Genomic DNA, 144,179 nt, shown 5'->3' with positions numbered 1-144,179 from the left:
ATGTCCTTGAGGGAACTCTCTCGACTAACCAAGACTACCCTATCATAGGATGAATCCATTGAGGATTCACCCTCACACTTCCCATCCATGATGGGGTTTGCTTAGTTATTACCTATTACATTTAGTTTAGCACATAAAAATAACATTCTTAATTAGCGTGTTAAGAATAGAGTTTGTTCACGTAATTTAGACACAAACACAAAGACAAGCAAGACAAGATTGATCGATCCTTTAGAAAATAGTAGCATCAATATACTTAATCCATACCCTCTTTAAGGTACAATGCCAATCCGATATTCTGTCTTTTACATTGGGACCTATGTCCAAAAGATCTATATATGTGTGCCCAACTCTTGTAGACACAATCTATATAATCCACCCTTTATCCATAATAAGGTCTTTCAACGTCCATAAATGTTAGGGCATGGAGGTTTTTATGTCTATCCTAGGCTCAATAAAGGGTGTTTAAAGCCTTCCTAATGTGTATGCTACCTAGGAGAAAATTTTTCCTTCCATGGCAGCCTTCTCACCACTCAATTTTCTATGAGTGTGCCAAGCAATGCCCTTCTGGGTCTCTTGCCTTTTCTTAGCAATCCTTTCCAAAGTGCGATCATGGAGGTGACCCAAGTTACCAAGTCATCTTGATAATTTTGATCCATTGTCTAGTTCATAGTTTTGTGATTTTTTTATCATACTTCATGAGACACATTATTTCATGTAATACTTTCTTATCAATGAAAGAAACTAAGATTACTAACCCTATAATATCTTCCTACAAGGATAAGTTTACTACTATTTATAAGCACACTTAGGACCATGCAAGTTTATTATAGCCCTTCAAGATGACCTAGTCATGGGTTATTTATATCCTTTATAGCATGATCAATAAATTACTATTAGTACTAGCATTAGACTACATGGACCGCTATCATAGAAGGCAAAACCATAAATGACTCCCATCTTTCTTCTAGTATGAATAACCCTCACTTTTAATGAACAATCACCCCATCACTTGTATGTAAGAATATTTTAATTTATGTATTGATGAGTTAGAGCTAAGATTCAAGAGATAGGAAATTATTGGGAGAGAATCATAGGTTGATCATGACCTCAACTAAATGGAGCAAAACCCATTATAACTAACCCAATAGAGGTAAATCACAAGAGTAGGAGAAGAACTATAGGGTAGCACATGGCATCCTTTGTGAGTTGTGGATTTGATGTGATCCTGTTCGACATAGTAGCAAACTTGAAGTGTTATCAAGGAGCCATCCTCAAGCTTGGTCTCTCTCCAATGCTTCACTGTACCTTTAAGCTTCCAAGTCTTCGACTTCTCAATAGACTTCAAACTTTACAAGTACACCTTGGTCTTCCAATCTATGTAGCCCTCCTTTCACCTCTCTCTCTCTCTCTCTCTCTCTCTCTCTCTCTCTCTCTCTCTCTCTCTCTCTCTCTATGTGCTCCCCTTAAAAAAAAAGATTCATTAATCAACATTTAGCTGGGGGGAGCTATTATATAGCCTATGCCTCCCTTGACATAATCGCCTCACTATAGGTATCTTGTGATTATCTCCTTCATCTCTTGTGCTACAAGGGTTATGGTAGAGTTGCTATTTTATCTCACCAAGTTTATGTCTCTCTTGACAATGGTTCATTGAAACTCTTGATGATGGTTTCGATGAAGGTGATTGAAATGGCAGTGACTATTTTAATGTATACAAGTCTTAAAACAAAGAAAAGTTTTCCTTCTATTAGACATATTCACCTTTAGAATTTATAGCCCCCCATTTCATACGTACAACATAGGATGTTATATCCTCTCCCCTTTAGAGGAATTGAGATGTCCTCATCTCATTATTAGACCCTAAGAGTTGTGAGCTATGGACCCATCACACTTCCATTACGTTACTCTAATTGCATACAAACACTCAAGCTCCAAGTCAAGTTTATTTCAAAATGTTGCATCAATAACTTATACAAAAATAAAAATTGTTACAAGTATGCAGCTTATTGTATTCATGGGAATTTTCATAGGGTTTTTATTCATCTTGGATGGTTACAATGGGCTCTAGGCATTCATCATTATTTGATTCTTGAAGTATACTGAATGCTAAACTTGTGCAACATTGTTTCCTTTTACTGGTTCCACATCTTCTTTGTCCAATTTAGGGCAATTTGGTTGGATGTGCCCTAGCTCAATGGAATGGAAGTATTGCAATGATTGGGGCATCTATTTCAGATATATCCTATTTCACCACACTTGTGGCACTTCTTTTCTTAGTCTTCTAAGTCATTATATTCTTCTTTGGTGTCCTCTGAGAGAGGTAGTTAACTTCAAGATGCTAGTCTCCATTTAGCCCATTCAAAGCTTTGGCTTGTATAATTGGGGCTTGTAAGTCAATTGCCCTTAGGGACTCTAGATAAGTATCCAATGGTTGATTCAATCCTTGGCAAAATATTGCAACTTGTTGGCAAATATCCATCTTAGAGACATATTTCACGAGCATTACAATTTGGGAATAGTACCCTTTTAGTTTTAGGCTTAGTTATCTCAAATTGAAAAATGTGTTCATCTTGATAGAATGATAGGAAGGTGGCAAGTATATTTATCTTATGACACCCTTGATCTCTTCCCAGCGTACAATTACTTTAATGGTAGCAGTGTCAGGGCACCATTGCTTCCATAATGAGCATGCCTCACTTACCAGTTATAGATTTACAATCATGGCCATATTAGTTGCACTTATCCCAACCACATCAAAATAATCCTCAAGGGTTTCAATCCATATTTTAGCATTAGTCTAAATAGTCAATTATTTTCTTGTGAATTTAGGCGACTTGATTACTTCAAGAGGAAATTCATTTATTTGAGCTCAGCACCCATGGTTATGGAAAGTGCATGGGAACCAAGATCAAGGTGTTTAGAATAAGTCCTATGTTATCTATAATCCTTTTGCTTTTGAGTTTATAAATTAAATCATCAAGCAACACATGCAAGATTGTCACTAATTTACCTATAGAATTTTACATTGATGCCACGTGTGACATGCCTATGTAATGAACTGTTGATGGCATGATTTTGGTGGCCCATTAAGAGATATACTTAGGCAACTCCATTTGAAACTCCCATAAAATATCCAAACTTTGTGACCTAAGGTCTCTTGAGTCTACCCTTGCAAAGGAAGATTCATTTCATTCCTAGGAGGATCGACCTACAACAAGGTTTCTAAATGACTTCTAAGGTCATCTAACAAGTTTCTTACATTGGTTGTGGGTAGCTACTTATGTGAGATGACCTGAATTGAACCATGTCACACTTTGGTTCAAAGAGAGTGAGAAATGTGGGGAAGCTAAATGTGTCAACCCCTATACAAGTAGTGTGAAGTCTCATTGTGGCGCCCTAGAATGACACAAATTTGGGATCTATGATGACACTCTAGGAAAAATAGTGTTTAACTTAGCCTAAAATTTTCCTAATCTCGCATGTTCTTGAGGCAAACCTCTTGACTAACCGAGACCACTCTACCATAAGATGATTTATTCAAGGGTTTTCCCTCTTGCTTCACATTTGTTACAAGGTTTGCTTAGTTATCTACTTATCTACCACATTTAGTTTAACACATAAAACAAAACTTTCTTAATTAGCCCATTAAAAATAGGGTTCACTCACGTAATTTAGAGTAAACACAATGACAAGATCAATCAATATTCTAGAAAATAGTAGTAACAATATACTAATCCATATCTTCTTCAAGGTACAATGCCAATCCAATGTTTTGTCTCTTCCATTGGGACATGTATCCAAAGCATCTAGATCTACGCGCACAACTCTTATGGACACAAGTTATATAATCCACCATTTATCTAGAATAGGATCTCTTAACGTTAGTAGACATTAGGTTACAAAGGTTTTTATCTTCATCCTAGGCCCAACGTAGGGTGTCTAGAGCCTCACTGATATGTATGCTGCCATGAGAGCGAACCTTGCCTTCCATGGCAGCCTTTTTACCACTTGACCTTTGGCTTCTATGTGCAATGCCCTTTCCAATTGATTGCCTTTCTCAACAATTCTTTATGTAGTGCAATCATCGTGGTGACCCACTTGGGCATAAAATTCTTGTTCGACAAGCCCATAAAAATGAGTATAGCACTCCCCCCTTAGGGGATTCTCAAAGTAAATTAAAAAGTAGGCAAACAACCTATCTTTAACTAGGAAAATATTCCTTTTCTAGAGTAACAAATGTATCTTAAAACAATTCAACAAAGGCCAAAACAATTTCCATTAACTCTTCCACATGGAAAAAATACATTTCATAACATATTCCTACCAAGGAGTACAATTGTCCTAGAATTTAATTTATAACTTTTTGATACATAAAGGTTTGTTCATAAGTTTTTGTGCATGCTTAGATCTAGGCATCTTGTTATACTCATTTTGCATTCTAGGGCTTTTAGGTCTCTTGAAAATATTTCTAAAGCTTAGTTTTTTTTTTAAAGAAAAGAAATTTATGTTAATAACACCTCAATAAATAACCAAAGGTAAAATTCAATGTACAAGGAACTCTATGAAGAGTAACCAAGTACATCACAAATATAATGGTTGTGCCAACAACCAATCTAGTGGGGTATAATACCAAACCATATGAGGAATAGTATGCAAGGAAGTTCACAAATCCCACGTCCATAGAAAAGCCTCTCTTCTCTTCCTCATCCTATCTGAAAGGGGAGAAGGATCGAAGCTTGCTTGGAAGAGCTATGGTGGGAGAGCAAGAGCAAGAAAGAGAGAGAGACCAAATGGGAACTCTAACAGTCACAATGTGTGACCAGGCCTTCCTTTATTCAAACTCTCACTAAAAGAATAAAGAATAAAGTGACAGTGATGGGCGCCCGCCATGTGCAGTGTACAGTGGTGAAACTGTCGATGTAGTAATATACAGGCGGCTAGGTGGAGGTGTCTTTACCCCCAACAACCTCCCACTTAAAGGCAAATCTGTCCCAGTGAGGAGTGAAAAGAGAATGAAAACACGATACAACATACACATGTACAACAGGATGAGGAAAAATGTCATCTCATCCAACCCCTATCAATCTCCTGAGGAAGGCAAAGCACTCGATAGTGAGGCTTTTCGTGAGTAGATCTGTAGGATTTTCGTTAGTGGAGATTTTGACAAGGTCAACAGACTTGTCCTCCACGACCCCACGTATGAAGTGATACCTCACCTCAATGTGTTTCGTCTTATGGAAGATCGGATTCTTGGCTAGCTGAATAGCACTCATAGAATCCGAATGCAGCATATGTATAGAATCAATCCCAAGGTCATGAACCAAATGGCCCAACCATATGGCCTCCTTTCAAGCCTCAATGGTTGCAACATAGTCGGCCTCAGTGGTAGAGAGAGCTGTACACTTCTGAACCTTGGATATCCAAGAGACAGCACCTCCAACACAGGTGAATACATAGCTAAAAGTGGACTTCCTACTATCTGCATGTCTTGCATAATCGGAGTCTATGTACTCCACAACTCCTATATCCTGGATGTCATAGCAAATACACATATTTATTGTATCCTTCGGGTATCTCATGATACCCTTCACGACATCCCAATTTTTCTTGCCAAGTGTAGCCATATAGCATGCCACAACACCAACTAGAAAGGCAATATTTGGACGAGTGGCTATCATGGCATATATCAAACTGCCCATGACTAATGCATAAGGGATCTTGGCCATCTCTGCCCTCTGCTTATCTGTCTACAAACAATCGACCTATGAGACCTTCACATAAGAAGGTAATGGACAACCAATAGGCTTGACATCCTGCATGCAAAAACGCTCAAGGACTTTAAGAATGTATTCCCTTTGTGAGAGGTAGAGTAGTCCCTGATGCTTGTCGCGCTTAATGCGCATACTAAGAATGTGAGGGGATTGTCCCAAATCTTTCATCTCAAAGCTCTTCTTCAGCTGAGATTTAAGAGTATCCAGCTCATCACGAGCTTTCCTTGCTATTATCATATCATCCACATAAAGTGCCAAAATAAGTAATGAGCTATCACGGGCTTTATTCGTGTAAAGACACAGATCCATAACACTCCTACTGTAGCCCTGTGACTACATGAAGGCATCAAACTTATGATATCACTCCCTAGGTACCTGCTTCAATCCATAAAGACTTTTCTTCAACTTGCACACTAGGTGCTTCTTGCCAGGTTCTGCAAAGCCCATGTGCTGTGCCATGTAAATCTCATCATGCAAATCCCCATGCAAGAATGCAGTCTTGACATCCATCTGATACATATCTAAGTCAAGCTGCATGACTAAGGCCAAAACCAAGCGTAGGGTGGTCATCTTGACCACAGGGGAAAAGACTTCATCAAAGTCAACTCCATGCTCCTGTTTAAAACCCTTAGCAACAACTCTTGCCTTATAAGCCGGCTTGGGGTGCCTAGGAGTACTTTTCACCTTGTACACCCATTTGCATGGCAAAGCGTTCTTGCCTTTAGGCAATGCAACCAAATCCCAAGCCATATTCTTATGCAAGGAGTCCATCTCAGACTACATAGCCCTCTCCCAAGAGTGACTATCACCCTTGTGCATAGCCTCATCATAGGTGAGAGGATCTCTTGCATCTATAACCAATACATAATGCATCCAGGGCTCAAATCGATCAGGTGGATGTCTAGCTCTAGTAGACCGGTCTCACTACAAGCTTTGCTGCATGTCTAGCATCTTGCCCAACACCCTGGCCATGTGTACCAACTGCTACTGTTGCAGGCTGTCCAACTGGCTATGGAGGAGCATGTGGCTCCTCTTGGAATATAACCCTGCATATCTCTACCACCTTCTCAGGCTATCTATGCATCTTATCTTCATGGAAGACTACATCATGACCTATACCTCCTCTGCAACCTGGAAATCCAAACCACTGGAAAGTGATCTATTGATGACATGCATAGATGTACTGACTCCCTCAACCCAAAAGCTCTATGGTAGGCCTGCATGACTAAGCATACTGTGTACATGCTCCTGGATGGTTCTATTCATCCACTCAGCCAAACCATTCTAGGATGGGTTATAGGGGGCGGTCAACTGATGCTTAATACCTCTTTCTTCACATAACTGCTCAAAGGCACGTGACACATATTCGCCCCCATTGTCAGTCCTAAGGCATTTCAGCCTATGCCCAGTTTGGTTTTCAACCAATGCAAGCAATCTCTAAAACATAGCCAAGACATATTACTTAAGCTTAATGGCGTAAGCCTAGACTTTATGTGAAAAATCATCAATAAATGTCACAAAATACTTTGCACAACCCATAGGATGACATGGCATGGACACAGACATCTGAATGTACTAATGCAAGGGTCTCACTCATGCGTGTCCTGCCAGACTTCTTATGCATATTCCTAGTCTATCTGCCATAAAGACAATGCTCACATGAATCAAAACATGCATACTTAAGGGGCAGTAAGTACTGCAAACTAGAAAACATTTTCATTCCCTTCAAGGACATATGGCCCAAATGGGCATGCCAAAGAGATACATGTGGGATGGAACTGACTGACAAAACATGGTCAACAGAGGATCCATCAACTACAAGAGGGTAGAAGCTGCCAGCCTTGGCACCTCTAGCAAGCACAAGTCTGCCATGTGTGATCTTCCAGGTAAAATCCTCAAATGAAACATGAAATCCAACATCATCAAGCTTCCCTGTAGACATAAGACTATGTGTAAGCATAGGTACATGACGTACATATTGTAACAGAAAAGTAATGTTAGTAGAGAATTGCAGTCGTACATCCCCAATGCCAATAGTAGCAAGTGAGCTGTCACCACCCAAGTGAACTAAACCAGAGATAGTGCAGTAGAAATGGAACCGCTCACAACATGGGGTAACATGAAATGAAGCACAAGAATCCAAAAGCCTGCATTGCGCATACATAGAGTGAACCTCGGACAATGGCGTAGCATCGCAAGAACTAGCTTCAAGTATGTACTCCCCATCGGAGTCATCAGCCTGCATGACATTAATCTCCTCGATTTTCACATTGGAATTTGCAGGCATAATGCTATGATCATAGGCCTTTTCCTGTACTTTGTCTTTCCCCTTCTCTTTGCGCTTCTCATTGTGCAACTCATGGTACTGTGGGCATATATGACCCTTCTTGCCGCAATGATGACATGTCAGATTTGCATTTCTCCCACGAGACTTGTTGTGCGACTTACCAGGCGACTTAGACCTAGACTTCTGCGAGTCTCTGCCATGTCCATACCCACTATCATTCTTTCCATTACCATCTCTGCCTCTAACAGTCAAAGCATGCAACATACGAGAGGCATCCAAGTTCTTACGGTTGATCTCTTTCTGCAGAAGAACACTCCCTACCTCAGGCAAGTTCAAAATAGTAGCATGAGTACATAAGGCAGTGCGGAATACATCTTATGACTCACTCAGAGTCCCAAGAAAAAACAATGGAGTAACCCCATCATTGAAGGTAATGCCCCGTGAAGTCAAGTTCTTGAGAATAGCATGGAACTGGCTCAAATGAGTAGACATCGTCATATTCTCCTTCATGCGCAGGTCCATAAGTTGCTTCAGCCAATACATCTGACTTGCTGGACTTTACTTGTCATAGAGGTTCTTGATCTTATCCCAAAGCTGCCAAACACTCTGTGCTTCCTCAACCACATTGTAATGCACTTATTCAGTGAGAGACAAGATGAGGGTGGACTTGCATTACTCATCAAGCTCATCCTATTCGTCATCAGTCATAGTTTTAGGCTGCTCTCCATGCATCCTTAGTGGCTTTATCTGTGATTTTTGCACCAATACCTATCAAAATTGGCTCTTTCAACATGCATAATTCGTACCATCAAGATTAATGATGTTGAAGATAGCATTGTCAGTAGAAGATGCCATATTGTAGTCCAAAATGGTGCAGACACTTCAAAACTGCTTTTTGTTTTCTATTGTAAACAGTCAAAATACCACCAAAAACCAAGGCAAAATGACCACGAATTGATTTTGCTACCCACCAAGTACCATCAAAAGTACATAAAATCAAGATGATTCAGCATGAAAATTCCATGTCATTCCATGCATAACTGCTTGTTGTAATAAATTACAGCCAGGTACAATGAGAGCAAACTGTAGGCAAAATGAATGCACCAAGTCAATCACTGACTATCAAAGCATAACCAGCATCAAGTGGGCATAAATTACTATGTGACAGTCATACCGACATCGAGCAAACACCCAAGCATGTCAAATGAATCCGTGAGTAAGCCAACACACCCTCTGTGTAATAGAGCAAAGTGTACACAACACTGGCAAGACTTGACACAAAGAGCTGTATGCTCAAGGAGTGCAAAGCCCAAATCAGCCCAAGTACATCTGTGTGAGGACCATGACATATCAACCATGCAACATCCAAGTCAAGATCCCAGTCCCAAGTATTCGAATGCTCAAGTAGCATAAACCACCTGCTCAATGTTTGTCAAGGGTATTAAGATGCTCCCACTGGCACAAAATCCATAAATATTAAGCAAAGAAGCTCAACAAGGGCATATGATAGCACCAGTGCTAGAAAATCCAAGATCAAGCATCAATAAAACCTCATGAGCATATAGGTCGTGTAGCATCCGTACATAACATCCATAGACATCAAGTATATCCAAACTGTAAGTTTGGCAAGCTGAGAAATAGCCAAAGTAAGCTTCGGGCAATCAAATGTCAAGCCAAATCAAGGCTTAGTAGCATCCAACTCCGAACAATGTAATGAGCATGTAGTAGTGGCATAGGCCAAGCATGTGAAGATCGGTCAGACATAAGCATAGTACATGCCATAAATACATCAAAGATGAAGATCCCAATGCTATATGAACCGAGCTCAAGCTCAACCAATGATTCAGAAGAAAATCCAAGCTCTATGTCGATCCCCGAGAGTCACTACGTCAATGTATACATCCAAGACATAGCAGTGGCTCAATCCAAGCTCAAAACCATGGGCATACTTTCCCATATGTATAGGCACTAGCCAGGCATAATCAGGTATCAAATGACTATGTAGCATGAGCATAAAGTGTAATGATAGAGGGATGCCCTGTTTTGGGCTTCCTGTGGACTATGTAAAACAATCAATGACTAAGAAAATTCAGACCCAAAAGCATCTCACATCATAGGCATACATTTCCCTAGCATTCGGGACCAACCAAGCGATCAATGTCAATGCTAACCAAGCATAAACATAAAGTGCTGATGCAATGTTGTTTGTGGCTGCCTATGGACTATGGAAAACAGTCTTAGATTGACGTAAATTATGACACAAATCAATGCCAATGATAACCACCAATGTTGAGCATCAAGGGGGTGTTCCCAAGTGCCAAATGAAGTGTTTTCAAGCTGCCAATTAGTGCCAAGGAGGACTGAAGTAAAAAATGAATTTTTTGCAGGTCTTCAAGGCAACCCAAACCAATCTAGAGCCTGTGGAAGGGCTAGGCAAGGTTGGGGGAGTAGTTAAGGACCCCTAGGACCTCCCTCTTGAAGGGCAAAGTCACTGGTAGAGAGTAGGCATGACAAGAAGCAAGAGGACATGGTTGTCCTGCTTCACAAAACTTGTGGACAGAAGCAAAATAACAAAAGAGAGCTCCAATACCTCTGAAGGAATGCCCTGAGAGTGACCAAATGGGCCGGGTAGGTGCTCCAGAAGTCGGGGAGTGACGGGAGCTCGGGAGAGTCGGCTATGGCAGTTGGGAAGGAGACCCAATGAGTGTAGGTAATTGATAGGAAGCTGAAGAGTCACGAACCAAGTCGGAATGCTCGAGCAACCATGGTCTGATACCATTTGAAAGGTAATCAAATGGGAACTCCAACAATCACAATGTGTGACGGGGCCTTCCTTTATTCAAACTATCACTAAAAGAATAAAGAATAAAGTGATGGTGATGGGCGCCCACCACCTATAGTGTGCAGTGGTGGGTACTGTCAGTGTAGTAATATATGGGCAGCTGGGTGGAGGCGCCTTTACTCCCAACACTATCAGAGTTGTCATCCACCCTCTCCCATCTCCCATAGAGAGTGTGAATGATATCTGTTTGTTGGAGGTAAAGATTTCTATGCCTACATCACATGTGTATCCACTATACTGATAGTACTTGCACACATGTACACTAGCTAGTCCTTCCACTCAAGCTTCTCTCTGCAATTGGTATCAAAAGCATTGGTTCGAGGAGCTTCCCCACCACTCACTTCAACTCGAGACAAAGCTTCAACTTGAAGGTTCCATGGCAATTCAACCCTCTTCTCGAGGTATAAATCTTGCTTCCACTTCTTCCATGCTATGGAGGCTTACTCTAGGGGGTTAGAGACACTTTGTTTGCCATTGTCGAGGGCTTGTTGAGAAGCAATAAGACCATCAACCACATCAATATATTCAATGTAATTTGCACTTATTTTCAGGCTCCTTTCCTTGGTCCTCCTACAAGCATTTGCAGCTCTTGTGGCATTTGACAAAGCTTTGGCACCTCTTTCGACATTATTTGGGATCTATTGGAGCATCCTTTGTAAATGCATATATTAACAATTGTCTATACATTCAAGGTAGTTTGTTATAATGCAAACATGGATAGACATTACTTCATTGTTTGAGCTCCAATGATGGTCATACACCTATGTATTGATGTTGGGGTTCTTAATATTTGTCTTGAGATGCTTCTTAGATAGGTTTGACCTTACTTTGCTCAGTTTGAAGATGGGCTCTTTGCTATCTACATTGTGGAAACCAAGTATTTAACTTGAAAGACTTATGTATTGAAGGCTTACATGCTTCTCGGGTTTGACATATGCTCATGTGCATACTTGGCATAGATGTATGGGCTTGGATATGTCTATGGTGTCATCTAAGGTTTTGTTTTAAGCTACATTGGATGCTTTGGCACTTTGATTTCATGCTTCAATCACTTTCGTCACTTACACAATTATAAGATTGAAGATTCTATTGGGGGTTTTATTCTCTTGGCTTATGCTTCATGTATCTTGGATGCTCAGATGTCATGTCTATCATCTATTGAGCTTCTCTTGCTTAGTTGCCAGTTAGTTTTATTCTAGTGGGAGGCACTTGACCTACTTCACTATTTTGCTTTTGAGATTTTTTGAGCTTACTTTAGTGAGACCCTAAGACTTGATTGAGTTATGTCTACACTCTTTGGATGCTATTTGGATGCAGTTGTTGCCTAGTGGGCTAATTCGATTCATGCTTTGAGTTAGCTATCTTTGTCAAGTTGTTGTCAATGATGTATTCATCTTGCTTGGTTGTGTATTGAGCCTCTTTACACTTGCTCAATCAATTGTGCATTTGGTAGTTCTCTTCCATTATCTTTGAGACCTTCTCTATACATGATAGTTATGTCTATTGGATGTATCTCACTTTGACACATTGAGTTTGATAGTTCTTGGTACTGGTTGCATGCTCATTGACTATTAATGGTTTGTAAACATTCCACTTCTTGTAGGATATACATGGCATTTACAAATTGGATTCTATCAATTTATTGCTCACACTTGACTTAGCATGAAATTTCGATCTATCTAAAGCCTTTGAACAATTTTGTGATGATAGGGGTATTAAGAATTAGTTGATTGCATCGTACACCCCACCCCAAAAAGGCGTGGCTAAGTACATAAACATGACAATTCAAGAAGCAAGTTTATAGTGTCCTTAGCTAGGCACGCTTACTGTAGGACTTTTGGATTGAGGTAGTTATGATTTCCGTACATTTTATTAATCACTGCCCATGCATTGTACTCCTAACTATTAGGTTACTGAGGAGGTATGGTTTGAAAAACCTCCATCATATACTCATTTGCATATATTTGGTTGTGAGGCTTTTTGCCATGTTCCCATAAGGACAAGTGTCGGGGGGGTCACTCATGAATATATGTATATATAACGTGAGTTCAAAGTAAGGGGTTTTTAAAACGCCAATTTTATACATTTTTTACATAAGAAGGGTGTCATATAAAGGGCTTACTTACAGATTGAATAGAAAAGGGCTGTGTTCTATTCAAGAAAAATTCACAGATTAGGATATTTATAAATAGGTCATGAATGCACGTTATATAGAGAATATATATATAGTGAACCTCCCGAGGGACAAGTGCAATAGTCCGTGAAATGCATCTTTCTTGGTTATGGGGATGCAGATTAGAATGGGCTATCGCCTATGGGATCCACGAGCTTGGAAGATCATTCATAGCCATAATGTTGTTTTCCATGAGGAGAAAACACATAAACAACATAAGCATGTCATTGAGGTGTATAGAGTGATATTTTAGGAGGAGCCTCCAATTATTGTACAACCAGCTAGACAGCTTGCAATAGTTGATACTCTGGTGGCCAATGACCATGATGTTAGACATGATGCACATGCCCCACAGTTGATCTACTAGAGATAGATATCAACCTAAGTGGTTTGCATCCTCTATGGATTATGTTATGGTGATAGATGTTGGTGAGCCTCTTATCTATGATGAGGCCATGCATAGAGGTGATAGTCACTCTTGGGAGAGGGCCATGTAATCATATGATTCCCTACAAAAAAATCATATGTGGGACTTGGATCATGTCCTCAACTCAATGGAGCAAAACCCATTATAACTAACCAAAGAGAGGTAAATCAAAGAGTAGGAGAAGAACTATAGGGGAGCACTTGGCATCATTTGCAAGTCATGGATTTGATGTGATCCTGTTAATGCTTATATGTACCCTCAATCTTCCTAGCCTTTGACCTCTTGATAGACCTCAGACCTTACATGTATAGCTTCGTCTTTTGATATGTGTGGCCCTCCTTTTACTTCTACTTCTCTTTCCTCTCTCTCTCTCTCTCTCTCTCTCTCTCTCCAATTCTCTTAGGCTCTCCTTTTTGAAAAAATATTTGTTAATCGACCTTCTAACTATGGGGGGGAATTATTATATAATCTACCCCTCCATTGATCTAATTAGCTTGCCGCAGGTGTCTTGTGATTGTCTCCTTCATCTTTTGTGCTACAATAGCTATGGTAGGGTTGCTACTTTTTCTTTTCAAGTTCATGTTGCTCTGAACAATGGCTTCAATGAACTCTCATGATGGTTTCGATGAAGGTGACAATCAAAATGGCAGTGATTATTTTATTGCATAAAAGTCTAAAATGAAATTTTTTCTTCTATTAGCTATACACTAATCCACCCACTCGGATAGAGATTTCCATGCAACCTGGACTTCTACACATTCCCAAAAAAGATATTGAATATTCCCTTCATGCCACCCACACAATACACACATTGGAGCAATTCTACCACTTGCAATGTGACTCAATGTATTTAAATTCAATGCTTTCTCCTCACCAACTTTGATCTCCTAGAGCATAAGCACATTTACTTTGTGCTTGCACAAGATGCCAAATACCACATTTTTCTTTTAGAATCACAAAGGCCTCACACATTCTAGACCATTGCAAAAAATTTCTTCATCAAAAGAACCATATCAATAGAAATGATCTTCCATGAGTTCCATTTCTTCACTCAACACAACTTGATAGTTGTGATTGACCAATAACACATGAGTGAGCTTTTTGATTGACATCTTGGTCTACTTTTGATTCTTACTTAGCCTTATCAAAATGAGAATTTGGATCAATATTCTCCTTTTCCTTACCTTTAGCCTTCTTCGATGTTGCATTGACTTATTTGTTTATCTCGGATAGAGCTTTAGGTTGAGGCTCCCCTTCCTTCCTTCTCTTTGCAATCAATGGGCAACTCGAATTACACTAGTTTTGTTGCAAGCTCTTTGGGAACCATAGTCACCTTTTACTACTATCAATATCCTTTTTGAGGCAATCCGTAGTGAAATAGACACATTGCTTATAGATGCAATAAAAGCCAAGGAAGTTGCTGAACCACACTTGCATAACAACTTCAAATACCTACTAATCATATACTTCAAGATACTTAAGAAGATCTTGCTTGAGATCCCAAAAAATGTAAACCTTTCTCTCAATCTTAAGCACTTCAAAGGTAGAGGCATTAGAGGGAACATAAAGAACTCTACCAAGGGCAAGAACGATAGAGGCAATCTCATCATTGAGACATATTGGGAGATCAATGTGTGTGATCTAAATCAAATATTTGTACTATATAATTATGTTTAGAGAGAAGGAAGGCAAGCAAGGGATTGCAAGCAACAAGTTTCCATTGTAGTCTAATACCCACTCCTCAATTGAAGAAGTTAGCAGAGCCAAGAAAAAACCGTGTCCCGCAGACCTAAGCTCCAACATGAAGGCCTTTTCTCAAAAAGTGCCAATGAACTAGTGATTGAACTCCTCCTTAGAAGGGGGTCAACTAATGAAATATAAAGTTACACCAAAAGAGGCATAATCAACATATTGTTATTTGATACATTACAATGAAAGTGCCATAGGAGCTTTGAAGAAACTGTGCTTGTGGTTGTTGCTTCACCTCACTTTCTATTGTTGATGATCGCTTGCTCCTTCCTAATCAACCGCTCCGTTTTCACCATATCAAGGTCACCCTGAGCATGCAATAGCAACATATTTCATCTCCATCTAGTTCACTCAAACAAGAAAGCTTCATATTAGCTTGGCTCTTGCCTTCATCCGCTTCATCAAGACATTTTCTTGCTATTGCACACTGTATCTATGTAAGGGGAAGGGGGGTACCATGTGTCAATTAGCCTTAATGGCTTTTAATGTCATGATAGTCCTCTTTGAAGACCACTAATAATGCTTTAAATCACATGTGTTGACGTTCTTCTCCACTTCTTGGTCTTCTTTGGTGCAAAACTATTTTGGTACTTTAAGCTCACATGACTTTTCATCTTCAAACTAGTTTGCTACCATATAAAAAGGCTTGCCTAAAGTCCTTCATCGTGTGGATCTTTCTATTAGAAATGCAAAAGGCATTTACCTAGATTCTTTATTGTTTTTCTTTTTCTTACAAAAAATAAATAATCCATAAAACCAAATCAATAATATTATTTTTAAACAAAATTTTTGAGAATTTGAAAACATCTTCTTGAAATCTTCCATGGGGCTCACAAGAATAATGTCCTTTCTAGCCATTCACAATGTTCATCAGGCACATCAAAGTCCAAAGTAAAAAATGCAGAATTCTATTATGAAAAAAATTTTCAAGTTGTTTGCAAACTAGTTTGAGAGCTAGTTCACACAAAAGGAATAAGGGCTTTCTGGCCCTTCATGGACTTTGCAAAGCACATTAAAGCTAAGTCCAAATTCTTTTCAAGCAATAATTGATCTTGTTTGATGCCGTAGTTGTTTGTGTGACAAGAAGCTTTCAAACTTTATTGGGAAGATTGAAGTGCTCATGGTCAATAGTAAAGCTATGATGATTCCAATGTTATATGTTCTCTTTAAGCCTTGGAGCAACAAAAATTAGATAAAATGGGTACAATATTGGGGATGTTATGCCTAGTTAATAGGGAGGTGCCCCTTGAATGGCATGCTTATTGAGGAGTTGAAATAAACACATGAACAAGGCCTAAGAGAGATATCTAAATAATGGACAAACATTTAACCAATGAGCTCTTTGGATGTTTAGAATGGGTAAATGTGATATAAGGGCCGCACTATTTGGCTATTTAAACAACCATCTGCTCTAATGGAAGAAACACCACTTTTTGAATCTACTCAATTGTATATTGTAGGTGAGGTCTTTCCTATCTCTAACTCAATATAATCTTATTCTCTTGAGGCTCTCCATACCCATCATCTCATAAGTGTGTGTGCAGGTGCACGCATGTATGTGTGGGGAGAGAGAGAGAGAGAGAGAGAGAGAGAGAGAGAGAGAGAGAGAGAGAGAGAGAGAGAGAGAGAGAGAGAGAGAGAGAGAGAGATAATGGAGTGACTGAGTCTAGATAAATTGATAAAGAGAAAAAGAATGAGCAAATATTGATTTTATGCCAAGGAAGAGTTACTTGCACCCCCTCCTAGGTTTAAAAGTTTATATTAGAATAAATTTTATAAATTCAATATTATAGGAGAGAGAGAGAGAGAGAGAGAGAGAGAGAGAGAGAGAGAGAGAGAGAGAGAGAGAGAGAGAGAGAGAGAGAGAGAGAGAGAGAGAGAGAGAGAGAGAGAGAGAGAACACACACACACACACACACACACACACACATATTAATGATTTTTTTAAAATGCCCATGAAAGTGCATCAACACCTTCCCTCCTATGCATAAAAAGTCCTCATTTAACAATTTACTTTTTGTGATCATTGAAGCTATTAGAAGCCATGAACAATACTTATAACACTAGTCTAACATGATTAACAATGATAGAGTTATTTGCATTCTATAGTTTTCTTTTGTTCGCATATGTCATTCATCATTGTTCATATTTCATATCTTGACTATAGAACTTATGCACTTTGAGAAACTTTGTTTCATGTCATCATCCTATAGTCTTTATTGTTTTTTAGGAAGGAAAATTTGAGTGAAATCCCTCTAAAAACAAGGCATATAATTATGCTTTCTTTTTGCACTCAAAACGTTGGGCCTAGAGTAAGGTGGGTGGTAGAAGCCTTCATGGATGTAAAAAATTCCCAAGAGATTACAAAATTACTATCCCTAAACAATACTTCGTGTGAATATGTGTGTATTAAGTAAATGCTTCTAACTAATTACACATTTATTATGACTTCTTAAGGAAGGAATTGGAAAATATTTGTATTGATCATGTCACATGTTAAAGAAGCTTTAGTACTATTCTATTATTAAAAACTATCAATAGCCATTAACAAAGCTTAGATCCAACTCTTTAAAGAAGCTTGAGTGTACTGTAATATTATAAATTAGGAACATTCACCTATAGTAACTATTACCATTGTCACCTTTTGAAGCTCGCAAATTATGGCGGTAGTCATTGTGCAAACATGCAAGAAGTGTCACATAAGCTCAACATTTTTTTTGTGCATAGGCTCATCGTAGCAAGTGTTGTTTTTCAAAAGGCATACTAAATTTTTAATATGTTAAGAACTTTTTTCTTAATTATGAAATTAGTTTTTAGGCATAATAATTTTGCAACCTATCAAAAAGTTTTATGTGAAGCAAGGTTTGTGCCTCTCACCTTACTCGTAGGTCCAAAGTTTTGAGTTCAATATACAAATTTATGTGCCTTATTTTCAAACATATTCACTCAAATTTTCTTTTGCCCACAGATAGAGAAAACTCCTCTTTTGCATGCTGCTTGGTGTACACAAGCAGTAGCACAACAAATCATCAACCAAGCTAAGCATACATTGGCGGTGTTTTCTAATAATTTTATTGAATAAGGAAAATGTGAATTTTACTGAATAAATATCCAAGAGGGGCGTCAAAAACCCATCTTGTGGATAATTTTGTTTTTCTTATATTCAATGATAAGTTGAACATGACAAAGATTGTTTTACCTAACAAGGGGCATCACCACCCATCCTTAGCATCAAAATTTTGCCTAGTTCAAAAGAAAGAAAGAAAGAAGAAATCATATGTTGTCTTTTGTGTGCGTATGCGTGCACGCCTATCTATCTATCTTTTGTGTGTTTTTGTGTGTGTGTGCGCACGTGCTCATGTGTGCGTGCATCTATCTTATCTATCTATTTAAAATGCATGGATCTCCCACATCTCATACCGAGCCTACGTGGCAAATGTAGAGATGCTCCCAAAACTTACATAATTTCTGTTATTTTAATTTCTAGAACTTCAGCATCTATAATTCATGATACCAAGCATATGTGGCAAACACATAGATGCTCCCAAAGCTTAGTACACCATTTCTTTTTGCTTTAATTTCTAAAACTTTTAAGAAAATAGCATGATAGGTTCACCTCATGAATCCCTAAAATAAGGTAGGATACAAGCACTCTAATTTCGTGATATAGAAAAAAGCACATACAAATAAGAAAACAGCATGGTGTGGTGAGCCAATTCATGCATTGCCAAAAACTAGCCTTTTAGAAATTTAGAAACATTGGTGAGCGAGTGGATAGAATACCTCCCTGAAAATAGGAAATACACCATGAATTTATAACTCTTCCCCAACCTCCACACAAATCATCACCCATGCATGGAGTCTAGCATGTTCTAACGCAAAGGACGAGAGAGGGCATGCTCGCATTCCTTAATGCAAAGAGACTAAGCAAAATGGAGAGACAATATTACAAATTAATAAATCTAATAAATGGAAGGGATAATGTTATGAAGTAATAAATCCAATTAAAAAAGATATTTAAAGGCATGCACCCACATGAGCCATGGGGGTGTGCACCAGCCATGCCGCAGGGGGGGGGGTGGGCAAGGGAAAATGCATGTGACAGCAATGCTACATAGCCGTAAATTCTCAAGAGACATACACTTTGTGGTTAAAATTTATAAAAAAATCTTATTTAAATTGAGATATTGTTGTGTGGATGATGATGATGAGAAGACAAATGTATGAGATTAATATTTCTTTGCTTCAATTCTAGGGATGTAGTATTGTTAATCTTCGTGCTACCATATACCTACTCAATGTTTGTGACTTCTCCAAGTTGGGTCCCAATGCCAATGAATCTATATCTACATATTGCATGTCATCACTTAATTTAAGAAAGTGTTTGGTGAAAATGAAATTAGTACTTTGTTGTTACTCTTTGATGGCAAATATTATTACTTGAAGAAGATCCAATAAGATAATATTATAAGGTACATCTCTCATCAAGTAATCATTGCAAGGTAGCCATTTGGCTCATGAAATGAATGAAAGCTTGGAGGGGAATGTTCAACAATAAGGCTCGATTAGCATCTAATGTAATTGACATTCTTATAGTTTATGTTTGCATGTTCTAAACTTTTATAGCTTCAAACACATAAACACATTACTACAGTTAGATAACCAAATGAATGTCTATCGATTCATGTATGAATACATATGCTTAAGCTGCAAATATGTGTAGGGTAAATTCTACATATATGTAGTTATAAGTGCTCATAAACGTACACTCAAATATACATACACATGTACAGGCATTTTTCTTAGGTATATATTTTTAAAGACATGTATTGAAGTCATTTTCAAAATTTTAAAAAAATTTGTTGACAAGTTTGGTTGTTGATTGTGATGATGACAAATTTGAGAGAGAGAGAGAGAGAGAGAGAGAGAGAGAGAGAGAGAGAGAGAGAGAGAGAGAGAGAGAGAGAACTAACCCCTCCCCCTCAATAACACCCTCTCTCTCTCTCTCTCTCTCAGTCTCTTTCTCTTTTTTATCCCATCTCTCTCATCTCTCATCTCTCTCTAACAACACATTAGTAGTTCTCTCTCCTCAATTGCTTTACATCACTACATTAAGCTTATGTGATTATATTTCATAATGTTATCACAAAGTTAGTGGTTGAATTACATATACACAAGCAATATCACACTCCGTATACATTCACATCTCCCCTCTCTCAATTATTTGCATATGTATTATAATTATGTCATGATGTATTAGTACTTCTATTGTTGTGAACACATGAGCAAAACTAGATACACTTACACATTCCTCTCTCTCTCTCTCATATGTTGGGGACCAACCATCAACATGTCACTCCCCTCAAAAACACATCTCTCTCTCTCTCTCTCTCTCTCTCTCTCTCTCTCTCATATGTTGAGGATCCATGACATCTATCTCCCTCTCCTCCTTCTAAATAACAACCTCTTTCTCTCTTTGTCTTTGTCTTTTTCACCCCCAACTTTGTCATTTATTATCTCTCTCTCTTTATAATTACATCTTGATGTGTTAGTACTTTAGCTATGCACACACGAGCAAACTATAAACACATCCACTTATACTTGCACATTGCTCTCTCTCTTCCTCATTTGATTAGGCCTACATAAAGATTGAAATCATGCATTCATTTACAATAGACCCTTGCAAAGCAATCGCTTCACAATCTTCATAAAATATAGCTTCGTATTGCTTCATTACTTATAGCTGTTATTCCTTTCAAGAATTATTCATTTTAAAATCCAAATTTCAATAATCAAATATTTTAATATACTGATATATTTCATATTACACTGCATGAACTTGCTACAAAACTACCAAAAAAATATACTAGATCCACAAATGCATTTGCAAGTTAGTGAACTACTATACGCAAAGCAAATGAACATATTTATTATAAGCATTAAATATCAATCCAGCTCCATTGCTAGAGGTTGAAATGGGTGTTCTCTAACAAACTCCTAGACTCTCGTGTGAAAACTTGCTAGCTCAGTCAAACATGGAAGCATGTATTCCAAGAGGATAGTATTCAAGGGATTTTTCTCAATCAAATAAGGAAGCATGTGTTTGAAGAGGATGTTATCCATGGGATTTTCTTGAAATGTAAATGGATATGTGAAGGAGTTAGGTGGGTTACATTGCATCTTCTTTATGCTATCATCCACAAACAGTATCAATGTAAGGCTAAAGTGTGGCTAATCAATATCATCAAAACATTTTAGAAATTGTGGCCTCCCCCTAACTCCTTATTGAAGAATGAGTTACGAGAATACTAGAGGTACCACTTTCCTACGATCAACCATATTCTCTTTAGAATAAGACATAAAAGTGTGACATATTCTAAAGATTACATGTGGAATTGCTTACTAAGAATTTGGATCCTTATGTCTCTTGCACCTTTTTTCTTAGAGTATTTCTGGTATAATGCCTTACCGTTGGAGGGGAATTCATCTTTAGGTAGTCGAGGAAGATAGGTCATCTCTAGTACATCTCCTCATTCCATTGCTACTCAATTAGGTGATCCTTATATATAAGCTACTCCTCCTTCAAGTGCACATAATCCTTGCATTTTCACAACAAAGTTTGCAACATCCCCTTCTCCAATCACCCATACATGAACCTACCATTCATATTTCTATTACATATAGAGAATATATTGATAAGATACCATTGCAAACATACTTCTATAGAAGGATACTAAGTTATGTATGTAGAGAAGTCTCCATGCTGCAAACTTGCATGACTTTTGAGACTCAATGTTACAAGATTCGAGATACACACTCGACTTTCTTATATACTTAAAATATATATGGTGAATATTATGCTGGCACATGAGAGAGAACAGATGAGAGAAAAGAAAGATGTAGAGAGAGAGAGAGAGATAGAGAGATTGACAACACACTAGGGACTGGAAGATGGGCCAGTCCCCTCCTTGTGGAGTTAAATAATTGACAAGGAGCAAGCTCCTTTATTACACATAAAAGTTCTTACTTGTAGATCTTGAAAACAAGATCATGGTTCCTTGCACGGTATACAACCGGCTAACACTTGCACAACTTGGAAGTTGGCACCTTTTGATCCTTCTTGAGTCTCCTTCTCTCCTACACAATATGTGTAGGGCTCTCCTCTTGGAGCTTGATTTCAGCAGAGCTTCCCAGCACTTGCACATTCTCTTCTCCTTTTGGAACTTGATTTTAGCAGAGCTTCCGTAGCTCTTGCACCTTCTTTTCTCCTCTTGGAACTTGATTTCAGCAAAGCTTCCGCAGCACTTGATTTTGGCAAAGCTTCCATAACACTTGCACCTTCTCTTCTCCTCTTGGATGCATGCAAAGTGATGCTTCCTTCACCTCTCCCACACCCAAGGAGAACCTCCTCTTTTATAGGCTTTCAAGAGCTTCTCTTCTTGGAGAGAGACTTGAGTGCCAAGATTGGAAAGGTTGATCTTCATGCAAGTTGTGGCTGTTCCAAGACCTACTTTGTAACACCAATTTCGAGATATCTCTCTGTGCGTTGCTCGGATGAAAAAATGTCCAAGACAAAAGTTGTAGATCTCATTGTTTTCAATAACCATTGCAAGCTGTTTTTAGAGATCGTCTTTCTATCGTGAGATATTTTAAAAATGGATTCACCATGTCTATTTTAAGAAAAATAACTTTTTAAATTGTACTATTAACTTGTGGTCATGCAACCACCTTAAGCCATAGATAAGGAGAGTTCATTAAATTGCATTGGGCCTCAACCTTAAGATTGAATTCCACACAAAAGCTTGTGTCATTTTAGACCTTAGAAAGAGAAAATCACTTCTCTCCTTACTTCCAGAGGATCATGTCTCTCATCTCTCTTACTGAGAGAATTACCTCTCTCGTCTTTCTTAATGAAAGAAAAGACCTTAAACCTTGACTTGTAAGGGAGAGGATGTTCCCAAATGAATGCAATGCTCATTACACACAAGTAAACGTTCCTAGGAGTCCTCGGATGCACACATAAATACATATACACAATGCTAATGCACTTCCTCTTCTTAGAACTCAATCTATCTTCATTTATGTGTAACTCCTTGGTTCTTGTGTACACTCTTATACTTGGGAGACACGTCTTTCCCCCTTCATAACTTGTATTGCCTGTACCAGATATCCCCATCACAGTGCTCTGATCACCCCATTAAGTGATGCACTAGGAATACTGGTCTCTAAATGGTCTCATGGCCATGCTAGATCATCATCAACGCTTAAAGAAAAGCGAGTCATTAATTTATTGACATAACTTTATTAAATAGAGAATGTGTAATAAGCAATCAATTTAGTGGCACTCAATATTATCATCTGGTTTGAAATTCTCTTTATCTCCTGTATGAACTAGAACAACAAGCCTTTGTCCACTTAAATGTTGTAGTAGTTTTCTCATTGAGAGAGAGAGAGAGAGAGAGAGAGAGAGAGAGAGAGAGAGAGAGAGATTATGTGACTTTATCATCACCTCTCTAAGGGGACATGAATTTTTTTTTTTGAACAAGGAAAAAATCTGTATGCACAACATTGCTTTAACTTTAGAAGACGAGATTCCATTCCTTGATCACTCTTAGCACATGCGGCACGAACCATGTGTTTGAACCTGCATGCATAGAATATTGATCTTTATATGCATGGATTTTTAATGATATTTTGGAATGTGTTGTGAATGGAATAATATGTTACTTGTTCCTTTGAATGAGTGGTTGGAGTTCCTTGAGCATTGTTGCGAGAGTTCAATTTCAGACATGGGGACACCTTGCTCATGAACCAAGGCACCCATCACTAGCCTTCTAGCCACAATCATTTGCAGGTGTCGAGGTCCAGCTGCACTAAAGTCTCTTACCATTTCCTCTATGGTCTTTCATACCTGCTTGACATTAGCTCTACATGTGCCTCTTTGCACCTCATGGTTATGTGTGCCTTGATGAATAAATAGTCTTGACATTAGCCTTGTTGACATCACATAATACACTACATGCTCGCACTTGGAGAGCAGAATGGGAGGTTCTTACAATAGAAGCATCCAAGGCTTCTGAGACCAATAGTTGACATTCCAATAGTTGGTATAGTGGTATTGAGTTTACTTGCATGGCGTGTATTTGGACTTGATTAGTGCGATTTACTTGCAATGGGGTATTAGAACCATGTCATGCTATTCTGCAATCACTTTAATGATATTGAAGCGAATGAAGAATCTTGCACCTGTCCATGCCACCTTGTTTGGGGAGCTAAAAATCGGGCACTCTATAGCTCAATAGATTCCATTCTTCAAGCGCTTTCCAATGATAGGTCACATATCCACATGCACTCTCTCATCAGCCATCCTAGCCCACACACACACTCTTCTCTCATACACCCTCGACCCTAGACCCAAATAACTAAGATAAATGTGGGCATCACAGCGACTCCTTTCTAGACGGGCAGAACGATCCTAATCCACATGCACTTGCACTCTCTCTTCATTCCCTCCAAAAAAAAGTCCATACAACTAACGTATTAAAGTACAATCATATTAACTAATTAATTAGTATTACTATTACAACACATTCATTTATATGAAATGATTAATACTAATATATAAATTAATAAATAAGTTAGGTAATATTAATATACTAATGGTTCACTTCATACTAATTGATTACTATAATAGCTAATTAATTTATAAACTAGTTGATAAACATGAACTAAAAAATAAGTTAACTATTATCAATTAAGAAATTAATTAATAATTTAATTGATATAATTTGATAGATACACTAATTAACTAATCAATGAACTAACTAATACCATCTTAGTAAATATTGTTTGATTTATATTAAATCATTAAAAATTTAATTAATAGATTAATATTAATTAAATAAGTAATAAATAGTTTTTATTACTAAATAACTATGTGATAGAAGTATTTAATATTTTAAATAAAATAAATACATAATATTACCTTTAGCAATTACTACTTGAATAAAAGATATTTATTGATTTCTAAAAACCAATTTATGACTAATTAAATATATTTAAGTAATTTATAACTAATTAATAAATATTCAATTATTAATTTTAATGAATTATTTATTAATTTTAAGTAACTAATTATTGGTTATTACCAATTGTTACTCATTAAGTAACTAATATAAAATATAATGTTATTTATTAATTAATAATTAATTTATTAATCAAATAGTAATTAACTAGTTAATTAGTTAACTTGTTAAAATTAGTAATTAACTAATTTGTAATTAATATTATTTAATTAAGTAATTAGTAATTAACTAATTTTTATTGGTATTAGTAAAATACTAATTACTAAATAACTAATTATTGATTAATTACTTGATTAACTCATTACAAACTAATTAACTAATTACTACTTAATTTAATACCCAATAGTTAATTTATTAATAATTAATTAATTAGTTCATAATTAATTTTATTTGCTTATTATTTCATACAATAATTATAAAATTAATTAATTAATTATTATAATTAATAAATTAGTTATATGATTAATTATTTAATTAACTAGATTAATTATTAAGTTATTTAGCTAGATTAATTATTTTTTATTAATTAACTAATTAGTTAACTAATTACTATTAAATAGTAATTACTATTAGTTAATTACTAATTACAAGTAATTACTATTAGTAACTACTATTAATTAATTAACTAATTAGTAATTAATTAATTTTAATTCCTATTAGTAAGATATTAATTACTAATTAACTAATTATTAATTATTTGATTAACCATTAATTATATAATAATAATTATTGATTAGAAATTAACTAATAAATAAATAAATAATAATTAGTTAGTTAATTATTTTTTCCATTTAGGAGAAATTAATTAACGTTTTTTACTTTTTTTGGGTCTTTATATGCGTGTGTGGAGAGAGAGAGAGAGAGAGAGAGAGAGAGAGAGAGAGAGATTGAGAACGGACTTGTGGCGAGCTGGTGCGGGTGGGCGGGTGTGGCTCAGTGAAGACAGGCGGGCAAGCGGGTAGGCATGGCGTGGTCAGGTACGCGCTAGGAAGGAGGCGCCAATGCTAATTTCTTAGAACCTTCCCCTCTCCCCGACAAGCCCCCCCCCCGTAAGGGCTTTGTAGCTATACCATGCCGTTGCTACCGATTGCACCTATATAGGGAGTAGCAGTGACTCAAAGCCCTGCCTTGTTTCCACTCTACGTGTGATTCCCTACGCCCAGTTGTGAATCCTCTTATGTGCGGCGTCACGAGGGTGTAGTCCTGGGATGTGTCTATGTTGTCCCGCTTTTGGATTGAATAATACAAGAGTATACCTTGAGCTCATATTGTGTTACCTTTCTGTGCCATGTTGAGTGCACAACAAGTGCAGGTTTATCACACTTGGTATCAGAGCAACTCTTGCTCGGAGTGAAGGAGTGCTCATGGAAGCAGGAGGAAAGATCCAGTGCCCCAAAGAGATCAAAGTCGTAACGACCCACAGCGCGACGCCTTGGGGTGACGCCCCAACCTCGACATCCCACCGTCTGAAGACGTGATGCGGCTTCCCTGCGACACGACCCACACCACCACAGGCGAAACGCGGCTTCCCCACGTCGACACCACCACCAACCACATGGAGGACGAAAGGGAGAACATCACCCTCCCGACACTGAAGGAGAGAAAGAAGAGTAGGGGACAAGAATGGAGAGTGGCCCAAGAGGAGAAGGTGGCCGAACTAGAAAGACAATTAGATGGTATGTCAGGCATTCTAGAATCAATATGGAGGAACATGCAGATGAAAGAAGAAGAGGAAGAAAGGAGGAAAAAACTAGAAGTAGATCAGGGCTATAGAGAATGGGTGAGTCAACAAGAAGAAGAAGAGAAGAGACACCGAATGCAAGAGGAGATGGATAGAACGGGTAGAGAGGAGTCATCTAGGAGGGCGCAAGATACAAGGAAGGAGAAGGAGAAAGTAGTAGAATTAGGAAGCAAAAAGAAAGACAAGAAGAAGGAGAAGAAGCACCATCACAAAGAAGAGGAAGATAGCAGTAGTTCAGAAGATGATTATGGAAAATTCAAGATGCCCCAACCCGCCAAGTACAAGGGAGAGAGAGATGGGTTGGTTCTGAAGAAATGCATCGCAGAGGTGGATAGGTACTTAAAGTATTCAAGAATTACCGAAGACAGGAAGGCGGAGGTGGCAGCCATTTACTTGGAGGAGGACGCTGCCAGTTGGTACTTGTTAGAACAAGAGCAGGGCCACACAATCTGTTCGTGGGAAGAACTCCAGGAAGAACTGAAGGACTACTTTATTCCAAAGCTGGAGAAATTCAAAGTGAGAGATGAATGGAGGAACCTCAAGCAAGCACAGGGAAAGATGAAAGAGTATGTCAGCAAATATAGGCAAATCATGCTGCAGCTACCAAATATGGATACATACACTAAGCTACATGGATTTTTGTTTGGGATGCAAGAATGGGCTAGAAGAGATATGGAGAGACAGGAGCCAACAAGCTTAGTAGAAGCCATGAGAATGGCTGAATGACTGGTGGACCTGGAAGGCAGAAGAACAGCACAAGGGAATCAAAATAGGTTCAACAACAACTTCAACAACACCTTCAACAACAACAACTCCTGGAACCAAAGGTCCAATGCTCCTAGAGAGGCATTCACAGATACAAGGAGTCAAAACACCACTAACACCACGGCCGTATCCCAAACCACATTAGTACCAAGAGGAGCAGCAGGGAGATGGGGAAACAATCACTACAGGCCAACCCCTAGCACATCATATGGGCTTGCAGGATCAAATACATCATGGTGGAGACCCCCAGGCCCTTCCACCAACATCAGATGCTTCAGATGCGAGGGTCCACACTACCAAACAGATGCCCAATAGAAGAGACAGCTTCATCGAGTGGATCAAGGGTGAATGCAACTTGTGCATATGGAGGAGAAGAACCACAACCACTGCGTATCCAGGAAATTCCAAATGGGAGTGAAGAGAGCATGGACCACCCAAGGGTAGGGTCAGTTAGTACTCGACCCCAATGCATGGCAGCCAGGGTAGCGGCAGTCCACCATCTATACATCAAAGGCCGAATGGGCGAAGGAAATCAACCTATCATGGTGGACACAGGAGCAACACACAACTTCATGACACCACAGTGTGTAGCAAAACATGGACTGAAGCTATCAAAAGACCCAGAAGGATTAACAGTAACATTCGCACAAGGAGAAGCCAAGGAAGTAAAACAAGTCTTTGCAGTCCAAGTGGAAGCTGACAAGTGGAAAGAGAAACTCAACTTCTTAGTAATCCCCATGGATGATTTTGAAGTGATATTAGGCTTAGAATTCTATGACAAGTATGTCATTGCAATGTTTGGTAAGGGTGTGAATGAAATGATGCTAGATATGCAAGGAGAAGGCGTCAGAGTACCATGCGAATGAATGCAGCTACCTGGTAGGACCCCAATCAAGGTGCAAATGAAGGAGAACAAGCCAGGAGTATCATGCCAAACAGTAAAACTAGCTGCAAACCAACCAAAGGGCCAGATCCAAAAAGCACCGGTCCAAGGGACCGTTATCAGGCCACGTATCATGACATGCAGTGCAAAGCAAGTCGAGAAATCAGTCAAGCAAGGAGATATGGTCTATCTGTGTATGATCCGACCAATTGAAGAAGAAGAAGATGGCAAGAAACCCAAACAACAGAAGAGGAACACAGAAGTGGCAGAAATACTTGAAGAATTCAAAGATGTAATGCTAGCCAAACTACCCAAGGGTCTACCACCCAGACGAGATGTGGATCACAAGATTGAGCTGATTCCAGGATCTGCCCCACCAGCCCGAGCTCCCTATCGCATGAACCACACTAAGCTCATGGAATTGAAGAACCAACTACATGAACTAGAAGAACAAGGATTCATCCGCCCTAGCAAATCCCCCTTTGGTGCTCCAGTGTTGTTTGTAAAGAAGAAGGATGGGGGACTTAGACTTTGTGTAGATTATAGGGCTCTTAACAAAATCACCATAAAAAACAAATACCCTATGCCCCTAGTGGAAGACCTCTTAAATAGACTGCATGGGGCCAAGCACTTCAGTCGGATTGACCTTAGATCAGGATACCACCAAATCCGCATAGCCGAAGAAGATATCCCAAAAATAGCCTTCCGTACCCGATATGGTAGTTTTGAGTGGTTAGTATTAGGGTTCGGCCTAAGCAATGGGCCAGGCACATTTTGTGGCCTCATGGATGGATTTTTTAGACCGGAGATAGATATCTTTATCATTATCTACATAGATGACCTCCTAGTCTACAGCAAGACCTTAGAAGAGCACAAGCAACACTTACGCCAAGTTTTTGAGAAACTGCGGCAGCATCAGTTATATGCCAAGCCAGAAAAATGTGAGTTCGCAGTGAAAGAATTGGAGTTCTTAGGCTTTTTTGTAGGAGCAGATGGAATCAAAGTGGACCCTAAGAAAGTGGAAGCTGTCCAAAGATGGCCTGTACTGAAAACTGTAAGAGAAGTGCGGGAGTTCCTAGGCTTCACAGTATTTTGTTGAAGATTCATCAAAGATTACAGCCTTATCACTGCCCCCCTCTCCCACCTCACCAAAGAAGACCACTCTTTTACATGGGGGGACTCCCGTCCTAAGGGTGCCGAACTTCACCAAACCCTTTGAAATCTCTACAGATGCATCTGACTATGGCATAGGGGGTGTACTGGTCCAAGAGGGTCACCCCATTGCGTATGAGTCAAAGAAATTTACCGATGCTGAAACAAGGTGGAGTACACATGAGAAGGAAATGTTGGCAGTCATCCACTGCCTTAGAAAATGGAAGCACTATGTTCAAGGTAAGCATACAATAGTCTTCACCGACAATATCTCCCTCAAATACTTCCAATCCCAACCCAAGTTATCAGCAAAGCAAGCCCACTGGCTAGACTTCCTAGCCGAATTTGACCTAGAGATTAAGCACAAGCCTGGCTCTACTAACAAAATAGCAAATGCCTTGAGCCGAAAAGTTGACCTGAAAGCTGTCAGTGTGGTCAGCAGCAACTTCATAAAACTTGTCAAAGAGGCCCTAGAACAAGATCAAGAAATACACAAGATAATCAAAGATGTGGAAGCAGAGAAGACACCACAGGGAATGTACACCTTAGAAGAGGGTATTCCATTTTTAGGCAAGAGATTGTATATCCCCAACAATGTGGAATTAAAGAAACTCATCCTGCATGAGATACACGACGGCAAGATTGGAGGCCACAAAGGGCAAAGCAAAACCTTGGAGGCCCTTAGGAAGCAGTTCTTTTGGCTGAATATGAAGGAAGAAGTGATAGACTACATCAAAACTTGCCCCACTTGCCAAATGGTCAAAGCACCAAGATCAAGACCAGCCGGACTACTACAGCCATTACTAGTACCTAACTGCCCATGGGATGTCATCGGCATGGACTTCATTGTGGAACTACCGGAGTCCCATGGGTACACAATCATCTTTGTAGTGGTGGACTATTTCTCCAAACAGGCCCACTTCATCCCGGCCAAACCACCACTCAATGCCAAGGAGGTAGCACGCCTCTTCTTCACACATGTATTCAAACTGCATGGCTTACCACTGGCCATTGTATCAGATAGAGATGGAAGATTCATGAGCGACATGTGGAAGGAACTCTTCAAGACTCTGGAAACCGAACTGAGATTCTCATCATCCTTCCACCCGGAGATAGATGGACAGACAAAACGAGTCAACCAAGGCATCGAAGATTACCTCCGCAGCTATGCTACAGTGGATCAGAAAGATTGGGCCTTGTACCTTGATGTCTTGGAATTTCACTATAATAGCTCCATCCACTCGGCTACAGGGTACACTCCCTTTGAGTTAGCCACAGGAAAAGAAGTCATTACACCACTGGCCTTAGCATCCGGAGCGACCAAAGCGGAGGATCAAGATGCAGAAGAATTCTTGAAGAAATGGAGAGATCGCAATGCAGCAGCTAAGCAAAGTCTCGAGCAAAGCAAGATAACAATGACAGAGCAAGCAAACAAAAAGAGAAAGGCTGTACTATTCGCCAAAGGAGACATGGTCCTAGTGAGCTCTAAGAATATGTCACTTCCCAAAAACATGACCCCCAAGTTCAATCACCGCTACTATGGACCCTACTGAATCACTCAAGTGCTGAACGAAGTCACTTACAAGCTGGACCTGCCAGTCAGTGTTTGTGTTCATAATGCATTTCATACTCGTCTTCTGCGCAGGTTCTATCCCGACAACCAATGGGGATGGCACGCACCAATGCTCCATTCCAATGGTCCCTTCAAAGTAGAAGCATTCCTCCGACGCCGGGAATAAAGAGGCTTCCCCGAATACCTCACCAAGTGGCACGGGCGTCCACTCAAGGAGGCCACTTGGATCTCAGAAGCGGAGGCCCGTGAATGCGGAAAGGATGCCTTTGCCCTTTGGCTCGAGGAGAACCCCCCTGCTCCTTCTACCGACCCTTGAGCCGCCCCAACACTCCAACAAATAATGCGGTTCTCAATCATAGACCCCAAATGTGCCTCCACTCCTCAAATGTAATCGAGTCGAGGGTGGACTCGCATGGTAGCAATCATCACAAATAACTCCATCAAACAAAAAAGCCCCAACGTCTTAGTGTGGCAGACACTGGCCAGTCTGATAGTATAGACTGTGTTAAGACCCCGCGGTCCCCTTAGACCGGCAGACACTGACCAACTTGCTAGGAAAAGCTGCATTAAGACCCCGGATGAGTCAAATAACAAACGCTACCCTTAGATTGCTGAGGTCAGCAATCCAGTAACGAGGGTCAGTGTAAGGGCTTTGTAGCTATACCATCCCGTTGCTACCGATTGCACCTATATAGGGAGTAGTAGTGACTCAAAGCCCTGCCTTGTTTCCACTCTACGTGTGATTCCCTATGCCCAGTGGTGAACCCTCTTATGTGTGGCGTCACGAGGGTGTAGTCATGGGATGTGTCTATGTTGTCCCGCTTTTGGATTGAATAATACAAGAGTATACCTTGAGCTCATATCGTGTTACCTTTCTGTTCCGTGTTGAGTGCACAACGAGTGCAGGTTTATCACCCCCCCCCTTTGGCAATTAGATCTTAACCTAGCCAAACCTCACCATGAAGGAAAGAAGATAGAAGACATTCTCTAGGAATATGACAACATTAAGTACCACGAAGAAATGATAATGCGGTGGTTGATACTTGAATTAGAAGGCTTTTGTTAATGCAATCTCCATGCCCAATAATCTTATGTTAGACATAGTAAGGTAGGCTACCTCGCATGATGAACTACAGTAAGACATATTATTTATTCTTCAATAGTCATATCCTTCCTAGAAAGAGAAGCTTTTGTAGATTTCAATCATAGATTAGTGATTCATGATAGCTTAGTATCTAGGCACTCATGATAGCTTAGTATCTAGGCACTCAGGCTACACCAGGACCGTGAATGCACTAAGAATGACTTACCATTGGCTAGGCTTTGAGTGCATTTTGCTCCATTGCATCAAAGAGTGCTTATCATATTAGTGACTAAAAGGTGAAAGGATCAAAATGCTAAGCATGTTGCATCTCCTAAGCATAAATTTGATGAAGTGGCAATGCACCAGTATGGAATAATGTGGCAAGTTTTTCCACCATGCAAGAAGGTTATGTTTCCATCCTAATGGTTGTAATCTACCCACAAAAGTAGCCCAAACTATCAAGACACAACTATGCTTTACTACTACTTATCATCCCCAAACCAGTGGGAAAATGGAGTCAATAAACCAAGAGGTCAAATATATACTCGTGGTTTGTTTTGAAAAAGAGCCACAAGGGTCGAAAGAGTCTTAGTGGAATGTGCATGTAATACCTTCTATACCATAGCATAAAAAATGTCCCCTTCAAGGAATTATATAAACAAGACCGCTTGTCTGCTCTAAACTTCTCTAACCATGCCATTAGGTGGAAGCCTCTAAGGTAATGATATTGGAAGAGATACACAAATAGACCAAGTCCATTTCTCAAGATATTAAGATTGCAAGAACAACTAGACCCATCAATAGGTGGTGTTCTTACCTATTATATTAACCGTTACTTATCCTATTGTCATTATATTAGAAAAAATTGTAGCCAAATAGATTATCCAAACCTTCTAGCATGAATAAAAAGACTCGGTGACTCTATTTCTAAAGAACTATTACAATTTTCCCGTTGAAGGATACCCAAGATGGGGGGAGAGAGAGAAAGGATGATGAGAGAGAGGACATGTGGTATGTGTAATTTTTTCTCGCCACAGAAAGCGGTCACCGATAGCCCCTTATTGGATGAAATTTTTTTCTGGTGGCCCATTCCTCGCGAGGGTAACATTTCACCTAACTAGATTTATGGGTTTTCTTAGGTTGCCCTTTGACCACTTTGTAGCAAAAAAACAAACCATAGTCCCGAGAATATATAGAATGGAGAAATAGAGTGATGGGAGAGGGATACCCAAGACGGGGGAGAGAGAGAAAGGGTGATGAGAGAGAGGACATGTGGTTTGTGTAATTTTTTCTCGCCACAGAAAGGGGTCACCGATAGCCCCTTATTGGACGAAAAATTTTTCTGGTGACCCATTCCTCGCGAGGGTAACTTTTCACCTAACTAGATTTATGGGTTTTCTTAGGTTGCCCGTTGACAACTTTATAGCAAAAAAACAAACCATAGTCCCGAGAATATATAGAATGGAAAGAGAGAGAAATAGAGTGATGGGAGAGGGATGAGAGAGAGAGACAACGTGAATAAAGCAATGTTTGAATGAGTGTATTTTTTAAGCAATAAAGTAATGTTTGAATGAGTGTGTATAAGGTTCTACTTTGTATGACTATCTCATATTATGCTTCTAGGAGTGTAAAGATCTACTATTTGGAAAATTCTCTCTCTTTCTTTTGCTCATAAAGTTAATTAAGTAAATATTTAATGAGTTGAGAAAATGTGGGGAGAGAGAGAAAGGGTGATGAGAGAGAGGACATATGATATGTGTAATTTTTTCTCGCCAGAAAGGGGTCACCAGAAGCCCCTTATTGGATGAAAAAATTTCCTGGTGATCCATTCCTTACGAGAGTAACTTTTCATCCAACTGGATTTATGGGTTTTCTTCACCTAATAAGGGACTGCCGGTGACCCTTTTTTGGCGAAAAAACAAACCACAATTTTGAGAACAGACAATGTGGGAAGAAGAGAGAGCAACAGAGTGCTGTTTTTTTCACCCAAGAGCAAAAAAAAAACCCGTATCCTATTGGTCTCTACTCTCCCCATGCCATATATTCTCAAATCAGTGGTTTGTTTTTTTGCCAAAAAAGGGTCACCAGCAGCCCCTTAATAGGTTTAAAAAAACCACAAATCTAGTTGGGCGAGGGAAGAGAGAGTAACAAAGTGATGGGAGAGGGATGAGAGAGAGAGAGACAATATGAATAAATCAATGTTTGAACATGTGTTTTTCAAATAATAAAGCAATGTTTAAACGAGTGTGTATAAGCTTCTACTTTGTATGACTATCTCATATTATGCTTCTAGGAGTGTAAAGGTCTACTATTTAGAAAATTATATCTCTCTCTTTCACTCGTAAAGTTAATTAAGTAAATATTTGTTAATTAGTTGAGAAAATGGGGGAGAGAGAGAAAGGGTGATGAGAGAGAGGACATGTGATATGTTTTCTCGCTAGAAAAGGGTTGTTGACCCTTATCGGACGATTTTTTTTTTTGGCAACCCATTTCTTGTGAGAGTAATTTTTCACCCAATTGGATTTGTGGGTTTTCTTCCCTAATAAGGGGATGCTGGTGGTGTACCCCTTTTTGGCGAAAAAACAAACCACAGATTTGAGAATATACAACATGGAGAGAATAGGGAACAATAGGTAGGGTACAATTTTTTTTTTCACCCTATTCTCCACATGCTGTATATTCTCGGATTTGTGGTTTGTTTTTTTGCCAAAAATGGGTCGCCAACAACCCCTTAATGGGCAACAAAAAATCACAAATCTAGTTCGGCCAAAATTTACTCTCCAAGAATGGGTCATTAAAAAAAAAAATCGTTTGATAAGGGCCCCCATTCTCTCTCCCCAAAAATTTATTCTTGGAGAGTAAATTACACATATCGTGTGCTCTCTCTCTTTCATCACTCTTTTTCTCTTCCCCTATTTTCTCTCTCCTTCACCTATAAAGGGACCCATTCCCCCTCCCCTCCTTTTTCACATTGCAAATCGTTCCACTCTTTGGTATGTGACTCTCTCTCTCTCTCCACACCTCTCTCTCTAACACAGTCACACATACTCTATCTCATCCCCCTAGGCTTTTCCCCTCTCTCTCTATCCCCCTCCCCCTCCCACACACACACTCTCTCTTCCTCTCTCTCTCTCACTCACACACACACACACACACACACACACACACACACACACACACTCACTCACTCACTCACTCACTCACTCACTCACTCACACACACACACACACACACACACTCTCTCTCTCTCTCAATCTATCCCCACCTTCCTCCCCCTCTCTATCTCCCCCCTCTCTCTATCTCTCTCCCTCTCCCTCTCTCTGGCTCTCTCTCTCACTTTCTCTCCATGTATTTGCCTCACACACACACACTCTCTCTCACACACACACAATTGGTATTTTATTGGCAAAAAATTGAGTTTGTAAGAAGTAACCCTAAGCCCCTCTATCATTGCCAAATCTGGTTTCAAAAGACAAGATTATGTCACCCTTTACGAGGGCAATGAAAGGATTACAAAAGGTTTAATCCGACAAACGCTCCCCTAACCAAGCTTTCTCCTTGGATGAGTGAGAGTTCTTAACATCATCGTGTATTAGAGGGGTGTGATGGCCCGTGGCAAAGGCAATACTGAGATTGACATTGAGAAAAACACAATTGTGCGATGGCCAATTTAATAGACGGTAAGCAACTCCTCTCTTGGTTTTTGTTATGATTGCGCTATCTCCCCCTCTTACCCTATTCGGATTATTGTTTGCAGGAAAGAGAGCGACGACTAGATGAGTCTCCCGAGGACTCTGACTTGCCTCCACGATCTATAGCAAAACGACAAGCTATTGTCATCAGAAACATGCAATCACAAGGGGGGAGTCGCCCTCCAAGAGTGAGAGGAAGAGTAACACAAACACGATCATGCTATAGGCAACCATTGCAACTGCATGTGGGGAAGGAGTGACATCAGGAGAGGTGGGCATGCTTCGATAACGTAGGCGAAGAAGGGAAAGAGAAAGCTCATACTATCAGAGAGTGATACTAATGAGGAAAGCAACGACCATCACAACATCGAGTCCTTTAGTACACAGCAAGGGCGTGGTTGTATGCAACCCAAGAAGAATCAAGCACAAAGAACTGAAAAGAAGTGCATGACAGATGCCGGTGAAATGACTAGTGAGACCGCTCTCACAGTCACTTGTAAAAAACATATTGTGCAAGCATGCATAGAAGACCAGTTGGAAACGTTGCTGGTGAGTGCTTGCAAGAGATGGCAGTATGATTTAGATTATGGTTTTTATTTCTTTACGTTGATTAGACATTAATTACTTCATCATCTCATTCAGATACGGATATCCACCCCTTTGCCACCCATCCCATTATGTCGTTTGGTTTCCATGTCTACAATTAGATAAGTCACATCGAGGTACAAGTAACTCTCAGAAACCTTTTTTAGCAACGGGTACGTTAGAGGGATGGGTATATTCATAGTATCATTGGAGACTCCAAGACATTAGTGCAAGGAGGTTGATAATATGATTAGAACTGAGTGGGACCCCCATTGGCTAAAGAAGCATGAGGACTTCGAGGCAGAAATTAGTGGCACCGATTGGGCCTTTTTGTCAAATTGCATATTTTTTATGTTTGGGATGGTAACCATCAACTCACAGCATGGATGAATAAGATACGCACATGTGAGTGGCCCCTAAATTGTAGGACCTTAACATTCTGCAATGTGTTTGTTTCTTACATCATCCTTAACATAATTGATTGTTTGCAATAGCCTTTCTAGATAACGCGAGGCAACACATGCGCGTTGATTGTCACCTTGTGAAAGTGACGTGTGGCATAGGGGGAGATTTTGTTAGCTATTTCTCATACTAATAGGTATGCGATGGATCATATTCATGAGATCCTAATATGCATGAGATCATAATATAGGATGTACATAGGCAGGCACAAAAGGGGGTTGTCCATACCTCATATCCAGACCTTGTTTGTGAAGCAAGGATACTAGGGTAGGCTGACCACAAGGTAACTGATGAGGCAAAGGCATGGGTGCAAGCGCACAGAAAGTCGGTGCCCATTCCTGCATGGTACAAGGCACTATTGATTGCACTTGCCCACGTTATGTGGAAGGTAGGTAGTTCTTCAAGCTATCTTAACAATGTTTTTATTGATGCATTTTTTCCTAATGCAATGATGTTGTCCCTAATTACCAAGTGCAGGATGAGTATGATATGGCAGTGCAACCGATCGAACAGAAACGAACATAGCTCTTCGACTATGAATTTAGAACCAAGTGGGGCGAGGCATAGTATAGTGTTAATGAAAAGTTCATCAAGAAAACTCGATGTTTGCTAAGAGTTGTAGACCCCAGCCTTAGAGAGAAGTGGCATCAGTAAGTTGCTACCTCTTTGTACATGCCATCTATTTGTACTCAAAATACATTGGTCCAAAGTAACAATAATTTTGTCAATGCAGTATTGTCTCATGCCTAAGAGTGGGGCTCCAAGACATGGGATGTATTGAATGAGGAGAGAGTATACACATTGGCATCCTCAAAGCTAAACGAGACAAATCGCGTAAGGATATTGAAGGCCATGGAGACAGGAAAATTCGAACATTGATGGGCATGCCTGAACGTAAGTTATTCTTGTTCACCTAAATTATGTGCATCATAAGTTTGACGAATTGGTATTAAATGACATAGCTTTGATTCAAGCAGATGAAAATGCACCGTTTCGAAGTTGGGTAAGACAAGAAATCTTTTGGGCCATGTTGCAAGATGATGGAAAGAGATTGCTTTTGAGTTGGGAGGACTATTATAACATTCAAGTGGAACACGATTTGTTCTTCCAATACACCCAAGAGATAAAGAGAAAACATAGAGAGCAAATGTTTCACACTATTTTCCATGATTTCAAGCCAGACGAAGATATAGAGTCACAGAAGTCAACAAAGTTAGTAGCATGGAGGCTTCTATACAGGTAGTTTACAACATCCTTCTTTAGTAGCATGTCTACAGTGCTATCTTACCAATCCATTCAAGAATTGTAATGGTGACTTTGCAAGTCAAGTTCATGTAGAGGTAGATGGAGAGGAGGGCTATACAAACTCTGCCAGGAGAGTGTGAGGATTGGGAAAATGTGCAGGAGGATCAGTGTGTGTATGAGGATTATGACATAGAGCAAAAGTGGGATAAGGAGGTATATCGAAGATGCCCTATTTTCCTCAACTATCCAAAAGGTGAATACCCCTCCAATGAGAAAAGTTTGTACAAAAAATACTCAAGCAAAAAACAAACACAAGAGACACAAGGATCCAAAGGCATGGCAAGCAAAATGAGTTGTATTCTTAGGAGTATATTGCACTTTGTTGTCTCCTAATGAAGAGACTATGATGGGTTCATAGGAAACTGATACTAGTAGTGCGGTTACTATAAAAAGAAAACAGAAGAGCATGCGCACATCCAATATCATTGAAGAGAGGCCAAGCAAAGATTAGTCCTCATCACCAATTAATTTGGTTTCTCCACATCTAAAAGGTTTGATGTTTTGAAGTACTATAGCCAAGACATCTCTTGTGTCCCTCCAATGGAAATATTTCCTTGAATATGAATTATAACCACCAAACCATGTAGGCCCCTTCGTTGATACCACTAAAGAGCAGATCGCAATGGAAGGCATCACCGAGGAGGTCTGCGACATTGGCATGGATAGAAGGATACAACAAGTCCTTCCAGATCTTGCAGTGGAGAGTGTTACCTTACACACTGTTATAGAGAGATGCACGACAATGATGAGAAGTAGTGAGGCATCACATGGAATTGACACACGTATTATAGAGCACCAAGATGGTAAGCTTGCTTTTGTACAAAACTCATGATGTGAAGGCACGTCATTCTTGTTCATTGTCACCAAAGTAACATCAACAATAATTCTTTACATGCAGAGGGTGAAAGAATTGAGTGTCTTGGATTTGAGGTCACATCGGACGTGGTACGTGTGCAAAGAGGTAAAGAAACGATGCTTGTGAATTTCACACATGTCATGATTCGATGATGTCAAAGCTTTAAAATATTCTCTCATTATATGACGTTAATAGTGATGTGTGTCCCTATGTAGGGAAGGAAAGAATGTAAGAACACGAACTAGCCATGCTAGGGGACGTGGCAGCTACCGGTAAACAAGAGTGACTCGTGGTTTTTTTTTTCCCACAATACAATGCCAATAAGAATGGTCTGTATTTTTGCAAAGGGGGATATAATTTTTTATTTTCAACCTATAATGTTGGAGGATGTGCCAGTCATAGACACTAGTAAACTAACATGTCTCAATAATACTATCTACAATAACATTTTGAATGAAAAATATGTTGCTAATTATGAATTTATCATGCAGAGGGCCATACTCAAAGTCACGTGGAAGTCCACTTGCAAGACATCATCTCCCACGAAGCTACAATGGTGCAAGATGTTCCAACCACACATGTAGGTAAACAAACATGTAAGAAGAATATTATCTATCGTTAACATTCAGTAAGAAGAATATGTTACTAATCAAGGAGTCAATGTACAGAGGTCCACAACATTGAAAGCCCCATGGAGGACCCCTTGCAAGTCATTGTCTCCCATGCCACTGTGATGGCAAAGGTGGAGTGGCATACTGTTTTATGCAACCCATTCGAGATCGGACATGCATCGCAAAATGATCAGCCAAGTGAGGCATTGGATAAGGTCAACCAAAACAAGCTGGTCGAGGTTGACGAAGAAACTGCTAACACATCATGCGATATCATGGTGGTTCGTCTCCTTGAAGATGGTGCTGTACATGGATTGGGGGATGGGATTCCGTCATGGAACTCCCATACTGAGGCAGAGTCAGTCGATGCCATGTATTTGGCTGATCGTGTTCTCAAGGATGCACGGATGTTACTTTTCCTTGCCACAACACACTCCATGGTAGAGCTTGTCGCAGGTTGTGGAGGATGGACGCCGACAAATTGAGTCAGGGTAGAAGTGTTGGGCCTTACGTATGGCATAGGTTTTTCATTGCAAGATGCTTGTATATGTCATTGGAGGTAGAGAGGTGAGAGCTTTAAAGTCATGATATGCTCATGCTAGATACTATTTATGTATCACACTTGTTGGCTCCATTTAGTGAGCACAATTACTAAAATTAGTGTTTCAAGCTTTAGATGCGGGTACATGTGCTATATATTCTAGTGTACATGTGTTCAGATATCACTTACAATGGAATCATTCCTCTGGAGTTCACAAAAGATGACATTATTCTGAATGAGTAGATGCGAGATACATCAGGATCCCCAATGAGAGGTCAATATGAGATCCAATGTTGTTAAACTAATGTAGATATGTTTTGTAAACATTTAGTAGATTTCTAATATGTTATATGACTACCAAGTATTGTAGGTGGCATGCAACGTGATAGGGCTTTTTGGAGCTCCTTCTTGCAAACATACACAAAAGAAGGGGACACCAATTTAGATTGTAATGCGGGATGTGGTGACTTTGCATCGGCAGGGCTAAATTCCAATAGATTGATTGCATGTCTATATCGCTTCGTCGAAGATGGAAGATATCTAAGAGCAAAGGTAACATGCTTACATAAACTTGCACAATATCTGATTGTAATGTAGTGTTCTTTTTCGTCATACCAGTACATGGGTAGTCACCCTTCCACAAGTTCATGTACAACTACCTCCCACAATCCGAAAATTAATCGTGTTTGATATGAATGGGGTGCTTCTACATAGGTGGACAAAGCAAAAGGGATCGTTACCAGTGAAGCCCCTAGAAGTAGACATGTATTGGGTGATTTTGCAGCCAGAGCTCTCCAGGTTTTTGAAGGAAATATCTACATTGTTTGACATTGCCATTTGGAGCTCCATGAAGGAAGACAACTTAAGTGAGCTACTCTAATTGGTTAGAAGTTAATGTATGAACTCATCAAAGTAAGCACCAACATTTGTATTCCAATATGGACAAGGAAAGTGCAGGCAAACTCCCACAGCAACTTCTGCCGAAAGGAGTTACACAAAGCCTCTTTTAATGAAGTGTTTTGACAACATTGATTGGTTGCACTTCAGCCTAACAACAACACTATTTGTGGATGATAGCATGGAGAAGATGCAGATAAACCCACCCAATACCTTTATATGCCCACCCCCATTTGAGGGAAACCCCATGGACACTATCCTTTGGAGTACATGCTTCCCTACTTGACCGAGCTAGTGTACTTTTGTGGTTCAATCCTAGGCTTTGTTAAGGATCACCAATTCCACCCCCTAGCAATGGAACTCGATTGATATTTGATGTGCATGATGAATATGTACTTTTAGAATTATCAGTTTCTTTTTATTTACAAGCGCAATAAAATGAGGATGAGAGGGAAGAGGAGAAAGAGAGAGGAATGTGCAAGTGAAGGAGATTGTGTATAGGCATTCGCTCAATTGCAATACTCCAAGATGTGTAAACAGAGCACATGCAAAATATCTAGGGAAGGGTGGAGTGTAGAAACATGCATACATGTGAATGTATATGTGCACATTGGATTGAGTAACAATGAGATAATATTGTTGTCTTGATATTAACTATTCGAAAAAAGTGAAAAACAATAGGTATCATACGTTACTACAATGAGTGTAACAAACTATTTGATACCTATCCTCTTGTAGTAAGTACACACAATAATGCTCGATTGAAAGTAGCGAAAACATGTGCAATGTAGTTTTGCTTATGTGTGCACAATGGAAGTGATATATCAAGATATAATATCAAATCATGCACATAAAAGTGAAAGGTATGTGAATATATATATGCATGTGGGATAACAATGTGATATTCCTTTCCTCCTGATATTAATAGCCAAAAATGTCTAAGACAATTTACCTCATGCAAACCCTTGATCCTTTGTAATAATAAGAGGGTTGTGAAAAATGGATGGATGACCCTTGCAAAATTAAGAGAGGGAGAAAAAGAAGTTGCTAATTTAGAGAGAGAGAGGGGGGGAGAGAGAGAGGTTGCTATTTGAGAGAGAGAGAGAGAGAGAGAGAGAGAGAGAGAGAGAGAGAGAGAGAGAGAGAGAGAGAGAGAGAGAGAGAGAGAGAGAGAGAGAGTGTGTGTGTGTGTGTGTGTATAAGAGGGGGAGAAAGAGAGGAGTTGCTTATTTGGTCTAGTGCTCTCTGATCTAATATTCATTAGTTGCTTTATTTAGTTGCTATATTTGAAGGAGAGAGAGAGAGAGAGAGAGAGAGAGAGAGAGAGAGAGAGAGAGAGAGAGAGAGTAAAGAGGGAGAGAGAGTGGGTATATATATAGTTGTGAGCGACACAAGGAGAGAGAGAGAGAGAGAGCAAGCGAGAGAGAAGGTGAGTTTGAGAGAGGGAGAAGTTGCCAATAGAGAGAGAGAGAGAGAGGAGAGAAAATGGAGAGAGAATAATTTGTGGAAGATGGGAGAGAGAGAGAGAGAGAGAGAGAGAGAGAGAGAGAGAGAGAGAGAGAGAGAGAGAGAGAGAGAGAGAGAGAGAGAGAGAGAGAGAGAGAGAGAGAGAGAGAGAGAGCTTAGTTAACATGGGGGGAGAAACATGGGAGGGGACGGTAGTGGTGAAAGTGGTGGAGGTGGTAATGACAGCGGCAGTGGAGGCGGCGTTAGAGGTGGTGGTGGTAGAGGCGGTAGAGGTGGCAGTAGAGCTCGAAAAGCTCGAGTTGAGAGAGAGAGAGAGAGAGAGAGAGAGAGAGAGAGAGAGAAAAGAGAGAGAGAGAGAGAGAAAAGAGAGAGAGAGAGAGAGAGAGAGAGAGAGAGTGTGTGTGTGTGTGTGCGCGCGCGCGCGCGTGTGTGTGTTGTGTGAGAGGAGAGAAAGAGAGATAGAGATAGAGAGAATGAGCTACTTACATGGAGAGAGAGAGAGAGAGAGAGAGAGAGAGAGAGAGAGAGAGAGAGAGAGAGAGAGAGAGAGAGAGAGAGAGAGAGAGAGAGAGAGAGAGAGAGTGTGTGTGTGTGTGTGAAGATGGTGGCGAAGGTAGTGATGGTGGTGAAAGTGGAAGTGGAGGTGGATATATCTAAGGCTAGAACAAGTGAACTATGTGGAACAAGAATAAAGGGGTTGCTTTTAAAAACTTGCTCAAAAAACTCGCTTCTTGCCCTTCCCCAAAAAGCATTGTTGTTGAAATAGAAAGATTTTATTGCCTCTCACTTCTTGCCTTTCCCCGAAGAAAGATTTTATTGCCTCTCCTTTGAGAACCACCAAAGCCTTTGCAGAGTTTGTTAGATGATGAGTTACATGGTGGTAAAGAATTTAGGAAAAATATGTGTGCATATAATGCTACCCTTGCTTTTGTATTGCTAGGCTCTAAGATTGATGATTCATTGCTTGCCTATCAAAATGGTTATACATTTCGAGTTCATGGTTCCATATATTATCATATTGGGTCAATGTTGCCAGATGTTCATGGTAGCACAAGACCTCCATAGTTCACATAGTTGTAGGTGTATGATACTGAGCATGAAATTTAAAACATGATGTTTATCATACTAAATCTTGATTTAGGGACCTTGGTTTCATTGTAAGAGATAATGCATGCTCACAATTTTTATAGCCGTGCTTTTTGAGTAGTTGTTTGCTAAGAGAATGCATGAGAATCATGCAATAACAAATGGCAATGAGGTTGTGGCTGTTATTCTTGGCCAAGGAGACCGTTGACAGCTTGCATCGCCATGACATAAATGTAGATACAAGGATAGGTGTTTGTGTTCCTTTGTCCAACTTGCATTGAAGCTATTTGCCTTTGTTGTATGTTCTTTTGCTTCCCAATGAGGAGGATGGTTGGCATGTGAAGACCCCTTATAGTAGTGAGGATGAGGATATACATGTAGAGCAACAAAGATTGTGCCACATAGATGGAGTACTATACATTTCTTTGTCAAGTTTGGGATGACACAATTGCATGCTTGCTACAAGGTGGGACGTTTCTTTAGTAGTTTATGGTAGATGCATATTGTAGTATAGAGTAATGCAGCTCGAGTTGGTGCTGCTTGAATCATTCCAAATGTTTTGTTTTATTCTGGTCAGATTGAAGAGTTTTCTTCCAAAAATAAAAGGATATAATGGATACCCTTGCAAAAAAGAATTTATTTGGTAGATTTGCAACCGATGTCATTGTTGTGGAGTCTTAAAAATGTGGCTTACCACATTCACATATACTCTTAATATTGCAAGAACCATTTAAACCCAAGGATGTAGATCAGTATGATAAGTTCGTTTGTGTGAGCTTCCAAACTAAGACAAATTTCTTGAGCTGTTGAAGATCGTAGTTTCTTGCAATTTGAATGGGCCATGTGGTCATCTTGGGACAAATAGTCAATGCATGATAAATGGTAAATGTTTAAGACATTATCCATGGGGGTTCAAAAATACAGTTGTGGAAGATGATCATGGTTATCCTATTTATGTGATGAGAATCTATAGTAGACATGTATTGGTTAGACATGCATACCTTGACAATCATTGGGTTGTCCCTTATAATCCTTATCTCTCCCAAAAATATAAAGCTTGGGGGTCAATGTGGAGGTTTGTTCCACCATATGTATTGTAAAATATCTTTATAAGTATGTGTATAAAGGGCATGATTGTGCAACAACGAGGTTCCAATTTGTGGAAAACAATCCAACAAATACACAAAATGATCCTGAAAGAGTGTGCAATATTGATGAGATAGATATGTACCTTGATGGTTGGTATGTCTTTGCTTCAGAGGCATATTGGAGGATTTACGATTACTAATTCCACAATGGAAAAGTAGATGTCATTCATGTGCATGTGCACTTGCCAAGAGAAAATGTGATAATATTTCATGATGTTGACAATATAAGACAAGTGATTGCATATGACAACATTCACCAAACAACCTTGATAGAGAGGTTTGTGTGCAACTAGACACATCCAAATGCAAATGTGTTGCTTTATCAAGAGTTCCCTTCATAGTGTGAATTTCTTCAAGGAAAATTTGGACTAAGTGAAAAAAGGGGGATGCTTGTGGCTATATTTTCTTTGTGCCACCTTTTGCAGGTGAGTTCTATTTCTTGAGAATGCTACTCACAATATGCAAGGGTTGCAAATCTTTTGAGGATCTTTGAACAGTTGACACAATATTGTATTCATCATTCAAAGAAACTTGCATTGCAAAGGGCTTGCTAGAGAGTGACCATGAGTAGTACATGCACATGGAGAAAGTCGTGATGGTGTAGATAGACAAACAATTGTGTGCTCTTTTTGCAACTTTGTGATCCTGTGAGACCTAGCCATTTATGGGATCATTTCAATGTTCATTTGACAGATGATATTCCCCATCAATTGATTTCCTGAGGTGGTCATGATGATTCCACCCAACAAGTAGCTTTAATTTATGACTAATGCATTTGGAAGATATCTTGCAAGGAAACATGGCTGAAGAATATACTAGTTGATGTATCACTAAATTGTTGCCAAAGGGATGAACATCACAGTGAACATTCAAGATTCCACTAGAGCTAAAGAATACTTCCTCACATGATATTTCGATATAGGCTTGATTGATGGAGCTACTAAGGATTGCGTGCCTTATAATTTGGAATGAGGCGCTAATGATGCATTTGTATGTGTTTGAGGCACTAAATAGAACATTAGAAACATCTTAGATTGTAGCATGCCATTTAAAGGAAAGTTCCCTTTATGGAATCATATGGAAATGTTATGATTGTCTTAGAATATGTGGGTGTCCATGCAAGGAGATAACTTTGATAATCTAATTTTCATTGATTGGGTTCTCTCTCTCCGTAATAGTTAGGATTTCTTCAATGAAAATAGCCGTGTTGCAATTCCTTCGCACATGGTTTTGCATGGTGCCACAATGGATGATCTTATCTCACATGTCTATATGAGCATCTAGTCCATGTGTGACTATGTATCCTTATTCAATGATCATGCAATTTTGGCATCAAGAAACAAGGATCTTGAATCCTTGAATATCACTGCTTTACGAATAATGCTAGATGATTCTCATTTTTGCTATAGTGTTGAACCTATAGCAAAGAGTGATGTGAATTCCTTCGTTCACTCCACCAAGTACCATAAGTCCATTGATCTCGGCGGTGGGTTTCCTTCTCATTGTTTGGTGTTGAAAAAAAAATGCACTTATGATACTCCCATGAAACTTGAATCCTGCAATGGGCTCATATAATGGTACTAGATCGATAAGTAGGTAGTTCCATTGAAAGGTCTTAGAGGTTGAAACTATTGTAGGAAAATGAACATTGGTAAAATTGTCATTATACCTAGAATCACAATTATTTCAATGTCAGAAGGATTGCCATTCATATTGAGAAGTAATATGTTTCTTTGTATTTAGTAATATTATGTTTCTCTTTGTGCCATCAAGACTTTCTTTCTTTTGTTATTAATTTCAACAAGAAGTTTTCTAATTAATGTTGAGACAACTTAATTTTTTTTTGGTGGAAAAGGTGATCATTTTGAATATTACATTGTCAGAACGTGGAAATTTTCTTGTATTAACTTTGATGTTTTGATGCATATAAGTAAATTGATTGTTTCTTTCTTAAATAAAAAATTTTCATGCTTTATTTTGCATTCCTTAATGTGTTCAAGTTTTTTTTTTTCCAATTGCTTCTTTAGAGGTCTACCCCCACATACGAATACTACCCCACTTCAAAAACCCAACTCCGCTTGTAGGAGTAGTTCACTTCTATGTTGATAGATCCAATTATGCACTAGAGTCTAGCATTGTGGAGTGCCTACCTATTGTAGCATTCTAAGACTCTTCCACTTTGGCTTTTGTTGAGGTTCAATAGGAGGGATTTGTCCAATGCTTTTATGCATCGGTCCCTTTGGATTCTTCATAACTAAGAAAATTCATTCTTTGTGCATCCCTTAATATTGGGAGCATCATGAGTTATTGGATCTTTCGCGCTTAATTAGGGTGCATCAATTGCACCATGAGGTTATAGTGGCAAAAGGAAAAGAGATTCATGCGCGTAATTGTAATTCATGTGATCGGAGCCAAATTCTCTTTAATTTCAATTATTTTTAATGTGAAACTCTTATTTATGAGTGTTTTAAGTGTTCTTTGCAAGTAAAAGAAAGTTCTTAAAGACTAATGGTGGTGAACATTTGTACAAAAGAAACATGCACACATCATGATTGCACAATGTCATAGATGCTACCTTGCTATTTAGCCATGCTTATTTACAAAAGAGAACTTTTTAAGATGGCTTTTATTGCTTTGTATATTTGTTATGGAAATTCATGCTCTCCAACTTACTTATGGTTGTGATATTTTAATAAACATTATGTTTCTTATTGTTGTAATCCATCTATGTTGTGTGATAATGAATTCCTTTATTCTTCTATAGTGTATTCTTTTAGATGTGTTTTGAAAAAGTGTCTACAATGTTTTATTTCATATATGTTTGGTTTTATTGTTGTGAAAATTATGTATTGCCATCCTTTCAAAGATTGGTTCAAACATTCAAATATTGTGATATTTTTTTAACTTATATTGGTTTAGATGTTTGTAGTATGTTCTAAGCCCCCCTCTTTTTTTTGAGACCAAAGGGAAGTAATCGTGCACTAACATGGCTGCTTCTCTTTGCTCAAGAAAATGTAAAGTGAGCAAGATATAATAGTGCTAGCTTTGCATTAAAGCCACAAAGCACAATTAGTGGGCCTTGTTGACAACGCTCATAAGGTCACCTTGCGTGTGTGTGTGTGTGTGAAAATAAATTGAAATATTTATAAAGAGCCTTTTGGCCAACAAACACACTCAAAGATAGGTAGAAAACATCTCAGAGATTATAATCATTGCATTGCAAGAGGTAATCAATGGTTAGAGATAAGGTTCATGTGCTACCTTACTTTACCTACTAAGTCAAGCTAGAATATAATTTTGCAATTTTGTCCACATCAACTTGCTAACCAGGTTTTCAAATACTTTTGGAGCATAAACATTATCCCATTTCAAGCAGAGCAGTAAAAATTATTTCAATTTCCAAAGTGCATATTTCTAGAGATGCAAGGTCAAGATAAAATACCCCAATCTTGAGATAAGCTAGTCAAGCTAGGGTACAAAATGTCCAAGGTCAAGCAAGGTTGAAGTCCATGCAGCTACATAAGGGTGGAAGCCAATGCATGTTATTGAGGGCCCTTTGCTTTCACCGCAATGCAAGCGTTGGTTTGTAGTTGAAGATGGGATTCTAAGGCAACTTTTTTCCACCATGAAGATCAAGAAGTGGAGTTTTGGAATTTCATCCATGTTGGCTCGCTAACGAGCATCAATTTGATAGACATGACTCACAAGCATTGGTCTATCCAAGGAATGCAAAAATGCTTCATATCTATCTACTTGTAGATCCCTCAACATGGCCAAAACACATGTTCATCAAACAAGCTGTAAATTTGCAAACCTCCTGAAGCCCGAAGTTCACTTGGATGAACGGTTCAATAATGGCATTTTTCACTAGAATAGAGAAGGCTTGCAAAGGGGGATGAACCAGATGCTTTAATACCAATAGTTGAAAGCAATAGCAAAAGGGCAAAGCAAGACCACATGCAACAGTGAAGAATAATGGAGAAGCAAAGCAAAGCTCACGACTCTACTGATAAAAGATAATGAAAAAGAAGATACAAAAGATTAAGTAAACAATTCTAAAACAACTGAAGTGGGGTGTGTATATACCCAAGGTAAAAGAATGTCAAGGGAAAAACCATGGTGGTCCTCAGTGTGCTGCATACATCACCATAGTACATGCTACATCGAATGCAGTAATTGTGCTGTGTGTGTGTGTGTGTGTGTGTGTGTGTGTGTGTCGCAATCAGACAGCACCTACTCATGCACGTTGTGTCCACATCTTTTCTGGGTGAAACCATATAAAGACACATTTAACTGCTGCCTAACCATGTTCCCAAAGCAGTAGCAATCATACAGATTTCTTTGATCATCTTAAGTTCTCAAAAGGGCAGAGCTCCCCCCAAAAAAATCCAACTACCTTTCCAGACTGCACAAATGGCCAGCACTGAATTCAAGTAAAGTACTGTACGCACATCTTCCTCTGCTTTACTTACACCAATTAAAAAACTGGAAATTGTGGAAATGCGGACACCAAGCTGTCCTAGTTTATTACAGGAACTTTGTGGACAGAGCTTTGAAGTCGGTAAACACAATCATCCTGTCAACAAATGAATCATTACAGGCCATTCGAATCTGAAATCGTTATGCTATCTAATGAAGCACACGGGCAAAAATGCACCTGCGTACAGACACAAACACCAATAAAGACTGCATACACATGCACATCTCTATATCTTTCTCATCATGCTTTGGATCTCAAGCAAGACTCATTTCATGAGCAGCAATGGTCCAAAACTGATGTGCTATTTACCCTCTATTCATGTAGAGGCTCTGGTCTTCAAATCAAGTGAAAGCCAAAGTTGGTCTTTATTAATGGAATATAAGACTTGCATGATCTAACTTTTAAGCTTGCTAAATTTGGAGCACCCTCCTGTGAACGGAATAGAAACAGCACCTGAAGTTGCAGTCTCACTAGCCATGTCACCAGCCTGATTTCAATACCAGCGCACTTAGCAGTGTATACACAGATGCAGAAGAACCTCAAAGCTTACAAAAACTTAACTCTGTTGTGTTTCTCCCAACATAGCATGAACTGGAGGTTTCTCCTGAACCACTCCAATATGAGAGTCTGAGTCCTTGGTCTGTATTGCCCATTTCTTTAAAAGAGTTTTGTCAGCCTGAGCCTCCCTATATGACCTGGAGTTCTCTTTTGCATGCACTTCTGCTAACTCACCATAATTCTCAGCTGATTTTGCAAAGAAGGCTTTCTCATCTTCAGATACATTCCTTAGGAACCTTGCTGGGTTGCCCCCCCAAACCTGCATCAATCAAGAGGTCTCTCTCTCTCTCTCTGTGTGTGTGTGTGTGTGTGCGCACAGGCATGCACACGTGTGCATATGTGTGTGCGCGCATGTGTAATGGAACTGGAAGAATAAAACACAAATATACAAGCACTAAACAGTGAAAGCAGAAATCAGAGAAACTCAGAGGTGATCAAGAATGGCCTATGGAATCCATCACATAACCATGAGAACAAAGTACAATACCAAGGGTACACAGCTCACTGTGACTAGCAGCAATGCTCAGGATCTCTAACCCAATCTAAATGACTGAACAAATGAAAAAAGTAAGAAGAAAGGCATGCTATAAATAGCCACAAATAATGCCATAAATTGGACAGGTCTGCCAACAACACAGGTCTGGCCAGCAATCAGGTAAGACAGGTAATAAATGTGCTGGCTGCCTGCCACCCAGGCAGGAAATCTGCTGCTAGCCAAAGATATGTGCCACCCAGTCATATACCATTACCCATAATATGTACATGCTAACACCTTCTCTCAGATCATGGCTGATCAGTACAATGAATAGACAATGATAGCGACAACATACTACATACAACCATGACAACAGATGAACCATGGACAACCCAAGATCAGGCTAATGCTGGATGTGCTTCAGAGAAGACAATGAAGTCAATGTCGATGTCACAAGGCTGTGAAATTTTGATGTTTTGCTTAGCATTTGATTAAAGAGTTAATCAAATGTGCGAATGTGACTTGCACATGTGAGGTGTAGGTTAGTTATTTCATAGTGTGGATTGGGACTCCGAGATATTAGTTGGTGCCAAAGGCAAAAGTTGTAACAAGTTATATTGGACAGGTACTAGGTGGTACCTAGTGTCAAATTTTGGCCTCGACCATTTAATTAGTCATAAGTATTAGTGGTGAGACTAGAGATTTTGCATTAATTAATTAATTAATGCTAGCTCTAGGCTAATGAGTGATCAAGATCACTTGGGTGATAAATTGGCCTAGCCAATTTAATTGTTGGACAATTATATTATTTTTCTAAGCCATATGTAACTATTAAATTAGTTTTCAAAATATATTGAATAAGTTTCCAAAATTTCTATTCTAAAAATTAGTTTAACAAATTTGGATAACGTTGGAAATTGTTTTGGAAGGCTGCCACTTGGCAAAACTTGCCCTTTTTGGAGCCTCGGGGGGAAGGGGGGGGGGGGGGGGGGGGGGGGGGTGGGTTGTGTTTTGGAGGTGTGGGGAGGGAGAGAGGAAATGAAATATCAACGTTTGCAAAAGGCCAAAATGACATATGAGACCAACTGTCTGAGTAAAATCTGTAGCACAAAGCAACTGAGAAAGAAACTAACTAAAGCTATGTGTAAAACATAGAACTCTATCTAGTAACAATGAGCTCATGGTGGTAACAATGGAGAGAGACCATTCTGAAGAGGGAGAATCAATGGAGGAGCTGTTTTGCTGCAGACACCAGCAATTAGGAGGCATTGGCAGCCCGCCACAAGGGTTTCCACACCAAGCGACTGTCTTCAAGGGCTGTCCAGCAGTACACGATAGCCTACAGGCACTGGTGACAGCAGTATAAGGCTCCAGGGCAGTAGGTGAAAACATTTAATGCTGTCCAAAACAGGGCAACAACAGATTTCTCTCTTCCCTTGCGAAGAAAATCAGAATATTCTCCCCAACATTCTCTCTCATCCTCCAGCCTATTCCATTCTTCCTCGGAATATTCTAGCATCATCAACCTTTGGAGGTGGATATTTTGACTAATCTCTGCTGTAAACCCTAATTTACAACAAAAATTAGGGTTTGACAACCACCTCGAGAAGAGTGCGCAAGATTAAGGCATAGAGACTTGAATTTCAATCACTCAAATTGGGGCAATTTCAAGAGATTCAAGTGGCCATTTACCCAATGGACATTTGGGGCTGAATTTCTCACCCAAGGAGCATATTTGAAGGCCAATTCCCCAAGCAAACCAAGGAGCAAACTGATTTGAAGGCTTGCTGGTCATTCTTGATAGCAAGAGGTAATTGGAGAGCAAAGGAGATTCAAAGAATCTCAATGTATTCCATCCAGATTGTAATATGAGTTAAAGAAATACCGCAAGGGGGCTCGCTTTTGGGGCCAATAGGCTGTCCATTGTCTGTGATCTAAGTGGTAAATTGTGCATTTCAGTTTTATGTCACTAATTACTTGTTGTCATTGTTGATTAATTAAGTCTTACCACCCTCTCCAAGAAGAAAAGTTGGTTTCAGTTGATCATACTTAAACCCTGATCATAAAAAGTAGAAATATCAAAGCGTTTTTGCCTATCATGAACAGCTGTGCAAAAGCACATCATGACCATGGATTCCCTACCTTCAGACATCCGGCTAAGGGCTCCCCCTTTCAAAAAACCAACTAGAAGCAAAGTGAGCTCACTGTGAAAGACTCCCAATCATTGACCTGAAGGCAAACCAACCCCAAGATTTGAAAACTGCCACATAAATTATGCATGTACGCCATGCTCGAGGAACCACTGCGTTATATTCATGAGTGAGGATTGGATGCCCCAATACCATCACCCCCTCCAAATCCCTCCCTCACCTAAGAACATGTGAGGGTTGCCAAGTCAGAAGGGCTAGAAAACAGAATTTGTGGCCACAACCACCTTAGCTATCTTCTCCCCTCTCTCTCTCTCTCTTTCTCCATGGGCAGCGTGTCCAAAAAGCAAAGGATTATCCCCCCAATGAATGTCTCAAGGCTTTTATAGCCGTGGAGAGGGTAGTTTTGCTTCTCTTCTCTCTTGTTATGCTATAAACTCCTTCCTCATCATTACGATGATGGTCACGTGGCAAGAGTGGAAGAACAGTTCGTGGCACTCGAACAACGTTTGTGAGTAGATGTGTCAGTGATTGTGGCACAAATAAGAGTCAGTAGACAATGACTGGTAGAGTGCGTTCGATGGTGTACAACACCGAAGCCACTAGTTCCTTGCAATCCTTTCAAATGCCCCTTCTTATAGTAGAAGTAGGGGTTCACATTTTTCTTCTCTCCCCTCTCTCCTACCATAAGTATTGACACGTAGCCACTTCCAATATGAGATGGCAATCTCCCATGGGACTTTGAAGTAGAATCATGAGATGGCAACATAGATGTCATATCCTAAAACCTAATAGGCTAAATGAGGTCTGAGCGCTCGAGACATTCATCATCATACTCAAAAAGGGAGCTTGTAGAAAACAATGCCCACCAAATTGGCCATTGAAAGTTCCAAAGATGATCTTGTATAGTCATCAGCCGTAGAAGGAAATCATGCATAGATTCACCCACCACATAGCAAATGGTTTGGAACTGAACAACACAGAGGGTGACACCCCATATGATCGATGAAGCCTCATACACAAGCTGCAGCTAGACCCACGCCTCTACAAACTATGAAGAAAACTGCTAGGGTATCAATCGTAGAAGGAAATCATGCATAGATTCACCCACCTCATAGCAAATGGTTTAGAGCTGAACACAAAGGGTGACACCCCATATGATCGATGAAGCCTCATACATAAGTTGCAACTTGACCCACACCTCTAGAAACTGTGAAGAAAACTGCTAGGGTTTACACTGAGGACACCCAAAGTGTACGACCACGACAGAAACACAAAGAGACACTCAAACCCTAAACATTAAACTCAAAACTCAAACACAAACAGAAGAAGGGAGAGAGAGAACACAACTCTGAAGTGAATGAATGATGTAAATGAAAGAGTGTACAATGCGCTCAAGGGTAGAGTAATATCGGAGTGTGATGTCCACCGGAGACGGACCCCAAGTTTGTGACCACCAGTTGGAGTGTAGGAGTGCTGAATAGTGAATGAAAGCAGGCTGGTCACCAAAACGCAGCAGTCTGGAGGCTGAAAACTAGTAAATGCAGCAGTGTACCACTGATCGGAAGTTGGAAACTGTGCACAAGTGCTGTAAACAGCAGGGTGACAACTGGAGAAGGTGTGTCGAAGAATGTCAGGGGTTGCAATGCTGAAAACACAGGCTGGCTAACCCTGGTGATGATGGGTGGCAGGCTGGAACAGCAGTTTGGGACAATCCGGAGCAGTCGCCAGTAGTTGCGAGCTGTCCCCTACAACAATGGACAAGCTGAGGATAATGTGGCTGCAGTCGAGATGATGGCTGGACAATAGATGGAGGCGGCGGGCTACAGGCTGGAAACTGGGTGCCAACAGCAACAGAGGGTGTGTGGGCTGGTGTAACCTGCAAACAAGGATAGAACTGAATGGTGGGCAGCCTCTCTATTTATAGATGTGGATTGGAGCCTCCCAAATTAAGGTTTACAATGAACTCTCTCGAACCACTCCCGTTTTAGGGTTTTTACTCTTAAAGAGCATTTTTAAGTGTGTTTTGGGACTGTTTAAGAGGCTAATCAGCAAGAAATGCATGTTTTAGCTCAACAAAGACGTCCTACCAAAAGTAATTATCAACAGGGCTTCTTTGGAGATGCACTCAAGAAGCATCACACAAGCAAGAGCATCTCCGCGGTCTCAAAGCAAGACACCCTCCCTTTTGCAGTAGAGGTGGCAGTTGTTGGAGGATAGGGAACCAAACCAAAGATGCCATACCATACTCCCTTTTGCACAAAACAAGCTTTTATAATAGCACTCCTAGTGTGAAAGCCAAAACTTTGGACCTTATCCTCTTTGTCAATACATGGGTAACATAAGGCAAGGAGTAAAAATAGAAACAAGGAAATAGTATCAATGAGAGCAAGGTGCAACAATAAACAACATGTAGTGGAGAAGCTAAAACTAGCCTTCCTTTTGGAAAAAGGGTAGTAATGACCTGATTAAACATAATTACAACAAGTATGAAATATACACAAACTGAAATTAAATCATTACCAATCAATCTTGGACAATGGACATACAATTTGCCCCACCCAATGACCCCTTTCGGTATTTCTTTAGCTTTAATTGAAATTGGTTGAAGTACATTCAGATTGTTCTCCAATCTCCTTCAAATTCCGATAATCCTTGCTGTCTGAAGCAAACAACAAGTCTTCAATTCAATTTTCCCCTTGATTCTTAAGGGAATTGGCCTCCCATTCGCTCCTTGAGTGAGAAATTCAGCCCCAAATTCAATTATGGCTAGCTCCCCTCTTGGAATTCTCTGAAATTCCCCAATTTCAATGCCTCAATTCCAAGTCCCTAGACCTCAATATCTAAGCACACTTCTTGAAGAGACTCAGAAATCCTAACTTCTCTAGCAATTAGAGTTTTGCAATAAAAATTCTTAAATTTCTCCCACTTGGAATTAAGAATGGTTGGGCTTTGGCTAAGGGAATTGATGAACTGCAAAATATCAAGGGAAGAAGCTACAAGTATGTAATCATTATCAAAATCAGCCTCCACAACATTAATCTCTCCGATCTTGATGCTAGACATGCTAAGGACAATGTTGTAAACATCATTCTTTTCCTACACTTCAACCATTTCCTTTTTCTTGTGCTTTTCATCACACACATTATGGCACTCTAGCCAAATATGACTCTCCTTTCCACAATAATGACAAGTCAATGTGGACTTATGGCCATGAGACTTACTTCGAGATTGTCCATGTGACTAAGAATGAGACTTCTAAGAGTCTCTCCCACGATGATCATTACCGCTCCTACCATTATTACCTCTGGCTATCAAAGCATGAGAACTACGAGAAGCATCAACATTCTCTTCGTTAACCTCTTCATTCAAAGCCCCAAATGCATTCAACATCAATAATTGGAGCATCTAAGGCTGTGATCTCCAGGAGAGAATTTACCAACAACAGTTGCCAACTTCCGTAGGTCAAGAATATGCAATCGACTTTACCAAAATTGTCTTCAATGGCTAAAGACACAGCCCCAAGAGCAAGCGGCAGCAACCAAATCCGCTATTCACAATTGGATTCAGCCTCTCTCTCTCTCTCTCTCTCTCTCTCTCTCTCTCTCTCTCTCTCTCTCAAGTCAATTACATGTGTGATTTTGACTAGAAGAGACCTTTTTTTATTTTCAGCCCTTATTAATTAATTTACAAAATATTATTTGTAAATTTTGTGCTTAGGAAAATAACTCTACTAACCAATAATTTAATTGGCTAGGCAAATTTGTCACCCAAGTTGTCTTGAGCTTTCATTAGCCCCATTATTAGCATTAATTAATCAATCAATGCCTAGTTCTTAACGTTGCCACTAACATTAACGACTAACAATTTCTCCTAGGCCAACAAATGTCACCAAGTACCACCTATTTACCTGACCAATACAACTTGTTACAACTTTTGACTTTGACATTGATTGAGATTTTTGCGGTCCTAGGCTTTGATATTATCACTTATCCGACTTCTCCCCTTGAACTTGAAATCCTTGAAATCATCCCCAAATGCATTGCAATGGGGACGAAGCAAAATATACTACATTGAAATTCCCCATAAAGCATCATATTACAAACAACATTGGCTAGTGTTTCTTAACCATGCCACTATCAAACACTAGCTTGAAAATTCCAACCTGCATAATTAGTGGTCATCATTGGACTTAAGAGGTCCAATAGTAGCATATTCGGCAATACACGTGGATATTCAGCCATTTTAACCTTTAAGTCATCCTAATAATCAATTTTAACCTTGAAGTCACCCAATCAATGATTTTGTACTCTTAGAGCCCATGCATGGTCAAGGTTTATACTACCAGCCCCATCACAAGTTGCCAAATGAGAGCTCATCATTGATGCTCTCATAAACAAAGGTTCCAATTACAACAATTTGGCTTATGAAATATGAATTGAGATGACCTTAACTTTTCTAGATGAATGTAGCTATCAAACTATAGAGAGAATCACCAAATTTCCTCCTAGGTAGATGCAAAATTTTTATGACCATAGAAATAGAGAGCATGCCCATTATATTCTATGTGCTTCCAAATCAAGAGGATATATGAAAGAAAGCCTTTTTGAAAGACCTTTCAAGCACGTAATAGAATATAAAGTGGATCATATAGCATATTGGATATACTTGAGAAGAGAGCCACCACTTTTAGTAAAGGCAACCTTGTGTCTTGTCCAAGGAATGATAAGAAGTCTACCTCAAATTCAAACAAGAGCCCTAGCATAGCAATCAATGAAATGAACCCATCGTTCAAATGCAAGATCAAAATGCTGAATTGTGGATGAAAGATAGATGGCGGATCTCAACATCTCTCCAAAGTTCTCACTATAGTTCTCTTGAGAGAAATAGTGATAATCCTTCTCTATGAGGTATTCCCTAATTTGGGTACCACTTCCTCCAAGTCTTCCATGAAAAGGGATATAGGTGCCGATCAGATAGGCTTTGAAGGGGACTGCTTCAATAAAGATGGTTGAGAGGTCTCAGATAGTGTTCGTGCATGCTCTTGAACAATAAGCTTTCTTGATCAGGGCTCGTGTTAGTAAGAGCACCCAGCTTTGATATCATGTGCACAAATGCTAGGGCAAACAAAGAGAAACAAAAAAAGTGCGACAAGACAATGAGCACAATCTAATGAATGCTCAATGAGACGAATGATATATAAATGTTAACAATATGATGGGGCCTTAAACCTCAGCGTCTCAAGAGATGACTCCAAACAGCAAAACACAAGATACACTAGCTTCTTTAAAGATAAAGTTGCCAAATCATTGGAAGGTCCACAATGTCTTTTATGTGAGTGTTTTCAGACCCTTTCAAGGGAATATCCCAGAGAATTTGCATGATGAGGTTCAACCCGAAGTTGAGGAACTGGAGATTTTGGATCTTGAACAAATTTTGAAATATAAGAAAGATAAATGGTAAAGTTTCCTGTCATTATGTCAATGTCTCGTGAAGTTTCAGAATATTTGCCACTCAATACAAAGTGTATGGACAAGGATGACTTAGCAAATTCATCCCAACTGCCGCAACTTTACTAGAGGCTTTTCAGTTAGAACCAACTTTGATCAAGGCTCCTCCATGTTCAGCTAGAGCACTATATGATGCTAAAGAGGAGGGTAGCACCTCCACTCCCTCAATATAGATGGGCCCAAAGATATAGAGGTCGCTTGATAATACTATATGTTCACCCAAAGTATTGTTCGCTAGTAAGTGATGTAGACACTCTAGTTTGGCAATAGTATATGGATGCTTATCATGGCACCAAGTATCATGTGCGCTACCATTTGCAAAAGAGTATCATGCATATCATTGCATGTTACAGAATACTGGTAAATATAGTGGCAACACATGTATTGACATTGGACAGTTAGTGGAAGTGCCAGTTGGAACTTTGGTAATAAGTTCATAAAACCCAAAAATATTTAAATGTGCACATAAAACTTGCATATCAAATAAAATATCAATCTTTGGCTCCTTTACATTGAATCTGTGCCACTGATGGACCTATCCATCTCTTGCATAACTTTCCCGTAGAGCTAGAAGTTAATCACATGTCCTCATTTCCATCCAAAAGTGATTAAAAAAGTGTCCAAAATTGAAACACATTGAACCAAAATGGAAAATAAGACTACAGGCATTTCCAACTTGACACACATATCAGATTGTGGCTCTATACACATAAACAAGACACTTGACCTAATGAAAAATGAATGGACCCACTTGCTACAAACACAATGGAAATTGATCATTTTCTCAACCATTGTCATCTCTAGATCAAAAAACAGCTTTAAAACATTTTTTTTCAAAATAACCTTGGAAATTCATTGTGTACTACCACTACTATCTGCAAAAACCAGAAAGTAATAATTTTTTTAGATACACGGCAACTTGCACGATACAAAGATATCATAGTTTGAAAGGCAAGTGTCCACTTGCATAAATAGAAGGATGGGTGCTGCATTTTGCACTATTGTCTTCATAAAAGAGCCTGGAACAATATGGTACGCTTAAACTTGCAATGTTGACTTATTTTGGTGACAAAACAAAACAAGGAATTGAGATACAAATGAATGATAGCATTAGGGCTACTCAACTACAATCAGCCTACGAATGAAAAAAAGTATTGCTTAGAGAGAGAAAAATCAGTATTTACTCATGGTGGGCGAGCAAACTTCAACATGACTTCCTTCACAATCCCAAGTGGAAAAGAGAAGCTGAAAACTGGAAGGGCCTAAACTTGCCTTTACAGGCCTATTGCCCTAAGAAACAATGGGTTGACTGATTTGAGGATCTAGAGGTGGAAGATGGTTGAAATCCATTTTGAGGGTATCTTTACATTATGTCTGGTAAAGTATAGCAAAACAAACTTCATGAAAAGTATTAGAGAAAGACCTCTGTTTACAAAACAAGGAGGCAAGAGGGGAGATGAAACTATCTCTTGATTCTCTTACCTGAAATCACTCTTCTAAAAAAGTCTAAAGGGCAATGAACGTAAATTAACTTGCACACATGAAAATTAATCAACAAATAAACAAAAGGCTCACTAAATAGGAGGGCTAGAATGCTCTTGTACAACATATGACAAACCATTATCATTATTCAAAGCTTGCACAAATCACAAGTGACCTACCATCACAAACTAGCACTTTCTCAATGCCAACGATTTCCATGTGTGCATACATTCATAGCACCTTAGGCATGCCTAGTACACATTGAGCACCTGTGCACACACATGTTGCACTCCATTGCGCATTGCACACACATGCATACACCCACCACACCCTAGACACATCTTACACCTTAGATGTACGCATAACTATAATTGCATCGTCCTAGGGCATTTAGCAAGTAGCTGCACCAAAGCTAATAAGCCCATTCACATGCACTTTAGGGCTTTGTGTACGTTCACATGTGCTTGAATCGATAAGCATATGTGCCCTACATGACTGTAAACTGCACGCTAGCCCCATCCTTGCATCACAATCGTGTATAATTAGCAGTTAGTTGCACTATGGTTGCACGGACTTCACACACTGGCACCCTCATTACATGTAGAACCTTATCCCACACACACATGGTGCACTTGCACGCCAACCCCACCTAGCACACTAACCGTACTCACGTTGCACATGAGACTTCATGCTACGGGTAAACCTCAAGGTGCAGACTTGAACCAAAAGCTAGAGGGCGCGGAGTGATGGACCTAAAAGTGGACTCATATGCACTCAATAGTATGAGGGTAGTACTCCTCCCTCAACCACCTGATCGCGTTGTGTGATGCGCGTTGATAGCTCCACCCACTACACGTGAAATCTTGTCCTGCAAGCCTTCTGGCCATAGTTACCAGGAACGGAGCACGAGAACGGAGGGAATGGCATATATATATATATATATATATATATATATATATATATATATATATATATATATATATATGTGTGTGTGTGTGTGTGTGTGTGTGTGTGTGTGTGTGTGTGTGTAAAGAGAGAGAGAGAGAGAGAGAGAGAGAATCAACACTTAAGTCTTAGAAGCTAGAATCTAGAGAGATATATCATATTAACCATAATTCGTGAAATTAGAGACATAATAATCAAGTTTCAACAATAATAAAGATTCAAAACATTGTAATCAGCAATGGATTGTTGCATTCATGATTCAACATTGTAATCAACAATGTTGCATAAGTCCAACAAATGTGCATTGCAAAGACACAAAATATGCACTAAACTTTTAAGTCTAAAGATCCAAGTTACAAAAGCTCCAATTTCCAAGTCAATACTCTAAAGTTCTAAAAGGCTAGCCACTAAGTACTCTGATTCATGGAAGATGGCTCCACCGTGCCTGAATGCTCATCTTGTTGAACAACATCCTCACCATCACCATCACCATCATCATCAGCATCATCATCATCATCGTCATCTTGTTTCCAATGTATAAAAGAATCAGCCTTTGCAACTGATGTACGAGCTAGCAAGAGAAGATTGGAGCTCACATAAACTAGGTCATTCATCTTCATTGTACCAAGATGATTTCTCTTCTTTGAGTGAATGTGATTGAATGAGCTCCATAGTTGCTCTAAACAAGAAGAGCTAATTGTTTGGCTAAGAATATGAATAGCCAAACTCTGCAACTCTGGAGCTTCTGCCCCGTAGTCCTCCCACCATAAAGCAGCCCCAATATTTGTCCTGTCCTCTAGTACATCCTCTATACCAAACATTCCTAATGTTTGCCGATACACAGAGAGCTGATTTTTAATTTTGCATTGCATTTCATGGCTAGGATAAGCCTTGCAAGCAATGTGTTCCAAGCCTTAACCACCTCAAGGTCTCTTTCTTGCATCTTTCCTTGAAACTCAGGATCAAGCACATATGCTGCAACATGCATAGGAGAGTCATATTTATTCCATCTGCTAATGCATAACTCCTTGATCTGCTCATACCTGTCTGCATTTGGTTCCAAACTCTCCAACCTCTCAATCATGCGATCCATACCTTCATAGATCTTCCCAATGCATGGATCCATGCCATCTGCAAGCCTCAACATGTGCATAATAGGATCAACCATTTGGTTGGTGCGATTCACTTCATCCCAAAAATCTCTATCAGAGGCATATGCATTACATAACACAGCAGTAGCAGTGGCAGCCCCAGACCAATTTTCATACTCATCACTAGCAAATAGCCGCCTAATTGCACCTTTGCAATAGTGCAATCAACCAAGCATAAGAAAGTTATATGCAAATCGTGTATCTGAGTATTTGAGAAGTTCTTTATCACTTCTTTTGCGAAACTCAGCATGCAAGTACTGATGATTACATATAAATCTGATAATCTTGTTGCCTTTCGCAACAAGAGATGCAATCCATGGCAAGTCCCCAATATCCTTCAACAAGTTATTCAAGCAATGCGCCATGCACGGACTAAAGGTGATATGTGGATACATTGCTATTAAAATGTTTCCTGCTACCCTGTTTGTAGGTTCACCATCTGCCACAAATTGCACTACATTTTCTGCCCCAACAGCCTGCACTGCCTCGCACCACTCGAATACCAATACATCTGCACTCTTTCCAGTCTCTAAAGCATCATGACTACCAATGAAATATACATCCCCATGAGAATATGCAACAACACCATGTATGGACCTATGGCGTGTGTCACTCCATCCATCTGCTATCAATGTCACTCCATTTCTTGCCCATTGATTGCAAACATTTGTCGTTGCAATCTCTATGGCTGCTTTCTCCTTCTGAAGCAATGTAGTCCTGATAGTTTCTGATGAAGGGGGCTTATATGTGGGTCCATACTTTGCAATCTTTGTCACCATATTTAAAAAATAAGGTGACCTCGCTGATTTGAATGCAATATGGTCATGGTAAAAAAAGCATGTCATGATGCATCTGTTTCCTCTTTTTACTTTGGCTCCCATGAAGTGTGCAATGAACTTTGTCTAACACCACGACCTACTGCCACTGATGGCCCACGAGAAGGTTGCATAGCCACTAATCCTGGTGGTCTTTTGCATGAAGCACCATGCCCTGCTGGCCTTGGAGTCCAGCTTGTTGGATCCACTGCTATATTTGGTGTCCTCCTGGCATGTGAATTCCCCATAGAAGTGGCTATGCGGTCAAGTAACTCCTGCCTTTTCTCAATTGATACATTAGTGCAAAAACGCACCTCTTTCCCCTCCTCATGTAGAAGATGGGCTCTCACGTCCCACTAGTGCGAGCATAAGTGCAAAGTTTGCATTTCCAAGGGCGAGCCTCTCCACCTCTCAATGGCACCCCTGCATCTACCTCATCCCACCATGACCAAGTAGTGCTTCGACTTCGTCCAGTTGTTGACGAAGTACCTGCTGAGGATGATGAAGATCCCATAGATGTCAATGCTGCCATTTATATAAAAGTGACAAATAATTAGTAAAGTTCAATGAAATTGCAGAAATTTGCACCAAAATTTCAACATGCATGTGTTAAATGTTTGCTAAAAATACCCGAAATTTGGTGTTACTTCAGCATGCATTCCTTCTACTGAAAATGCCACAAATTTAGGGCATTCCAGCCTGCATTCCCTTGCTGAAAATGCCCCAAAATTTGGTGTATTTTCAGCTCCCAAATTTGGGGCAATGACTGATTCAAAATGCCACAAATTTGGGGCATTCTAGCCTGCATTCCCTTGCTGAAAATGCCCAAAATTTGGCGCATTTTCAGCTCCCAAATTTGGGGCAATGATTGATTCAAAATGCCCCAAATTTGAGGGCTCTTTTAGATCCTGGGATGATGGATCACAATGCCCCAAATTTGGGGACATTGCAGCCAAATTTGGGCCCCAATCCTTGAGAAAGCCCCAAATTTTGGGGCAACTGCCGACAACTCATCCAAAATGCCCCAAATTTGGGGGAGATAATGGTCCTACTGAACAAAAATCAGTACTGAGTAGAGAAATTTGAAACACTTCGGTCAGTGCTCAATGCGAGAATCCTCACCTGATCGTGGGCGGGAGTCAGGAGCCAGGCGACGGGAGAGGCAAGCAAGAGCTAGCAGGCAGGGCACGCGCGGCACGCAGGAGCAACAAGCGAGGCAGGCAAGGCAAGCAGGGCACACGGGAGCAGCAAGCAGGGCAAGCACGAGCAGCAAATGGGACAGGCAGGAGCAACAGCCGAGGCAAGCGTGGCAGGTAGGAGCAGTAGGCAGGAGCTGGCGAGACAGGTGGGAGGTGGCACGACACGCGAGAACTTGCGGGATACGCAGGCGAGCCAGGCGGGCCACACGAAGTAGGCGAAGCAGGTAGGCGATGGGCGCAACAGGCAGGAGAGGAGAGGCAAAGTCGTCCCTGGAATAGACAGGGAACGGCCTGGAACAGGACCTAAAACGGGCTCGAACGTTCCGCTAGCATTTCCTGGCCTCGGACTTCCCGGAACGCATTAATCCGTTCCTATGTGCTAGAACGGCTGTTCCCTATTTCTATACTTCTGGCTTTCTTGTAAATATACTCGTGCCTTAGTTGCACCTTGAAATACATATGTTGTGTTACCTTCATTCAGTGTCGTGTTACCTTGTCCCGTGACGTGTTACGCTTTTGCATTCCATGTCGTGTCGTGATACGCTTCCACAAAACTGTGGGACCGCTGGTTAGAGGGTGATCCCTCATGAGGCGGGCTCCACAGGGTGGGTGTTGCCTGCCGCATAACGGGCCTCAGAAGGAGGGTCCGTTACACTTGGTATCAAAGCAAGCTCCTCGGCTCGTGCGTGATGACCCCCACGTGAGTGAGCCTGGTAGAAGAAAAATTTCTTTTGTGCGAAAATCAAAGACTGACATCAGAAAAGAAGAAAATGAACGAAGGTATGCAAAGAAGAGATGCCTCCTATTAGATTACCTGAAGATGGAGTCTTTGAGAGTGGAGTTATGTAAAACCAAGGTGGATAAGCTCCATGGCAAAACAAAGCCCCTTGGTACGGTGCTGTCGGAGCTGGACCGGCGCATCGAAAAAGTCTGCAGTGACCTGGCATTTTGCCATAATGAATTAAAAATTTTGAATGCAGGTATTGCAAAATGCTGTGAGTATCTTCTGAAAGTGGGCGACTGGGATACCTTGGATCATGAAGGCACCCTGAAAAGAGGGATTGCTAGAGATTTTGGTGCAAATGTTGTTGTAGGCGGCTTGCCAACGTCAGAGCTTCAGAAGAAAAATATGCTACGTCCAACTCCTCAGCAGGTGACCAAGTCGACCCCAACTATCCACCCAAACCACGTCGTCGAGAGCCCAGTTCTAGCTCGAACGACACTATTCCAGTGACTAAAGTGATGACTCTTCGGAATCTTAAGTTGATGAAGATGACTCTCAGGAGTCAAGTAAAGATAAAGATGACTCTGCGGAGTCCAATGCAGATGAAAAAGAAGAAGAAGAAGATGAAGATGAAGATGACTCTACGGAGTCCAGTTCTGACGAAGAAAAAGAAGAGCAAAATGCAGATGATAAAGCTGATGATGAAGCAGATGAAACAGATGAAGATGAGTATGAAGATACTGAACATGGGAGATCGGTCTGTACCATCTCGAAGAAGACCGACATGGCAAAGGTTATGCTGCGATGGGCCCTCTAGAGGCCTTGAAGGAAAAAAGGGGCCAGATGAAGCCCGGTGCGAGCTTGCGGGTTGGTAACCCTCAGTGTGGCACGGAATTGGATGCGAACTCGCGTGACCAAGTCATCGTTAAGCTGCCGGAGGCCATGGTCGTGTCAGAAGAGGACGAGTCAAAAACCAAGAATCTCGATACAGATGAGGATACTCTGGAAGACTCCTAGAGCCGAGAGGATAAACGAACAGCCACATCTTGTGTTGAAGACTCCTGGAGCCAAGATGATAAACGAACGGCCACATCATCTATTCAAGACTCCTAGATCCGGGAGGATAAACGAACGGCTAATTTCCATGCTGATACCCCACAAGACTCCTGGAGCCGGGAGATGACACTGACGGCCACATACCATATAGAAGACTCCTTGAGCCGAGAGGATAAACGAACGGCCACACTCCACATTGAAGACTCCTTGCGCCGAGAGGATAAACGAACGGCTATACTACTTGATAATCTTTTCAAAGACTCCTTGAGCCAGGAGGATAAAGAAAAGTCCATCCATCATGTGCCCCCCTTGCAAATTCAAACAATGAAGAACTCCTTGTGCCCGGAGTCTAAACCAACGGCCATCCCTCTCGATGTTATATCTGAAAACTCGCAACACCACGAGTATAGAAGAACGGCTATTCCCCTTTCACTTGGCGCTTTACGCGCCACCAAAAGTGCCACCTTTGCAAGACGGTGGCATACTCAAAAATTTTGGAATTATCTGGCCCAACTTTTTTCAAGGGGAGGTGCGTCTTCACAACGCACCTCGCGCAACTATCTTATTCCTAGATTGACAGATCATGCCAATTGGGGCCTTCTTGCTTACTTGATTCAAGGATTGACAAATCTGGCCAATTGGGGCCATCTAACTCAAGGCGCCGCTTACTGGGCCCTTGCATTCATGGTGTGGCACACTCCAAGCTGAGTTACCCGCCTCGCCTCTTCAGTTTACTGACAGTTTCTACACACTCATACTGTCAGGACCATCAGTTATTGCAAGTGAACACAACTTGTTTTAACTTGGTCATTCTCCATTCTGTGCTTGTAAATTTGGTCAGCAGATGGACGAATTGAAGTGTTTCCACTATTACTTGTCTTCCTAGTCAATCAGTTTGGATCACTCCACATCTGTAAATTGAGTCAATGGGTGATTTCCTTTGAGTCAATGAAGACCATGTTCCACATTTGTAATTGAGTCAGTGGGCATGGCACCTAGTGGGCAGACCCTGGTCAACTTGATAGTGAGTCGACAAAGACCCCCAAGTTTTTGTCATAGGTTAGGTCTAGCAGGTAGACACTGGCCGTCTTGATAGTGATACGTGTTTAGACCCCCGAAGTTTTGAGTCTCATCACACCACCCCTGGTGGCTTTGAGTCTAGTTTCGAACCTCGACGTAGTCGTCGAGTTCTTTCAAGGGGAGGTGTGTATAAGGGTAGTACTCCTCCCTCACCCACGTGATGGCGTCGTGTGATGCGCATTGATAGCTCCACCCACTACACGTGAAATCTTGTCCCGCAAACCTTCTGGCTTTCTTGTAAATATACTCGTGCCTTAGTTGCACCTTGAAATACATATGCCGTGTTACCTTCATTCCGTGTCGTATTACCTTGTCCCGTGACGTGTTACGCTTCCGCAGCTCATGACGTGTTACGCTTTCGCGTTCCGCATCGTGTCGTGATATGCTTCCACAAAACTGTGGAACCGCAGATTAGAGGGTGATCCCTCATGAGGCGTGCTCCACGGGGTGGGTGTTGCCTACCCCATAACGGGCCTCAGAAGGAGGGTCCGTTACAATAGCAACCGAAACCTCCAACGTGGTGTTCTCAAATGCTCTCATCAACCTAGACCAAATGTGCACCTTGCATTTTCTTGAGTTTTTCATGCATTTTCCACGACAAAAGAGCTACAATCTCACTTTTCATGCTCCAAACTAGTACTAATGGCTATATTTTAACGGTTTCATGTGACACAATTGATCTACAAGTGCTCAATGACCATGTCACCTTCGAAGTTGTCTCCAACCAACTTTAAAGCGCTCGAAAATGCAAAAAACTACTTCAATTTGCCAAACCCTAAAAATAATAGTCAACATTAAGCCCAATTTCACAAAGCATTTACTTTGACAACTATCCTGCATAGTCCCCATGCAATCCCACATTGCTTCCTCATAAATAGACAAATTTCTCGTGATGAAACTATGAGAACATCGCTTTCTTTGCAACAAAGTTATCTAGAAAGTACAAAGGCTTGAGATCTTAGATAAGAATAGAGGATCTCAATCATTGTTTTATAATAACTTGTTTTGATGAAATTTAGATTAAAAATAGCAATATAGCTTGTTGCAAATGGAGCTACAAAGCTGCCCAATGGATTTTCCATGCCCAAAGGAGAAGATTGGTTGTTGTTCTAACTCCATACATGTTGTTAGCTCATGTTTCATGGCTAAAACCTGCAATTTTTGCAACAAAGAAGAGAAGAATAGTTGTCTCCAAACTTGGGCTCCTCAAATAAGAGAGGAGGCTCCAAAAATCCAAGGTCAACTTTCTAAATGAGTAACTACTTGCTCCTTAATTAAATCTCATTTTTTATTGATGGGCTAATGCTTGGGTCCTTAATCATAAGCAAGCCACTCACTAGACCAAACTTAAGCTCCAGGTTTGCTTTATAACTAAGTGAGTCGCTTATTGGTCAAAACTTTCAGATGATCATTGAGTCTAAGATACAAACTTCAATTTGATGGAAGTTTCAAACGCACCTTATTCATTTTTCCTCAGTCCTTTTACCACATAGCATATACACTTCTCCATTGCATACCAAGTGTCAAATCCTTCACTATAGGTGAAATGAAAATTGTGCCAAGAGCTAGGGGTATCAAAATTAGAGTTCATTTTAATTAAATCATTAAGTTTGTATCTCATTCTAAAGACACTTAACTCTTTTGACTTGTGCATCTTGTAGGATGTGTGACTTACGATGAATTTTAGATCCAATTCATCAAAGAAGTGAAGCAAAGAACCGAGATCGATGAGTGAAGTTAAAGCTCGCTGATAATCTTTCCATGGCATTTTATATAAAGACCTTACAATGAGCCATTTTGCAAACCAACAATTTTAGCAACCACCCAATAGCCCCACACACCCTTGCATCATTGCCAATTAGGTGAAGGGACTCCCATCCTCAATTCCCTAGCTTCACCACAACATTAAAGCTTTGAAGAGGAGTGAAGAGTTTGCACACTACAAAGGGATTCTATTAACCTAAAAAAGGCGCATTTCCATTTAAATCTTAATTAGCTCATTTTAAACAATCCCAAAACTCAGAATGCTATGAAGTTTCTGTGTCCCATAAGCAAACCTAGAAGCTTTGGTCGATTCCTGGACTATAAACAAAAGGTGCTATATAACCATCAACCATCCCTTTTTGGCAAATTAAGACCCTCTACTATTGGCGCCTGATTCCACTGCTATCCACGTCCCTTCCTAGTTTTCGTATGAGTTTATAGGTCTGTCCAGCCAGCCTTGGCGACTTCAAACTGTGTTTGCTGATCACGACTTGATTGCACACTAAGCATTCAGCAGTTGTCACCCACTACAAGAGTTATGTTATCAGCCTGTGCAAATCGTCTTGGTGCTGAAGTCATCCTATTTGCTACCCCTTAGTCTGTTCAGGTCTTCAGGCAACTGCGTTTGCAGCACATTGCTGCCACCATTCATAGAGTTGTCACCTTTGTTGAGTGTATAAACCTCCCACTTAAAGGTCCGAAGTGAACCTCTAGCCAACTCCCACTAGTCGTATGCAATACTCATGCTGACCCTTGCTTAGACTTTTAGTGAGAACATATGCACGGTTTTCCCGTGTTTTGATCTTGGTCGATGTGATTAGACCATCTTCCAAAATCTATCTGATAAAGTGATATCGCACATCTATATGCTTTGTGCGTGAATGATACATGGCATTCTTAGCCAAATACATAGCACTCTGGCTATCACATCCCAACACTCGAATACTCATAGACATGCCGAGATCCTCTGCAAGTCTACTCAACCATATAGCTTCCTTAGAAGCTTCAGTAGCTCATATGTATTCAGCTTCAGTGGTACTCAATGTGACGGTATTCTACAACCTCGAACACCAAGAAACAGCCCCACCAACAATTGTAAAGATATACTCGCTGGTGAACCTACGAGTGTCCAAGTCACCTGCCATGTATGCATCACAATAACCCTATAAACTAAGTGCACCCTGTCCATAGCAAATACACTTTCTTTGTGTACCCTTTAGGTATCGAAGAATACACTTGACAGTTTCCCGATGTGTTTTGCCAGGATTTAACATAAATCTACTAACAACTCCCACTACATGAGCAATGTCTGGACAAGCAGCAACCATAGCATACATAAGAGAGTCACAAGCTGATGCATAAGGGGCTCCCTTCATAGCATTTGCTTCCACGTCATCTTTTGGGCTGTTGGCTTTACTAAGCTTAAGACAAGGAGGTAACGGTATCCCAAAAGGCTTAGCTTCAACCATGTTAAATCTGTCCAGTACCTTTTCAATGTACTTTTCTTGAGATAAGAACAGCGATTTCTGCGTTTTATCCTTCAGAATCCTCATGCCCAATATAAGCTCTACATTCCCCAAATCTTTCATGGAGAAAGCTAATTTCAGTTGATCTTTGAGAGCATCCAAGCTAGTCTTTCTTTTCCCAACTAGCAACATATCATCCATATACAAAACAAGTATAATGGGACTGCCATCTGTATCCTTTTTCAAGTACAAACAATGATCTGCATGGCTGCGTGTAAACCCATGAAAAACATTTCCTCATCAATGTCACCATGCAAGAAAGATGATTTTACATCCATTTGGTACAGCTCTTAAGTCCAATACAACAATGAGAGCAAAAAGCACACGTAGAGTGGTCATCTTCACAACACGTGAGAAGACCTCTTGGAAGTCAATCCCTTCCTTCTGTGCATACCCTTTGGCAAACCAGCCTTGCCTTGTGCTTGGGTTTCCCATCAGCTGTCTTTACTTTGTAAACCCATTTGTTTGGAAGAGGTTTTCTTCCTTTGGGCAACACAACAAAATCCCAAGTATCATTAGCATACAGAGATTCAATCTCTTCTGGCATAGCTAGCTCCCACTTACTGCTGAATTTGCATGACTTGGCCTCTTTATATGTAACAGGCTCACCCTCATCTGTAAGGATCACATAGTGCAAAGAGGGGTCATATCTATGTGGCTGCCTTCTTAAGCATATAGACCTGTGTACCCAATGATCTACATTCTCAAGAATTGGGTCTACATCTAGAGGTATGTTATTTTCAGCATTTATTGGTTACTGTAAGCCATTTTCAGTATGTTGTTCATGCTGTACAGCACCTTCATTTACATAATCAGCAAGTCTATCTTGCTGTACATAACCTCCTTCTGCTTCTATTTGCTGTCCATCATCATTTGGCTCAAAAATAACTGGCTGATCATCAGTTTCAGCCTATGGTACAGTATCATGAGACTCATCATTTGAAGTAATAGGTGGCTGCAAATTCTGAAATTTGACTTTTTCATGCCTTCAATAGAGGCTGAAGTACTTTTCAGCAAGTTTACCTCATTAAACACAACATTACGGCTGCGAACAATTTTCTTGGACTGTGGTAACCACACTCTATAGCCAAATTCACCCTCATTATCATAGCCCATGAAAATGCCTTTGGTGGATTTCGGGTCAAGTTTACTCCTCAGCTCATCTCTAACAAGCACAAAAGCATCACAACCGAATATCTGTAAATGGTCATATTAGGCCGATTTACCAAACCAAACCTCCTTAGGGATGCCATTATTTAAGGACCTGTTTGGAGAGCGGTTGCAAATGTAAACTGCGGTTTTAAGTGCCTCTCCCCAAAATTCATGAGGGAGATTAGCACTAAGCAGCATGCACCGCACTCTTTCATACAAAGTCCTATTGTATCTTTCAATCACCCCATTTGAAGAAGGGCTGTAAGGAGCTGTAAGCTTCCTCTTGATTCTATGCAAGCACAAAAGGACTTAAACTCACAAGATGTGAACTCACCCCCATTATCAGTTCTCAAGCATTTCAGCTTTCTATCTGTTTGAGTGGTCACAAATGCATGAAAAGTTTTAAAAACAGCAAACGCTTCACTTTTCTTTTTCAACAAATAAACCCAAATCTTCCTAGAGCAATCATCAATAAAGAAGACAGAATATGCAACACCACCAAATGATTTTACAAGCATATTGCATACATCAGAATGCACTAAGTCCAAGACATTGGACTTACAAGACACACCAGAGCAAAAGGAAATTTTCATTTGCACAAAAGTTAACTTTAGAGACTTTTCCATCAACTCTCTTTAAAGAGATAAGGACATCAAGTCCTTTCTGGCTCATATGGTCCAATCTCTTATGCCACAACTCCAAATGACAACCAATTTCAACAACTGCAAGACTCTTGCCATTCAAAGCTTTACAGTGCAGACAATACAAAGTGCCCCTCTTGGTTCCTTTTGCAATCAGGATGGAACCCTTTTTCAATTTTCACAAACCACCACCAAACAATGTAGTGTAACCATGCAAGTCAAGTTGACCAACAGATAGTAAACTCTTCTTGATACCACGCACATATTTGACATCTTTCAACATAAGCTCTTGCCCATTATCCAAAGATAAATGTACAGTGCCTATCCCATCAATACTGCAAGCATGGTTATTTCCAAGATACACTTTTTCATAACTGCCTGCAATATGAGAGATTGGGATTATTACTAAGAGAAACTACCAAGGTCTCCCAAGAATCATGCAGTGTCATGATCAGAAAGATCGCCCTCAACTTATCATCAAAATCCAAATTGGCATCCTTGAGTTGATTTAAAATGCCAATAAATGCACTCCAGTGCTCAACTGCAGGCTTGGACTTATCCAATCACATATTCACCAACTTACGCATTAAATGCACCTGATTAACAGGTGTGGTGATCTCATAGGTAGTTTTTAACTTCTCCCATATTGCATAACTAGTATCTAAGCCCTTAATGTCTATCAAAATGTCAACAATGACACCTATCTTTATATAAGCCACAGCCTTTTTGTTGACTCTAGCCTTAACTCTAGCCCAATCTACATCAGACATTTGTGCAGGCTTATTTTCTTGCAAAGCATCCTCACAATCCTTTAAGAACAATATGCCATGCATACAATCTTTCCATAGGTCAAAGCCCTGACCATTAAACCATTTGATTTCCATCAAACTCTTAATGTCAAAGCTGGAAGAAGTTGCAACCATTTTTATCACAAACAAAAGAGTAAATGCATTGAACTGCAAAAGCACAAGCTGAACCAGCAAATACATTGTTGTTCTTGTCCAACCAAAAATAAATCTCTGCTGTTTTTACATAAACCAGCCACCACACAGGCAAATACTGCAGAAATTTACCAAATTCTGCACAAAATCCCAAATTTCCAGGTCCAACAATGTGTAAATGTCAGCCAATCTGACCCAGCTAAGCAAAATTTCATCAATACACGAAAAGCCCCAAATTTTTCGGGTCCAATGTTAGAAAATTCTATTGGAATGAGAAAAATTCCAATAGATTTGGCAAAATCCCCAATTTAACTGAGGTCAATACGCACAATGTCTGCAATTTCTGGCACGAATATCATTGCCAAGCATAAACAAGATCAAATCTGGGAAAAGACCCAATTTTTCGAGCTCAAATTTGCACAAGTGTGAGACATGTGCTTCCACGCGCAAACCCTCGTCAAAGGAAGGGGTGAGAGAAATTAAAGAAATTTCTAATTTTTAAAAAACGACCGGGGGGGTGTGGGTTGGTTGGGTGTGTCTCGTTGACCCGCCGTCACGGCCTGCCCGCTCTAGCGTCGCTTGCACATACAGTTGGCTATTCCCCGTCGCCTGTCTCACGCCCGTCCGCCAGAAACTCCAGCCATCACATCTGCACACCATCATGCTGGTCGCCTGCGCTGGCCAGGTTTTGTTGGCACCCGTTGCGTCAGGTTGCCGTCGTTCCCTGCTGGACCCATCCCGTGTGTGTCTCGTCCTCATTCTTGTTGGTCGCCCCGACTCCCTGCAGTCATCTGGTCCCCGTGTTTCCTATTGCCAACGCTCAGCGCTTCCACGCTGGTCATGGACCTGCAGCATGCTGCACAGGCCTTCTGTCTGCTCATCTTCTGCTCGACCTAGCATAAGCTGCCTACACGACCTGTTTGTTGGTCGTTTGCCGTCAGCTGGTCTGATATCGAGAAGCATGCACAACTTGAGCTCTGATACCAGTTGTTGAGTGTGTGCTATAGCTAGAGGAGTGAGCAGGTGAGTGAGAGCGACAGAGAGAGAGAGAGAGTATGATACGATTTGGGTGTACCAACAACGTGTTGGTACACAAAGAATAAAATGTATTTATGCTTAGGGCACGTAAGGGCGCATTCACATGTACAACTAAATAATACACGTGTACAATACACAGAGGTGAATAAAGGGCCTTTATCCCAACAGCCTTGACTAGAGCTGATGCATTTCAACTGCAGCCATCATCTTGAGTAGATATACCTTGTGTTTTTTGCATTGTGCAGGCAGCCCTATTTCCTACTGCCAAATTCAGCCTGTCCAGACTCTACAATCTGAATCTACAACAGCTGATCACTTTCAGGGGCTGCCTCCTACATTTCGGGATTTGTTCAAAGTACAACGCGCTCTTTAGCTCATATGTACCCTAGGCCAGCCGAGACATGGACATTAGAGGTTCATTGTATTCACAATAGTACAATGTGTTTGTTCATTCATCTACATTATCTCTGAGTTACTCTTCATCTTCCAATTCTACTATTTTCATTGGGTTATTATCATACACTTGAGTCTATCTTCTTTGTTCAAGAATTTCTTTACAATTTCTTCTTCATCATGGCAGGTTCTATTAGCAATCGTGGTCGTCTCTTGGTTGAGAGTACTACATTAAGTTAGGGGGCATGCGGAGTTTTGTCCAATTGTGGTCATTTTCTTCAATTCAGTTACTTTTGTATTCTTTTTAGTTAATGGCCTCTTTTTTGGGCTTACCCATGTTATTTGATCCCCAAGCACATTTTGCACCAATCTGTGAGTCGTGGTCATATATAGGATAGCCTAACAATTAGCCAACCACTTTTTTGTCATTTGGTCTTCCACCTTTAGTCGTCCCACTCCTAGCACCCTCATTGCAGCTACATACTAGCACATGCAAGTGCAAGGGCTTCTAGGGTAGTACACTTCATCACCAATGCTAATATCTTCAATGATTGCTGAATACTGCCTCAGCCAGCTGTAGTTTATGTGCAGTCCTGCATTTTCCAGCCTGCACACACCCTTGCTAGTACTAGGAGACTCTACCCATCCTCATGAAATCATATTGCGATCTATTTGGGCACCAGATGCCTATGTTTTCTTCTGACAGCCACCTGCAAAATAGCATTTGTTATGTCCTTGGACATTCGGATGGGTGCTAGTAGCACTAGTCACACTGGTCATGCGGCGACTTAGTGTGAATGCACTAAAGGTACCTTGGGCTATAAATAGGACTCAAGGCCCTATTGTGCACATTCATTGTGTGATCACCACTCTTGGACTCTTGGCCTGATGGCCAATGCATCCATACACCAAGATGGTGTGGGTTGGTAGTATGGGATGCCAACCCTTTGGGATGTGGTTGTGGCCCCAAGTGCTGCTAGCTCCCAAGCTCAGGGGTGAGCCCATTTTGCTCTATGGCTACGAGGCGAGTCTAATGTCCAGTCCCTTTTATGGTGAGTTTGGCTAGTGTCGTGTCTTGTGTGCATGTTGGATCCTAGGGGAACATCTCATTGGTATCAAAGCAACAACTTGTAATTGGGCTCGAGACACAATGATGTGCACAAGACCACTTTTGCTCACAGAACCATGATGATTCGCACCTATCAGGTACACCTTTATCTTGTTAAAGGTGGTATGGGACACTGCTAGTACGAGAGGCATGCATGGGGAGCACGTGTTGCAGGTGGTGAATATGAGATCAAGGTATGTTTCGTATCCGTGCTCAAGTTTTGTTTTGGGATGGTGCTAGTGTGCAAGAATTTTTTGATTGTTCCAATGATTGGAGCCTGGGAAGTTGCCACTTCGAGGCAATGGCAGACCATCATTGGAAAATTAAAAATCTTGTAGCCCGAATTAGCATTAAAATTTTACATTGACAATATTTTCACATTTAATGTTAATGTTAGCATTGCTTTAATGTTAGTGCAACATTAAATATTATTGTTGCTTTAACAATTAATGTTGTTAGTGCTAACATTAATTTTAATGTTAATATTTGCATTAATGTGAATGTTACCATTTAATTTAATGTTAATCGTTACTATCGGTCAAGGGTGTCAAGAAAAGACATGATGACTGAGTTGTGGAGAAAGATAAAATATTCTCTCTACAATTGATGAGAGAGAAAGAGAGTCTGATGTTATCTTGCAAATGATGAGAGAGAGAGAGAGGGTAAAACGCGCCTAGGGACGAGTGGGATGAAGGGTAGATAGCGGACTGTGTTGGATGGTTCCATGATGGTTTGATGAACTATCCGAGAGGTTGAAGATCCTGCAATATCTCTCAACTGAGGAGCACATAGCATGTCACCTAGCTCCATGGCATTCAGCAAATTGCTTGAACCTTTGGGGTGATTGACGCGTCTTTTGAGAGGCTGGAGATAGTCTAAGATTCTTTCATTAAAGCAACCAAACCCCTTAAGCTGCCTAAATAACCGGCTCTAGTTTTGCATTAAATGTAGAATGTTTCTACTTTTTCTGCTCCTCTCTCATACTCCTTGAACTCCAAAACAACTCTTCTATTAATTTCCCTCAAAATTGCTTCTTTGGTTGATACCATGTCTTCTTATGATGTATCCCCCTTTGATCCGCCCATTATTGTAGAATCTCAACACATGGATGATGCATGTCTATCTTCTCTTGAACCCGAATACACGAACAGTTAGAAACCTAAAGCTCCTTTTTTTCAAGTCCGAAGGCAATTCATTCATTGTGGCAATTCTACGAGCTCAAGTGAAGAAAATGCAATGCCAACTAGTTCAGCTCCGCACTCCCCATTTTCTGATTATTCCCGCAACCATGAGAGCTCTTCAATTCTAACCCAATCCTTTTAAAGGGAAGGAGAAGTGTGATGAGACGAACATCGACTCATGGCTGGCCAAATGGATGTTGGGTGTAAAGGCCCTTATGCTACTCCCGAGTATATATTACTTTACACATGTGAACACACCCTTGCCGGTGTAAGTGTACCATACCCCAAGTATAAATACATTCTTTTATTCTTTATGTGTACTACACTGGTATACACCTATCCCTCAACTCTTCACTCTCACTAACTGCTCACTCAACAACTACACCATAGTAACATGGGACGGGGACTAGGAACGGGAACAAGGTTGGGTAAAGGACCCCGTCCCGAGGACGAGGGAAAAAACGGCAATTAAAAAGTTGTTTTTTTTTAGTATTTTAAAATCACACTTAATCTACTCTAAGAGAGGAACATTTGAAGGACACATTTGCACCAAATAGAAGAAAATAGAGCATCATATTAGGAAATCCAAAAGACTCGTGACCACTCGTCACTCAAAAGTCAAGAGCCAAGGCTCAAACTACAATGACAAATGTACATAGAAGATGGGAGGAGAGAGTAAATACTAAAGCCAAAAATAAATACAAAATGTCAAAATGCCACATGACATAATGGCAAATGCTAAGTATGAGGGTAAATCATAACAATAAGAGTCTAGAGTGCTCTAGAGAGTCGAGACTAAGTAGTGGGTCGGACAGTGGAGCATTATATAGGAAACATTGGCAAGAGCATGGCAAAAATGGCCGTTGGCAGCCAAACAGTCAAATTTTTTTCTCCCAAAGATGGCCCAACGGCTCCCTGGGCCGCCCCCAATTGGCGTCCCTGACAAGCACGCGTTCCGGGAACGCATCCCCGCTTGGCTCACCGGCGTCCCCACTCGGAGACACGACGTCCGTCCGTTCCGGAACATCCCTGCCCGGTCCCGTCCCGAGGAATGTGTCCCCCCGTCCCACGCTATCATCCCCTCCGTCCCTTGTTACTATGAACTACACACACCTCGATTGACGTGCATATCCTAATTGCTTCCTCTTGCACTCTTCAAACGAGTATCAGAGCCTTGGAAAATGTGTTAGTGTGCTCGAGGACTAGTGCAAGCAGTCGTGACCAGCAGTCATTGGTAGTTGTGTCCAGTACCAAGCAGGCAACAACTGTCAACACTAGGTGCCGGTCTGACCGGCAGTCAACAAGTTTGTCAACATCAAGTCTGCCAACAGACAGACATGTAGCAGGTGACCAGCTTGCCAGTCGATGGTAAGAAGAACAAGCGACACAATGGCGAGTCTATTACAGGCAAGCCGGGTAGCAGTGGGCGTTATACTTCCAGCAAGCGATAGGCGTAGAACTAGCAACAACTGTTGTGATTAGTGACACGCAAGCAGCGTTGACTGCAGGCAACGGGCAATGCGACACGTGAGAGGTCAACGGCTAGGCCATTTGTCAGTTTTCTGACAAAAGTTTTGGCATTTTTTATTCATTTCAGAAGCAGGCCCCTTATTTATTAACGGGGGTTTACGCGTTCAAGCACAGGGCTCAAATTTGTGCAAATTTACATTTGAAAATTTGGGGCTTTTCCCAAATTTGATGTTGGGCATGCATAACAGTGACATTTGACCCAAAAATTGCAAACACTGCAAGCGTATGCCCCAAAAATTTTGGGCCTTTTCATGTACAAGTGAAATTTTGCTCAACTGAGCCAATTTCATTGTAACTTGTGCACATTTGGACCTTGAAACTTGGGGGTTTTGCAGAATTTGTCAAATTTCTGCAACATTTGCCCGTATTTCATACTTAGGAGGATGTATTGATGAAATTGGGGCAGATTCACTGCAAAAATTTCGGGGGCTTTTCGCATTAATGATGCATTTTGAGCCAATGTGAGCTTTGATAGTGAAGTTACAGCAGATCCATTGCTGAGTGGAAGAAATTTGAACTTGGGATATTTCAAATTTTACAAAAGGGCAGCTTCTCTTGGTACATGTATTGCTAAATGCTCTTTATGTAGTGAAACAATGGTAAATACAACACTTGGATTATTGCACTTGGGCATTATGGGATGTATTATTCAAGTGGGAGCTGTCCCTTATGCAAATGTATCAGATTTGATTCGTGTACATGCTGTAATCAGTACTTGAGATTAAAAATGCAGCAAAACGTCTGCTTCTTGGACATCTTGGAAGTACAAGTGTATGTACTTGTTTTTACATTCAGCAACCTTGCTATTGGCTGAACGTATTCAGCATTTTATTGCAGTCTTTTATTGCTAAAGATGGCTGGCAATGCATCTACATCTGACACAAAGAATCTCTTTGAGATTCATATATTTGATGGCAATGGCTTTGATCTTTGGAAAGATCATATATAGGGTATACTTTTTCTAAAGATTGTGATGATGCTTTGGCAAAACATAAGCATGTTGCTTTGTTAGATGAGGATTGGGCTAAAATGAATAAAAAGAACCATTACTTACGTCAAAATGGCTATCACAGATGATATCTTGGTTGATATCAAGGGACGCACTACTGCTTATGCAGTTTGGGAGAAACTCCAGGCTACCTATGAGAATACAATTCCTATCATGCAAAAGTTGGTCAACTTGAAGCTTGATGAGTCTAAGCCTACCTCAAAGCATTTAAATGCTTTCACTAGTATTTTGAGTCAATTACAGGATGTAGACTTGTCAGCTTTTGATCCTAAATCCAGGGCTATCTTCTTGCTCATGACTTTTCCCGATTCATGGGAAGCATTGGTTGTGTCATTGAGCAACAACCCCAACTTGACATTTGATGGTGTTCATGGTTCTATTCTGAATGAAGAAATTAGACGTAAGGCAAGTGGGGAAAACAGTAGATCAACCTACAATGTAAGAGAAAAACTAAAAAAAGATCAAATGCTGCAAAGAATAACAAAAATCGCAGCAAAAGCAAGGAAAAATAGCAAGATGTCACTTGTTATCAATGTGGATGCAAAGAGCATAAAAAGCCCAATTGCAAGTACTATAAAAAGGAACAAGAACGCAAGAAGATGGCTAATGCAAAAGGCAAAAAGAATAAAAAGGATGGCAACTCTACCTCTAAAGAAACAGAAAAAGCAAATGTGGTATCTAATGTTGTTATTGAGGAGATAGAAGAAGATAAAGATGTTGATTTGCTGGTTGCATCTTTAGATCCACATGCTATGAAAGTGAAGGACATGTGTATCACTAAAAGGGATGTGATAGATGCCTTGTTGTCAACTCATGATGGTTTGTCACAATCGTGGATTATTGAGAGTGGTGGTGCATTTTATGTAACTCCATCTTTGGAGTGTTTTTCTTCTTATGCAAAAGGTAACCTTGGAAAAGTCTATCTAGGCAACAACCATACATGTAATACTGAACGAATGGGCATCATATACCTGGCTCTTGAAAATGGCCAAGAGTTGATCCTTCATGATATTAGGTATGTACTTGGCATTAAGAAGAGTTTGCTCTTTATTGGGTAGCTAGACAGTAATGGTTATTTCACTACCTTTAGTGGTGGAATGTGGAAAACACAAAAAGAGTCTATGCTAGTTACTAGAGGTTGTAAAAAGGAAACTCTATATTATCTCTACTACAAGGCACTTCCTGGAAAGTTTGTTACAGTTGTTGAAGTGCCGTCACACATGGGGTTATGGCACAAGCGTCTTGGATACATAAGCCAAAAGGGTTTGCAAGCACTTTTTTCACTTGGAAGAGTTGATGTGAAAAACTCAAAGTTTGACTTTTGAAATGACTATGTTTAGGGAAAACATGTAAAGAGTTCAAACTCTCATGGAGCCTCTAGGAAGGCGTGTATCTTGGATTTAGTCCATTCTGATGTATGTACCATGCCAGTAAAAACTCATAGTGGTTTTCGTCATTTTGTATCTTTTATTGATGACCATTTTAGAAAGCTAGGCGTTTACTTGCTTAAGCAAAAAAGTGAGGCATTGGACGTCTTTAAAAAGTTGTATGCATTTGTTAGTACTCCAAAGGTTTTTAAATTAAAATGCATAAGAACAGACAACAGGAGAGAGTATGTATCTACAGAATTCAGCAAGTTTTGTGATGTCAATGGAATTAAACGGGAGCTTACAACTCCTTATAATCCGTCATCTAATGGTGTGGTTGAGCGAATGAATCGAACGTTATGTGAGAAGATTCAATGTATGTTGTCCACAAATCTCCCGCAATCGTTTTAGGGAGAGGCACTCAAAACCGCGATGCATATTTGCAACCGATCTCTACATCCTGCACTTGAAAGTGGCATTCCTGAAGAGGTTTGGTCTCGCAAACCTGCTTCATATGACCACTTAAGGGTCTTTGGTTGTGAATGCTATGTACATATACCTATTGATAGCAGAACCAAACTTGACATGAAATCCCATAGAGATATCTTCATGGATTATGGAGATGAAGGTGAAATGGGCTATAGAGTTTGGGTTCCAAGCATGAAAAGGGTGCTACACGGCCAAAATGTGGAATTTAATGAGTCAAAGCTGCTGAAAAATGTCATATCTAATGACTTGGACCAAAAGAAAGTGAAATTTCAGCATGATCAGCCACTTGAACAGCCATCAACCACTAAAAATTCAGCTCCATTTGATGCTAAGTATGATAATCAGCATATCATAATTGGGCCAGATGAAAATGGGTAACAAAGGGAACCTGAAAACCAGTTTGGGCAGCAAAATCAGCATGCTGAAAGCGAATTACAGCGGCCTGAAAATATATTACAGTAACCTCAACATGCAATTCAGCAGCCAAATAATGAGGTCATTGACATCCCTTTGGATGTGGATCCATTGCCTGATAACACAAATCATTGGGTAAGAAGGTCTACACATGTCAAAAAACCTATACACAGATTTGATCCCTTTTTGGACTACATTTTGCTCACAGACGAAGGTGAACCTCTTACATATATAGAGGCATTATCATATGAGTTAAAGAAAAAGTGGGAGCTAGCTATGCAGGAAGAAATGAAATCATTGTATCAAAATGATACTTGGGATTTGGTTCCATTGCCCAAAGATAGAAAAGCTATTCCTAACAAATAGGTTTATAAAATCAAGTGTGTGGATGGCAAACCAAAATACAAAGCTTGGCTTGTGGCTAAGGGCTATACACAAAAAGAGGGGATTGACTTTTAGGAAGTCTTTTTACCTGTTGTCAAAGTGACTACTCTTGGGGGGTATTGCTTGCTATCATAGCATCTATGGATCTTGAACTTGATCAGATGGATGTTAGAACTGCATTCCTGCATGATGACTTCGAAGAGAGCTGTACATGAAGCAACCAGAAGGCTTTGTTATGCCAGGAAAGGAGCACTTGGTGTGTAGGCTTAAGAGAAGCTTGTATGGTTTGAAACAGGCTCCTAGGCAGTGGTATAAAAAGTTTGATGCCTTCATGCTCTCACATGGGTTTCAAAGAAACAATGCAAATCACTGCTTATATATAAAGAAGGCTGATGATGGAAGCCTTATAATACTCGTTATTTATGTGGATGATATGCTTATTGTTGCTCGTAAGCATAAAAGACAGGCTAATGCATTGAAAAGACAGTTGAATTCGGTCTTTTCAACTAAACACATTTTGGGCATGCATGTGACGAGAAATAGAGAGCAACAGCTCTTGTTTCTCTCACAAGAAAAGTACATTAGCAAGGTACTTGGATCATTTTTCTATGGCAGATGCTAAGCCACTTGGTGTTCCTTTACCACCATATCTTAAGCTTAGCAAAGTAGATTGCCCAAAAGATGACAAGGCAGTCAGCTCTATAAAGGATATTCCTTACGCCTCAACTTGTGGTTCACTCATGTATGCTACAGTTGCCACTAAACCTGACATTGCTCATGCAATGGGAGTTGTGAGCAGGTTTATGTCAAATCCTGGCAAAGCACATTAGGAAGCAGTGAAATGCATCTTACGGTACCTTAACAGCACACAAAGAAAATGTATTTGTAAAAAGAAAAGGGTACGTTAGATCTATAGGGATATTGTAGTATAAACACGGCAGGTGACTTCGATACTCGCAAGTCTACTAGTGGATATATATTTACCTTGACTGGTGGGGCAATTTCTTGGTGCTCTAGATTGGAAAAGTTAATAGCACTTTCTACCACTGAGGCTGAATATATTTCAGCCACTGAAGCTTTGAAAGAAGCTGTTTGGCTTGGTCGTTTAATCAAGGATTTTGGGCTGCCCACCAAAACACCTGTACTTGGATGTGATAGCCAAAGTGCTCTATGCTTGGCTTAGAATGCCATGTTTCATACACATACCAAACATATTGATGTGCGGTATCACTTTATCAAACAGGTTCTCGATGATGGTCTAGTCACGCTGACTAAGATCAAATCACATGATAACCTTACAGACATTCACACTAAAAGTCTTGCAAAGGCTCAACATGAGCATTGCATTCAACTAGTTGAAGATGATTAAAGGTTCACTTAGGACCTTTAAGTGGAAGATTATTGGATGTAAAGGCCCTTATGCTACTCTCAAGTATATATTACTTTACACATGTGAACACACCCTTGTGGGTGTAAGTGTACCATACCGTAAGTATAGATACATTCTTTTTGTCACCAGGTGGTGATACTCTGTACAGTTGCTTTTCTTATTTACTTATATAAATATTTTATTTATCTTTTATTTTGTTGCTGTTGCTTTTGACCCCCAGAGTTCTCTTGGAATAAGCGGAATCTTTGCATGGCCAGAAGAGGCAGCCATTGGGACAAATTGGACTAATGGTTTGTCTGAGCATTAGGACAAGTTCCATATTGAATGGGTATCGAAGAATAGAATGCCAGTGGTTTGGGACTGTGTGCTTAGCCATTGGAGATGGTGCAGGACAATGAGCTTGGCCAAGATAGACGATGCACATGTGAGAATGCTCACGGAATAAAAGTCACTGTAACTGAGCCACATTGCACTTTTGATGTGGTCACAATGATAAAACACAGAACAACTTGAGGAATGCAGGGGTCACCATCCCTAAAATTTACGGAATTACTACTTTTGGACCCTAGAATCTATTCGCATCATTGTCTTCGTTTTTACACAAGGATTAATTCTCTGGTCTGTGCCGAGGTCAAATTTTGCACCGATCATGGAGAATTTTAGACCGGAATGTTTAAACGGGAAAATTGTTGCATGTATGCCATGTGGCACAAATTCCCAAAAGAGAGAGAGAGAGAGAGAGAGAGAGAGAGAGAGCATTTAAAAAAAATGTAATAGGCATAAGGGGCAGATGGGAGAATGAAGTTTGGAGGAGCTGAGGGTAGATTGCTGCAAGAAAACCAGCCATGGAGAGTACTTCTACGTCTTTGACTCAAGCATGGAGGTAGAGCTTGCTCCCTCTAATCACCTCTCTCTCTATTCTCAGAAGAAATGCTTTGCATGATGGATTGATTCCATCGAAGGTCCAATTCTGTGTTTTCTTTGCTCATGCTAAATAAGAACAGTGAACTTTGCATATGCTGAACAGTAAGAACAATGTGCTGGACAGTAAGAACAGTGAATTCTGCACATGCTGGACAGTAAGAGACGTTGATCCAGACATGTTGTATTGTTCCTATGCAACTAGGATTTACTTAGAAGAGATGAAAACCAATTGTTCACAGGTTATGTATTTTGGAACATTACCATTTTTGTAATTTTCTATCTTTGAATTGATAAAGAAATACCGAGAGGGGTGTCGGTCTTCGGGGCCAATCTGGTATTGAGCGAGGGAAAGAGACCTCTGTTTATGTGTGTGTATGTAAAGTCCAGGTGTTAATTGAAGGAACTACCACTTTATGTGAGTCATAGACCGGTTGTACTTTTATTCTTTGTGTGTATCACACTGGTGCACACCTATCCCTCAACTCTTCACTCTCACTCACTGCTCACTCAATAGCTACACACACCGTGATTGGTGCACATATCCTGATTACTTCCTCTCGCACTCTTCAATGGACGTCGTATTTTGATTTGTATCAGTTTAATGACGCTCAATGCATCAAGCAAATACAAATCATGTTACAAGGAAAGGCATACGCTTGGTGGGCAGGTTTACGTCCTAAGCCAATGACTTGGACTGATTTTTAATCCATTTTTCGAAAACGTTTTGTGATTATGATTCTATTGAAAATTCTCCAAAATTATTTGAGCTTAATATGGAGAAGAAAAGCTTGGATGCATACTCATAGCAATTTAAAGATTTATTGCATAAGACAAAGGCCTTGGATGATCCTCAAGTACTCCTCTATATACGATACCTTTTCAAATTGCCACCAAACGATCAGAATGAGGTGCTTCGCAATCCTCTTCACACGCTCGAGGATGTCTACAAGTATGCAAAGAATTTTGATAATATTTGGCTATAAGTAGGGATAGCCAGTTGACTCAGGGTTCCCATCGAGCTACCTCAATCTTTAAGTCGAAAAAATCATCTACCCCGACAATAACTTGTCAACAGACTTCAGAGGTGCACAAGAGAAAAGACGACAAGTATAAGATCACTTGAGGCAAGGATCGCTTGAAGGACCCTTGTTTCACATGCCATCAAATGGATCATTTTCACTGAGATCGCCAATGTCCCTAAAATAAAAAGACAAAGTCTACTTCTAAGACTTTGATAAATGCTCTTGAGGATCCATGTATTTCTTTTAAAATTTTATTTCAAGAATGTTTTGTTAATGCTAGTAATAGCAATCCTAGTCCCATTAATAAAACTATTTTTGCCCCGCATGATCTTATAAAGATCACATGCTATATAAATAGCCAAGACGTTATAGTTTTATATGATAATGGCTCTGCTCATAATTTTATTTCTTTCCACTTAATGTAGAGTCTGCGACTCTACACGATACCTATTGATCGAGTTTATCTTGTCCGATATACGGGGGTCCTACAATGGATTGTTTGGATCAGGTAGTGCCAATATCGGATCTTTCGATCCAATAATACTATCAAATCATGGATTTCCAACTTATGAGCCTTGACCATGTGGATGTTATTCTTGGCATACCATGGTTTTTTGAAAAAAATTATTCCTTGTATATTGATTATAAAATCATATACTTTCTTTTCAGTTTGATGGTCGTTTTCATATGATTAAGGGCTTTTTATCCTTCCAGGATCATTGTCAATAATGTACATATGATTTCAGCAATGCAATTTTCTCAATGTTTTTCCAATCCAACTATTACTACTTACATTTGTTTTGTTGTAAAAGTCTAATCACCTAATAATCAATGTAATTTGGTTTCTTTTAATAATAATCTTAATACAAGTTCATATGTAAGTGAGTATTTAGATCCGATATTATATGGGTATACTAATATTTTTCTATTTGAGTTACCTAGCAAACTTCCACCATCTCTCAAAACCTTAGATCATCGTATTGAAACTTTGCCCAGTAGCAATTCCATCTCTCGGTAAACTTATAGGTTTAGCTCAAAAGAGGAGGACCAGATAGTTAGGTAGCTTTAAAATTATTTGGCTAAGGGTTATATTGAGCCGAGTAAATCCCCGTGGGGCGAGCCTATCCTTCTCGCCAAAAGAAGGATGGTGCAATGCAATTCTATGTCGATTACAAGGGTCTCAATAAAGTGACCATCAAAATAAGTATCTATTAGTAAGGATAGATGATCTTATAGATCGACTTTGTGATGCGCGCTATTTCATCAAAATTGATCTAAGATCTGGCTACTATCAAATATAGATAGCTTCGGAGGATGTTCTGAAATCTGTGTTTCAAATGCAGTATGGACATTATCAGTTTTTGGTCCTACTTTTTGGATTGACCAATGCTCCAACAAGTGATAACTTATCTATTTCATCCATATTTAGAAAAATGCACAGTCGTTTTTCTTGACGGCATCTTTATTTATAGTAAGTTATTAGAGAAGTGTGCCAAACACTTACATATCATCTTGCATCTCTTAAGACGAGAACAATTGTTTACTAAACTATCCAAGTACAAATTTTTAAACACATAGCTATTATAGCTTGGTTATGCTATCTCCATTGATGGCATTCAAATTGATCCCGAAAAGATACAAGTAATGCTTGATTGGTCTATTTTTGTGTGACCATTAGACAAGTAAAATCTTTTTTACGTTTTATAAGGTTCCGTCGAAAATTCATCAAGGACTATGCTCATATTACTAAACCCTTAACACCTTTGCTTAGGGTTATCCGAAGCAAGAAAAAGCACATTGGTCCACTTGTTCTTTGAACTAGTGAGCTCCATCAATGTTTTCAAACATTGAAATGACTTGTTACTATTGCACCGATATTGTAGATTATTGATCCAAATAAACCTTTAGAGGTTCATATGGATGCAAATGCTTATAGTTTAGGTATTGTCCTTTATCAGGATAGTTAAGCTATCGCGTTTGAGAGCCATAAGCTCGCCTGATGCTTGGCATGTTATGCTACTCAAGAGAAGAAATTATTGGTGGTCATCGTTGCCCTTAAGGTATGGCATTATTATTTGTATGGTGCCCAGTTTATTATTTCGACAGACCACTACTCATTGAAATACCTATGTGATCAACCTGATCTTCATGGTCACAAGACAAGATAGACAAAGCTTTTACAAGAGTTCGACTTTGAAATTTACTATAGAAAGGGTGCAAGTAATTTGGTTATTGATGGTCTTAATCAAATTCTTCAAGTCAATATCTAGTTCTCCGAAATTTCGACTGATTTCTATCTTTCTCTGAAAGGGCGTTATCAAAATGATCTTCACTTTGGTAAGTGAAACCAGCCTTCCTTCCGTGGATGGATGGAAAATCCCTGATTACCACTTAATTACAGCAGCAAACAATTAGAGAAAATCTGAAAATACAAATTTACCTACTGATCTTGAACAATGCACACTCGATTGGCCCCAAAATTGGCACCTCTTTTGGTATTTCTTTAGCTTTATTGAAAAAAAAGTTGATTTACAATGAGATTCTCCCAATCCCTTTCGGTATTCCAACTCCCCTTGCTGTGATGAATCACTAGCAAGTCTTTAATCCGATTTGCTTCTTAATTCGGGCAATCAATTGGCCCTCACCCACTTTGATGGAGATGGAAAATGCCCCAAATTCAATTATTTGCTGGTCCCTCCACTTAAATAGGCTAAACACAGCTTCACCCTGTTGAATCCAAGTCTTGGAGCTTCCAATTTCTAGCATGCTTCCCGAGGCTGCTACTAAATCCTAATTTCTGCTACAGATTAGGGTTTACAACAAAGAAATCTGAAATTTCTCAGCCTCCAAGGGTCCAAATTCTAACATCTTCGGAGCAAGGCTGTGAAATGGCTAGGAGATGAGATGGAAAGCTGTAGAGAGAAAATTTAAAGTTTTGTCGCGAAGAATGACTGAAAATCAATCAAATGCAGCTGCTGCCCTACCAACTGCTTGTAGATGCAAAGAACTGAAGAAAATCAGTCATTTATTGCTGCTGCCCTATCTCAACAGCCTGTAGATGCTGTCTCTTGCTATTGATTGGTCTTCTCCTAACCTTGGCAGCCTTAGAAGGTCCTCCAATGGCTGCAAATCAGACCAGCAGCCTCCTTCTCTCTCTCTTGCGGCCTGAATTTATAAAAATGCCTCTCTCCAACCTCTAAAGACGTTTTTCATTCTTGCATGGGCATTTTTGACAAGTGACAGCCTTCCCAAATCGTTTTTCCAGTCTTTTTCATAATTAAATATTAATTTTTATCCTTTAAATACTGAAAATTAATCTAATAATTATTTCGATGCCCTGAAAAATAATCTAACTGGCCAATAATTAAATTGGCTAGGCACCTTCCATTCCCGAGTGTCTCTGCGCCATCTTTGACCATCAGATTGGTGTTAGGTACCATTAAACGCCACTTCTCTAGTGTCACCAACGGACATTTATGGCCAAATGGATGACCTAGGCCAACAACTAACACCAGATACCACCAAGTACCTGTGCGGCATAACTTATAGCAACTTTTGCCTTTGACATCCCGTGATTTCTTCGGGTCCCCGAGCTCATAAATTTACTTTAACCCCAGTTGCACCTCACATATGCAACATTTACTTAATCATGTGATTAAAAATTAATCCACATGTTAAGTGAGGTTTCCAAAATACATGTCCTCATGATAGTAAGATATAGCAACTAGTTCAAGAGAGGGACCTACTAGCTAGGAAGCTTAGGTGGTCCAAACACCGAAGATTGGATACTATGAGAGAGATGATGGAAAAACATTACATTCAATATGAATTACTTTTTAAGCAAGGCCAACTGTATATGCCAGATGATTAGGATATCCCCAAGAAAATTTTAAATGAATGTCATGATACACTGAGCATTGGATACCTTGGCAATCCGAAATTTGGCCTTGGTAACTCGTTATTTTTATTGGTCGCATATTAAGATTATGGTTGAGTCTTATGTATGTGAGTGTCTATAGTGTCAACTTAACAAAGTTGAACAGCACAAACAAGCAAGGATATTGCATCCTTTACAAATCTTTTTTTAGCAAGACTACTTAACTCATGTTCATTGTTGTCGACTTCACTATATATGTTTGGGTTTAGTTCTTGATACTCCACTATTACATTATACAATCGTGTACTCCTTCCATCTAATTACCTGCTCCTAGTACAAAGTAGGGTAATATCCTAACACGGTAAGTTAAGGGTTTATTCATAGAGACAATGCACATTCAAATGGCCTGCAAAATCACTCAAGGTTGTAACAACTAGTGTCAACTATGCCTTGCAAAAAGTTTACGATGTATGTAAGGCATACCTCTATGGAGGATGCTTTAACACCCAATAGGTAACAACATTGCATGTAGGATTCAAAGTTCATTAAGCATAATTAGGCTTGTGAGTTGGTACTACACCCTCCTCAAGGAAGATGAGAGGGGTTGAATATGTCTATACAATCAAGCACATGGCTGATGGACCTTTGAACAAGCACAAAACTAGGCACGTGCCAAGGGTTTTGACCAAAAGTCAAGATTGGACTGCAAGGTCTTTCTCAACAACACCCTTACTATTATGCACATGCACCACAATCGTGCTAGCATTCATGTGTTGTCATCTTCTGCTTGCAAGCCTTAGTCTAAATCAGAAGAGGACTTTAGGAGTTCTAATACTCGTCATGTCTATTTGTCTTTTCATCCCTAATACATACAATAGGCTTATTACATCTGTCTGTCTTTCCATCTCTGGCATGTAACATGGGGGCAGTCCAATCCCTTGGGCATGTAGTTGTCGCCTGTTTGTGCCATCCAGATCTGCCATTTTCATCTCAGCTACTATGTGCCACATCACCTGCATTTCTGTCATTTTATGGACCTGTTTTGGCCATTTTATTAATCACTCAGCCATACTATGCAGGTTGACCAGTTCACAGTTTGTGGCAGCAGTCACATCAGTCATCATCTCATCGTCTTCTCCAACCACACCATTTTCCTCACCGTCAGCAAGCTTTTCAGTGGAGTGCGCGAGGATCGAGACACGCGATTGTGTGGTTCGCATGGTGAGAGAGTGAGTATAGCGTAGCAACAGAGAGTGAGCGAGCACAAGACTCGATGTGGGTACAATCTCCAAGTACCACTTTAGGTTTTTGATAATATATATTTAGTACATGTGTAAGGGTGTGTACACACCCGAACACCGTAAAAGGCACAATAACCCTTTACTCCCAACAACCTCCCACCTAAAGGCAACGTGCTTAAAGGTAGAGGAAAGGATCAGCTAATTCTATGTATGTGACAAAGCTGAAATACACATATACTATCCAACTCCCATTATCTGGCAGCAATGAGCAAACTGCTCAACCAGAAGACCCTCCATGAGAAGGTCTGTAGGGTTATCATCGGTATGTACCTTGACAAGCTCAATGCTCTTGCTCTCAAGTACATCCTTGATAAAATGATACTTCACCTGTATGTTCTTTGTCTTTACATGAAAGACAGGATTCCATGCTAGCATGATAGCACTTTGACTATCACAGTGGGATAGGAACCCCTGTAATGCCAAGCTCTCTCACTAGACGTGAAAGCCATAAGGCCTCCTTGCATGCCTCAATGGCAGCCACATACTTTGCCTCTGTCGTAGACAATGCAACACACTTCTGTAGTTCGGATATCCAAGAGACTGCTCCTCCTGTGAACGTGAACACATATCCTGAAGTAGACTTCCTACATGTAGTCAAGATAACCAGCATAGTTTGCATCCATGAGGGCAACAAAACATGACTTCTATTTCCCAGAGCAGATGCACAAGTTCTTTGTGCACTTAAGGTATCTCATTATACCCTTCATTGCTTCCCAATGCTTTTTGCCAAGGTATGCCATGTACTTGCTAACCACTCCCACCGCAAATGCAATGTCAAGCCGTGTAGCAACCATATTATACATCAAGCTGCCAACAACTAAAGCATAAGGAATCTTGGCCATCTCAACCTTTTCATCATCAGATGTAGGGCTGCCATCTGCAGTAAGTTTCACATATGGAGGCAACGGTATACCAATGGCTTCCCTCCCCTCCATATTGAAACACTGCAAAACCTTAGTAACATACTCTTGCTGTGACAAATAGAGAAGATCCTGCAATTAGTCCCTAAGTATACCCATGTCAAGAATATAATTGGCCTCACCAAGATCCTTCATATCAAAGCTATTGTGTAGGCTTTGTTTCAAGGAGTCCAAGGCATAAACATCCCTACCTACAATCAACATATACCACATATAAAACCAAGAGAATAAGGCTATCATCTGCTACCTTCTTGGTGTATAAGTAGTGATCAACTTGAGATCTATGGAATTCCTAAGATTGCATAAATGTATCAAATTTATGATACCATTCTCATGGTGCTTGTTTCAACCCATACAAACTCTTGTTGAGTTTACATACCATGTGCTCTTTCTCCTTTGCCACAAAACCCTCAAGCTGCTATATATAGATCTCCTCATGCAAATCACCATGTAAGAAAGTTGCTTTCACATCCATTCATATGAGTTCCATATCTTCAGATGCGACCAAGCCCAAAATGGTTTGCAAAGTAGTCATTTTGACTATAGGAGAAAAATTTTCATCAAAATCAATTCCATGTTCTTGCTTGGACCCCTTAGCAACCGATCATGCTTTGTACCTTGGCAAAGAACCAGAAGTGCCTTTTATTTTACAAACCCATTTGCATGGTAGCAATTTCTGCCCTTTAGGCAAATGCACCAAATCCCCTAGTGTCATTTTTTATGAGAGATTCCATCTCTGACAACATAGCCTTATGCCATTTATTATTGTCTTTTGTCCATTGCTTCCTTGGCGCATGACGGCTCACCACAATCTGTCAACATAACATAATCAGCCACATAATTGACACCAGGAACAGACCTACATGGCTGTCTTTGCATTTTGGTTGACTATAGACCCAATGATCAAGATTTGCCGGCTGTTCAACCTGCAAATCTGTATTAACAGCTTGGGTGTGCTACAGGTTTAGCATGCTATACAGCCGGTTCTGATTGTTCCAAAGGTATCTGTTCTTGTTGAAATTGAGGTACATCATGGGCAATATCTTGCTAATCATTTTCAAGATCATTCCTTGCATTTTCAAGGCCATTTACAATAGGTATTTGCTGTTGTCCAACGGGAATTCTTTGTTGTTCTATCGATACATCTTCTCGGAATACAACCCTTCTGACTTGCTCAGTCTTTTCATGTTGTTTGTGCATGCGATCTTCCCAGAAGGTAACATCATTGTTGCGTACAACTTTCCTTTTTTCGAGATCCCATATCCTATACCCCATTTCACCCTCATTCCTATATCCTAAGAAAATACAGTTGCAGGACTTTGACTCAAGTTTACTGTGTTTTTCCTTGTGAATGTGCACAAATGGCTTGCAGCCAAACACTCTCAAGTGAGCATATGAAGGTGGCTTGCCCGACTACACTTCTTGAGGGACTCCCCTCCCCCTCCCCCAAAAGACCTATTTTGGTGAACGATTAATCAAGTGTATGGCTATCATAACAACCTCTGCCCAAAATCCATGACGTAAAGCAACATGTGACAGCATTGTGCGGACCATGTCTTGAATGGTCCTATTCATATGCTTTGCAACACCATTTCGGGGTGGATTGTGAGAGACAGTGAGCTCCCTTTTAATCCCTTTTCTGTCACAAAGGTCTTGAAATGCTTTGGACACATATTCCCCAGTATTGTCAAAGTAAAGGCAATTTAACATCTTGCTGATCTGATTTTTAGCAAAGTGTCAAGAATTTTTTAAATTTATCCAAGGCCTCATCTTTACAATGGATTGAATAAACCCATATTTTGCATGTAGCATCATCAATAAAAGTAATGAAATACTTATTTCCCCCTAGAGATAACCCTGGCATCTAGCACATATCTGAATGTACCAAATCTAAGGGTGAAGACTTTAGAGAAAGAGATTTTTTATGTGACGTTTGAGCATACTTACCATAATTACAATGATCACATTGTTCAAAATCAGCATGTCTCAAATACGGCAGATAACCCACACGAGAAAGCACTTTCATTTTAGTTTGACTCGTGTTCCAACCAGCTATGCCACAAAGAAACACTTAGTTGCTTAGTTATGGCGACTACATGGTCATGCACACTAGATACATACAAAGGATACAAAGTATTACTTTAGAGCCCTTGGCAACAATGTGAGAGCTCTTACAAATTTTCCATTTGCTATCCGCAAAGGTGATATAATAACCTTCATCATCTAGGTACCTTATGCTTATCAAGCTCTTCTTGAGCTCAGGTACATACCTCACATTATGCAAAATAAACATGGAGCCATGTTGAAATTCCAATTTCACACTGCCAACACCTGCAATTTGACATGCATAGTTATCTCCCAAGTGGACAACACCACATGCACCACCATTATAGTTAGAAAACCACTCATGATGTGGTGTGACATGAAAAGACACACCTAAATTAAGTATCCAAGTATGCATGTCATCATCAAAATCTGCAATCAATGTATATGAACTCAAAGAAGAAGCAAGGAGTACATCACCATCACTATCATTCTCATGAGTGGCTATGTTTACCTCCTCTATCTTCACACTCCTTTTCTTTGCAAATTGGCTGTCCTTTTTCTCAACCTTGTTGTCTTCAGTATTTTTGCTTTTGCCTTTCTCTTTCTTCAATTGAAAATAGTCCCGTTTGTAGTGCCCTTTCCTACCACAATGATGACACTCCACATTTTTGCTATGAGACTTGTTGCGTGCTCTATTTTTAGAACTATCCTTTTACTCAAAACTGCCTCTAGCATGCAATGCATTAGAATACTTGTTTGCTGAATTATTTTGCATATTGAGTTCTTCCATCAACAAAGAACTCTTCACATTACAATATAATAGCTGAGCATTTGAGTTACTCAAAGCTGTCCTAAAAGTATCCCAACTTTTAGGCAAAGTGCATAACAAGAAAGTAGCCTTGAACTCATCATCAATGTGGAAATCCAAAGCAATCAGCTGACTGAAAATTGATTTAAACTCATTCAAATGTAAAAACATGGCTACCAAGGTCCATCAACTTTTTCAACCAATAAACCTTGCTGGCTACACTTTTCTGAGCATACAATTCCTCGAGTCTTCACCACATTTCATATGCAGAATTCAGCTTCTCAATGTTAAAGAGCAAGTTGTCTGACACCTAGAGCTCTATGATCGAGCATGCAAGCTCATCCAAATCATCCCACTCTTCTTGTTCCATACATGCTGATCTTATTCCCTTCGCTTTGATGGGCTTCACCTATTTCTTCTGTACCAAGACATTGTAGCACTGTTTTTTCCATATTGCAAAATTGCGTACACCCTCAAGCTTCTTGATGTGCCATGATTTGCAGCACGAAATTGACTCAAACATCAGCAAATGCAAGCCCAAATGTCACACAAATAACCACAGTATGCTGCTAGTGCCAACCAGCAGTGAAAATCGAAAAATTGCAGAAATTTCAAATCCACAAATTGATCCCCAGAATTAGAAAATGTCTACTACTACACTCCACAATCAATTACAGCCAGATTTATAGGCCAATGCACAAATTGCACATAAGATCCCCAAAATTCTGTTGCAATTTCTGCTCCACATGCATTCTCCGGCACAAATTTGACAATTGCAGTCAAAAGTCCCAAATTTTCAAAGACAAATCCACCAAAATTGCATCAATACATGTACCCAAGTGCATATACTAGGTAATTCTTGCACAATTTGATGAAATTCTGCAAAAGCCTTAATTTTCTCGGGTCAAACCCTAAATTTCCTGGGCAAATGTGCACCAAATTTGCAATTTCTAAATCAAATTGTCGTGTTCTATAACAAAATCCCCAAATCCAAGAAAAGCCCCAATTTTTTGGCTCAATATTTCACAATGTGCTTATGCATGTGAACGCTCATCATTGGGAAGGGAAATAGATTGTAGAAATTAATTTTTAAAAATGATGGAAAAGACTGCCAAATCTTGACATTGTGACACCTTCCTCCTATCGCATGATGTCTGCTAGACCGTTGCCTGCTCAAGCCTGATGTGTCTAGCCTGTCACCTATTGATGCTTGATCTGTCTAGGCTATCGCCTAACTGTCACAACTCATGCCTGACTGTCCAGGCCATCAACTAATTTCACAGCTCATGCCACCTGAAAACGTGACATGCAGCTAGCCAATGACTTGTGCCTACCTGGTTTGACGAACGCCTCTTGCGATGGACTGCTGAACTGGCCTGAAAAGCTGTCGCCTGCACAGCTTGACCTATTGCTTGCCACAGGAAGCGCACACACCTTTGCCGCAACTCTGATACCAGTTTGTCAACAGAGTGCACGAGGATCGAGACACACAATGTTGGGGTTCGCACAGTGAGAGAGTGAGTGCAGAGTAGAGAGCAAGAGAGAGTAAGCACAACACTGATGTGGGTGCAATCTCCAAGTACCACTTTAGGTTTTTGATAATATATATATAGTACATGTGTAAGGGTGCGTGCACACCCGAACACCATAAAAGGCACAATGACCTTTTATTCCCAAGAATGCTCTCTCCTCATTGTCAATATTCTCTCTTCACTTGCTACTCCTATCCAGCACCCTCACTCTACTGCCTTCCAACACCCATGCAAGAGCCAATCCCATCACATCAGCCTTGTAGTTACAAGTTTCATTCCAAAGTAATCAGGTTTTGTCCTCTCTTCTCTGTGTTCACACACACACACACACACTCTCTCTCTCTCTCATGTTCCCACTTCTGCATGCACACACACTCTCTCTCTCTCTCATGTTCCCACTTCTGCATGCACGCCAACATGGTATCATCACCAAGTGTGCTTCTTCTCTTCTCTTTACCCATAGCAACACCGGGGAGAACAAATCAAGGACATGTGAAGCAAGAAGAGCTTCCATGCTTGCATACCTCATCCCTGCTTGAAAGCCCATCCCTTGCCCTTTGATCCCTGATTTCCTCTCACTGCAGAAAGGGGTTCTGCACTTCCAATAGCTCCTCAATAACTTGTCATTCAGTTGCGCCAGTGATCCAGCTCATCCATTCCCAAATGGATGTCCTTCTTTGTGTGGCTCTACGGAGGGCCGCCAAGAAGTCACTTTGAGGGTCATGTAGACTCGGCCACCTCTTAAGGACTTACTTTTCTGCTATCTGGATTAACTTAATAAGTCGATAATCTGAGTCTTTTCATGTTAAGTAACTTTCTCAGAAACCACTTTGAACATACCCTACTCCTTTCTCGTAAATACACACGCCTGTCTATTACAGCCTTAGTTGAAAGCGAGTTTGTTCTCTATGACCTAAAAAAATGATACCAAGGGCTTGTCTATTTCCTGCTCATTGCCTTCATGTCTCATGTTTGGAGATCCATACCCACCAGTTCCGCTCACATATACAAAGCAGCATGGATGCCCCTCATTTAAAATTATGGATGCATAACATGAACAGTTTGTCACCTATTATGATTTTATTCTCTTTGTTGATTCTATATGTCTCAAATGGCACCAAGGAGTCACTTAAGGGTTGTATAAACTAGGCCATAGCTGCATTGCTTAATAAGTCGATAAATCTGAAGCCTTCAAAGCTGCAACATGTATTGTAAAGAACAATGATGAAAGATTTTATACCTCTCCAGTTGATACTCGTGTGTTTTCTTTTACAACAGCTCCAGCAGCAACAATTGAATTTGATTCCACATAAACACCCTCCAGAAGTGTGGCTCCCATGCCAATCAATACGCTATCTTCAACCGTACACCCATGCAGTACAGCACTGTGCCCTATCAATGCAGTGAGCAGAGTAATACTCAATAGCCTTAAGAGCAAAAGCTCAACTAAGCTTCACAGCATGGCAGTGGCATAGAGGATCTGGTATCTACTTACCTATTGTCACACCATTGCCAATAGATGTTGGTAGTGTGTTTTCACTTATGTTTGTTTTGGCAACATGAATGAGAGCATGGTCTTGAATGTTGGTTGAAGAGCCGACAATAATGCTATTTATGTCTCCTGCACATACATGAGTGAAAAAATAAATGGAAAAGCTTGTGACAACAATGCTACAACTTCTAATTTCAACTTCAGCCCGAACTTCTGTTAAACAAAACAAACAGGATCAGAGTGGAAAGTTCATTAGTCAAGAGCCAAAAGGCTTCAGCTTAACTCAATGTAGCTTAACAAGGCAGGATCTTTTGCAGCAGAAACAAAAAACACTACATCTCTCAAATTTCTATTGCAGGTTTCCTGCTGCATTTTGAACATTTGCACTTCATGCTACCCCATACAGGGTGTGTGCATTTCAACAGCTTTTTGCAGATACAAACAAGGATTTTGAGACATGCCCTTTCTCTATAGATTGATTATTGACAAGATGAGCACACCAGTCATTTGTTAGTATTGCAGCAGCAGAATGCACACAAAAGCCTTTTGGCTAGCCAGGATAGGTCTGAATATGATTTAACAAAATGTCATGTAGGAAGCTGGCTCTAGCTTACTACTATGTTATAAACTAAATCATGCACACGTACATGCACATGCATGCACCTGCACACACACCTCTGTGTGTGTGTGTGTGTGTGTGTGTGTGTGTGTGTGTGATGAGGACATTAAATTTAATGTTGTGGAAATTTTGGCTTAGCCAACAATGAAATGTGCACGTGAGGTGCATATGTGATATGAAAGCCAATTAAATCAAATACATTATATTAGTCAAGTACTAGGAGGTGATTGATGTCAGTTTGGGCCTAGGATATTTAATTAGCCATTAAATGTCAGTGGTGACATTAGAAACTAGACATTATTTACTTAATTAATGCCAATTCGGGAGCTAATTAATACTCAAGACCACTTGGGAGCCAAAATAATCTAGCCAATTTAATTGTGGATGGGCACATTAATATTTTGGGTAAAGATAGGCGTTGAAATTGATTTTCAGAGTTATTAATTCTGAAAATTAATTTAAATGGCTGAAATTTGCATGTACAAGGGTACGACTTGGCAAACCTTGCCCATGCATGAGGAAAAAGCTATTAGAGGTTGATGGAGACTCATTCCAATATTGTGGGGGTTGTAAGAGGAAAAGAAAGACAGCTGCTCTTGCAATTTTCCAGCCATTGGAGACTGTCAAAGAGCTACTCCTAGCTGATCAGGAGACCATTGGAGGAGGCAGGTGACCCCCCTTGTAGGTTGTCTACAAGCAATGAGAGCAATTTTGGAGTCCACAGCAAGAGGCAACTACATGCAGGGCTCCAATTGGTGGTGGGCTGCAGTCATTCAGCTATTTTCAGCAGAGCAATAGCAAATGTGAGCACTTTCTTGCGATAGAAATCAGAGATTTCTCTTCAGCTTTCTCTCTCATCTATGGTCATTCCCTGAGCCATTTACAGCAGATCTCTATCAACAAGATTGCCAACTCATGTGTGAGTCCATGCATGCATATCAGGGCTAGGCACAGTTTCATTATTTTAGGCATTATAGTTGTGATTTATTAGTGGCATTTTATGCCACTCAGCCAACATTTAATACTGGCCGACCAGCTACTACGTTGGGCCTATTTCATGGCTATTTATAGTGGGGCTCCCCCTTCAATGCCAATGCCCATACAGCCAATGACTCACTATTGTATGCGATTGTCTCGTGTTTGGTATATGATTCCATTTCCCAAGCACATCTCTGAGTTCTCTTCTTTTGCAACGTTCTTCTATTTTCGTTCTCTTCTATCTTGTGTTCAGTAGTTTATTTCAGCACTTCTCTATGTTTCCATTGTTGGACCACTTCTAACATGGTATCAAATTGCAGAAACTAGGTACTTGCTACTGGTTTTTCTACTCATTACAGTTTTTCCTTCCATTTGCTGATCAAGCGACTGTTTGCTGCTGCCCATCATGCTGATTTTCATCTGATTCCTCTGCATTTGCTGCATTTAATGCAGCATAAGCTGATGTCAGCCCCAACTGGACCTGCGTTTTCAGGCTGCGACCTGTTGCTCCATCTGGTGGAGCCTGTCTTGTTGTCGCTTGTTTTTTTAAACCCAGTTTTCCTGAATTTTCAGCATCTGACACTTCTCTACTACTAGGGAACATCTTTTAACTGTTTTCTTGCGGATTTTGGAGCTGTCAGCATTGTGTTTTCTGTGATCAGCCTATGAATACTGCGTGTGAACTCTCCTTTGGTGTAGTTTGTCATGTTGGTGTGGCTGTACTCTCTCTCTATATACCTTCCCTTTTCTATCTTCTCTTCTTATCCTCTCCATATGGCTCCTCCGAGCACTTCTACGGATGATAAGTTACATGGGCCTGACTATCTAACATGAACTGCTGTCACGAAAGCTTGGTTTGTGCAAAAGAGGTTATGGTATATTGTTTGTGGAGCTATTCTTCATCCTCGGTGTCCTTTTCCACATCATGAAGATTTTGATGAGGACAACCAAGAGGAAGCTGTGCTTATGTGGGATACAGATGATATGTGTGGCTATTCTGTTGTTCTTTGATGTATTTTTAAAGTTCTCCCAATGGCTACCTCCTGCAAGCCATCTCCCTAAGTATGATCAAAGCTTCAGATGTTGAACGAGGCACCTTTCACCATTTGTGTACTGACCCTTCATGAACATTTTCAACACATGAATGTTTAAGGCTAAGGACACCATTTAGTCATTTTTTCTCCGTGTTACATAAGTACATGAGCAACTTCGACACATGCAATCTGCCCTTCCAAAGGCACATCTCGTGGGAAAGGTACTATACAAGCTTCCCTCGGATTTTGATGGAGTGGCTAATGCTTTGAGGACGTAGACATCATCTACCCCTGTGAGCTTCACCCATATGTCCTTAATGCTGCTTGAGCATGAGGCATCTTTGCATTTACAGGGGAGGCTTCCATCTCCTTATGGAGGTTCTGGTGAGGCCTTTTATAGCTTTGGAGAAGGGCAACGAGAAGAAGAAGTTGAAGGCCGAACTTTATCACTATGGTAAGAAATACCATTTGCGAAAGGATTGCAAGGAGTTAGCAGCCCCACAAAAGAAAAAGCGGAATGTGAACTCCTCCGATGAGTCATCCTCTTCCTCCAACTCCGACTCAAATCCTCTAGCCAGGGAGAAGTCCAAGGCATAGAAGGGATCCGCTTCTTCAGATCAAGGGAAGGGCTTGGTTGCCCCTTCCTCTGTTGCTTTCTAGTCCAGGTGATGTGGTCATCCCTTATGACTCTCCAGTGCTAGAGAGGGAGTGTGAGATGGAGGTGAGATGGGATCAATGAACCTCATCTAAACAGGTATACAACTGCACAAGTTCTAGAGAGAAACATCCCTAACGCATCGACCGAAGTTTGACAAGTTTAAACCCTAGATCTAGGATTAACATCCAAGCTTGTGATGAGCTGGTTATTTGACAAAAAGTGGGACTGGCTTCTAGTCTGAGCTCACATTAGGGGACACTTTAGTGGTTTGGCCAAAGGCAGGGAATCCATGGTCACATATATTAAGAGGGATATTTGACAAGATGGTCTTGTATGCTATTGCAAGACATTGATGATGGACACAGAGACATGCTATGGTTCTTCTCTATTTTCAAGAGCTAGTACGATCGACATCAACATCGACATGAGGTTCTCTCCAAGGCACCTTGGTGATGGCTTGATCACCCACTACTCGGATATCCATGGTTCTATTCTGGTGGTTCTATGTTGTACGGACTGTAGTGAGTCATTATCATTGTATCATTGTATTATATCACGTCACCCATGATCTGAGAGAGGGTATTAGCAAGATTGTTAGCTCATGTGCGAGTTTGTGCATGCCTGTTCGAGCTCAAGACATTTTTATTATTTTAGGCATTTTTGTTGTGATTTATTAGTGGCATTTTAAGCATTTTATACCAATTGTCCAACATTAAACCAGCTGCTATTTTAGGCCTATTTCATAGCTATTAATATTGGGGCTCCTCCTCCTCTTCAGTCATCATCATCATTCAACAAGTGAACTTCTTGTTGGAGAGAAGAGCCAGCGTCAATGTCAATGTCATTGTCTACACAGCCAATGAATCACTGTTGACGCAATTGTCTTGGGTTTAGTTTATGGATTCCATTACCCGACTGCATCTCTGAGTTCTCTTCTTTTGCAGCGTTTTATTTTCTTTCTATTCTCCCCTGTGTTCAACAGTTTATTTTTAATTTACAACAAAAATTAGGTTTACCAACCACCTCAGGTCCCGTGCCAAAAAATTGAAGACTTAGTACTTGAAATCAACAGCTGGAATCCAATGAATCGCTAGAGATTTCAAGAAGCCAACTATCCCGATTGGATTTGGGGTTCATTTTGGCCAACCAAGGGTCGATTGGAGACCAATCCCCTATTCGATCAAAAGGCAAATTGATAAGAAGACTTACTCGTAATTTTTTACAACAAGAGATATTGGAAATTGAAGGAGATTGAAGCCTAATCTCAATGTACTTCATCTAGTATTAATAGAAGCTAAAGAAATACAACAAGAGGCACTAGTTTTGGGGCCAATCAAGAGTCTATTTCCAAGATTAAGTGGTAACATTTGCATTTTAGTTTATTTGAATTTTATTGCTCATTGTAATTAGTAAATAATCAGGTCATTACCACCCTTGCCAAGAAGAAAAGTTGGTTTCAATGTGCATGTGTTGTGTGTGTGTGGTTGTGCATATATGTGTACATGTACACTTAAGCTAGTTTCAATGTGCATGTGTTGTGTGTGTGTGTGGCTGTGCACGTGTGTGCACCTGCACACTTGAGTTGCGCTATAGAAGTAGGTTATAGCATGATTTTTAGATTCCCTAGTGGTGGTTTTACAAAACTCAAATATGTCAATCTTATGTAGACTATCTTGATTGGAGCATCCAAAAATTATAAGGATTCAGTTTAAAACCTCCAACAAGGTGCTAAAACAAACCATGCTTAAACACTGGCACATCACATCTGCCATTGTTCGATGCTTAATAGCATTCTTATTTAAGAAAACCCTTTTCCTTCATGTGTTTTTAATCACATAGTGTAGTAGCTTACTACAACTGACTGAAGCTACAGTAATCACAACTGGGATGTTACATAAGCCAATAAAACCAGACTCAAAGAGATTTTAACTAGAGAAAAGAGGGAAATGTCCTGACCCTTCCCTCCTTTTTTCAAACAAGTTTCAGAAAGATTGATATGTACTGGCCCACTACGACAAAGTGCATGATTTTAACTATCATTATGATGGCAGTGATGCATAAGCAACATTTGTGACTCATATTAGTCAACATGCTGAACATGTTAGAAACAAGAGAGTATTTTCTTAAATAATATAAAGGCTTTTTTACATCGTGCTGAAACTTACCTCGTAGGACACTACCATACCAAATGGAGGAGCCCGATCCAACCTTCACGTCTCCAATAACAGCAGCACTAGGAGCCACAAACACATTTGGTGCTATTGCAGGAGCTTTGTCATACAGGTTCATAAAAGTACGATGTCTTGAAACTGCAACCAAAATTATAGGAGCTAAATCTCTGATGGATGCGCTAAGAAAACAAAAAACACCAAGAAACTGACCATATCTTTAGTTAAACCAACTTCAGGTCTCTAATGTCAATAAGTTGAATTTCCTCCGCACTCAGGGCTGCTATTGTAAATTCAGAGGCCATTTACTAACATGAGGTAATTCCTTCAATAGGTCAACAAAGAACCTCCCAAATTGAATAAGGCAACTCATACTAGAAGGTAAGGCATCCATCCACAACCCAACTTAGTTGTGATGATGATTCCAGATATAAATGTTCAAATATAGATTCCATACATGATCCCAAACATCTTGCAATGTGCCTTAGTCCTTTTTTGTGACCATCATTCTTCAGAAGGTCAAGAAGAACCTTTAAGGCCCCCACCCAAAGACATTTTGTGTAACATCTTAGCCAAAACTCCAGTCACAACATAATGCATGAATGACATTATGTGGACTAAGTCTCCATGCTGAATGCTTGTTTGAGAGACTCTCTCATAAACACATATCAAACATCTTCATGCTGGATAGTTCTTGTACATGTTCAGATTAAAGAGATCAATCAGAGGACAGAATATTGTTCAAATGGTTCAAAAGCACAAAGAATGATTCGACTTTATCTCTTTGTTTTATTTCAGCAGTTTCACACAATATGCTTCCTCCCAAATTGCAAGTTCATTAGGTGTTTTTGCTCAACCAAGACCATTAGAAATAGATAATGGAAACACTTGTGATGCCCTTGCATGCCTACTAGAAATAGATGATGAAACAGACCTGAACCAATAAGCAGTGATATTTAGCTTGCAAGCATGTGATCTTAAAAAAAGAAATTCAGCAACAAAAAAACAAATTATACAATCTGGTAGAATGCTCTTGTACCTGAACACAAAGAAAGATTAGCCCCAAGGCATGGTCCCCCTCACGGTATTTCTTTATCATTACCAAATTGCCTACAACTATTACTGGTTAAAGAGCCCCACTCACTGGTTTCCAAACTCAGCCCTCAGTAGGCCCCAATCCAATACAACTACTCACAAATCTACAATGCTCAAGTACCTATCTCAAGGTAATCATGTACAGTCCATCCTATCCGTCCAGTCTATGGACTTTACATGGTACAAAACGAACACAAAATAATGTCAGATAAAATGAGGTGTTTCATGCAGTCATTAAAAAATACATAAGAAATTAAGGGTTGATCTAGTAAGTATTACTTGCTTCAAGATGAGGGTTATGACCCAAGAAATAGTGTAACAAGGCAATATCTACTCAAAACAAGCCTTGAATTTGTTGCTTCAACAATGAACATGAAGAGAGTCACGACCAAATGCAAATACTATGACAAACTTAGTATTGATGAAGATAGATGTAAGCGACTTTGAAGTTCCAATATAAGAAGGTAGGAAAAGACTCTAAGAGAAAGGTGGTAGCTTGTAAGAGAGAGAGAGGAGAAGATTCAAGAGAAAGGTGGTAAGAGAAAAGTAGGGGAAGAGGAGGTGGTAAGAGAGGTGGAGGTGGAGGTAGTAGAAGAAGAGGTGGTGCTAGGAGAGAGGTAGAGAAACCTTATCACTTATTATATTTGATTTTACGAGTTAGTTTTAGATGAAGAAAAGGAGCTAGAGCTGAGTAACCCTATGACTGCGGATGAATTAAAGACATGGAAAGAATGGAATGCAAAGGACAAAAATGTGATATATTGGCTATCTATAGTAGTTGATAATACTATGATGGGGCATATAAAAAATGCAGAAACTTCACAAGCAACTTGCATGAGGAAGAGGAAGATTTTCAAACAATCTACTTTTTTGAAATTGGCAATGGTTATTTTCTTTGTCCTATCCAAATCGCACAAATATTGGGATGGATCGAATGGATCCTAGACAATTCAAAAGGATACGACTGAACCAAACAAATCAGACATTCCGCACGCAAATGAGATGCAACCCTAACCTGTCTCCAACTACTCTCACCAACTAAGACCAAGAATAGCACACGTGGGTAAATCAGCTATGATGCCATGGAGGTGCAAGAAGACCAACCTGCTCAATAGCAATCTTGCTAAAAAACCTTATCTGACAAAATTTGTCGTGACAAATCTCTCCAAAATGCCTTAAACCATAGCATGTAAGCACATATAGCTCTAAGAGCACTCAAAAGGTCTTTGAACAGAATTGTCCAGCCTGGAACAGCATTACCATGCTCAAATCAGCTTTCGCCCTTTTTTGGACAGCCATCACCCAACTCTAGACAACAAATCTCACTCAGAAAAGCTCCACCTTCCCTCGAAATATACCTCAAGCTCAAGAAAGCTCCACCCTGTTGTGGCTTTGTCAGCTGAGAAACAACACAACCAGCAGTACAAACTCCATGATCAGCAATGACTAGCTATAAAATCTGAGCAACCAAAACTTGCCTTTAATTTGTCCTATTTTTATGCCATTTTTAAGCTCATTAAAAATGGCCCCGAAAGGCAGTTTAGTCATTTTGTATGACACCCTAGACTTCTTCTGGCTCCAAACTTGGAACAGTTGCTGGAAATTGTGTTATTTCAGCATTTCCAAGAGCTCGGCTCATTCCAATTAGATTTGGGGCTAAAATTGACCAACCAAGGGTGAATTGAAGGCCAATCCTTGGGCAAATCAAGGGGCAAACTAATAAGAAGGCTTGCTAATCATTTATGACAACAAGAGGCATTGGAAAGAAAAGGAGATTGGAGCAACCTTAGTGTGTACTTCTTCCAATTGCAAGACAAATTAAAGAAATACTGTAAGGAGCGCCATTTTTGGGACTAATCAATCCTAGTGTCCAAGATTAAGTGGTAACATTTATATTTCAATTTATGTGAATCTTTTGTTTGCTGTAATTAGTGCTTAACCATGTCAATACCACCCTTTCGAAGAAGGATTTGCTGGTTTCATGGTTCCATTGTCAAGATACCATCGACTCTATTGAATTGATAGGCCCACAATACCACATTGGAAGTCAAAAGCATTGCTTTGGTGCTGAGATTATATTCAGCAATCCATTACAACAAGAATGTCTTCATACACTAAGGTGGGATCAAGCAGTGATGATGCCTCTCAGTCTGAAAATGCACATAATAAAAGGGGAAAAGTAATACCTATTGATCTTGGACAAGGCACAAAACACCAAGCCAAAAATGTTGGTGTAGACGAAATTATGGATCCTTCAAGGCTTCTTATGGCTAATGACTAGCAAGAAGGTAAAGAATATGATGATTAGTTTAAAGATCAATTAAGGATAGTGTCGTAGGGATGAGAATTTTATTGCTTTCCTTAGCATTTGATTAAAAGTTAATTAAATGTGGTAATGTGCCTTGCACATGTGATGTGCAAGTTAACTATTTCACAATGTGAAACCTAGGACCCCAAGATATCAATTGGTGCCAGAGCCAAAAGGGATAATAAGTTATGTCTAATAGGTACTAGGTGGTAACCGGCATCAGGTTTTGGCCTAGACCAATTTATTGGCCACTAATGTCAGTGATGACATTAAAGACTGCATTAATTAATTAAGTAATGCCAATCTAAAGGTCAACAACTACTCAAGGATACTTGGAAGACAAAATAGCATAACCAATTTAATTCTTGGTTGGTGAATTTGATTTTTTGAGCACTAGAATAATTATATTCTAAAAATTAATTTAATAATTTGGATAATGCCGAAAAATGGGATTAGAGCGTTGCCACTTGGCAAAACTTGCCCATGCAAGTGGGAAAAACATTTTTAAGGGCTAGTGAAAGTCTATTCCAGTCATTGTTAGAGAAGAGGAAGCTATTAAAGAACAAGGATATATTGATGTTATGATTTGCAGCCACCATAGGCCAATCCTACAGCAAGTCACAACAATTTGGAGCCTTCCAAGAGCAGGTGACAACAACCCAAGGTCCTTTTGGTGCAAGTGACAGCATACAGGAGGAGACAACACTCTTTCTAACGGTCCTAAGCTATAGGTGACAACTTCCATGGTTGTTTGAGCAACGCAGCAGCTGTTTTCTAGCGTTTCTCGCAATGAAACTCTAAAATTTCTCTCTCTACAACATTTTCTCACATCCCCGAACCATCTCTCAAGTTATCTTAACATTTTCCAACAGTTTGAGATATCAGAGGAAAAGATTTCAATCAATCTCTGCTGTAAATTCTAATTTACAGCAAAGATTAGGGTTTTGATAGCTACCTCAGGATGTGTGCTCAAAATTGAGGGCCTAGGACTTGAATTCCAACAATTGAAATGGAGAAATTTCAGGGAGATTCAAGAGATCAACCAACCAATATCAGATTTGGGACTGAATTTGTCTTTGAAGGAGTAGGGTGAAGGCCAATCCCCAAGCAAACCAAGGGGCAAATTGATTTAGAGACTTGCTACTCAATTTTGATAGCAAGATGCACTTGGATTAGCAAAGGGGATCATAGAATCTCAATTGTGCTCCTTCCATTTGCAATATAAGATAAAGAAATACCATAAGGGGCACCAATTTTTGAGCCAATTGGATGTCCAAAGTCCAAGATTGAAGTGGTAAAATGTACATTTTCAATTTATGTGAATTTTATGCTTGCTGTAATTAGTGCTTAATCAAGTTATTTACCACCCTATCCAAGGAGGAAGGATGGTTCAGATAGCAGTTGATATCTTTGCTCAATTAGCAAAGGATCCTCAATTCTCTTGATTTATAAATTCTTCAAGGAAAGGCGCCATAGGTAAGAAAAGAGAGCCATCCTCTAGAGCTTTAGGAAAGTAAAATATATTGAAGGAAGAGCATACACAACCTCGTAATGCTCCCAATGTAATCAATGAGCAAAAGCAATTGCTAGAAATGAGGTAATTGATACCAATGCAAGGCCAACTTGGTAGTGCCAATCCATTTGATTACGGACAGCAAGGTATCCATGCTAATATGGATCACTTGGGCTACTTTGGAGATGCATCAATTTTCCATTGAAACACTTCAGCCATGGGAACACATGGACCAAATATACATAGTATACAACCACCTATGTAGGGTATGCAAGGCCAAATGTATCCATGAATGGCTAATGGAATGCAAACTCCAATCTATACCACTGTCGGCATGATGCCTAGGGCCAAAAGTAACATGTTTGATAATACATCTATGTAGCCCAATATCTTTGAGACTCATGGGACAGCTGCTCATTATGTTAATGCACCACTTAATGCTGGTCAAAATGTTGGTACAAAAGTGCACCCTTTTTGCAACCAGTTGCCTATGTAATTTGGTACCCGATGGATGAAGCAAAAGATTATACTGAGGGTGGTAAATGCATGAACTTTGCAATTTTTAATGAGGCACAAGACAAATTGAAAGCTTACACCTTCTTTCATTGATTTGATATTGCCTATTTAGGAGAAAACTTCACAAAGTCTTTAAAAATCCAAAAGGCAACTACTTTTCTAAAAGGGAATGCATTGTAATAGTAGTTTACAATATTGATGCAGAGTAAAGCGCCATCAACATGGATTCAATTTAAGCAAACATTTACTTCTACATGGTTGACAAGTATATTTGAGGTTGATGTAATGATCACATGGCATAATTTTAATGTGTCGCAATGCAAGAACTTCAAACACTATACTAAGAAGTTTTGGGAGTGCCGCTACCTGTCGTTTCTTATCTTGTTCTCCCCCTTTTTGAGTAAATTGAAAGTATTGTTATGGACTATCTAAAGAGATTTGGGATTTTACATTCAAACCATTTTGACCAGCATGTCACAACTCATTGAGACAGCAAATACTGCTAATTCCTTGTTGCATGGAAAGCCTTGAAGCTTCAAGGGTGATGGGAAAAATACATCGAAGCAAACTTTCAAGGTTGACAAGAAAGGCAAATCTACAAATATGCCTGAAAAGAGCAAGAAAGTGATCAGCTAAAACATGCTTTATAACTAATTAGCATTTTCAAACAACCCCAAGACACGCTTAATTTATGAAAAACACAAATTTGGTGCGCGGTTCAAGAGAGTTTCAATGGTCCCTTAAAACTTTTAACTTTTTGGAGCACCTTTCGACATCTATAAATAGACGGACTACCCACCATTCAATCTCATTCTTATAGTGCAGATTTCAACCATCAACCTTCACCCACGTGGTGGTCTACCCTTCACGACTGTTGCCACTCCTCCATCAACCCTCGCAATGCCTGGCGCCTTCCTAGAGTATGGGAAAATATTAGAGATTAGCATGCATTGATTTTCTTTAACAATGAAGCAAGAACCAAATTTATCTCCACAACCATAGCAGCCCATCTAGGCATCAAATAGGATGAGATGGGACCCACTAGAGAAATTAGTATGCAATGCAAGGGTGATGCAAAGCCTGTCACACCCTTGATTAGGAAGCTTCATTTACCCATTTAGAGTTATGTGCACAGCGAAGAGTTCTTCATTGCACCATTACAAGTTTGTGATGTACTACTCGGTATACCTTGGTGTCATCGTGTGCATGCAAAGATTCATTCCCATGACAAAGTCATTCATATTTAACATAATGGCAAGGGCCATACTCTTGATGTAAAGCTAAAAGGGAAATTGGTATCATTGTATCTGCTTCAACCATTTCTAATGTAATGAAAAATCATCTTTCAACGTACTTGGTTCCTGTCAGGGATAAAGATGATAGTGTGTCTGATGGGAACAAGTCTAGTATAGATTAAGATCGCATGTCATTTCTAAATTGTATATTAATTGCTTTTCATAGTCACTTCCAAGATAACTACTGCAAAAAAGCCAAAGAATCATGCCACAGATTTGATGATCCCTAGCAATAGCCCTCCAAATAAACTACCCTACAAGGTGCAAACAATCTAGTAGAAAGAGATATTGAGCCAAGTTAATGAGCTATTAGAAAAGGGGCTGCTTCAGCCTAGCTCATCCCCTTTATATTGGCCTATTCTACCCCAACAAAACGAGAATAATAGCCAATACGAAAATTTTTCCTAAATACTCATATTCAGCCCATAGTTTTCCTGACTCAAAAAATGATTAAAAACGGCAAATATTCTTCAAGAAAAGGATACAAAAATTCAAGTCATATTGTAGACAACAGAAGGGAAACGCAGTCCTAAAAAATATTGCAGTCTAAATTCTTCCTAAATGAAAAAATTATGAAAAATGGCATTTAATTTTCAAGAAACCAGTGCAGGATTTCAAGTCACATCATAGATAGCCAAGAATAGTTGTCATCCTAAAAATTACTAATCACATATTTCTTGAATGAAGAAACCATAGTAAACAACATCAAATTTTCATGAGATAGAGACGGACATTTAGTTTATGACCTCAACAACCCCAATAGGGCGCCATCTTGAAGGATTTCGATTATACATGAAAGATAGATCTAAAGAGATGCATACAAGGCCACCCTTCACACAACTTCGCATGGCATTCAAGGGTTGTTTCATACATACTAAATAAGGCACCTACCTGCATACTAAGGTTAAGAGTATAATTGAAATCTCAACACCTAGCACAGCTTGGTGGATGATTACATAGTAGCCATCACCTAAACCCACATATCCCTTCATCCAAAGTGAAATACAATGCAACCACTTCAAAGCAACATGCCATTGTTGGAAGCCCATCAAGTACAGTGACATCCACAAAACATCATAGAAAATGAAGATATCGAACAATGATTGAATAAGTAGATCACTACTCCAATGACAAAGAATAGTTGCATCAATCAACAAATATGTCGATGACACTCTACCATCTATATCATAAGAGATGTATGACAATGTAACACACAACTTGAATCTCAAATAAGAAATAGCATCACCAAAGAAATATGCAAGATAATCCAAGAAAACTTGCAAAAGAAAACAATACAAAACTGCATCTGCATCTTCATTACAATCTTTCACGACTTCAATTTACATCACGTCATTTGCAAAGTATTGCTAGGTATCAATCCAAATTGATAGAACCTATATTTGCTGACTTTCGAGTCTATTTTCAGATTCTTGAAACTTTTGATTTTCGAGTTGCTGCTGTAATTGCTGTTTTTGAGATTGTTGTAGCACTTCCTCGTACATATCCTGCATTTTAAAATGTTGCACCACTTCCCATTGCTATTGTAAGAACTTGGTTGTTGTTTCAAGAATTCAAGTTTCTGCAATCCATCCTATAATTTTGACACTACCAACAAACCTAAACACTCCTGAATTACTGAAATTTGATGGAAACTTGACATCTCAAGTCCCATGATATCATCAAAAAGAGAATCTGTAAATAGAATCAAGAATATATCAAAAATAATAACTACATTCAGCTTTCGGTTTTGTATAATCGATTTGGCATCCTTCTTCAAGTTAGTTCTATCCTAACAAACTATGGGATCAAAGCATTTCATGTCAATGTAATTCCATGCAAATGTGTCTTGAAATTCCTTACACAGCTTTATGAGATCTTTCTCGAAGTCCTCCTCAACATACATGCTTACTTTGATAAGCTTAGCCTCTCCTTCCTCATTCAAGTTGACCTCCTGTACTTCATCTTCCACCACTCTTGCAGACCTTCTCATAGTGTGTTCATATCTTTGCTTAGTCTAAATAATAGCCTTTTATCCTCCTTCATCAAGCATGTTTGAGATGTCCATACATTGCACTTCCTCAATTCCCTAATTTTGAGATTTTCCTTGATCTTCTGATTCAGGATGACTGATTCCATGGTCTTGAACCACTTTATACTCCTCACTTCCAAACATCTTTTGAAATTCAGACTGCTCCTAACCTACAAAAAGATCTTCAGGGTACTATCCTAACCCGTTTTGATCTACAAGTTGAACAATTTATTGTTTGGGAACTCCATTTCTTGCACTTTTGGGTTGCTCTTAGTATCCTTGAAGAATGTTGCCCACATCTATTTCAAACATTGGTACCACTAAAGGATTTGCCTAAAGAAATAATTCATCCTCATCACCCTCTACTTCATCCACCAAACTAATTGTTTGTGCATACACGTCCTCAAGAATAACATCTTGATTTAGAATATGAGAAAATGCTAATTGAGTATGCAAACCAACAATTTCATTAACTTTCTGCAAAACAGCTTCCTCAAAAGCATTAATAATCTCAAAACAAAAAGAAACTTGCAATTCCATTACATTCTTGACATGAGAAACCTCTTGTTGAACCAAAGCTTTCTCTTTTGAAGCCAATTGATAACAGATAAAGCCTCAATTGCTGCAATTTTTGATGCATTACTTTCCTTTTCCAACTCAAAAGAAAGCCATTGAACCATCGCATTGGAAGATCAACTCATAGAGAATTTCCATTGCAAATCTTCAAGAAAACCACATGTATTGACTGATTTTTGTAAACCCTGATATTCAGCTTGCTGTTGTAAACCTGAACATTGCTGAAAACTGATCATTTGCTGTCCTAAAACTTGCTATCCCAAAAACTGATCATATAGGCAAACAATCTAAAAGTTTTCAGTAGCATAAACTTACTGAATTTCTTCAGACTGAACAGTATAATGATCTGAAATAATATTCAGCGTTCTATTGATATAGGTATCTTGAAAAAATACATCTGAAAATGAGGCATTTTGAACTACAGGTAATGGCATTTCAAGTAGTTGCAAAGCCTCTTCATTAAAATCTAACTTCCTTGCTTAACGATCATTCTCAAAACCAGTAAGAAAACCAAGAAAAACATCCATAATAGCATCTTCATTGAAAAAACCATAATTCTTATGCTTTTCATTCATGAAAACACCTTTTTATACACAAAACTAATCATCTTGATCACCAAACTGATCAACCATCTTGATGCTTACTTCATTACTTCTTCCTTGTTCAACAAAACTGATTGGAGATTGATTATGATAGTTTGCAAGATACCAAAATATGGAAAATGCCTTCAAGTTATCAATGCAAGGTATGTGATGCTCCACTCTCCCATTGATAAGCTCCTTTGTTGGGTTTGGGACACTCAATGATCCTTGGTTGCTTTGGCTATTGTCTTCTCTCACTCCCTCAGCCTCAATGTTTGGTAAAACCATAGGTAAATGGTAGCAATCATCATCATCACTTGAACTTGAATCATGATCTAAAACTAGAACATCTTCATTTTTCTCTTTGAGCTTCTCAATTGCTCTAAGCAATCTCCAATCATGCTTCAAACTTGAACAAGACTTAAACTCTCTGGCCTTCATGGTCATCATGCCATTTATAGGCATCATCAAGTATATTCTCAAAAGAACTCAACTTTTTCCATGCTTTATCCATCCTTGAGCCTGAACCCTTCCTTGCTGCTAAAGAAAGCTTCTTGCGGATACCATTGAACTAGGTATACATAAATCAACCATGCAAAAATACTTGCAAGATTTTCCTCTTTCACAAAACTCATAAATATACAGACAACATCTTAAGGTATGTCCATGCTCAAAGCAAACTCTGCATCTCTTTCACTGCTTCTTAAATTTACCCACGATGAAACATGCATATAGTTTGCAAATGACCTACTTTTCTTTCAGCCAACCTCCTAACTTTTGCAATGATGAAATAGCAGGTTTTCAGCCTATGATATTCAGGTTATTCCTGCAACTTTTGTAGTTCACACTACCTAAAAAACTCTTTTGCAAGTATTGCCTAAAAACTCCTATATTGATCAGATTTGTCTGCCTTTATCATATTATCTCCAATAATTTTCAGTAGTTCACACTATTCCTATCATTTTTGTAGGTCCTTAACACTTCTGCACTTTAAGTTATTCCTAAAATTGTTGCTATTTAGGCTATTCTTGAAACTTTTGCATTTCACGATACTTCTAAAAATCCTTTATTCTTTTCCCCAAAGAAAAGTGGACAACCCTTTGCTTCATCTTCTCCCTTTTCTTATTCAATTTTTTATTTATCTTATCTTACTCTACATCTTCATATTCTTCATTATTAGATTAGCCTAAGGACTATTTCCTGTCAATCCATTCCCATCATTCTATTCTCTTGGAATTGCTCCTAATCTCCTTCTTCGTTGGTCGGCACCCTTTTTGCTAGTTGTCAGCTTCTATTCCACACCATCTTGAACATCTAAATTGAAAAAAACTCCCAAAACTGCTTGAATTACAAAAAAATGACTTGAATCCCTATCTGCCTTCAAACAACTTGAATGCAGGGATGACCTGATACCCTCCACTTGTAGAAGTGCACAAAAATGCCTAAAGATTCAAAAACACCTTGAATTCATGAAACATCCTAAAGCTTTGATTATGAAAAAAAAATCGTATCTCCTATACCTTCATGGAAAAGGACACCTTTCTCTTGTTAGCAATTACATAACTGCCATCACCCTCCTGCAAGTTTCCTTGCTCTAGACTTGACACCTAAATCATGAGTGTGATCCAACATGAACCAGGCAAGATCACCAAAGTGTATTGGCCTATTCTACCATAGCAACACAAGAATAACAGCCAACATAGAAAATTTGCCCTGAATACTTGTAAATTCAGCCCATAGATTTCCTAAATCAAAAAATAATTAAAAACAACAAATAATCTTCAGGAAAATGATACAGAAATTCAAGTCACATTGTAGACAATAGAAGCAAAAATTCAAGTCACATTGCAATCTAAATTCTTCCTAAATGAAAAAATGATAGAAAATGACATTCAATTTTCGAGAAACTGGTACAGGATTTCAAGTCACATCATAGATAGCTAAGAATAGTCATTGTCCTAAATATTGTTAATCACATATTTCCTAAATGAAGAAACCATAGTAAATGACATCAAATTTTCAAGAGACAAAGACAAACATTCAAGTTATGACCTCAACAACCCCAATAAGGCGCCATCTTGAAGGATTTCAATTATACATGAAAGATAGATCCGAAAATATGCATACAAGGAGTTGCAACCAAGACATCCACCCTTCACATGACTTCACGTCGCATTCAAAGGCTGTTTCCTACGTAGTAAATAAGGTACCCATATGCATACTAAGGTTAAGACTGTAATTGGAGCCTTAACACCCCTTTTGTTCATCTATGCATTTGGTGCAGAACAAGGATGGTTCGTGGCATATGTGCATTGATTATCATGCCTTGAAAAAGATCACAATCAAGAACCAATTTCCAATTCCACATATCAATGACATTATGGATAGGTTGTAGGGATCATCCATTTCCAGCCATATTGATTTGAAGCAAGGATATCATCAGATGCGCATTATTAGACCGAAGGAGGTACCAAAGACAACTTTCTGGACATCTTTTGGGTTGTATGAGTTTCTCGTTATACCATTAGGACTTACAAATGCTACAACCATGTTCAATCATATGATGGACAAGATTTCTGGACCACAAAGAGTATTTGTAGACACATTCTTTGATGACATGATTGTATTTTTACAGAATGAAGAGGAGCATAGAAGACACTGGGACATTGTGTTCAATGAGCTAGGTAAGCATTGTTTGGTGATCAACGACAATAAATTTGAGTTTTGTTCATGGCCAGATTTTAAGAATATACACAAGATTCATAGCTTTCTAGGTTTGTATTCCTATTATAGGCAATATTTCCTCACTTTGCTAAAATAGCATCTCTACTACATGCTTTGTGAAAGAAGAGTGTGCCATTTAATTGGACAATAGTGGAAATTTTAGCTTTTAATAAGTTTAAAAAAAGAATGGCTTCAAATCCTATGCTTGTATTGTCTAATCTAAGCAAGTTATTTGTAGTTCAATGTGATATATGTGGAAACAGCATCGGGGCTATTTAATGCATGATGGCTGTGTAGCAGCTTATGATAGTCGTATTCCCCATGGTGCAGAGAAGGATTTGCAAGTCTCTAAGAGGAAATTGTTGGTTGTAATTCATGCACTTTCTACATGCATACACTCTCTTTTGGGGGCTGATTTCACTATACAGACATATCATTAGACATTGCTTCTTCTTACGCGGAGCATACAAGTATTGATGCTACAATTAAGGAGGGGGAGCACTTTCCTTTTGGCCTACTTTGAGACATGATGTAGAGTAGTTTGCTTGTATATGCATTATATGTCAAAAGGTCGAGTATGATAGGCAGAAGATGCAAGGTTTGTTGCAGCCCTTGCATATACTTTATAGGCCTTAGCAAAGCATTGCTATGGAATTTATCTTTAATATTCTCAGGACACCTACAAGGAATAATAAGATATGAACAATCATTTGTGGATTCAATAAGCGTGCCCATTTCATTCCGGTGAGGAAGAAAATAAAGGTTAATCGTATGGCACAATTGTTTTTATGGCACATCTTTAAGTGTCATGGCATGTCAAAGTCAATCATTAGATTTCGAGATCTCTTGCATTTTGAAAAGGCAACACTGGAAAAGACAAGAGCAAAGAGAGATTGTATCCGAAGCTAAACATGCATTACTATGGGCCATTTCAAGTGTTCGAGAAGATCGATGATGTTGCTTATAGACTAAAATTGCCTCCACACTAGCAAATACATAATGCCTTTCAAGTGAGCTTATTGAGACCTTTTCATGCTGATGTGTTGAAGAACCTATCTAGTGAAATTCAACCAAAGATTGAGGAGCTAGATGAGATATTATCCATGCAAATTTTGGCACATCAAATGTAAAGTTTCCAATAGATATTTGGTAAAGTTTTAGAATTATTCACCAATGGATGCTAAATGGATGAAAGAGAATGACTTAGCAAAACACTATTAATTGTTACAGCTTTACCTCAATGCTTTTCAATTGGAGCCAACTTTGGGTAGGGCTTAATCAAGTTCAGGAGAGGAGGGGTCCAAAGCATTACCTGATGCTCGTAGCACTTCCACTCCTTGTTAGGTGACGAAGACAGATTTCTTGAAACTGATGGAAGCACGAGTGTCCTTCACCTCCCAGCCACGCCTAGATCAGTGCTGGCCTTCAAGCTTATCTCTTTTCCATGCAAATTTTGGCACATCAAATGTAAAGTTTCCAAGAGATATTTGGTAAAGTTTTAGAATTATTCACCAATGGATGCTAAATGGATGAAAGAGAATGACTTAGCAAAACACTATTAATTGTTACAGCTTTACCTCAATGCTTTTCAATTGGAGCCAACTTTGGGTAGGGCTTAATCAAGTTCAGGAGAGGAGGGGTCCAAAGCATTACCTGATGCTCGTAGCACTTCCACTCCTTGTTAGGTGACGAAGACAGATTTCTTGAAACTAATGGAAGCACGAGTGTCCTTCACCTCCCAGCCACGCCTAGATCAGTGCTGGCCTTCAAGCTTATCTCTTTTCCAGCCGTCAACTTGCTGGAGTCCTACTATTTCTGGACTCCCTTACTCTCTAGGCTCCCCTTGACCCCATTCGGGCGCCCAAGAGCCCGGACGGTCATTCTCGTGCATGTTCCCCTAAATTTACCTTAATGTAACATTAAATATCCCTTTTAATGTCACATTCCACACTTATGACCTTAATGTAACATTAAATATTACTTTTAATGTCACATTTCCTTCCCCTTAAGAATCGGTTTCGTCCTCGAAAACGATATTTGGAAGGTCTAACTGTAAATCGGGAAACCTTTTCTTTAAAGTACTTACTCGCTCCCATGTTGAGCTTTCTTCTGAACAATCTTTCCACTTAACCAAACATTCTTGATAAATAGTATTCCTCGTTCGTCTATTACGAACATTTAATATTTTTTCTGGTTCATGTGGATTAGATTGGTCATAGAATAACTCCTCAATGTCATCATTTAAGATTAGATTATCCAAATCACCCAGCTTCTTCCTTAATTTGCTTACATGAAAAACTGGATGTATTTTACTACCAATAGGTAGTTGGAGCTTGTAAGCCAATTCTCCCACCCTTTTAAGTATTATGAAAGGACCACAATACCTTGGTGAAAGCTTTGGACAATGTCCCTTTTTCATAGTTTTAGTTTGTTCAGGCACCTTAAGATAGACCAATTCTCCTTCTTCAAAAGAGATGTCTCTTCGGTGAGGATCTGCATATGCTCTAGCTCGATTTTGAGCTTTTTTAATATTTTCTTGAGCAAATTTTAACATACTATTCATATCCTCCAAAAAGTCTTTAGCTGCCTGAACCTTTTCCTTATGCAGTCCTACTGCAAAAGGAGCTCTGGGCTGAAACCCATACATCAACATAAATGGACTATATCCAGTGGAAGAGTGTTTGGCAATGTTATATGCAAACTCTGCTATCGGTAAATACTCTTCCCAATTAGTTTGCCTTTTACTTACATATGCCCTAAGCATATCTTCAAGAATTTGGTTAACCCTTTCAGTTTGCCCATCTGTTTGCGGATGATCCGCCGTACTCATGCTAAGTTTAGTATCCAATTTCCTAAATACCGCACGCCAAAAATGGCTATCAAATTTTCTATCCCGATCAGAAACTATATTTGCCGGAAGGCCATACAATCGGTATATGTTCTCTACGAACAATCTAGCCAATTCTGGTGTTTTAACATCAGTTGAAGTTGGAATAAACCTAGCCATTTTGGTTAACCTATCCACAATTACCCACACAGAGTCGTGCCCCCTCTGTGTTCTAGGTAAAGCAACAATAAAATCCATGGAGATACTCTCCCATTTTCCCGAAGGAATTTCTAATGGATGGAGAAGTCCTCCCATTTTTAATTTTTCAGCTTTATTAACCTGGCATTTATTACATTTGACCACATAGTCAAGGACGTCCTTATTCATTCCAGGCCAATAGAACTTCCTTTTAATAAGACTATTAGTCTTATTAACTCCTGGATGTCCCGCACTAGGGGTATCGTGACACTCAAAGAGTATCTGGCGCCTTATTTCTATATCTTTCGGGACACATACCCTACCCTTGTAGAGTAAATAACCATTATCAATGGTAAAATTCTTCCACTTGAATCCAGTTTGAGCAACCCCTGATGCTCCATTTCCTAGTTGAACATCCTCAGATATTCCTTCCTCAATAGAAGCACTTTCATTTGGATCCCCATTTTTTATTGCTTCCCATATGTTGGAATATGCCGGATCAACCTGACATTTCCCTTTTAAAGATTCAAGCAAATTGGAAGTGAACTGAGTAAAACTCAATTCATTAATGATGGGCATTCTGCTGAGTGCATCAGCTACTATATTATACTTTCCTTTCCTATATCTTATTTCATAGTCGAACTCTTGGAGGAGTTCGGCCCATCTGGCTTTACGCCCATGTAAATCTGGTTGATCATTAAGCCACTTAATGCTTTCATGATCCGATAAAATCAAAAGTTTGGCACCATACAAATAGTGCCTCCATTTCTTCATTGCATGTACTATTGCATACAGCTCCCTCTCATAAACAGAATAATTCTGTTTTGCACGATCTAATTTCTTGCTTTCAAAAGCAACTGGTCGACCTTCTTGTAATAAGACCGCGCCTATTGCCTTGTCACTGGCATCAGCTTCAACCACAAATGGTTTATTGGGATCCACTATTAATAATACTGGAGCTGTAGCAATAGCTACCTTAAGTTTTTGAAAACTTTCATTTTGGTCTGTTCCCCAATTAAAACTTTTCCCTTTCCCTTTAAGTTGGTCTGTCATTGGAACAGCTATTTTGGCATAATCTCGAATGAATCTACGATAAAATCTAGATAAACCTAGGAAGATCTGCAGCTCTTCCAGGTTCCGTGGAGGTGGCCATTCAATAATTGCCCTTACTTTTTCTGGATCCATGTTGATTCCCTCTTTCGAGATTATATGCCCTAAATATTTGACCTCTTGTGCAAAGAATTCACATTTAGTTTTCTTCGCATAAAGGGAATGTATTCTTAACAGTTGGAATACTAATAATAAGTGTTCCAAATGTTCTTCTCTTGATTTACTAAAGATCAAGATATCATCCAAAAAGACTACTACAAAATGTCCTAGATAGGGGCGTAAAACACTATTCATCAGCTTCATAAAAGTAGCTGGTGCATTAGTGAGACCAAAAGGCATCACCAAAAAATCATAATGCCCATATCTAGTACGAAATGCCGTTTTGGAAATATCTTGTGCCTTAATTCTTATTTGGTGATAACCTGATCTTAAGTCTATCTTTGTGAAGAATTTTGCCCCTTGCAATTGATCAAAAAGATCTTCCATTCTGGGCATAGGAAATTTATTCTTCACTGTTATTTTATTAAGTGCTCTATAGTCAACACAAAGTCGCATAGAACCATCTTTTTTCTTTACCAATAAAATTGGTGAAGCCCAAGGTGAATTACTAGGTTGAATAAATCCTTTATCCAGGTAATCCTTAATTTGTCTCTCAACTTCTTGATGCTGTGTTTCACTTAACCTATATGGTGGTTTTGAAATTGGGTGTGTATCCTTATTTATATCAATTGGGTGATTTATTTCACCCCTATCTGGTGGAAGGCCACTTGGTAAATCAGAAGAAAACACATCTTTAAAATCATCTAACAAACTGTTCAATTCATTATTTACATTCAATTCGCAAACATAAGAAAATTGTTGCTTTATATTACAGAAAGTAAAAGTATTCTGTACAGGAAGAGACCATAACATATATACCTCACAAACTTCCTTCTTTATCAGATTCTGAACTTCAGTAGAACACAGCGAAGGATTATCAGATACTTCATGTTCACCTTGAATGACAAAAGTCTTACCATCCCTTTCAAATTCCAGTGTATTATGGTGATAGCTACGTTTTAAGGATGGTTCCAATCCCCATAGCCACTCCCTCCCTAGAGCAATGTCAGCTCTTTCCATGTTCATTATTTGGAAATCAAGCTTATCTTTATATCCTTGAATCTCGATTTCCAAATTGGATACCATTGTATCCCATATTTTATTGTCTTGGCCTTGCATCATACACACAACGTATTGATGCTCACTGTTTTGTTGGGGAAGTTTCAATTTTTTGACAAGTGCATAATTTATAAAATTATGTGTGGCAGAGTCATCAATCATGACTCTAACCCGTTTTCCAGCTATCAATCCATGTACTCTAAGTAAATCATGTGGCCCAAAAGTAGGCTGCCACAAAGAAGTTGACATACAACACTTATGTTGTACATCCATGTGCAGGACCTTTAAAGATTTATATTTTTCATGGCCCTTTAATTCTAAGGTCTGCACTACATGGATTTGTTTTTCTTTTCCTTTGCCCTTGTCCTTTCCTTTGTCTTCCCCCTTTTTCTTTTGAGGGCAATTCCAAGCAGCATGTTTAGGGGATAGGCAATTAAAACATAATTTTTCTTTTTTGGCCTTATCAAAGTCATCAGGACTTAGCTTTGGCCTCATATATGGTTTCTTTTCAAAAGGTTGTTTTTTACCTTTGAAAAATGGCATTTTTCTTTTAAGTTTGCCCACAAATTTTGAGTTTTCTAATTCCTTAGACTTGGGCTCCATATCAGTGAGACTGGTGAGTGTACCTGGACGCGTACTATCTTCATAAATTAATGCAAATTTAATTGCCTCTTCAAGCGTCTTAGGTAAACTCCTTTTTACAGGCTTTATCCAGTCCCCTAATGAATCCTCTTGTTTTTTGGAATTCATCAATTCCTTCTAATTTGAGGATTATCTCACGATATTCCTCTAGATATGCCAGTAGGGGTCGTCCCTTTTGTCTGACATAATCCCAATCTTCCCAATTTCTTTCCATTTCATTTTCAGGAAGAAATTCTTTTAAAAATACGGATTCAAATTGAGCCCAAGTTTCAGGTATTTTATTCGCCTCCTTTAAGGTTCGCCACCACTTATATGCTTTGGGCCCCAAAGTTAAACTGGCCTCCAGTGCTTGGAGATGTGGTGGTGTATTTTTTAATTTATGTAAATCTTCCCATTTTTGGAGGAAATTAAAGATTGTATCTTTATTCCTATCTTTTTCCTCCCCGTAAAATTGAGGTGGTTTCATATCTTTTAAAACCAGATTATCCCTCAATTTATGATAAGTTTGGGGTTCTTTAGGATCTCGCATAGTCACATCTAAATCTTTCGATGAAGATGGGACATCTAAGATTTCTATCTTATTTTTATCTTTTTCCAACAATAAAGTTAACTGAGATTTTATTTCAGTAAGTGTTTGAGTTAAAAACTCCATTTGAACCCCCTGAGTTTGCACACGAGCAGAAAGATCATCAAATTGTTCTCTCGTGGCAAAAAATTCTTCCCATTGTTCTTCTTGTATGTCTGGTTCATAGGGATCTACCATAGGTTGATCCTCGGAGCTAGAACTTTCCATTACCCTTTCCTTCCCTTTTTCTGCCATTAATACACTGGAATTGAAAAGCAAAAATAAGAAATTTGCATACAAGATAAAATACTTCCCTGATTTTTAATGGTAGGCTGTGGCTTTAGTTATGTATGAAGGCTGTAGCTTCCGTTGTGTATGAAGTTTTCTGCCTGTCTCACAGCAATCGTAGTCTTATCCGCCTCAGGAGCAGTCCTATCCGTCAACAGTAATCTGATACTGGCGGCTCCCTTCTAATCTAGTTCTCGCGGATGCTGGCAGCTTCACATCTAATCTGGTTGATCTTCGCGAATGCTGATGGCTCCACGCTTGGTCTGGTTGGTCTTCGCGACCCTGGTCCTTACGTTTTTTTTTATTTTTCTGCCCGTTTCGTTCCTGCCACAGGTCCCCGTAACGTTAGACCAATGCTAAATGTCACTTACGTGACGTGGCGCTGCCCTTCTAATGTGACGAGTCTTCTCCATTTTCTTCACGGCTTCGTCAATTCTCACGCGACGGGACAGGGCAGATGACACGCTTTCACTCGCGACGGAAAATAGGACACTTCTGACTGATGGCCCGCTTCTTGACTGACGGCCTGACAGATTCTTGTTTGATCAGAAACATAGGCTCTGATACCAATGTTAGGTGACGAAGACAGATTTCTTGAAACTGATGGAAGCACGAGTGTCCTTCACCTCCCAGCCACGCCTAGATCAGTGCTGGCCTTCAAGCTTATCTCTTTTCCAGCCGTCAACTTGCTGGAGTCCTACTATTTCTGGACTCCCTTACTCTCTAGGCTCCCCTTGACCCCGTTCGGGCGCCCAAGAGCCCGGACGGTCATTCTCGTGCATGTTCCCCTAAATTTACCTTAATGTAACATTAAATATCCCTTTTAATGTCACATTCCACACTTATGACATTAATGTAACATTAAATATTACTTTTAATGTCACATTAATGTCACACTCCTCCAATGATAGACACCTCTAGTGTATAGTGGATCTCGAATGTGTTCAACATGTATCCAAAATATTGTTGTTGACAATATATCAGCCATGGGATCACTATTCAGTAGAGCCACAAGCTCGTGCATAAGGGACTCCCTTCATAGCATTTGCTTCCACGTCATCTTTTGGGTTGTTGGCTTTACTAAGCTTAAGAGAAGGAGGTAAGGGTGTCCCAAAAGGCTTAGCTTCAGCCATGTTAAATCTGTCCAGCACCTTTTCAATGTACTTTTCCTGGGATAAAAACAACAATTTCTGCATTCTATCTCTACGAATCCTCATGCCCAAATTATGCTCTGCATTCCCCAAATCTTTCATGGAGAAAGCTGATTTCAGCTGATTTTTGAGAGCATCCAAGCTAGTCTTACTTTTCCCAGCTAGCAACATATCATCCACATACAAAACAAGTATGATGGGGCTGCCATCCGTATCATTTTTCAAGTACAAACAATGATCTGTAAACCCATGAGATAGCATAAAAGTGTCAAACTTTTTGTACCATTGTCGTGGTGCTTGCTTCAGCCCATACAAGTTGCATTTTAGTTTACACACCATCTGCTCTTTTCCAGGAACTACAAAGCCCTCGGGCTGTTTCATGTAAATTTCCTCATCAATGTCACCATGCAAGAAAGCTGTTTTTACATCCATTTGGTACAACTCTAAGTCCGATACAGCAGTGAGAGCAAAAAGCACACATAGTGTGGTCATCTTCACAACCAGTGAAAAGACCTCTTAAAAGTCAATCCCTTCCTTCTGTGCATATCCTTTAGCAACTAGTCTTGCCTAAAACTTGAGTTTCCCATCAACTGTCTTTACTTTGTAAACCCATTTGTTTGGAAAAGACTTCCTTCCTTTGGGCAACAATACAAGATCCCAAGTATCATTAGCATATAGAGATTTAATCTCTTCCTGCATAACTAGCTCCCACTTACTGTTAAATTCGCATGACTTGGCCTCTTTGTATGTAAGAGACTCACCCTCATCTGTAAGCATCACATAATGCAAGGGGCCATATCTATGTGGTTGCCTTCTTACACGTGTAGACCTACGTACCCAATGATCAACATTTTCAAGAACTGGGTCTACATTTGGAGGTATGTTATTTTCAACATTTATTGGCTGCTGTAAGCCATTTTCAGCATGCTGTTCATGCTATATAGCACCTTCATTTTCATTACCAGCACTTGCATTTTCCTAACCAGCAAGTCTATCTTGTTGTCCATGATCTCCTTGTGCTTCTATTTGCTATCCATCATCATTTGGCTCAAAAAAAACCGGCTGATCATCAATTTCAGCCTGTGGTACAACACCATGAAGCTCATTTTCTAAAGTAATAAGTAGCTGCAAATTTTGAAATTTGACCTTTTTCATATCTTCATTAGAGGCTAAAGTACCTTTCAGCAATTTTTCCTCATTAAACACAACATTATGGCTGCGAATAATTTTCTTGGACTGAGGTAACCACACTCTATAGCCAAATTCACCCTCATTACCATAGCCCATGAAAATGCCTTTGGTGGATTTTGGGTCAAGTTTGTTCTTCAACTCATCCCTAACATGCACAACAGCATCACAGCCAAATATGCGTAAATGGTCATATGAGGCTGATTTGCCAAACCAAAGCTTCTCAAGGATGCCATTATTTAAGGACCTATTTGGAGAGCGGTTGCAAATGTGAACCGCAGTTTTAAGTGCCTCTCCCCAAAATTCATGAGGAAGATTAGCAGTAGACAGCATACACCGCCCTCTTTCACATAAAGTCCTATTATATCTTTCAGCCACCCCATTTGAAGAAGGGCTGTAAGGAGTTGTAAGCTCCCTCTTAATTCCATGCAAGTCACAAAAGAACTTGAATTCAAGTAGTTGTATACTCGCCCCCATTATCAGTTCTCAAGCATTTCAGCTTTCTACCTGTCGCAAACACTTCACTTTTCTTTTTCAATAGGTATACCCAAATCCTTTTGGAACAATCACCAATAAAGGAGATAAAATATGCATCACCACCCCAACGATTTCACGGACATACTACATACATCAAAATACACCAAGTCCAAGACATTGGACTTACAAGAGACACCAGAGTAAAAGGAATTATTTATTTGCTTTCCAAATTGACGCTCATTACAAAAGTCAAGTTTAGAGCCTTTTCCATCAACCCTCTTAAAAGAGGTAAAGACATCAAGTCCTTTCTGGCTCATATGGCCTAATCTCTTATGTCATAACTCCGAATGACATCCAATTTCAGCAACTGCAAAAAACTTGCCATTCAAAGCTTTACATTGCAAACAATACAAAGTGCCCTTCTTGGTTTCTTTTGCAATCAACATGGAACCCTTTTTCACTTTCCACAAACCACCACCAAACAGTGTAGTGTAACCATGCAAGTCAAGCTGACCAACAAATAGTAAACTCTTTTTAATGCCAAGCACATATCTGACATCTTTCAACACAAGCTCTTGCCCATTGTCTAAAGACAAGTATACAGTGCCAATCCTATCAATGCTGCAAGGATGGTTATTTCCAAGATACACCTTTCCATAATTGCCTACATTGAACATCGCAAAATACTCCAAGTAAGGAGTTACATGGAAAGAGGTACCAGAGTCTATAATCCAAGTCTGAGTGACGCCATCATCAACTGACAAAAGTGCATCAATCACATCAGCCTTGGTAATCTGCATATCTTGCATGTAACATACAAGGGCATCATAATCAACTACACATAATACATCAGCCTTTGTATCCGAAAGCTCCTCTATGAACGCACTAGAGACCAATTGGCCTTTTCCTTGCCTTTGGCTGCCTCAGATACAATTGTCTTATCCTCCTCCTCCTTTTTGTTTCCTGCATTCTTCTTTCTTTCTTGTTCCTTCTTGTAATATCTGCAATCACACTTCTTGTGGCCCTTCCAACCACAATGATAGCAAGTAATGTCACTCTTTTCCTTTCCTTTGCTTTTGCTCCTATTTCTCTATCCTGCATTTGCATTTTTCTTTTCAGCCCTGCCTCTTACATTATAAGCCGAGTTGCTACCTTCTCCACTAGACATACATCTAATTTCTTCATTCAAGATTGAACCCCTCACCCCATCATATGAGAGATTGGGGTTATTATTGAGAGAAACCACCAAGGTCTCCCAAGAATTAGGCAGTGTCATGATCAAATGTAAAAAAGCAATCAACCATGGAATGAAATCTAACTGAAATTGAAAATTAACTAAGCAACAACAAAGAATTAACAAGTCTATTGCACCAAGATATCCTCATCATGTATTAATGGTTGGGGTTTCAAGAATACATGACGGCCATGGCTGAGTGCTTCATAGGCTAAGAAGAAGCTAATTTCAAGAAGATAGAAAAGCCAAGATTATTGAATGATCAAAAAGATGTCTTGCCTTTGGCCTCTAGTCCCTTTTATTCTAACCCTCTTTCCAAACTTAAGGGCTGTTCACACATGTACACATAGGCTAGGGCTGAATTTACAAAGGCTGGAATTAATCCAAGGTGCAAATATTAATGTTATATTTTCCTTCATGACAAACCATCCCGTCCTGAAGATGGTTTTGTCCTCAAAACCAAGAAGTAATGGACTAAATCCAAGTCAAGGATGATAGTAATCATGCCCATTCATCTTCCAAGTGATAAGAAAGCACTGTCCATGAAAAGAAGACCTTTTTGCATGCCAAACTGTGAGAAAACTGGCTGCTGTCCAAACAGGGCTGATTCACTAAAACTGCCATAACTTTTGATATGTTGGTCCAAATGAGGTGTATGAGGTGTAGAAACTAAGTATACACTCCCAAGCATCACCCCATAACATCAAAATCAAATTCTAATGAAGTCAGGACAGTTTTATTGTCTGCAGAAATTTCATACAGCAAGCTGTCTCTGCACAGTCACTGCATACTGCATCATATATCATCCTGTAATAACCAAGGAAAGTTACTGGCATAAGTGGATGGTTGCTAAGAAGACTCTTCAATGGGAAAATTCTTCCACTTAATGAGATACTCAATGAGAGTACGATTTCTGAGAACTTTCTCTCTCTTTCCAATAATGCTTTCAGGTTCATATATGATCAGTCCTGCCTCATCCAATGGTGGTAACTCTTCCAATACTTGTATATCGGGCCCAACATACTTCTTCAGCTGTGAAACATGGAATACATCATGTATTCTAGTAGAAGATGGTAGCTGAAGTTTATAAGCAAGCTCTCCAATTTTGTCCAAGATCAAGTATGGCCCATAAAATCTATGAGCAAGCTTATTGTTCCCACCCTTTAATGAAGCATAATGCATCTTAGGTACTTTGAGAAATACCCAATCTCCAACCTTGAAGTCTAAATGTCTTCTTTTCTCATCTGCATAGACCTTCATTACCTCTTGTGCTTTCCTTATGCTGTCCTTGCATTGCCTCATGAGCAACTCCATTCTTTCCAACTCTTCCTTTGCTTGTGGGTTGATGTCTTCATGGAATAAAACTGATGGAAGTTGGACTTTATACCCATAAAGAGCTTCAAACGGAGACATCCCAATGCTCATGTGGTGCGTGTTATTATAGCAAAATTCAGCAAGGTGGATCCAACGATCCCATGAAGCTTGTGTGTCATGACAATAATGCCTAAGGTACACTTCCACCCAATGATTGACTCTCTCCGTTTGCCCATCAGTCTGAGGGTGACAGGCCGTGCTAGGAGTGAGGAAAGTACCCATAGATGAGAATAGACTTTTCCAGAAGTTGCCCATAAACTTCGAATCACGGTCTGATACTATTCTCATTGGCATACCATGTAGTTTGAACACACCTTCCATAAATTGCTCGGCGGCTTGCCTTGCTGAAAATTGGACTTTAGTTGGGATAAAGTGGGCTGATTTGGTCAATCTATCAACTACCACATAGATATTGTTCCATCCATGACTGGTAGTAGGCAATCCCGTTATGAAATCCATGGAAATATCTGTCCATTTGCCCGTAGGTATGGGTAAAGGCTGAAGTAAGCCGGCTGGTAATAGAGTGGAATCCTTATTTTGCTGACACTCCAAGCACTGAGATACATACTCTTTAACATCTTTCCATAGACCTTTCCAATAGAAGCTTTGATGAACTCTATCAAACGTCTTGAAAAGACCCAAATGACCAGCCATTGGCGATGAATGCATCTCTTGAAGCACCTTCAGCTTGAATTTACTGCTGGGAATCAAGTACACTTTACCCTTAAACCATAAGAGACCATTATGCACTTTAAAATTAGGAAATTCAGCATCACACCCTTGCTGTAATTTCTGTAAAATATGGGCAGCATGCTCATCAAGCACATATTCCTCTTGAATGTCTTCAATCCAATCCTTATAGATGGTAGACACAATAGATAGACTGCATGCCCACATTCTTGATAACGCATCAGCCACCACATTATCCTTGCCAGCCATGTATGATATTTCAAAATCATATGATTGCAAAGTGGCTAACCATCTCTTTTGCTTGGGAGAAAGATTGGGCTGCGAGAGAAAATATCTCAAGACCCTATGATCACTTTTGACTTTGAAGTGTGTCCCATAGAGGTAGTGGTGCCATTTCTTGATTGCATGTAAGATAGCAAGCATCTCCTGCTCATAAACATGCATCTCTCTCTCTTTGTCATCAAATTTTCTGCTCTCAAATGCAATGACACCATGCTCCTGTACCAAAACTGCCCCCAAACCTCTACCACTGGCATCTGCATAAATGGTAAAAGTCTTGGAGAAGTCAGGGCAAACTAGTATGGGTGCTGAAACAAGCAATTGCTTCAGCTCATTAAAGCTCTTGTTAGCAATCTCATCCCAGAAGAAGGCCTCCTTTTTCAGCCGATCGGTAAGAGGAGCTGCAACATGAGCATAGTTCTTCATAAACCTTCGGTAAAAGGATGACAAACCAAGGAAACCTCTTAATGAAGTGGCATTGGTTGGCGTAGGCCATTCTTTGACGCACTGAACCTTCTTAGGATCCACTTTGATTCCATCTTCTCCCACTATATGACCCAAGTACTCAACTTCCTTTGTCATAAAAGAGCATTTAGTGGCCTTGGCAAATAGTTTGTGTATCCTCAATATGTCAAAGACCTCTTTTACATGCTGCAAATGGTCTTCTTTATTCTTGCTATAGATCAAAATGTCATCAAAGAATACCAAAACTGTTTTAAAGAGCAATGGCTGAAGTATCTTATTCATGAGAGACTGGAATGTGGCTGGAGCATTTGATAACCCAAAAGGCATAACCATGAACTGGTAAAGACCCCTCTCCGTCCTGAAGGCTGTTTTAAATTCATCTCCTTCCTTCATGTGTATTTGATGATATCCCGATCTCAAGTCAATTTTGGAGAACACCTTGGCATCCTTCAATTCATCTAAGATCATCTATTCTAGATATTGGATACCTATTCTTGATAGTGACCTTGTTGAGATCGCAGTAATCAATGCACATTCGAAAGGAGCCATCTTTCTTCTTCACAAGAAGGACTGGAGAAGCAAAAGGTGATTGGCTTGCCCTAATGAGACCCATTTCCAAAAGCTCTTTGACTTGGCGTTCTACCTCTTCTCTTTCCACTTTGGAGAGGCGATATGGTGGTTTGTTGATGGGCTTTGTATTGGGCAGCAAGTCAATGGGATGATCCACTTCTCTTTTGGGAGGAAGAGAGGTAGGTGGCTGAAAAATATCATCATATTCTTTCAGCAATTTACAAAGACATGGGTCCATATTGTTGGTAGGAGAAGAGGGCTGATCCTCTTCAATCTTGGAAAGAAGAATGGTGAACATACATGCCTTTGCATTTATCTCTTTCTTAACCTTCTTGGGGCTGATCATCTCCATTCTTTTCTTTTCAACTCCATGTAGTGTTACTTGTTGTCCACACCATTTAAACTCCATTTCCATGTTGTTGAGATCCATGGTAAATCTGCCCAAAGATTTCAGCCAATTGCAGCCAAGTATTATATCAATGGGACCCATTTCTAATGCAATTAGGCTTACCGATGTAGTGCACAATGGGAAAAGGGTGATAGGTACATTTGGACAGCATTGATTGCTCTTCTCAAAATTTCCATTTGCCACTTGGATTTTGAGTGATGTAGGCATTTCATGCGTATTCAATTTCAGCCCATTGAGTGACTTAGCATTAATGAAGCTATGTGTACTTCCCGTATCAATGAGTATATGAGCGGTCATTCCCTTGATTTGACCTTTAAGGCGTAAGGTATTATCCCTCTTGAACCACTCCATGCATCACTTGATATGGCACATAGCGATGGATGTAAATCAATCCATGCATCATCCAAATAATGACCGCCCGGGTCGAAAGGAAACCCATCCATCGGATCATATAGAACTCATCATGGACATTCTCTTCATTTTCATGCGCCTCTTCTTGAGTTGTTGTGACATCAAGCTGAGCCAAGCTTCCTTCAATAGATTCAACATCGGAATCATCCTCGATGATCATGCTAATCTTCATATTTTTGGCCTTGCATTTGGACTTATGATCGGGTGACCATTTTTCTCCACATTTGTAGCATAGTCCTTTAGCATACATATCTTTGAGCTTGTCATTCGATACATGTTTGCCTTGAGTAGGGGCTGAAGTTTTGACACTTATATCAGTTCTCTTTCCATCAAATCTATTTTTAACATTAGGTCTGAAATTACTGCTTTGTTTTGACCCAAAAGCAGTAGGAAAAGTGGGTATCTTGCTGTAGGTATTGCTGAAAGCATTTGATGGCTTCCCAATATGCTGAAAATCAGTTTTAGCATGCCCATAATGGCCTGATGTCCTTGGGAACTGCATAGGCTGAAAAGAATGCCCTGTTTTTGGCTGAAAACCCTTGTATTTCTGCCCATAACGTTCAGCCAATTGAATGGCAGCTTGTAGGGATATAGGATTCATGGCTCCAACTTCGGAAGAAAGAGTAGGTTCCAAACCAAATATGTATTTATTCAACTTGGCACTATCGGAGACCCCATGAACATACATCGAAAGGTTCAAAAACTGATTTGAGTACTCTCTAACCGAGAGACCACGTTGCTCAAGTGCATACCACTTCTTCTCTAACCGCTCTTTTTCAATAGGGGAAACAAAGACTTCAATCATAGCATTTTTCAATGCATCCCAAGACAAGAAGTCATGTCCCGTCCTCGCCATATATCTCCACCAAGTGTGAGCATAGCCTTCTAGATGAAGGGCTGCAAATTTTACTTTGGCATTCTCGGGCCTTGGGTAAAGGGAAAAATACATCTCTAACTTGTCAAACCACTCCTCCAACTCCGTGGGTGAAGGGTTCTCTCCCTTGAAGTTTGAGATAACTATTTTCTCCTTGTACTCTCTCTCGTATTGAGGAGGTTGTCCATTATGGTGCTGCTGCCCACTATGGTGTTGTGGCCCAAAAGAATTGCCAAAAGATCCTTGCCTAGGATATTCATTATTTCCCTGCCCTTGTGCATAAGGAGTTTGCTGTCCATAATGCATACCATGACTTTGTGGCTGGAAATAATGTCCTTGAGGCTGAAAGTATGTGTTGCTCACATTGGGAGGTTGTCCATGGTACCCTTGAGGTTGTCCATGCACAGGTGAGTTGAAAGGTGGTTGCTGCCCATTATTTTGTTGATTCCAACCATGATTTGACATGGGACTTGGCTTTTTGGGCTGCACTTGAGTAGAGAAATTATGTTGTGGCTGTCCATAAGCATTTGGGGCTGAATTCACATGTCCATGTGACTACCCATAAGAGTTTGGGGCTGAATTAACATGCCCTTGCTCATAGCCACCAACATTTGCTTGAGGGTAAAATTGCTTGTAGAAAGAGTTGCACCCATGGATGTCTTCATCATGCTTTGAGTTTGTTTGCACTCTCTCTTGAGGATCTTGCCCATGTGGCTGTAAATGACCCTTTTGTTGATGGAATTGTGGCTGAAGTGAAGTGGGCTGAACAAAATCCTTAGCTTTAGATGACTCTCCAACTCAAATTGACCTACCACCTTAGGAGTAGGTGGTTTAGGTGGTTCTTCAGCCATATGAGGATGTGGGACATTAAGACCAGCTTTAGGCAACATTTTCTCACCAAGAAGTGCTACAAGCTTGTCAATACCCAACCTCGTACCCTCGAAGCCTGATTTCATATCCTTTATAACATTTGACAATTGTTGAAAATTGTTTGAATTCATTGAGATATGAGACATCTCTATGGGTTGATTGGTAGGGGAGTGGGTGGAACTTGCATCGACCTCTTCGTTCTCATAGTGCATTCGGTAAATGGCATCTTGAGAAGTGTCATGTTCACCCCTTTCCTGTTGATGTTCATCCCTTTCCTGTTGATATTCCTTCAATTCTTCATTGATAGTATCCAAAACAGGGTCTCTCTTCTTATTCCTAGCCATGGGTTGATTTCTGTCCTGAATTTCCTGCAGTAGAAAAACTTGATTATCTTCACTTCTAGAGATCCAAATTACGAGGTCTTTGTCTCTGTTCGAAGCTTGAAGGGTCCTCTATCCAACAAGCTATCAAGTGCAGAAAATGGATGAGTACAGAAATTTCTGTAAGGGATTTTCTGTTGCTGTCTGAAAATTCCTGCAAGCAGTGAATACCCTGTTCTAGTCAATTAATGACTTGTACCATCAATACCAAGCATGTACCAACTTCATAACCCTGTAGGAGAGTCTCATACATCTGCCCATACTGAAAATGACCTCTGTAATCAGTAAAATGGCTGTCTAACTCAATGTAGACTGCAATCTTTAATGAGGGTATGCATACATACTCTGTCCCAAACTTTAATACTGAACCAGAGTGTCTTTACCATAGGATGCATACATTTTACTGTAGCCATATGTCTTCATACATTTGCCATATATTCATGAGTACCATACATTTGCCAATATCTCAAGAACTCACTGCCCATAAACTCATGCTATAGGCTGATTTCAAGTGCCTTTGAGATTTGTACCTGCACCTAAACTTGAAAATGCGTGGGATCCGAGACCCGAGGGGTTTGCAAAGTTCCATCTCGAGCCGGGTTGCGCTCCCCTTCAGGGTCCTCATCGGTAGGGGAGGGTCACCTCACTTTTGTCCTACCAACTCGCCCGGCATCCACTTTTCCTCGTGGGCATGTACATGCCAAGTGAATTCTAGCTCTAAAAATCAGTATGATATGCATGGAATAGGAACGAAATACAATTGCCTTTCATTTGCCCTTTCATGGTATGCAAGTTTGGAATTGAAAAGGCTGAAATGTAAATGAGAAATGGAGGGGTATTTACCTCAACAGTGACTCACTGCTTACAAAGCTTTTCTCACTTACCAATTGGGTAATGATTTTTTATGATCAAGAGGCAAAATAGGCAATCAATTTCATGTCAGGGTTAGGCAATAAAGATTGAGTAAAGAAGCTCAAGAAATTACTGATTTCAGTGAATGAAAGTAGATGGGTAATGCTCAATCATTATGGAAGAGTTTGAGACATTTAGAGATGGCCATTTCAGTAAATTGAAGAGGTTTAGTAAAGACAATGACTGACATAACCTATAGGCTTCATGCAATGCATTAGGCTATGAATGAAAGCTTCATTAATCCTCTTATTTCTCTTCAACAATTCGAAATGAGATCAACAATTGGATGTAAAGAGAAATTAAGAGTGATTAGAGTACCTCATTTGATTGATTGGAGAAGAGTATTGTTGATGGAATGACCTTCAATCCATAATGCTTGACATAGGTGAGTTGAGCTTGATAATCCTTCTAAAATCAGTCCAAGAGATCTTCAATCTTCAAGAATAATCCCTTCCTTGATAAGCTTTAGCTTCATTAATCCCATGAAAGCTCCATGACTCCATGAATGCTCCAAATGAGGGTTGATGAAGACCGATTACCTTCTCTACTTGAAGTAGGTTGCAATAGGTAATAGAGAGGGCTTCAATGTGTCCAAGAGATCCCGAATTTTGAGAGGGAATGCCAAAATTTAATGGCATAAAAGCTTCATGCTGTCCATTGAATACCTAGACCTCCATTGGCTTCAATCTCCTTCAATGTCGGTCCAATGTTGATGGATTCTTGAGGGACAATGGTTGAGGAAGCTTCAGAGATGCTTTGCCCACAAAAGCCCCATGATTTGCTTCAAAAATTTCAGGAATCTTTGATGCTGTCCCAAACTGTTATACATAGGGTTTGCAATCTCCATATCCATGCTCCATCAAAGCTTCAAGCTTCAAGATCAATCAATGTTGGTACTAGGATGTATGTAGAAGCCTCAGGGAGTATAATAGAGCAAAAAACCCTTTGATCTTGATGAAGAAATTTGAGAAATTTTAGTGCTGTCCAAAACTGTCATAAAGCTCCATACCTAGGGTTTGAGAAAGCTCCCATCTTCAAAAAGAGAAATTTGAGAAATTTTAGTGCTGTCCAAAACTGTCATAAAGCTCCATACCTAGGGTTTGAGAAAGCTCCCATCTTCAAAAAGAGTGAAAGATCAAGTATAAGATGATGGATACTCCATAGTTGCACTCCATTTGATCATCCTATGAAGAGTATAATCTCCAAATGCATCACGTTTTGTTGATCAAGAGGGGGGGGGGGGGCTGTAAAAACAGCGCAAACTGCTGCAATATGTCCTCTTATAGCACGTGATGAAAACGAGATGGATATGAAGCATATAGGTATTCAATAGGTAGCTCGAGACCCATACAAAATTCTTGCATAAGCCATTTGAGCACTAGAGGTCATGGGAAGAAGATCTGAGAAGAAATGTCCATGGCAGTTTGTAGGGAAGCTTGAAGGAAAGAGGAAAGAGAAGAAGAAACCCTTCCTTCTCAAAAGTAACCACAGTTAAAGTGTCCTCTAGCCATGTCTAACCCTCTTTTGGTCCATAAGCCTTCAAAATGGGGTAAAATTTTATGACGACCTGTCAAATTAGCTATGAACCTCCATCTTGCCTCCATATCTCTGTGAAGAAGCACTAAAATAACCACAGTTTGAAGTAGTACAACCAGTCTAGTCACTGTCAAGGAGAAACCAAACCATGTAACTGTGTCTTCAAGTCCAGTTACACAGAAATGATGCCTGTAACTAGATCTTCCATGAAAATGACCTCCCCACCAAGATCATAATCATGAAAATGATGGAATTAAAGCCTGCCTTGGATCAAAGCAAGGCTCTGATACCAATGTAAGAAAGCAATCAACCATGGAATGAAATCTAACTGAAATTGAAAATTAACTAAGCAACAACAAAGAATTAACAAGTCTATTGCACCAAGACATCCTCATCATGTATTAATGGTGGGGGTTTCAAGAATACATGACGGCCATGGCTGAGTGCTTCATAGGCTAAGAAGAAGCTAATTTCAAGAAGATAGAAAAGCCAAGATTATTGAATGATTAAAAAGATGTCTTGCCTTTGGCCTCTAGTACCTTTTATTCTAACCCTCCTTCCAAACTTAAGGGCTGTTCACACATGTACACATAGGCTAGGGCTGAATTTACAAAGTCTGGAATTAATCCAAGGTGCAAATATTAATGTTGTATTTTCCTTCATGACATCAAAAAGATCGCCCTCAACTTATCATCAAAGTCCAAATTTGTATCCTTGAGCTAATTTAAAATGCATATAAATGCACTCAAGTGTTCAGCTATAGGCTTTGACTCATCCAGTTGCATATTCACCAACTTGCGCATTAAATGCACCCGATTAACAGGTGTGGTGATCTCATAGGTAGTTTTCAGCTTCTCCCATATTGCATAATCTGTATCTAAATCCTTAATGTCAGTCAAAATGTCATCAATGACAACCATCTTAATGTAAGCCACAGCCTTTTTGTTACTCTGGCCCAATCTGCATCAGACATTTGTGAGGGTCTATCTTCCTACAAAGCATCCTCACAATCCTTTAGGAACAATATGCCTTGCATACAATCTTTCCAAAAGTCAAAGCCATGACCATCAAACCGTTTGATTTCCATCAAACTCTTGATGTCTGAATTGGAAGAAGTTGCAGTCATTTTGTCACGAACACAAGAGTAAATGATCTGGATTGTAAAAGCATAAGCTAAACTAGCAAACACACTCTTGTTCGTCCTCAAACAAGAATAAATCTTTGCTGTTTGTACATGAACCAGCCACCACACGAGCAAAAAATACAAAAATTTACCAAATTCTGCACAAAGTCAAAATCTCTGGTCCAAAAGTGCATAAATGTCAACCAATCTGACCTAACTAAGCAAAATTTTACCAATACATGAAAAACCCAAATTTATGGGATCCAATGTCAAGAAATTTTACTTAAAAGAGCGAAACTCTAACAAAATTGGCAAAATCCCTAATTTAATTGAGGTCACCACACACAATGTTTGCAATTTTTGACCTGAACGTCATTATCAAGCATGAACGAGATCAAAACCAAGAAAAGCCCCAAATTTTTGGGCTCAAATTTGCACAAGTCTAAGATCTGTGCCTCCAGTACGCGAACCCCTGTTAATACAAAGGAAAAAGTAGAAAAATTCTCAAAATTTTTATTAAAGAAAAACGAGGAGCAAAGAAAAAAGGGTCCATTGACCCATCAGGCGTCGCATGACCTGTCAAGCGTCACATCGCCTGCGTCTAACTGCCCATCTGCGCTTGGATTGCTTGCCTACGCCCGACTGACATTGCGTGTTGCGCTCGGCTGCCCTCGTCACGTCACGACTGCGAGTCGTCGCAAGTCCAACAGTCGTCGTCCTCTGCATCCTAGTCACACCACACGCCTGAGGTACACACTTGCTTCTGTACACTTGCTTCTATCAGTCATGCCTGCCACCACTACCCCGTCGCCTGCACGCCACACGCCTACTACACATGCTTGCTTTTGTACGCCTGCTTGTGATCCGTCAGGAGCTCGACGTGTTCACGAGCTGACTGTCGCCTATCAGTGGTCTCAGGAAGCGCGTGCAATCTGTGCTCTAATACCAATTGTTGGAGCTGAGCTAGGGATGTGTAGCAGTGAGAGTGAGTGAGCGAGCGAGAGAGAGAGAGAGAGAGTACGAAAAAAAAAAAAAAAGAGTGAAAGTACGATTAGATTTGAGTGTACCAACAATGTGTTGGTATACAAAGAATAAAATATATTTATACTTAGGGCATATAAGGGTGCATTCACATGTACAACTAAACTGTGTGTGAACTATACACAGAGGTCAAACAAGCCTTTATCCCAACACTGGTTTCTAGTGGATGGTCATCAATTTTTCACTTGTATTCAACTGGTATTTATGGACACAAATGTATTTCACGGAAGCCATTGATAGTTCCACCGTCATTTATGCTTAGGCTATGCTTTACTATGGTTGTTTGGCCAAACCATTGGTGTTATGTTAGTAAAGGATGCATTCCAAGAGGTTTTGGCAACAGCTTTGGACTCTTTTGGTCTATTATGTTTTGGTCAAGCTAGCTGGAAATTTTCAGAAAGTGTTTGGCAGTGGCATGGTTAAGCAATAGCGGTCAATGTTGTTTTACTTTGGTGCCTTGTGGAAATTCAATTGCAATATACTTTGCTTTTGGCACATCACAATGCAAGACAATTACAAGTATTTCAAGGGAAATGTCTATCACAGGGGCGTGAATTTTTTATGCTTTGCTTAGCGTTTGACTGAGTTGTTAATCAAATGTGCATGTGAATTTTACATTTGTTGTAATTAGTGCTTAATGAGGTCATTACCACCCTTTCGAAGAAGGATGGGCTCGTTTCACAAAGACATTCTCCTAGTTGCCAACAGCTACCATAGGGTCTTCATCTACTATGTAAGATTGCTGCCAGCTCTCTCTGTCTAGTTTGCTGCTGTTTGTGGCAATCTAGCCTTGTTGCCGTTGCACAACTTCATCCACAACATCATTTGCCTCTCCTAATTGCAATAAACTTGTCTCTCAGCCCTGTCAACCTGATTCCCAGCCTGGCAAGTTGCAATCTAGACCTATGTTTTGGACCGGATCCATTGCATTTTCATGATCATTGTCTGCCTAATCTACATTTTCCTGCTACAGCATGTTGTGATCACACTTTGCACGGTCTTCTGATTTTCAGTCGTAGAGATCCTTGACTAGCCCTTGGTTGTTATGTGAGTTCCACTTGTTTGCATCTATTCTAGATTTGGCAGTATTATTGCACTCGACATCTATACATGGAGGACACCACTCTCTAGCACTCTCCCTCAACCCGTTTTCAGAAGTGCTACTGGTGGTTCGATATCTCTACTACCTGAGCATCTCATCTTCATTTTCAGTATCAATTCATTCTGTAAGCGGACATTTGTGTCATGCACAATCATCACCTAACTATAAGTTTTGGTCGAAGTCAAACAATGACATCAGGAGCTTTAACATTTTGTCTATGTATCATTTTATGTGTTTTGATGGAGGTGGCACCCTTGCTTTTTAGTCAGACAATTGGTCCAGTTGTACAATTAGACAATTGGACTAGCTGGATAGTTGAACATGTCAAACAGTGGGACTAGTCAGACATTCAGACCAGTTGAACCAATCAAGGTTTATGCAGCAATTCGACCAGTTTTGGCTGGGCTTCCTACTTAAGGCAGCCCCCACACTTGGCTGGTTGTCATTCTGTTTCAACACTTCGCAAGGGTCTAGCACTCTCTCCATCATCCGGTAGACATTCTCCATCATCTGGTGCATTCTCTGTCACCAGCCTAATCCAGTGCCCTCACTAATGCTTCAGCCTGCATGCAAGGACTCATCAGTCTGCTTTGTAATCAGCATTCCATTCAAATCATTGCAACTCTTTCCTTCTATATTCTGTGTTTATATTAGTCTCTCACTTCCCTTCTCTCTTCATGTTCTTGTTCTTCTTCTTTGTGCACTCGCACATGGTATTATCACCAAAAGAGAGGACCCAAAGGTTCTACAAAGAGGAGACTAATAAAAGATGCTCGTTACAAGAGCCAAACTTCAAACTACTCACACAAGGTTGAGTTACAAAAAGATAGTGTAGAGATTAAACTTCATATTACTCACACAAGGTTGAATTACAGCAAGATAGCGTAGAGATTAAACAAAGATTACAGCTGATTAAGATTAAGACAAATGCACCACAAATTAGGTAGAGAATCATGCACAATTGTACACAATAGAAGGTTGTAAAAGCACTCTTTCAGCAGCATAAAGACTTGATTATATGCTGAAAATACAAGAGAAGTGGTGCACACAGCACAGGCAAGTACCGACTTAAGGGTAACCAAATGTGAATAATCAACTGTAAACCTGCAGAATTGGCTTTAAAATACCAGCAACAGCTTTCCTTTTGTTGCAAGAAGGGTCTTGGTCAAGTAGGGCTCCAACAATGTATAGGGAAACTTTCAATGTCCTTTTTATAAGAAAAATGGGGCAAACGCCCTTCAACAATTTCATGCATGTCAAATGGGTGCAAACTGCCCCGTCCACATGTAAAGTAGGTGAAGAGTGTCCACATGCAACTCATTGTGTTGGGTATGTAGCTCATGAAGATGGACTAGCAAGCTATAGCAAATGGAACTCCATGGAGAGAGAGAGAGAGAGAGAGAGAGAGAGACTTGCACGGACACAAACGCTAAAGAGATAGATTGATAATGATAGGTGAGATGCAAATACAATTGATGGGGCTTGAATATGTAGACTCAGGTATCCACCAACACCTTTGACCTTTTATTTAATGCTAAATGGTGTAAAAGTTGTTCACACCTAAACACACACTTTTACAAACAATAATGTGTGTTCACACATAGGGCTGAATACTAACTAACGCATGCAATGCCAAGTGTCATAATTTGCATGAATGACAAAGACCCTTAAAATTCTCACTCCTCCACTTGGAATTTGATGTAAGGCCAAAAGGGAACATTGATCTCCTCATCAAGACAAGTCAATCTATACCATGTGCAATGCCATATCAACAAAGTTCACCTAGCATTGCCATGTCAGCAGCAAACACCCTAATTTTTTTATTTTGCTATTTACAATATTATAAGGAGTCCTCATTACAAATACAAACTCTATTTTTTGAGAATCCATATCTCGGGTCCTCAAATTGGAGTTGATACTCCAATATCTCCTCTTCAAAATCTAATTGAGAGGACCAACATATATGCTTTGAGTAATGCCCTTTGGTTGTTTTAAATTCAAGGCTTTGGTAAACATTTCAACTCGAACTTGTACCTGCTCCTGAGAAAAATGGTAAGCAACTTCAATATGCTTTGCCATAATATGATACACACGATTCTTTGCAAGAGCAATAGCACTTCAACTATTTGAGAAGATAGTCAAGGGCAACTTATGATCAACATGGATGTCTTTCAACAACTATAGAAACTGTAAGGCTTTAAATGTTGCAAAATGATAGGCTTTATATTCTCCTTCCATGGATAAACCTGAAACTGACGGTTGTTTCTCACTGAGTCAAGACACTAGCCCACCACCAAACATGAAATAATGACCTGAAATCGTCAATATTTTCAGCCCAACCACATCAACATATCCAAAGATTTGATCATCACAAGAATATGTAACACCATAGTTATACCCACAGCATATTTCAGAACCCTCTAAGCATTCATGCCAATGTGATACATGGGGATTGTTGAAAAACTAGTTCAAACTGCTAACTGAATAGCATAGGAGTTAGATACCAAAGAAATCCAATAAGTTGCATGTACTCCATTGAATCTTCAAATTCCAGAGACTTGACATTTTTGCTTAATTTGAAATGTGGCACAAGAGGATATGGAACAGATTTACAATTCTCCATTTTATAATCGGCAAGAAGCTACTTCAAATATTTGAATTGTGAGATAAAATTGTGGTCTTTGAACCACACTTCCATCCCCAAAGCCTTGCTAATCCTTGTGTGACAAGTCTACATATGTATCCATACAATCCTTCATTGTCTTCACAAATAAACTTTGCAAATGATGTAAGCCCTTCAAATTATGGTGGCCTTTGAGTGACTGGATCGGGTGGATAAATGCACCCATCAATCCAAAGGTCCACATTTTATTTCCCTACATTTCTTTCTTGTTACATCCTGTATCTTATTGCATCATTCCTTTCCAGATTTCTTTTGAACATTTGTGCATATTCCTCCTCCAATAAGGAAAAGTGAATATCTTTCTTTCTCTTGGTACGTCCTGCACTTCCATTCTGCAAAGAAAAATATATGCCAATTTTAACTTGGATTAACATTCAAATCACACAATTACATCCCTTTGATTCCCTATCTCTATATTCTTTTTAACCCAGTTGGATCTTGTCTCTTTCTCTTGATTTCAGTCATGAAAGACCTCGTATGGCCATTCTAGCACCATCTATGCTCTCCAAAGTTCGAGACACCATTTTGTAGGAGGAACTATCTCCACTTGTTTTGGAATACGAACAACTCCTCACGAAGATTGGAGCTAGTGGATCCATACATACAGATACAAAGTATTAGGGTCAAGTTCTCATGCCCCAAAAACTTGCATCATTGGAAACAAATCATTGCCCTTACACAAGCTTAATATAACATTTGGTGAAAAAAGTAAAACAATTGGAAAGCTCAAGGTGATCTAGCTCTCATAGCAAGATCATCTAAGTTGGCAAAAGTCCATGAGCAACTAGATCTCTATGAAACACAATTGCAAGAGGATCTTAATGGAAAAGGCTTAACTACTGTAGCCTTGAAGAAAACACAATAGTAGCAAGAATTAAAAAAAGGATAAAAGACAAAGACCACTAGTCACAACAAATTTGTGCAATTGTAAGATGCAAATCAAGAGATTGATACAAACTACTTCATAATTTCATATAAGAAGTATCGCTACAACATTTTCTTCTCCAAATCTTCAAGTATTGATGACAGATACTTGAAGGTAATGCTATTGCATGTAATAATTATTTATGCCACTTGAAGGTTAATATTGTTGCATGTAACGATTCTTAATGCATGTGGATTGTCAAATTACTTGATACATTGAATGGTGTTGGGTTAAAAAATAAATTCAAAGAAGCTTTTGCCCATCTAAGACTAGGTGATACTCGGTCTATATAAGCCTTGCACAACTATGCTTGATACATTGAATGGTGTTGGGTTAAAAAATAAATTCAAAAAAGCTTTGCCCATCTAGGATTTAAGTGTTATATGATTGAAATGAGAAAATCCCACGTCATGAAACCAATTGAGTTCAAGGTTTTTTTATATGTTTGGTTATGAAGTCACAAATTCTTCGAGTTCAAAATTTGACTCGTAAGTTGAACTCTGGTTCTTGTTCATTTAGTGTGTATGTGCAGCATAAACCACATAAGCAGTGGCCAACATAATGCCAATACTCCTTGAACGGAAACCTACTAGGGGTATGGAATGTTACAATGCATTTTTCGGAGGCACACATCAGATGAGACAAGCTAGAAATTCCACTAATGAAAAAACAACATATGCAGACCCCAGTGGTTGGGAATAACTAAATTACTGAATCTAGGAGCCCCATTACATCGGTAAGAGTTTCTCATACATGTTCCTGAGACTCGAATAGAAACGCATGGAAGCCAATTCCATTTCCAAGTTTTGGAAATATGTGTACGTCCAAATGATCTAAGAACAATGATAATTTCCAGGATTTGGGAACAAATCAAGATCAATATTGATTTCAGAAAATATATTACCTTTCCAAGAAACACATCAAAAAACAAGTTCAATTTCCAAAAATCAATGGGTTTTTGCTTCCTCTGACTGCTGTTTGCTATCAACTGACAGCTCTGTACTGTTCTGCTTCCCCCGTTCCACTGGTTTAATCTGCACGCTCGGCTGGTCTGCATTAATATCCAGGGATCCTACTGCGTAACAAATGTGCTAGGCTATATGTATCACTACCAGCAGGCCTCTCCACTCATGACAATACTGTCTCAAGCTTAACATCCGATAAGCGTTAAGAGCTACACGGCATTGCAAGTACATGCACATAGAAGCTACAATCTTTAGGCTACTGACTGTGTTAGCGTTGCTGATCATTTTACTCTGGTTTCTTCATTTCGATATGATTTGTGAACTAAAAGAAATATGCAAGAAGCCTGAAAGGGTATATGCTTACTCTGCTCCTGGAAAGGGTAAATGCCCTGTAACCGACATCCCAGGCGATCGAGGGCCTGCCCTGTCTCTCTGATCCAGAAACCAACGCGGTAGAAAGCCTTCCCCAGGGAGGCCATGTGAAGGGTAATGTGCCTCCAGAGCCCGGTGGATCGCAGCCCTCTTCCGTCTGCGAAGCTCAATGAGACTGCTGTGTTGAGAAGTAGCACCCAATAAAGTAAACATAGCACAATGTGCCCGCCCGCGGGCCAGTATCGTTGCCCACGGCCCCTGGGTCGACACACAACTACTTGGCTTCTCTCGCAAGATTCTTCGCAAAGTGCAAACTTTCAAGTTATTTCACAAAATGCCAGCCTCTCAAAATACACCAACTTTTCTTGTACACTACTTGTGGTATTAAAGGGATTCGGAGGCTTTGATAATGCCTATACAACCTTTTACAAAGCATTGACCAAGACCTAAGGTTATACTGTGACATATGCCCATAGTTGGCAATATAAATATTTCTTTTCTATCCATACTATATTACACATTATAAAAAGAAGTGTTTTCTTGTATAGGGCATGCGCTTATTTCTAATTGTAGCAAAAATGCCAAAATTTTCTATCTTTTAGATTGACATAAATAATCTATATCTAAACAGATGAGTAGATATATTGATGCCCAATTATGGAACTCTTTGACGTGTGTGAACATATTTACATTAGGCTAACGTGTGTTGACCCTCGACTAAAGGTTACCCAACATCTCACAACCGTAGAAAAACACACATATCAAAATGTTTCAATCAACCAAGACTTTTCCTTATTCTATGCAATGTAACCCCCTTGATGGTCTCAAAGAGGCACCCCTTGATAGGGAGTCAAAGCTCTGGATTCCAATTGATGAGGTGGGAGCTTGTCTTGGAAGCTCTTCCTTATAGCAGACACTTCTATATTTGTATGCAATTATGTATAAGTGAAGTATATAGTTATCTTATAGTTTTTGCCTTTCAATCCCTACACAAATAACTATAACTTCTTTGTTCTAAGTTTTCAAGGGTTTCACTTTTAAGCTTTGAGTCTTAGTTAATTCCTTGTTGTTTTGGGTTTAACTCTTTAAGAGCAACGATAGTTTCTATCTCTGACTATGTTTCCTATTGTCCTCTTGTTTACCCTTTGTTTTTTCACATTATTGCTTCATAGACTCTCTTAGTTCATTTTGTTCCTTTTTTTGCTTTCTT

General features: G+C 39.7%; 1 protein-coding gene across 3 annotated transcripts; it reads right to left on the bottom strand.

The window, feature by feature from the left end:
- Positions 1–49,403: 49,403 nt before the first annotated feature.
- LOC148028273 (gamma carbonic anhydrase 1, mitochondrial-like) lies at positions 49,404–143,274 on the bottom strand. Of its 3 annotated transcripts, none has more exons than XR_015692710.1 (6): positions 142,962–143,274; positions 102,511–102,654; positions 97,060–97,185; positions 96,805–96,956; positions 50,119–50,482; positions 49,406–49,842 (listed from the first exon to the last, which is right to left on the bottom strand). XR_015692710.1 is itself a non-coding variant. In XM_087690068.1 (5 exons), the coding sequence occupies exons 1-5, from the start codon at positions 143,074–143,076 to the stop codon at positions 50,222–50,224; spliced, it is 798 nt and encodes a 265-aa protein (XP_087546194.1). In that variant the 5' UTR covers positions 143,077–143,273; the 3' UTR covers positions 49,404–50,221. The 3 variants fall into 3 exon arrangements, 1 of the variants encoding a protein (XP_087546194.1); XR_015692711.1 differs by having other exon boundaries at positions 49,423–49,761; XM_087690068.1 differs by having other exon boundaries at positions 49,404–50,482; positions 142,962–143,273.
- Between the last annotated feature and the right edge of the window lie 905 nt (positions 143,275–144,179).

This window comes from Lygodium microphyllum, chromosome 12, assembly GCF_053477565.2.
Source record: "Lygodium microphyllum isolate KBCC chromosome 12, Lygodium_microphyllum_v1.1.10, whole genome shotgun sequence".
NCBI lineage: Eukaryota > Viridiplantae > Streptophyta > Polypodiopsida > Schizaeales > Lygodiaceae > Lygodium > Lygodium microphyllum.
The sequence above is the reverse complement of the archived record's forward strand: the minus strand, read 5'-3'. Positions and strand labels throughout refer to the sequence as shown.

Coding starts and splice junctions, on each gene's coding strand:
- LOC148028273 (XM_087690068.1), bottom strand. CDS start 143,076: ATGGCCTCCCTGGGGAAGGCTTTCTACCGCGTTGGTTTCTGGATCAGA. Junction 102,655..142,961: donor TTACCCTTTCCAGGAGCAGA/GTAAGCATATAC, acceptor TTTTGGTTGCAG/TTTCAAGACATCGTACTTTT. Junction 50,483..96,804: donor CACGAGTATCAACTGGAGAG/GTATAAAATCTT, acceptor TGATTGATGCAG/GTTTGGGGGGGCAACCCAGC.